Here is a 133,605-nt window from a genome sequence, read left to right as displayed (position 1 = left end):
CAATGGCTACGGGTGCCGTATGCAGAGAGACAAGGAAACATAGACACACACACAGTCTCCCTTTTAGAGAGTCCACACCTGATATTCCTGGAGTACAGAGACAGACAGCAAACAGACAGCAGGCATGATAATGAGCAGGAGTCATTTTAGAGGGCTGCAACCGCCAAACACTACAGCGCCCTCCTTCTCCATCCCTTTTCTTACACAACAACTACTCCTACCTTCTTCTATCCTCTCCTCTTCCCCTCCCCTGGTCACTATATTCTCCATTCCCCTCCCTCTCTCCCTGTCTTATGTTCCTGCTCTGTCTTGGTATTAGTAGCGATGGCTGGTGGATCACTTTCCTTCCCCCTGCTGTCTGTGCTAACCACACTGTGACCTGGCTGAACCCTCTTATATCCGCTCCCTTATCTCTCCCTAGCCACTACCCACCCTGCTCCTCAGAGCTCTACCCACACACACCTCAGCGCTCACACACACACACTGATACACACTCGCACACACACACAAGTAGGGGACACACACATACGTTTCTGGCATTCCCTCCCTCCTCCTCCTTTACTCCTGAAGGTAAAACTGTACACTACACACTGCCCCTGCATCTCACTACCAGCATGTAGCTATCCATGTACCAGTTCCTCCACTCCCCACAGCAGGGGAGACGCAGGCCGCTCAGGCAGAAGAGAGGCAGTCAGTGACACAGGGAGTGCGGTGAGTCCGGGGATGCGGAGAGCCCCCAGATCTGGGCCTGTCCCTGATCATTACACGTTAGCCCGTCTGCATTAGTGCCAGCCAAAGTGACAGTTCTCAACGCCACTGAGCACAACAGAGCACACACACCAGGATTGCCCCCAACTCACCCCACCCTACTCACTCCGTCCTTGGAGCGTCACCAGGGAGGGCACACAGGATGGGAGACACTTTCCGTCCACAGAGAAGATGAGAGGAGGCGAGAGGGCGGGTAGGAGAAATCTCCTGAGGCAGGCCATTCCTGTCGATAATGGACAGCCTGGGAGAAAGCTTGTCGTGTGCAGCCACATATGCCTGATCTTCTTTCACAAGGTCTGGGTAGAAATATGGACAGTTGTCTTTTATCTGTACATTTGTTTATTGTTCATGTTTATCGCTCTTTACCTGGGGCCCCACAGATAGCAATAAGTAGAATTGCAGGAAATTTGCTTTAAAACAGCCAAATTCTCTCTCAGCCTCATGGGTAAATGTGAACAATAGCATGAGATGAGATATAAAACTGCACATTTTTTCTCTGACCCATGGTAGAAGGTTGCTGGAAATTATCTTGAAACCTGCAACATGTTCTCATAGCCTCATGACAAAATGTATAGAATAGCACTATAAAACTGCACATGGATGTCGGTACCCGGGGCCCCCAATGCGGTAGCCAGGCCCTGGCTGAACCCAATGGAAATAGAAACAAAACTCACCTATATGGACAGATGTGCATTCCTTCCTGTATCCAACAACGATGAGAACTACAGAGAAAGCTAAACTATAAATGGGTAGGTTGTTTGACAACAAAACCAACGTGTGTGTAACTAAGGAGGAAAACAGACAGGATTGGCTTAGACTGCTGACAACATGTAAACTATATTTCAAAACATAAATAGGAGAATGTGGGGTAAGTTTAGCATTTTTTGTTTTACATTCAGCATCAGTCCGTCAAGAGAAATATTGTATTATTTCATATTACCGCCACGAGTCATGAAGGCAGTCAAATTACACATGACTGTTTAGTCACGGTAGTTAGGCTTCTCCAAGCTCTGATGCTGCTCATGGTCATTAGTAACCTACCAAACTTGCTAACTGCCTGGTACTCAGCACTCTATTGTCCCTCTCATCACTCTGACATCAATGCAAATGTATTTCAAAATCTAATCAAACACTTCATGAGAGCCCATAAGCTCATGTTGCGCTACATTTCTATAGGCTATGCAATTGTGGGAGAAACAGAATGATGGCCGTTAATAAAAAGAGGAGGAGACCATCAGCTTTCTATAGGCTAGGCTTACTATATTTATTTCTCACCTTTCCTAATATTAATCCCATTGATAATATTTCCAACAGGAGTACAGCCTACCTGGTTGGCATGGAAATAAACCACAGGGATACGTGTCCTCCATTCCATATGTAAGTGCATAGATGACATGCATTTTTACACTTCCCTAGTTGATACAAGTGCATGATAATCCAAATAAATGTCACACATATATTATTTAGTATATGTAAAGACAAGATTAAATCAAGAATAATAACAATTCGAGCCTATCAATTGTGATAAGCATAAGAAACCATGCTTTTTTTGGCAACTTTTTCAAATCATAGTCACATGTCTTTTTTTATTTACCCTTTATTTAACTAGGCAAGTCAGTTGGTTGTTGGTTATGTACAACGATGACCTACACCTGCTAAACCAGGACGACACTGGGCCAATTGTGCACTGCCCTATGGGACTCCCAAAAACAGCTGGTTGTGATACACTACAGACACCCTGGATTTGAACCAGGGTGTCTGTAGTGATGACTCTAGCACTGAGATGCAGTGCCTTAGACCACTATGCCACACGGGAACCCAGCTCTTGCACCCTAGCCCTTAGGACTATATGTTTTAATAAGATTTGTATCACAACTAAAGTGGCCAAAAAACTTCTTAAAATGATGCACATTTAGCATATATAATTAGCATATATAAGCAGTGCGTGAGTTTCAAGTTTGGGGAAGATCATTTTCACTGTAAAAAAAAGCATCTTTATAATAAAAGCATTACAAGCATAATCACATTTGTGTTCACTTTTGAGAATGGTGTTTTCCTGCTAATGGAACATTAGTGCTTATAGCCTACTGCTGTGTGTGCATTGCTGCGCTTATAATGTGAAGAAATAGCCTCGTAGTTTATCAACATTTTAAGCTAAATGATCTGTTGCGTCAGGCTCATTGCATCAAAAAGTTTTTTTGATGCTAGTGGTTGTATTCATTTGGGATCTATTGCATACCACAAATGTCCCAGACTATGTTTCGAATATTTATTTATCGCACAGAATAGGTAGACTTTTGTACTATGGGGGATAGTAGATTGTTCCAATATCTTCAATATGTACCTCGGAATTGGATAAGGACGCGCACAGTTGCGTACCTGATATGTCTGACTTGTAGCCTGTGAATAAAACCCGATCATTTGACGGAGGGCAGTGCGAGTGAGAGACGCTTCGGATTGCGCAGCACACTCAAGGAGAAGATCACAACCAGCACTCCGGATCGCACAAGGCATGGATTTTTTTAGTGTGCATTACCGCCACAAAGGGGATGCCGCTGTTGTTACCTCATATCCCAGCGACAATGCCTTACATTACGCCTGGGTAGAAAACACTTCATTTGCTCAACTTACCCCATGGCCATTGGCTCAACTTTATTTTGGTTAATTTACCAGGTAAATTGACTGAGAAGGTATTCTCGTTTGCAACAATGTCCCGGGAAACAGTTACAGGGGAGAGGAGGGGAATGAATGAGACAATTGGAAGCTGGAGATCATTGGGAAAACATTTAAACTATATTAGCCCACACAGCTTTAAGCATGCACTTTCATGCTACTGTACAGGGTTAGGGCCTCATATTGAAGCCTATACCGATGTAAAGAACAGTATTACAATTATCTACGTTGGTTTAGATACAAGCATCATGAAACCCCTGTAACACAATCAATTCATTTGAATTGGTGAAAATCTGTTGTTTTTTTTAACCTAACTTGCTTTCAACTTTTTTCCAAGTGGTTTCTTCCTTCACAGACTTCATGAAATTAATGAAGACCTCTTCCTAAATATTTGGTCAAATTATACATTTTGTGTATGGTTTCCCTGAAACAAGGGTGGCTCAATTTACCCCAATCTCCCCTACAGTTGCACAATGAGCACTTGTTGTCTCTCAAATACATTTTTACAGTTGTTGGTTAGCTAGCTAACACATTTTAAAAACAAGCATAGACATAACATTAGTGAAAACAAGACATTGTATCTTGTTATTGATACTACAAGCTGAAATGTGCTACCTATGATTCACCACATTCTTGTCATTGTTGCTAGATATCTTTTTCTACATCCAAACAGGTATTATTTCCATCACCTACTGGGTTTTGGGTGAAAAACACTCATAATATTCTCAAATGTACTCCTTCATTCAGTTTTAAATGTCTACTCAGGTCCCTACAGTCTCTGGGGCCTGGAGGGTAATATCTCATCCACTGTCATAGCTTCAACATCTCTACTCTCTCCTTCAACAATGTCCACTGCATCTACATAGGAGACAGCCCTGATCCTCTCTAATTTGACCTCCTTCACCCTAACAAGGCACTCAGTGAACTCTGGAACCTGATTCCCATCACAATAGCAGCACCGTGCATTCTCTGACTCTTCAACACTGATATTCGGTGTCAAACTTTTTACATTTATGCAATTGTAGTGGTTTTTATACACACGCTGATCTCATACATCCCAGCATTTACATGAGGTCCCCATAATACCGCTCCTGGTCACTCTGACTCTACCTTTCCCAATTCATCCTTCATCATCTTCGTAACCGCAAACTGGTCTCTCGAATAAACATAATTCATGAAATGTATTCATAACAGAAACTGCTGTTCATTTCCAACTTCAGGTTGTTTATTTACATTCGTCTTTATTACATTCATCCAGTTATTCTTAACAACTTAACTCGTGACAACATAATCTAACATTGCACAACCTGTCACAACACCGGGTCAGATTCAAGTCCTCTCGTAGAAACAAGTGTGTCCCCCAGTAGGATGCTCCAACAGTAGGTCAGTTGCTAGCTATCTGACCGTTCAGAATCATAACATACACCTTCCGGTCTCACCGATGCATGCGCTTCATTTTCATGACGTTGCCAGACAACCGGTCTATGAGATAATTAAGTACAAGAGGAATGATTAGTTGTTACTTACCCCCTCCATAACAAAAACAAAACTGTACTTGAAGAAATCCGATCTTGAACTATTTTACAGCAAGCTATGGTGGTATCCGGAGGCCCTGCGTGTTGTGGCGTGTTTACCTTCTCCGTTTGGCCGCAGGCTTGGTTTGCTATCGAGCAGCTCCACCGTTTGGCATGGATGTTAATTGCAGCCTTCTGGTCTATCGGATCTCTACCGAATATTCCGATGGTCTTTTATCGTTGCTGAGAGGAGAGAGACATCGTGCTGAATGAAGGAACTCAAAACAAACCGACAGACAGGGTAGGGTGGAAGTGGAAGAGGATAATGGCTTGGTGAGCACTGTTCCCTCGTTTCAATTCAAATATATTCAAAAGTTCAGTGTTCACATGTATGAAACATATTTATCAACATTAGTAACTACAAAAACATTTTTTTTTTAAATCACATTCCGTTTGTGTTTTTTTACATTAATAAAATAACTTTAATATGCATATAATTACTTAGCGCTTTAAGCCTAAATATTGTAGGCTACAACTAATGTGAAAATTGTTAGAAAATTATTTGATTCAAATCTTTATCAAAGATCAAAACGTATTTCTATTTGGATATTATCACTTGGTGCCACGTTTCTATTTAATTGGATCTTTGAGTTTTTCTTTTGCTGTTGATAGTAGAAAATACACAGTGTGCACAAAACATTAAGACCATGCAACTCAATATTAGGAAGGTGTAGTTAATGTTTTGTACACTCAGTGTATATCATGATGGATTTGTTCCCATACAATATTTGTTATTCATTCATGTCATTTCTAGTGTGTTGATGTCATTTCAGCTACAGACAGGACACAAAGTTAGTGTTGGAAAGGGCTGTCAGACAAGACAAAAAGCCAGTGGCTATTCACTCATTCTCTGAGATACTAATGACCAGTACAGCTATTAAAATGAATGTTTGTCATGATAAATAATGGTTAAAAAAAACACACCTGATAAGTACTTTTTGGGGGGATCATTGAATTTAATCAACTTTATTGATCTCCCCTGTAGAAATTGGATGATATTATAATGACAGGACAGGTGTAACGTGCGGCCTGGGACTGATACTCTCTGGTTGTTCTCAAAGTCAATGAGATGAGGCTTCAATCCAAACTGCAGTGTAAGTGTTGGGTTAGTCTCGTTGCTCAAAACCCTCTCACCTCTCTTCCTCTCATCAATATCAACATCCTCCTCCCACTTCCCCTCTCCTGTTTCTGTTCTCTCTCTCTGTGTGTGTGTCAGTATCAGTGTGTCCAGCATGCAGCAGGGTGATGCCCTAATAACACCCTCCATCATCAATAAGTTACGAGGAGGCCAATACACACACACAGAACCATGCTTGAGCCTCTCACTGTCGAAGAGGAAAAGGAGGAGAGTGGGTGTCTTGATTCCTCGACAGACATACTTATAAAGATTTAATAACATCCCTCTCTAAAACACAGGAATTCCTCCTACATTTCCCTCTATCCCCCTCACTGTGTGTGTGTGTGTGGTCATTGCCTGACTCTGGGGTGCGATTTTCTTCTTGCCTGGGGAAGGCAAGGAGAGTGGTCCCAAGACCCTAAACTCCCAGACTAGACATCACGATACCTAGCCCACACAACACACCACTGCCCTACTACAGTAGAACTCAATTCATATTTCACAGATTTCATAGAGCTTTATAGGCCCTGTGTGGCTCAGTTGGTAGAGCATGGCACTTGCAACGCCAGGGTTCGATTCCCACAGGGGACCAGTAGGAGAAAAAATATGAACATTTATGTACTCACGTCTGCTAAATGACATAAATGTATATTAGGACTATTTCTAGTCTTTGATTTGAAATGTGATATTTTAGAGGACACTGCAAACAGTTTTGCATGATTGTGTATTTGTCAATTTAGCATATTGGTTATTCTGTATGAGAATGAATACAGTATAATAATAGTTAGCTATTTGTAGATGCTGTATAATACATAATGCTATTTAAATTGACTGAAACAAGACAAAACAGATTACACATCCACTTGTACTGTGTATTTTGGTTTTAAATATGAACTCATTGTCAATGAATCTGTGCAGTGCACTACTAGGCAGGTCTTCTATTGACGTGTGTACTAAATGTCTCTGTGTGAAGTAACCATAGTGTGCATACATTTGCTTGTTTGTTGCTGTGTTTATTTATTTATTCTTGGTGGACAGGATTACCTCTAAATTATGGAGTAGCAGTCCCCTTTCTCTCTTTAAGTAAAAAATAACATCTGTAAAAGCCTCCAGAGCAGAGCATAAAATATACATCTACTAGCCTGGACTTGATAACAGAGAGAGAGAGAATGCAGAGGGTGGAGAAGAGAAGGGTGGGAGGGTGAGAGAGCAGGTCAGTGAGGGAGAGAGAGAAGGAAAGAAGAGATTGAGGGAAAGATGGTGAAGGGAAGCACAGAATTCTCTTTATCTCTCTGTAGCAGTGAGTGGATTGAGAACTGGGCCAGTGAAGCTTTAGTACAGTCACAAACCAACTCTCTCGCCCCAAAACTGTGAGCGTCACATCTTCACTCCGAGCAAACACTATCATTATTCTGTTGGATGGTCATGATATCAGTCCCTCACCCTGACCTGCCTGGAACCTCTTTAACCCTCACCTCCAGTTCATCCGGTCTCCTGTCCTCCAATCTCACACTGCCCCTTCCACTACCCCCCGGGGATGAAGTGTACAAATGCCCTGCATTGTGGGGCAAACTTGTGGCTGTTGACACCACATTTTCATTGAGAAGTTGATGATGACATGACACCAGGGAAGAGGACAGGGTGTGATAGCTGACCTCCAGGTCAGGTGTGTGTCCTGGAGCTGACCTCCAGGACACACACCTCACCCGTACAAAACCCCGACACACACCTCACCCGTTCAAAACCCCGACACACACCTCACCCGTTCAAAACCCTGACACACACCTCACCCGTTCAAAACCCCGACACACACCTCACCCGTTCAAAACCCTGACACACACCTCACCTGTGCTTTTAGAGGCACAGGAGCGAAATAATCTTCTGCTCAGAGGATAATCACACATACACACTCACATACCATAAAGCCAACTTACATTAAAGTGAGTTTGAGATTCCTTTTTCTATGATCATTGTACACTCTAAATGTTGGGTTTTGTACACACACACACACAGATGCGTGCGGAAACAAAGCAACACATCCTCTACAACCACTGTGATTATTATTATTTGACCCTGCTGGTTGTCTATGAACATTTGAACATCTTGGCCATGTTCTGTTATAATATCCACCCGGCACAGCCAGAAGAGGACTGGTTCCTCTAGGTTTCTTCCTAGGTTCCGGGCCTTTTCTAGGGAGTTTTTCCTAGCCACTGTGCTTCTACACCTGCATTGCTTGCTGTTTGGGATTTTAGACTGGGTTTCTGTACAGCACTTTGTGACATCAGCTGATGTAAGAAGGGTTTTATAAATACATTTGATTGATTGACTGCACACTTCCCTGGGTTATCATTGTGTGGTGCTGGGCCCTGGATGGTTTGGGTCAATAGCTCCCAGCTAGCTGCTTTGTTCATTGATTACTGATTGAAAAATGATTGTCTGTGAGGAGTAAACACCGGAGCACTCTGCCGGAGGGTCAGGGGGGAATACACATCCACTTAGATTTACAACTGGCCTGATATGGTGTGTGTGTGTGCACGCGCCAGGTCGTACAGAGTCATAAACATCTGTGCAGATTTGTGCAAGAGGGGTTATGGGAGAGCATTAGGACATACGTGACCCACTAGAGAGGCTTATTTCTCTCGCTCTACTTTGTTATTAATATATTTTTACGACAAGACCAAAAAGTATGGGGACACCTGCTCGTCGAACATCTCATTCCAAAATCATGGGCATTAATATGGAGTTGGTACCCGCTTTGCTGCTACAACAGACTCCACTCTTCTGGGAAGGCTTTCCACTAGATGTTGGAACATTGCTGAGTGGACTTGCTCCATTCAGCCACAAGAGCATTAGGGAGGTCGGGCACTGATGTTGGGCTATTAGGCTTGGCTCGCAGTCGGCGTTCAATTCATCCCAAAGGTGTTTGAAGGGGTTGAGGACAGGACTCTTTGCAGGCCAGTCATGCAAACCATTTCTGTATAGACCTCGCTTTGTGCACAGGGCATTGTCATGCTGAAACAGGAAAACACAGAATCGTCTAGAATGTCATTGTATGCTGTAGCGTTAAGACGTCCCTTCAATGGAACTAAGGGGCCTAGACCGAACCATGAAAAATAGCCCAGACCATTATTCCTCCTCTAAATCAAATCTTATTGGTCACATACATGTTTAGCAGATTTTGTTACACCTGTAATAACAAAACGCTTGTGTTTCTAGCTCCGACAGTGCAGTCCCTTTTTACATTTTATTTAACTAGGCAAGTCAGTTAAGAACAAGTTCTTATTTACAATGACGACCTACCCTGGACGACACTGGGCCGATTGCGCGCCACCCTATGGGACTCCCAATCACGGCCGGTTGTGATACAGCCTGGAATTGAACCAAGATCTGTAGTGACACCTCTGGCACTGAGATGCAGTGCCTTAGACCATTGCAGTGCCTTAATAGTTAACAATTTCACAACATATACCCAATACACACAAATCTAAGTAACGGAACGATAAATTAAGAATATATAAAATCAGGGATGCAAACTGGTGAGGCCCCAAAAGGTGACACTTTTGTTTGTCGCACTGAAACATGCCAAATAAAATCCCTGCTTGGGGGAAATTGATATTTTAACTTATTAAAACAAAGAATATGATCTACATGATCAGTCTCTGTGTGTTAAATAAAAAGTGGTTCATGTGAACCTAACTCACAGCTCAAAAAAAATGCAAAGAAAGCAATCCAATATTATTTGTTGCTTAGACTTTACTGCAAATGACACTCAAGTCTTGAGAAAAAAAATACACTGTCATGGCTAACTGCAATATTAGCTTTTACAATAGAACGCACACACATCTAAATATTGCACTTGGCGAAAAAACATCTTAAAGTAGAAATAAAATTATACAAACCAGCATTCCATTTTTGCTCTACTATAGTGGGCACTAGTAGACATCGATCAAGTGCACAAGTCTACATGTGTGCAAAAAATAACGTTCACCGAGTAAAAGCATTTAATAATCCCCCTCACTCACACACAAGTGGTACTATCAAGTTCAACACAACAAAAGTTATATCCTTGGGCTACACAGTAGGTTATTACGTTGTACACTTTCTGCCTGTGGACATCTGTTCTACAACGTGCCAGCAGCAGAGCATGAGACCATTTGTTTGCATAATTGATCTCTTTCAGACAGAGAACACCTCCTGCATACCCCTTTTTATCCACTGTATTGAAAAAGTGAGAAAGAGGGAGAGTGTGTGGTGTTCCTTTCACCTCTATAGGTTTCTCTGGCTAATTTAGCTAAAAGAGAATTCGATCCAGCTAGCAAGATAACGTTACTTAACACTGCTAACAATACTTGTTCCACCACACTTTCTCCCTCACCTCAAACTTAACCAAATGCCAGTTGTTTTTCGGTTACAGCTCATGAAGTACGCTTCATCACCTTCTTACCCCCGTCTCCGTGATCAGGCTTCTCACTGACCTCTTCGTTAGCGTTCAGGGGGCGCGCTGCTGTAGCTGGTAACAGCCGTTCTATTCTCTGCTGTCTTTCCAGAGCGCACGCGGATGCTGTAACTAGCTAATTGGCTGTTGCTTCGCTCTTCGGTCGCGTGCAGCACTCTGCTGTTACGATTGGCTGAGTCTTGAATACAGCCAGTATTGCGCATCACTCGTTCGCTTACGGCCAGTAGTCTGATCCAAATCGCCCCCCCCCCCAAAAAAACTTATCGGACGTGTACGAATCACGTGTGTCACCTATTTTGGATTCAAAACGGCGAATTGCGCCGAAAGGTTTGATATATATATATGGACGAGCAATGCAGAGCGGCTACACTAAGATACAGTATATACATGAGTAATGCAAGATATGAAAACATTGTTAAAGTGACTGGTGTTTCATTTATTGAAGTGGCCAGTGATTTCAGTCTATGTATATAGGAAGAAGCCTTAAGTTTGCCACACGCTTCAGCACTCGGCAGTACCGTTCTGTGAGCTTGTGTAACAGTGTAGCTTCTGTCTCACTCCTCGCCCCAACCTGGGCTCGAACTAGGGAGCCTCTGCATACATCAACAACTGACACCCACGAAGCATCGTTACCCATCGCTCCACCAAAGCCACGGCGCTTGCAGAGCAAGGGGAACCACGACTTCAAGGACCCAAAGTGAGTGACGTCACCGATTGAAACGCTATTAGCGCGCACCACCGCTAACTAGCTAGTCATTTCACATCAGTTACACTTGTGTGGCGTACCACTTCGCTGCTGAGCAGTTGTTGCTCCTAGGCATTTCTGCTTCCCAATAACAGCATTTACAGTTGACCTAACTGATTTGTTGGAAATGAGGATGCCACGTTGGACGTCATGGAGGGGCTGTGTTCTCGATTTTATACACCCGTCATCAACTGGTGGGGCTGAAATAGCTGAATACACTAACTTGAAGGGGTGTCCCCACACACACACACACACACACACACACACACAATATTTACGTATCTAGGAGATGGGACAGCCCAGATAGACAGTCCCAATGACCCGAGAAAAAAAAGAGACATTTTCAGCTCTCAAAGCTTACAAGGCTCCCTCTCTCTAATATTTACATGCAGGTTTCTTAATGAGATGTGTTACATAGACATGTATAACCTATTATATGTACAATACACACATCAATGGATCAAAGCATTTTTTTCATAAATAGCTATGTTTTTTTTTAAACGATGGGTTACATTTCGCTACACCAGTAATGACATCTACTAAATATGTATATGTGACCAATACAATTTGATATGAAAAGACTCAAACTTATCTGGCAATATCTGATACAATAACCAGGGTTATAGTGACACCTGCTGGTTACCACAGACCTATAACTATGTAACTGAACATGAGAACCCTGAGAAGCTGTTACCATCAATGGAGACAAATCAGTGATCCACTCCTTTAATTAATTGAGAAAAGTCTGCAAGTCTCACTCACACACACACACACACACACACACACACACGCACACACACACACACACACACACACACACACACACGCACGATTATATGAGCAGCCAGCCATGATTTTCAGATTCTCAAACAAAAGAAAGCAGTACAAATCACTTAATTAACAAAACATCTAAAATAATCACAAAAACACACAACACCATGGTAGACAGATTTCACAAATCAGTAACACACATCTAAAATTCATAATTGAGATGAAAATAACATTAAATATATTGGAATATCAAAATACTATTTGGGTATACAAATGTTGAAAATGTTTTTTAAAAAAGTGGCCTTGCTAAATGTAGCATCAACTTTCCTCTGCTGCTAAGTTAACTTGATAGGTGGATTCTACTTGGTAGATGGTCCATTTTCATCTTCAACGACTTAGTAGCAGACATATACAACTCTTTATAAAAACAACACATTATTATTCTAAAATGTGTGTGCTGTGTTGGTCTGAGCAGTAGTAGGACAACTAAGTTCATATATCCCCTAATGTACTACGTAAACCATTTCAGCATCACAAGATACAGGTAACTGCCCAAATAATGGCAACACTTGAGTAAATGAGGCATACACCGTAGTATATTGAAAGCAGGTGTTTCCACACAAGTGTGGTTCCAAAGTTAATTAAGCATTTAAAAACATCCCATCATGACTTGGGTCATGTATAAAAATGCTAGACTGGCCCTTATTTTGGCTACCATGTCTTTGCCCCGAAAGGATGACAATGCCCACATGCACTAGTCATCACTGATTGGTTTGATGAACATGAAAACAATGTAATCCATTTGCCATGGCCATCTCAGTCACCAGATGTCAACTCAATTGAACACTTATGAGAGATTCTAGAGCAGTGCCTGAGACAGCGTTTTACACCACCATCTACAAAAGACCAAATGGAATATTTTGAGGAAGATTAATGCTGCATTCCTCCAATAGAGTTCCAGACACTTGTAAAAATCTATGCCAAGGTGCATTGAAGCTGTTCTGGCGTCTCGTAGTAGCCCAGCGGCCTATTAAGACAGTTAATGTTGGTGTTGCCTTTATTTTTGGCAGTTACCTGTATGTAGAGCAATTGCAGAACACCATTAGGGGTGTTTTCCAATATATATATATTTCTTGATAGAATAAGTTACACCCATTGATCCATGGTCATTTCTGTGGCATTGAAGCGAAGCCTAACCCTTTTCCTAACCTCAGTCTCCAAACATGGCTCACTAATCCACCTAACCTGCTATGTAAACAAATAATGTGTCGAGAAACCATCAGTCTCATAACACCGGAACTGACCAATGCCAGGTATCAATGTGCATTTCCTGATAGCAGGGAACACCCATATTAAGAAAGATCCCAAATTGTGGTCTGCAATTACACCATATTCATTTTTCTGCACCTATGAAGTCACAGTGCATAAGAATGTGGTACAAAACATCAGTAGAAAAACTAATACACACACTGAGTGAAAAAAACATTAGGAACACCTTCAAAATATTGACTTGCACCCCCTTTTGTCCTCAAAATAGCCTCAATTTGCTGGAGCATGGACTCTACAAGGTGTTGAAAGTGTGGCTGGAGGCTGGCCTGGTGACTCCAATGCTTCCCACAGTTGTGTCAAGTTGGCTGGTGGACCATTCTTGATACACACGGGAAACTGTTGAGTGTGAAAAACCCAGCAGCTATAGTGGTTCTTGACACACTCAAACCGGTGCGCCTGGTACCTACTACCATACCCCATTCAAAGGCACTTAAAATCTTTTGTTTTGCCCGTTCACCCTCTGAAATGGCACACAAGCACAATCCATGTGAATTGTCTCAAGGCTTAAAAGTCCTTCTTTAACCAGTCTCCTCAGCTCATCTACACTGATTGAAGTGGATTTAACAGGTGATCACAGCTGTCACCTGGATTCACCTGGTCAGTCTCATGGAAAAAACAGGGGTTTCTAATGTTTTGTCCACTCAGTGTAGAACCATTGATGTACTTTGACGGTAGTCATTTGTACTCAACTATCAAACAGAAACAAAAGACTTTACATCAACAACTCTAGAAGACTGGTAGGAGAATGGAATGCAGTGCTATGGCTACAGCTATACATTCTCTGCTGCACAATGCTCTAACTTGAGGAACTGAGGGCTCAACCCAGGTCCTGAATGGATGTCCTTGTTGTTTTTACTGTTGAGAGTTGAGTGACCTTGTTAGAACTGGAGTGGGAAAGCAGGACTCTGGGATACAGTAAAACATGTTTTTAACATTAAGACCAGTGGTGTAGTGGAGGGTAAATGCAAAACATGTAAAAGCTGTTTGTGCACCTTCTGATTATGGGAGCATTTACCCAGCTTTTGTTTATGGGAGCATTTACCCAGCTTTTGTTTATGGGAGCATTTACCCAGCTTTTGTTTATGGGAGCATTTACCCAGCTTTTGTTTATGGGAGCATTTACCCAGCTTTTGTTTATGGGAGCATTTACCCAGCTTTTGTTTATGGGAGCATTTACCCAGCTTTTGTTTATGGGAGCATTTACCCAGCTTTTGTTTATGGGAGCATTTACCCAGCTTTTGTTTATGGGAGCATTTACCCAGCTTTTGCAGAAAAAAAATGCATTGAAAGTATACGAAGCATTATTATTCTCCACGAAAGGCGATCAGTGTTTATACAACTATATTTTCACTGATTAAGACATGTGGTCTTTGGATCAGCGGCTGTAGTTTGACATGAAGTCTTCTTCCATCTCTATAATAGTAAGCGACAATAACACTGAGCCCCAACATTTAGCCCATTTTGGGACAGGATTTCCATGTCTTAGCTCCCTCAGCGACAGATACATGCAGTCACCTGCTTTCTAAAACTGTTGTTTCTCTGCAGTTGAAACTGCTGTAATCTGGACCAAGCATCCTTTCCTACAAAGCTCCTCTTCCTCTCCTTGCCCTGCTGCAATAACACATTTAATATCCAGTCATTTACAAAACATCCTTGTCCACCTGTCATTCCCTGAGTGGTTTGTCTATCTATGGCACTGTCTGAAATGGCACCCTATTCTCTAGTGCACTACTATTGGCTGGTAGTGCACTGTATGGAATAGACTAACATGTCTGCTGTGCCCTCAGTACATGGACTCACAGTCCCGAAGGTTTCCAAACGGCAGACTGAAGGTGCTGCCCAGTCTCTTGGTGGCTCTGCCTCCTCCCCCAGTCTTCTTCCTGTTCCAGTTGAGTAAGGGGGCGGTGCACTGCCCCTTAGCCCTGCCCGTGGTCCGTTGCAGAGCGTTCGCTTCGTCCCCACTGGGGGAGAGCATCACTTGCCTCCTATCCACCTGAACACACAAAGTGATGTAGGTGCACGATGACAAATATTTGAAATATTAAATCTTTCTAGGCGTACTGGTGCTCCTAAATAACAAATCCAGGTCGCTCAAGCCAAAGATTTAGGCATATATGCAAATAAAATGGTTGGGCTGTAAAGCCCTGACACACAGACATTAATGAGATGTAACACACAAACACAAAACCACAAGCACCCCTACCTGTGTACCGTGTGTGTGCAGTGTGATGATGCTGAGTTGTATTCCTCTGTCGCTGCAGCTCTTCAGGATGTGGACCACCTCTCCATGTTTAGCCCACTTAAAGTCCTCTCCATCCACCGCCACTATATAGTCACCCTCCCTCAAACCTGCCTCCTGAGAAAACACAGTATATTTCATTGCTGCATGAAAAACGGTACAATTTCCATTGGAGAATCTTAGGAAATACAAAAACAGAGGGTTAAGAGGAGACGGGGTGCTTCTATCTCACCTGGGCACATCCCCCCGGCACCACCCCAGCCACAAGGACAGGAGAGTCTCCTCTAAGAGTCAGCCCCAAACCCCCGTCCCCTCGCTGGAGACTCACCACACGCACCGGCCCCCAGCGTGCCCTCGCACAGAACACTGACAGGGGACCCTGCAGCGCACACACAGACACCATCAACTTCAAAACCTTATGATTTTAATGATGAAGAAAATGTTTAGTCTCCCTCTCTTACCAGCCTTTGGAAGATGTCAGTGACTGGGACAGTGGAGAAGTTGGGTGGTGTGATTTCTGGTTTGTGCTGGGTTTGAGCTGAGGGACAACAATCACTTACTACTATGTTGTATGTTCAGTAGCTCTAATACACAGACCTCTCACTCACAAAAACCACACCTTCCCTCCCTCACTCACAGTGTATCTCGGGGGCCTCTGCGGTCTCATCAAAGTCATCCTCTCGGTCCATCTCGGAGTATTTGTCCAGGGAGCGTTTGTACATGAAAGAGAGCACCTCCTGTAGAATATCCATCTTCCTCAGGATCTTACATAGACCATGTACTCTCATAGCCTCCTCATGTCTGATCACTGCACAACGCAGGTGGGCCTTCCCTACAGAGTGAGCACACACGGAGCTTTAGTCGGTACTCACAATGACCATGCACAAAAATCAAATATCTTTGTGTGTGTACTCACCCAGTTTGCGTCTGTCCTCAGGGTCTCTGAGCACCTGGCTGGGTTGGGGTCCAGCAGGACTACTGACATGGAACTGGAAGAGAGCCTTCGCCGACTCTTCGTCACCCCCTTCCTGAATGGACTCTACAGAACATGACAGTCACATTTATACAAAGTGAGTTACAGTACAATGACTGCATCCATTTTATGTATGTGCGGGGGGGGGGTGTACCACACATCATGCTGGCACCAACTGAGACACACAGGACCACACGTGTTCTCCTAAAGCATCATCTTTAACAGATACACACAGGTACTTACGGGTGTGGTCACAGAGAGCGACAGCAGCATTGTAGTGGGAGAGGGCTCTAAAGTGTTCGGCTTTCACTTGAACCATGGAGGCCCAGGAGAACGGGACATAGTCCTTCACAATGGTCTGAGACATGGTCTGGAGCACCAAGCTATACACATCAGATACCTAGAGAGAGATTAAGAGAGAGATGCTCAGCAGGCTCTGCTCACACTTACTGGTCTGAAGCAAAACCACATGACTAACAACATTGGACACTTTATAGAACACAGTCCTTGGCAAATCCAGGCTTTGAGGTCATCTGTCTTTGGCCTAAAGAGCAGGAACCTGGACTTCAAAGAAATTTGAAATACAGACATTGTCATTAGACAAGAAACATGGTATAGAGGAGATGGACCCACTGGTTGCCCTCTAGGTTACAGAGAGCTGGTAGTCCCATCCACCAAACTACCAGGTGTGAAACAGGGAAGAGACTCAGGGTGTATGCTAACTTGGTATAGTGCAGACCTAACACACTATTACATGTGTCAAAACAGGATCATTTTACAACATGACCAACAAAAACAGGTAACAACTCCTGCAGCTCTGTCGCATGCTGGGTATGTACATAGTCAATGGAAGGCTTCGAGGGGGATTCCAATGGTAGGTACACCTATAGCGCATCTCTTGGCAGTAGTACTGTAGACTACTTTATCACTGACTTCAACCCAGAGTCTCAGAGCGTTCAGTCAACCCACTGACACCCCTATCAAATCACAACCTACTTAAACAATACTCAATCGTGAGGCATCGAAACAGAACTACACACTATTAAGAAATGCTGTAGATGGAAAGGCGGCAGTGTAGAAACCTACCAACAACAAATCCTATCCCTTCTAGACAAAATGTTTTTCTGCAATAGCGAAGGTGTAAACTCAGCAGTAGGACGCTTGAACAATATTCGACCTATCAGCTAACATATCAAATTTTAATTCCGGGCAGAAAACCTAACACGACAATGAGAAATGGTTTGATGAAGAATGTGAAAATCTAAGAAAGAATGAGAAACCCATCCAAAAAAAAGAAAAAGAACCACCGTCAGCTTACGGCTTCACTATGGTGTAACACTAAAACACAGAAATACACTTAGAAAAAAAAGGAATCGCACATAAGAAAACATCATTGTGATTGAAGACTCCATAGAATCAAAACACTTCTGGAAAGATTGGAACACACTAAACAAACATGAAGATAAACTACTTCAACCTTATTGGCCATTTAACCATGCACCAAAAATATATATGTGATTATTTACAAAGCGTAGAATCTGTTATTAAAGACTACCACAACACACTGAATTCTCCAATTACATTGGATGAGCTACAGGACAAAATACAAACCCTCCAACCCCTAAAGGACTGGTGTTGATGGTATACTAAATGAAATGATAGAATTTGTGGCCTGTATATTCTAATGGGCTATTCCATACATGTTTTAGGGGGTGGATCAGCTTTAATATTGCAGAGATTGTAGCTTCCATCAATAGAATAGTCTGCATCACTTCCAATCCCCCATATTTATTTTTTCTACTCATTCAAGGATTTTTTTCTTCATTTTTAAAATGTATTACATTGTAGAATAATAGTGAAGACATCACAATTATGAAACACATGGAATAATGTAGTAACAAAAAAAGTTAATCAAAATATATATTTGAGATTCTTCAAAGTAGCCACCCTTTGCCATGATGACAGCTTTGTACACTCTTGGCATTCTCTCAATCAGGATCATGAGGTATGGAATGCATTTCAATTAACAGGTGTACCTTGTTAAGTGAATTTGTGGAATTTCTTTCCTTCTTAATGCATTTGAGCCAATCAGATGAGGTGACAAGGTAGGAGTGGTATACAGAAGACAGCCCTATTTGGTAAAAGACCAAGTTCATATTATGGCAAGAACAGTTCAAATAAGCAAAGAGAAACAACATTACTTTAAGACATGAAGCTAAGTCATTCCGGAACATTAAGAACTTTGAAAGTTTCTTCAAGTGCAGTCAAAAAAACAAACATCAAGCGCTATGATGAAACTGGCTCTCATGTGGACCGCCACAGGAAAAGAAGATTGAGTTACCTCTGCTGCAGAGGATAAGTTCGTTAGAGTTACCAGCACAATTCAATGCTTCAGAGTTTAAGTAACAGACATCTCAACATCAACTGTTTAGAAGAGACTGCGTGAACCAGGCCTTCATGGTCAAATTGCTGCAAAGAAACCAGTGCTGAAGAACACCAATAAGAAGAGACTTGCTTGGGCCAAGAAACAAGCATTTAATTTATCTTTTTAACTAGGCAAGTCAGTTAAGAACAAATTCTTATTTACAATGATGACCTAGGAACAGTGGGTTAACTGCCTTGTTCAAGGGCAGAAAAGACAGATTTTTACCTCGTCAGCTCAGTGATTCGATTTAACAATCTTTCAGTTACTGGCCCAATCCTCTAACCACTAGGCAACCTGCTGACATTAGACCGGTGGAAATCTGTCCTTTGGTCTGAGGAGTCCAAATGTGCGATTTTTGGATCCAACCACAATGTCTTTGAGACGCAGAGTAGGTGAATTGATGATCTCCGCATATGGTGGTTCCCACAGTGAAGCATGGAGGAGGTGTGATGGTGCTTTGCTGCGGACAGTCTGATTTGTTTAGAATTCAAGGCACACTTAACCAGCATAGCTACCACAACATTCTGCAGCGATATGCATCTAATCTGGTTTGTGCTCAGCAGGACTATGATTTGTTTTTCAACAGGACAATGATCAAACACACCTCCAGGCTGTGTAAGGGCCATTTGACCAAGGAGGGTGATGGAATGCTGCATCAGATGACCTGGCATCCACAATCACCTGACCCAATTGAGATGGTTTGGGATGATTTGGACTGCAAAGTGGATGAAAAACCACCAATAAGTGCTCAGCATATGCGGGAACACCTTCAAGACTGTTGGAAAAAACGTTCTGTTAGCTGGGTACAATATCTACAGAGCAGGCAGAGGTGGAGGTATTGCCATCTATGTTAAATGCAACCTAGATGTCACGGTGTCCATTTCAACTTCTGTTCCGAGACAGTATGACTGCTTAGTTCTAAATGTGGCCCTCAGCTCCAGTATCTGCTCTATGCAAAATGTTTGAGTTAATGTCTAATTATGCAAACTCTGAATTATTAAAATCGGAGATCTCAATCTGGAGTGGCTGATGCCAGCGTCACTTAAAGACATTTGTAATGAACTAAAAAAACTATACCTACCCGTCCTAATCCAAAAGATCTGGAAAAAAATCTACATTAATAGACCTTATCTTAAATGCACCTCATATAGCTAGGGGGTTATTTGCAAATGACAGAGACCACTGCCCTACTACATGTATCAGAGACACTAGGCAACAACAACAAAAAAACTGACATCTGTATAATTCTAAAGAGCAACTATAAAAACACTTCTCCCGAGCAAGCCTTTATCCATGGCCTTTATTTCTCAGAGCTTTTATCCGTAAACTGCATAATGGACCCAATTTCTTTTAGTCGATTTTTACCTCCATGGCTGATAAACACGGCCCGTTAAAGCAACTTCCGGATACACATTTAAAAACTAACTAATCCTTGGTTCTCCTCTCATTTCAAAATCCTTTTCCTGCAAAAGAATAAAGCATGGGCCTTGGCGGGGAAAACTAGTGAAACAGCTGATTGGCTGCTTTTTATGCATTTGAGGAATAAAATAGGCAAAAATCTAGGTATTTTCTTAGTGCTATGACAGAGTCTGCTGGTGATCCCTATAAATTATGGAAAACCGTTTACTCACTTAAAACGAGGAAATTCAACGTCCCTGCCGAAGCAAATTACATCGGAATCAGTGACTGAACTGAAACTTGTGATGTTTTTAATAAGCACTTTATTTCTGCTGGTTTTCTTTAAAAGAAAAATATCAAACATGATCCTGACCTGTCTATTGTTTCAGCCCCTCGGCCTTCAGCTGATGTGGAAAACTGTAAGCCCGTTTTTAATTTCCAAAAAGTCACAGAAGATGAGGTCTTATCTGCACGATCTGCTATAGATCGTAAGAAATGGTTAGGCGCTGACAATCTGGATCCATATGTACTCAAGTGTCCGGCTCCTACAGTTGAAATCGGAAGTTTACATAGCCAAATACATTTAAACTCAGTTTCACAATTCCTGACATTTAATCCTAGTAGAAATTCCCTGCTTAGGTCAGTTAGGATCACCACTTTATTTTAAGAATGTGACATGTCAGAATAATAGTAGAGAGAATGATTTATTTCAGCTTTATTTCTTTCATCACATTCCAATGTTAGCATTGCCTTTACATTGTTTAACTTGGGTCAAACGTTTTGGGTAGCCTTCCACAATAAGTTGGGTGAAATTTGGCCCATTCCTCCTGACAGAGCTGGTGTAACTAAGTCAGGTTTGTAGGCCTCCTTGCTCGCACACACTTTCTGTTCTGCCCACAAGTTCTCTCTGGGATTGAGGTCAGGGCTTTGTGATGGCCACTCCAATACCTGGACTTTGCCACAACTTTGGAAGTATGCTTGGGGCCCATTGTCCATTTGGAAGACCCATTTGCAACCAAGCTTAAACTTCCTGACTGATGTCTTGAGATGTTGCTTGAATATATCCACACAATTTTCCTCCACATGATGCCATCTATTTTGTGAAGTGCAACAGTCCTTTCTGCAGCAAAGCACCCCCACAACATAATGCTGCCACTCGCGTGCTTTAAGGTTGGGATGGTGTTCTTCGGCTTGCAAGCCTCCCGCTTTTTCCTCCAAACATAACGATGGTCATTATGGCCAAACAGTTCTATTTTTATTTCATCACACCAGAGGACATTTCTCCAAAAGTACGATCTTTGTCCCCATGTGCAGTTGCAAACCATAGTCTAGCTGTTTTATGGTGGTTTTGGAGCAGTGGCTTCTTCCTTGCTGAGGTTTCAGGTTATGTCAATATAGGGCTCGCTTTACTGTGGATATAGATGCTTTTGTACCCGTTTCCTCCAGCATCTTCACAAGGTTCTTTGCTGTTGATTTGCACTTTTTGCACCAAAGTACATTCATCTCTAGGAGACATAACGCGCCTCCTTCCTAAGCGGTATGACGGCTGCGTGGTCCCATGGTGTTTATACTTGCGTACTATTGTTTTTACAGATGAACGTGGTACCTTCAGGTGTTTGGAAATTGTGGAGGTCTACAATTTTTTTCTTTTGAGGTCTTGCCTGATTTCTTTTGATTTTCCCATGATGTTAAGCAAGGAGGCACTGAGTTTGAAGGTAGGACTTTAAATATCCACAGGTACACCTCCAATTGACTCAAATTATGTCAATTAGCCCATCTGAAGCTCCTAAAGCCAAGACATAATTTTCTGGAATTTTCCAAGCTGCTAAAAGGCACAGTCACAGTGTATGTAAACTTCTGACCCACTGGAATTGTGATAGTGAATTATAAGTTAAATAATCTGTCTGAACAATTGTTGGAAAAATTACTTGTGTCATGCACAAAATAGAGGTCCTAAATGACTTGGCAAAACTATAGTTTGTTAATAAGAAATTTGTGGAGTGGTTGAAAAACAGGTTTTAATGACTCCAACCTAAGTGTATGTAAACTTCCGACTTCAACTGTATATATTAATACATTGGCGAGGGCACTAGAAGTCTGCTGAACCCGGGCCCACTCTACTGAAATCAAATGTCTACCATTTGCTTCTGTCTCCAGCCAAGTAGGGCCTACAGCAGCACATAGATCTTCTGCACAGACTGTCAGACTTGGGCCCTGACAGTGAATCGCAGTAAGACAAAAATAACAGTGGTCCAGTAGTCAAGACAACAAATTCTATCCAGACACTGTTGCCCTGGAGCACAAATTATTACACCTACCTCAGCCTAAACACCACAGGTAACTTCCACAAGGCTGTGAACGATCTAAGGCAAGAAGGTCCTTCTAGGCCATAAAAAGGAACATAGATCCTAATTGGGATGTTGAGTTTTGTCTAAAAATACTTTCATCAGTTAAACCCATTGCCCTGTATGGTTGCGAGGTCAGAGGTCCACTCACTAATCAAAAAGTCACAAAAATGAGACAAACACCCAATTGAGACTCTGCAAAAATATACTTACTGGAAAACGCAAAACCCCAAACAATGCAGGTATAGCAGAATTAGGACTATACCCGCTAGTTATCGAAATCTAGGAAATAGCTGTTAAATTGTATAACCACCTAAAAGGAAGCATTACCCACACATTCCACCACAAAGCCCTCACCTACAGAGAGATGAACCTAGAGAAGAGTCTCCTCAGCCAGGTGAGCCCCAGGACAGAAACACATTTAGACCAAACCAAATAATGAGAAAGCAAAAAGATAACTATTTGACACACTGGCAAGAATAAACAAAAAAACAGGAATGTTATTTGGCCTTAAACAGTGTACAGTGGTAGAATACCTGACCACTGTGACTGACCTTATATTAGCAAAATCCTTGACTATGTACAGACTCAGCATAGAAGGCTATTGAGAGGATGCCAAAGCGTGTCATTTCAAGAGCCAGGTTTGCCCATGTGCCCACAAAATGAAGTGGAAACTGAGTTACACTTCCCAACCGCTAGACAAAAAAATGTATGACCAGATTAGAAACACATATTTCCGACAGCTCACAGACAAAGAATGTGAAAACAAATTAAACATTGATAAACTCCAATATCAGTTAGGCGAAATACCGCAGTGCCTTCACAGCAGCAAGATTTCTGTTCCATTGCCATGAGAAAAGGGCAGCCAGTGGAGCACAAACATTGTAAATACAACCTATATACATCTAGTTATTTATTTTCCCTTTCAAACTTGCACATTGTTACAACACTGTACATAGCCAATAATATAACATTTGAAATGTCTATATACTTTTAAAACTTGTGTAATCCATTTGCTTCAGCAATATATATGTTTTACGTTTCCCATGCCAATAAAAGACTTTGAAATGTAATTAAGAGAGAAAGTCAGGAGAATGGAACATAGTCCTGAACCAGAACGGAAGAGAAGTCTTCAACAAGGGCACTGGCTGAAGGTATTGTGCACCAGTGGGTACAACACGTTTGACACACAGACACACGCGCCCCCTCACCCGTGCGGCCTCCTTTGCCACTTGTAGCTGGGTGATGAAGTGCGTGTCCGGAGTTGTGAGTGTGACTCTTTCGAACACACACTCCTGCACCTGGGCAATCATCAGGCGGACCAGCATGCATAGTGACGGGCCACTCATATCCAGACTGGGAGCGTTGGAGAAGTTCTCCTTCAGGTAGTTAAATGCACCTGGACACACACAATAGCTTTTACAAGTATGTTGAAACACAGTAATGACAGAGTAAAAGCAAAGCGCAACCAGAAGGTGTGCGTGTGTGTCTGTCTGCATCTCATGCCATGTTAATGCGAGTGTAAGAATGTGTGGTTACCTGCAGCTCTCTGGAAGGCATCTATAGCCCGGTCTATGCCAGCTGTAGCAGAGCGGTCCTGTCTGGCTCCTATCTGTGTGTAGAGAGCCCCCACGTTGAACAGCACACTGCCCTTCTCAAACGCCAACGCACGCTGGCACGACGGCACACCTGTTAGAGAGTCATACCTAGAGACAGAGCGGGGGATGGGCAGGTGTGAAGGAGAGAGGGAGGGGCAGGAGAGTCTCAGAGCGTTCCTTCCCACAGTTCACTGACACCTCATCAGATCAGTCAACTTGAACAGAGCAATAATCAATGAGGTGTCAAAGCCAAAGAAACTGAATAATATTAAGAAATGCTATAGATGGAAGGAAAATAGGGCGGAAACCTAGTAGACAACAAATTCAATCCCTTTTAGACAACTTCCTGGACAAAACATTCCACTGAAATAGTGAAGTTGTAAACGAGGTAGTAGAAAACCTAATCAGTATATATGACCTCTCAGCTTCCCTATAAAATCTAAAAATGTCAAGCAGACAACCTAAAAATTTACAACAATGACACATTTTGATGAAGAATGCAAAAACCGAAGAAAGAAACCTATACAACCAAATACAGACCCAGAAAACCTGAGCCTACAACTTCACTATGGTGAATCACAAATATGGAAATACACTACAGAAAGAGAAGTATTGTTCCATCAGAAATCAGCGCAATGTAATTGAAGAATCTAAACCACTTCTGGGAAGTTTGGAAAATACTAAACAACATTGAGTAAAATTAGCAAAAAACCTACATTTCTTTGCACATGGCCATGGGGTGGGACAGGGATGCAGCTTGAGCCCCATCCTCTTCAACATATATCAACAAATTGGCGAGGGCACTGGAACAGTCTGCAGCACCTGGCCTCACCCTACTAGAATCTGAAGCCAAATGCCTGATGATCTGGTGCTTCTGTCCCCAACCAAGGAGGGCCTACATGAGCACCTAGGTCTTCTGCACAGACTGTCAGACCTGGGCCCTGACAGTAAATCGCAGTAAGACAAAAATAATGGTTGTTCCAAAAAAGGTCCAGTCGCGAGGACCACAAGTACAAATTCAATCTAGAGCCCACAAAACACTATACACACCTCGGCCTAAACCTCAACGCCTCAGGGAACTTCCGCAAAGCTGTGAACGATCTGAGACAAGGCAAGAAGGGCCTTCTACACCATCAAAAGGAACATAAAATTCAACATACCAAATAGGATCTGGCTAAAAATAATTGAATCAGTTATAGAACCCATTTTCCTTTATGGTTATGAGGTCTGGGGTCCGCTCACCAACCAAGACTTCACACCAAAACAAAAAAGCTCTAAATACATCACCAAATAATGCTTTCAGAGCAGAATTAAGCCGATACCAGATAACTATCGAAATTCAGAGAAGAGCCGTTAAACTCCACAACCACCTAAAAGGAAGAAATTCCCAAACCTTCCATATCACAGACATCACCTACAGCGAGATGAACCTGGAGATGAGTCCCCTAACCAAGCTGGTGCTGTTCACAAACAGACCCCACAGTGCCCCAGGACAGCAACATAATTAAATCCAACCAAATCACGAGAAAACAAAAATAATTATTTCCAATGTGTCAAGTAATTAACAAAAAAAACAGCGCAAACAAGAACGCTATTTGGCCCTAAATAGAGAGTACACAGTGGCAGAATACCTGACCACTGTGACTGACCCAAACTTAAGGAAAGCTTAGACTATGTACAGACTCAGTGAGCATAGCCTGGTCATTGAGAGAGGCTGCCGTAGGCAGACATGGCTCTCAAGAGAAGACAGGCTATGTGGAAACTGAGCTGCACTTCCTAACCTCCTGCCAAATGTATGACCATTTTAAAGACATATTCCCTACAGATCACACAGACCCACAAAGAATTCAAAAACAAATCCAATTTTGATAAACTCCCATATCTACTGGGTGAAATTCCACAGTGTGCCATCACAGCAGCAATATTTGTGACCTGTTGCCACGAGAAAAGGGCAACCAGTGAAGAACAAACACCATTGTAAATAAAACCCATATTCCTGTTTATTTATTTTCCCTTTTGTACATCATTATAACACTATATATATATACACACATAATATGTATGACATTTAAAATGTCTCTATTCCTTTGGAATGTTTGTGAGTGTAATGTTCACTGTTCATTTCCCTTTTGTTTATCCATTTCACTTGGTTTGGCAATGTTAACATATGTTTCCCATGCCAATAAAGCCCTTTGAATTGAGAGAAGGGAGAGAAACAGCGGATGAGACATGAACTAGAGGAGTAAGAGACGTGAGGGTGTGTGTGCGTCGCTGCAAGCGGTGGGTTGCAGTGTGTACGCGCACATCTGGTTTGGGTGTATACCAGTGGAAGTGGACTCCTAGTGTTCTGTGTGGGGGGAAGAACCTCTGGTCCAGGTAGTATAGTTGGTTATAATACTCCATCAGAAGCTCCAAACCGGCTTCATTACGACTGGGGGTACGCATGGCCTGTTGACAACACACAGTTAATACACACATTAACACTCAACAACATACATATTACACAGATATTTACAGCCACTGAGAATCAACCAGTCAGCCAATAGTCACAGAGTACATTTACATGCACAGTAATAATTGGATATTAAAATGATTATGGCAGTCGTCAGATTACATGACTATTGTGTAAACACCTTCCTCTGCATCTTAATTGGCGTAAAGTTCAAATTGAAGTAAATGTACATCAATTAAAACCTGGTTTTCTGAGCAAATCTTTCAAATCATTAGGACATGTAAACACCTTAAATTGGTTTGTTTATATAAATTGGCATTCCAGCTGTGCATGTGCTCGAACCAGCCGAGAGCCTTCCTCTTTAGCGACGCGGGTTCGGAACAACTGAAGTCTTAGAAGTCATTTTTACATACAAACTTTATATGTCCGAACTCAGAAACAAATATGATTCCCAAAAATAACATGGCTGCTGTGGTAGAACCTTTATTTTGATTGGTGATTTTCTGCATTTATCAGTGTCATCAGGTAGCCTGATTTCAGAGGTGTCCATGTAAACAGGATTATTAGGGAAAGCAATCTTCTTGCAAAGCATGTAAACGTTTTAATCAAACTATTATATTAATTTGACCATCCATAGTAAATCACATTATTGCATGTAACTGTACTCAATGTCATAAATCCACTAGGTGGCAGCATCTTCAACAGCATGAGCAGTTAATTAGCATTTCAAGGGTATCTAACCTGTCTGAGCTCCATAAACTCCTTGATCTCCTTCTCAAACAAAGAGCTGTCCTCTCCATAATGCTCACAGATAACGTCCTGACAGAGTGAAGAAAAATGAGAGATACATTTTAAATAAAGTGAGTTCTGAGAAAGAGCAAGAGAGATATTATCCATTGTCCTAACCTTGAGGGAGGCCGTAAGGTCCCATCGTCCTTACCTTGAGAGGGACAGTGAGGTCCACTTCCTTGGTCTCCTTCAGACCCAGTGGGATCATGGGAACATTGATGGTTTCACTTAAGGAGAGAGACCAACACGTGTTAAATGATATTTGTCACAAAACTCCACAGAAAAACCCAAACCTCCCTCCCCATCTGCCTCCCTGTACTATTAGAGTAACTATATTGACCAGTAGCCCCTCACTCCTCTAATATCACAACACAGTGCATTAACTCCACCCCTCCCCATGGGGTAATTAATGACAGTAATCACAGGATTTGTCCCCCTTGTGACCCTGCGCTTCAGCTGGGATGGAAGAAACCTCAGAACTGTGCCTGGCTAACACAAACACATCTCGCTTCCTTACTGGCATTCCAGGCAACTCATTAGGCTATAATTAGTGCAAATAGACCATCGCATTGTGTGTTTTTGCCCCCCACCAGGGTGTGTGCTTTCACACCAGGCTGATCACTAGAAACAGACTTCAATTTCGGACGTTTTAAAAAAGGTCCTGAGAACGGCGATATGCCTTCATCGGCTCTCACAAAACAAAAATAGCAATATTATTGCCCAGCACGGGCGAACTCATGATACTCGGAGGGCGAAGAGAGCTACTCTGATCACGGCAACATGGCAGTTCACAATGCTCTAACCAGCCGGGAGAATACTTGATGATAGTTCATGGAAACAGCACCTTGTTTTTGTAAAGCCTTCCCCAAACCATAGCCCTAACCTTAAAGGTAAACTCCACCCAAAAACGATTAATCCATTGTTGATAATGTCCCAAAATGTTTTGCTGGTGAGCAATCAAGTTGTCAAGATATACAACCTTCATAATACAGAAATCATCCCCGTATGACACATCATATGATGCAAAATACGTCACACAGGGATGATTTCTGTATTTTGAAAGTTACATATCTTGACAACTTGATTACTGACCAGCAAAACATTTTGGGACATTATCAACAATGGATTAATGAAACAAATACCAAAAGTTCAGGTGGAATTTTCCATTAGCCACTTGGAATGAATACCTAAATGTAACCGTGAGTTGTTTCTGTTTTAACCCTGTAACCACGTGGAATTAACCTTGGTAACCACGTGGAATTAACCTTGGTAACCACGTGGAATTAACCTTGGTAACCACGTGGAATTAACCTTTGTAACCACGTGGAATTAACCTTGGTAACCACGTGGAATTAACCTTGGTAACCACGTGGAATTAACCTTGGTAACCACGTGGAATTAACCTTTGTAACCACGTGGAATTAACCTTGGTAACCACGTGGAATTAACCTTGGTAACCACGTGGAATTAACCTTGGTAACCACGTGGAATTAACCTTTGTAACCACGTGGAATTAACCTTGGTAACCACGTGGAATTAATGCATAAAAAAAGGACGTTCATCCATAATACATCAAATTCGTAAGTAAAACTATGTCATCTTGTTGTTCACATGTTACCTCTCGGTCTGGTAGACCTCCATATTGCTGTTGAGTTCCTCTAGCTCTTCCTTCAGTAGCTGCAGGTTAGAGTTGACAAAGCTCAGCTCTAGAGCCACAGTCTCCTTTACCTTGTTGTTAGTGGTGGCTCTGCAACAAACATGTTCACATCAGATTATATTAGGACAATATATAAAAATACCATACAGAAACAGGATAGTGCATTTTGTCCATTTGTCAAATGGACAACAGTGTGTTTGATGACATAAGCTTTCGTTACTATGGATGACTGGCTGATCTGATGTAAACAACGCTAACATTTTAAAACTTTCCTCAAACTCCGAGGCATCACTTCGTTGTCATGGTATCCGACAGACACTTCTCTCCACATCACAAAAATCCTGGGTACTCCCCCTGGTTACGCAATGGACACTTTCTGGAGCCCCCGAGGAGTTTTGGGCTGATAACTCACACAAAGCAATTAGCCCAAATGGTGGTTATTTAACTACAATGAGCAGAATACATTGAGCCTTCCACTTGTCCAGGCAAGTCTCGTAGGGCAGACTGATACGGCGAAGGAGAGGGACAGAACGCCAGATCGAAAAGGAGAGAGCAGTTGTTCCTTCATGAGGCATCTCTATCTGACAATACATGATCTAAGTAATTCATTGTTGGTATTCAGAAGTCATAAAAATATGCTTGATCTACTTTGAAGAACTACTAAAATAGTGATTGTCAGAAATGAGCACTATAGCCAGCTACTAGTCTATATGGAATGACTTGTTGGGACAGAGACACCACCTGAGAAGAGATGATCAAATTAAAAATGTCACAAAGGAAGTATTTTATTGATGTAAAGTAATGTGAATAAATGGATAATAAGTGATACGCAGTAATGAACAGTCACTGCCATCATGGGGCTTTCATTAATTGCTTTATTCTGTGTTGTTACAGCATGCAACCCACATCATGCATTTGTTTAAACCAAATCAAAAACGTGACTATTTTTCAAAAACTGAACAGACTTCAAAATGCTCTTATCGCTCAGCACAGACACAACTGTGATTAACTTGGATGAGAAAGCCACTCCCTTTGCCAGGTGACAATTAGGACTCAACGAGAGCTAGTCTTTCAACTACAACAGGAGACTTGTCCCGGATTAGAAGACCGACACACACGTGAAACGTTAGGCATGTTGACACCTGTCTGAGGCTAAGAGAGACAGAGGTAACCAACCCCCCCACACACCGGCTAATATAAACACCAGCCACAGTATATAAACACACAGTCCTGTTACACCAGCCCACAGTATATAAACACACTGTCCTGTTACACCAGCCCACAGTATATAAACACACAGTCCTGTTACACCAGCCCACAGTATATAAACACACTGTCCTGTTACACCAGCCCACAGTATATAAACACACTGTCCTGTTACACCAGCCCACAGTATATAAACACACAGTCCTGTTACACCAGCCACAGTATATAAACACACTGTCCTGTTACACCAGCCACAGTATATAAACACACTGTCCTGTTACACCAGCCCACAGTATATAAACACACTGTCCTGTTACACCAGCCCACAGTATATAAACACACAGTCCTGTTACACCAGCCCACAGTATATAAACACACAGTCCTGTTACACCAGCCCACAGTATATAAACACACAGTCCTGTTACACCAGCCCACAGTATATAAACACACAGTCCTGTTACACCAGCCCACAGTATATAAACACACAGTCCTGTTACACCAGCCCACAGTATATAAACACACTGTCCTGTTACACCAGCCCACAGTATATAAACACACTGTCCTGTTACACCAGCCCACAGTATATAAACACACTGTCCTGTTACACCAGCCCACAGTATATAAACACACTGTCCTGTTACACCAGCCCACAGTATATAAACACACTGTCCTGTTACACCAGCCCACAGTATATAAACACACTGTCCTGTTACACCAGCCCACAGTATATAAACACACTGTCCTGTTACACCAGCCCACAGTATATAAACACACTGTCCTGTTACACCAGCCCACAGTATATAAACACACTGTCCTGTTACACCAGCCCACAGTATATAAACACACTGTCCTGTTACACCAGCCCACAGTATATAAACACACTGTCCTGTTACACCAGCCCACAGTATATAAACACACTGTCCTGTTACACCAGCCCACAGTATATAAACACACTGTCCTGTTACACCAGCCCACAGTATATAAACACACTGTCCTGTTACACCAGCCCACAGTATATAAACACACAGTCCTGTTACACCAGCCCACAGTATATAAACACACTGTCCTGTTACACCAGCCCACAGTATATAAACACACAGTCCTGTTACACCAGCCCACAGTATATAAACACACTGTCCTGTTACACCAGCCCACAGTATATAAACACACTGTCCTGTTACACCAGCCCACAGTATATAAACACACAGTCCTGTTACACCAGCCCACAGTATATAAACACACTGTCCTGTTACACCAGCCCACAGTATATAAACACACTGTCCTGTTACACCAGCCCACAGTATATAAACACACAGTCCTGTTACACCAGCCCACAGTATATAAACACACTGTCCTGTTACACCAGCCCACAGTATATAAACACACTGTCCTGTTACAGCCCACAGTATATAAACACACTGTCCTGTTACACCAGCCCACAGTATATAAACACACTGTCCTGTTACACCAGCCCACAGTATATAAACACACTGTCCTGTTACACCAGCCCACAGTATATAAACACACTGTCCTGTTACACCAGCCCACAGTATATAAACACACTGTCCTGTTACACCAGCCCACAGTATATAAACACACTGTCCTGTTACACCAGCCCACAGTATATAAACACACTCCTGTCCCCACAGTATATAAACACACAGTCCTGTTACACCAGCCCACAGTATATAAACACACTGTCCTGTTACACCAGCCCACAGTATATAAACACACTGTCCTGTTACACCAGCCCACAGTATATAAACACACTGTCCTGTTACACCAGCCCACAGTATATAAACACACAGTCTGTTACCTGTTATACCACACTGTCCCACCCAGTATATAAACACACTGTCCTGTTACACCAGCCCACAGTATATAAACACACTGTCCTACACCAGCCCACAGTATATAAACACACTGTCCTGTTACACCAGCCCACAGTATATAAACACACTGTCCTGTTACACCAGCCCACAGTATATAAACACACTGTCCTGTTACACCAGCCCACAGTATATAAACACACTGTCCTGTTACACCAGCCCACAGTATATAACACCAGCCCACAGTATATAAACACACTGTCCTGTTACACCAGCCCACAGTATATAAACACACTGTCCTGTTACACCAGCCCACAGTATATAACACCAGCCCACAGTATATAAACACACTGTCCTGTTACACCAGCCCACAGTATATAAACACACTGTCCTGTTACACCAGCCCACAGTATATAACACACCCACAGTATATAAACACACTGTCCTGTTACACCAGCCCACAGTATATAACACCAGCCCACTATATAAACACACTGTCCTGTTACACCAGCCCACAGTATATAAACACGCTGTCCTGTTACACCAGCCCACAGTATATAAACACACTGTCCTGTTACACCAGCCCACAGTATATAAACACGCTGTCCTGTTACACCAGCCCACAGTATATAAACACACTGTCCTGTTACACCAGCCCACAGTATATAAACACACTGTCCTGTTACACCAGCCCACAGTATATAAACACACTGTCCTGTTACAGCCCACAGTATATAAACACGCTGTCCTGTTACACCAGCCCACAGTATATAAACACACTGTCCTGTTACACCAGCCCACAGTATATAAACACACTGTCCTGTTACACCAGCCCACAGTATATAAACACACTGTCCTGTTACACCAGCCCACAGTATATAAACACACTGTCCTGTTACACCAGCCCACAGTATATAAACACACTGTCCTGTTACACCAGCCCACAGTATATAAACACACTGTCCTGTTACACCAGCCCACAGTATATAAAAACACAGTCCTGTTACACCAGCCCACAGTATATAAACACACTGTCCTGTTACACCAGCCCACAGTATATAAACACACAGTCCTGTTACACCAGCCCACAGTATATAAACACACTGTCCTGTTACACCAGCCCACAGTATATAAACACACTGTCCTGTTACACCAGCCCACAGTATATAAACACACTGTCCTGTTACACCAGCCCACAGTATATAAACACACTGTCCTGTTACACCAGCCCACAGTATATAAACACACTGTCCTGTTACACCAGCCCACAGTATATAAACACGCTGTCCTGTTACACCAGCCCACAGTATATAAACACGCTGTCCTGTTACACCAGCCCACAGTATATAAACACACAGTCCTGTTACACCAGCCCACAGTATATAAACACGCTGTCCTGTTACACCAGCCCACAGTATATAAACACGCTGTCCTGTTACACCAGCCCACAGTATATAAACACGCTGTCCTGTTACACCAGCCCACAGTATATAAACACGCTGTCCTGTTACACCAGCCCACAGTATATAAACACGCTGTCCTGTTACACCAGCCCACAGTATATAAACACGCTGTCCTGTTACACCAGCCCACAGTATATAAACACACCCTGTTACAGAGCCCACAGTAATAAACACGCTGTCCTGTTACACCAGCCCACAGTATATAAACACGCTGTCCTGTTACACCAGCCCACAGTATATAAACACGCTGTCCTGTTACACCAGCCCACAGTATATAAACACACTGTCCTGTTACACCAGCCCAGCCCAACAGTATATAAACACACTGTCCTGTTACACCAGCCCACAGTATATAAACACACTGTCCTGTTACACCAGCCCACAGTATGTAAAACACGCTGTCCTGTTACACCAGCATGCCGCCACATGACATCATCAGCCAATCAGAAGCTCTAATGTAATGCACCCCTCCCCTCCTAGGTTCTCCAATCATCCTTCATTAGTCTCGGTCACTCCCTTTCCCCTCCTCACCCTAGCTCCTACCACCACAAACCAGTTCACAGGCAACTCATCGTGTGTGTGTGTGTGCACGGGTTCAAAGCCAGTCACGCGAGAGTCCTGCATCATGCCAAATGACTGGGTTGGAGCTAATGCAAGTCTTCAGGTCTCAGGCAAGGTTAGACTACTAATAACCTGTAGACGGTTCACTGAACTACTTCCATTACACATGTGGTTGTGGGACACTGGTGAGGATAAACATGTCTCCCACTGAAACCCAGAGGTGAGATTCCTGCAGACAGCTGCCCTTCCTAGGAAAATCTTTCTCTGCATGGGAATGGGAAGGGAAAGGTGCAGCAGCTGGACAAGACAAAGCCTGTTGATTGGTGGCGCCAGAGGTCTCTGATCTAGTGTCAATAGAGGGGAAGGAAGGGACAGGACTGGACTGGGTGCTGCTAGGGGGGGTGGGGGTGTCATCTACAGTGCAACCATTTAACACACCTAAATATTTACTGTGCGACCTGGAATTTCAATTTAGGATCATCAGCTTAAATACCAAATGTCTCAATTTAAGCACACATGTGCTCCTTGTAAAAAAGGTCAGCATAGAGCCCTGCCATAGCCACCCCTCTTATGTGGTTGTCTCTATAGGGCCAAACAGCAAATTCTGAAGTAGGACAATTTGAGTCATGTCCTAGCCTCAGAGGACTCTGAATCAACTATAAAAAGCTGGTGATTGGGATACATGGTGCATGACATCTCTACTAATTCAATGACTAGGCTAATCTCATTCTATTTCCCTTATGCTAGCTTTTCTCAAAACCTAAAAAAACAAGTGAGGGGAGAGGAGGGAGGGTTGACACACGGGGAGGGTTGGTTCTCTTTCAATTAGCTTGATGTTGTTTATCTTATGACCGCCTGACTCAGCAGCTAAACAGTCCACTAAAGAAAAAGGGAGCACACTGCTATGCTTTAATTCAGAGCTACGTCTCCTCTCCCCAATCTCCTGCTCCTCATCCTCTCTGATGGATGAATGTTAAAGACAGTGTCCAACGTACCATAGCTCTGCTCCTCTACATAACCACTCAGACACACCATGTCCTTCAGTGGCCCTCACAGTAACACTGTACATATACAAGCGTGGGATGAATGATGAACTGTTTGAAAGGATCAGCATGACGCTAATGCCCTGAGAGAGGTAGGTTTGATGTGCTATAAAACCCTAGGTCAGCTTTGATGTCCTGCCACCAGCCTCTTTCTTCCTCTGAAATAAAGTCGGAATTACTTTAAAGAAGACAGAATGAGAACAGGCTGTATTATAACTGTACAAGTACAGGTCAGAGAGACAGTATGTGCGTTTGATAAGACCATCCAACTGGCAAGTTACACTTTAAAACTGAGGGGGGAAAAATACCAAATAAACTTAATCAAACCTGCCGATTGACCACACAGACAGCCATAAAACAAGGTGGTGTGTTTTGGGGCGTTCCCCATACACCCTAAAATAGTTTGGTAGATCCATCTGCTAGTGTTTATATGTGATACAGCTCAATGTTTCCACAGGTAGTGGGGCTCTGGGTTCCTTCTCCCGCAGTGTGGGAAGTGGCCCCAGAGCTGCCCAGGAGGAGAGCGTACACACAGGGTCAGAGACAATATTTGTCCACTGGTACAATGACCAGTCCCTTCCCTCACCCACCCCAGCTCACCTGAAGAGGTTTTCAGCCCCAGCCCTCATCCTCATCTCCTTGTTGATCTGCTGGTTGATACGAGCTCTACGGTGCTGCAACTTACTGCGCTGGGTCTGGGAGCACGGATCACAACCCTGGAGAGAAGGGTGGGGGGAATAGATTGTGGATAATGCATAACATGCTAAAGAACATATGTCTGTCTGTTTGCTTGTGTCTAGGCCCTATATGTATTTCTAGTTTACATGCATTTGTGTATAATAAGCGGCTATTAAACACCAACTGCAGGTAAAACAGAGTACTCCTAGCCGAACAGGTAGGTTGGTGGACTGTTCTGGGGATTACATAACAAAGCCCTGCAATAGATACATCTGAGCACCTCGTTAGTTTCCCTCCCTGTTTAAGTATGAGTGATTAAACCTTCACACTTGTGTACGTACGGGTTAAAAATGGCAGATTTTAAAACCGGTAAGTGCCTAAATTGGAATGCAATGGCTGTACTCTACATGACGTCAGAGTTCAGTGTCTCCGCCTCACCGCTCTGTATGGGTTTTGACTGACAGCTGGTCCGATCTTCAGCACTGCGCACGACAAGAAGTTGCCCACATCCCTACCGCTAGTTGGGCAACTGTTGTCTGAGTGAGGGAAATACAGTAAATTACGAGGACTCAATGCATTTTGAAAGAGGAGACGTTGAGGATTATAATAAATACCACTTTGTCATACAAGCAAAACATCTATACGGTCCAAATGTGCACTTCACATTTCAATATCATAAAACTAATGTAATATACAGTGTCAACGTTTATCACTAATATGTTTGACGTACAGTTACACGATGACATGGCGTTATACCCTGGGTTGTCCTGAACACAGTGAACCTGTGCTTTGTTACATTTTGAAGAAAATCTGCAGCGGACAACACACTCACAACTATTCATTGCACACCAAAATCATATAATCTGCTTCTCTGAATTGCCACGTGAAAGCTTATCACTTTTTATTTTATTTAACCAGGTAGGCCAGTTGAGAACAAGTTCTCATTTACAACTGCAACCTGGCCAAGATAAAGCAAAGCAGTGTGACAAAAAAAACAGAGTTACACATGGGATAAACAAAAGTTCAGTCAATAACAATAGAAAAATATATATACAATGTGTGCAAATGGAGTAAGGAGGTAAGGCAATAAATAGGCCATAGTAGCTAAGTACTAAGACAGCATTTTATAAATGTAGCTAGTCATGTTGGCAATAGAACAAGCTTTCAAATTATTCCCACCTGACCCAGATTGCAATTTATAATGGACTGTTTGGGACATTGCTTGGGATTGCTTAAAAACAACAGTTATTGTGTAAAGGCAGATGTGTAGGTCTGTGTTCTAAACACAACTACAAGTGTACAAGCTCTAATTCCTTAACAGCACAGCTAGGAGAGCATGAAAAGCACCTTATAGTTGAAGACTTCTTTAAGTCATAAAAGTGCATTGAAATGACTTAGGAACTGTACACTTTAGATAAGGTGTGCAGCCACTTGGAAACACCGGTTACACCGCTCACCCCAAATTCTCCTATCATTTTCTTATGTTACTGAATGTATCCGGAGTATTTTCAGATTTTGATATCAACAAATGCAGCGAAAAGTACAGTAAATGTAAAATAAACATGAAATTCAACAGTGTAATGTTTGGATTCAGTCTTGTGTCAGGTGAACTGCTGTGTCCTCCCCTTTAATCGAATGTTGCCATAATCTCCAAACGGTTCACTTTAAATTGCTACCATGGTTATGCATATGCTCTCCATATTTATTGTGTTTTGAAACCTTTCAAATGTGGCCCTATCCTTACGTGTAAAGGGTTAAGACCACCCTCCTCAGTCATAGTTAGGATCAGATAGCCTATTACATTGGCAACAGGATCCCCGTGGCGATGGTTGCCAAGAGACCAAGCCCCAGTAGAACTCAGTCAGTGACCTGCTGTGAGGTAAGTCCTTAGACGTCACGGCCCACGGAGCGGAGGAGACTCGGAATACCTTACACATGACTACCATAGAAATACAGCCACCAAAAGTTAGCAGTGCTCTTTTTTCCAACACCAACTTCATCCACCACGTCTGAGATGGGCTCTGAGATCTCATCTTAGAAGACATGAGGCTGGGAAGAGGGGGGTGAGCTATCGTCACTGGTAAAGGGGTGAGCAATTGCCACTTGCTGCGAGGAGATCAGAGCCTAGATCAGGACTGTACTAGTGTCTGATGATGCTGCTGCACCATACTATAACTAGAGCTGGACTGGGGTCTCAACCCAGGGCCACCTGTTACAGACACCTGACTCCACTGTAGTCTTCCTTCAGTCTGCTGATAAAGGACAAGACATGTACATGTCTACAATCGTCAGGAAATGAACAGAACATGACAGTTGATGTTCTGTGGGCAGATGCAATACGACCACCCCCTTTAAACCAACCCTCTCCATTTCCTTCCCTCGCCCACCTCCCTTCATCCCCCTCTCTGTGAGTTGTTTGTTTGGTGAGCGTGCACCCAGTAATCCTCAGAGTGCTTGTAGGGATTAGGGTGCTAGCCTAGCCATGCTCAAGTAGCCTGCCTTCAGTCCCCTGCTCCATTCTCCCAGCTCATCCATAGCCATGCTTCAGTCCCCTGATCCAGCTTCCCAGCACAGCCAAAGTCATGCTCCAGTTCCAAGGCCCTAGCTCACTGCCCCAGCCCACTGCCCCAGCTCATCCATAGCCATGCTTCAGTCCCCTGATCCAGTCTCCCAGCTCAGCCATAGCTGCCCTCCAGACCCAGGGCTTTACAGCCCAGCCCACTGCCCCAGCTCAGCCATAGCTGCCCTCCAGACCCAGGGCCCCAGCCCACTGCCCCAGCTCAGCCATAGCTGCCCTCCAGACCCAGGGCCCCAGCCCACTGCCCCAGCTGCCCACCAGACCCAGGGCCCCAGCCCACTGCCCCAGCTCAGCCATAGCTGCCCTCCAGACCCAGGGCCCCAGCCCACTGCCCCAGCTCAGCCATAGCTGCCCACCAGACCCAGGGCCCCAGCCCACTGCCCCAGCTCAGCCATAGCTGCCCTCCAGACCCAGGGCCCCAGCCCACTGCCCCAGCTCAGCCATAGCTGCCCTCCAAACACAGGGCCCCAGCCCACTGCTCAGCCATAGCTGTGCTCCAGGCCCAAGCCAGGGGACAGCAGGGGGTGAAATGGGGTAACTAGGCTTTCCTAGCCACAAACCATCTGTGCCATGACACCTCCCAACTGGACAGTATCCTACTCCAATCTACCCCCCATGATGCAATAGCAGACCCCCAACCTAAGTCACCAAAAGTTCACCAACATAAGGCAACTCAATGCAGGTCCAGGATACCCCTCAAATGAATCTGTCAACGATTCAGTAATGACACTGCATGGAAATGCATGTCAATAATAAATAACTGAAGAGTACATAGTTGATCTGGTATTTATTTTTATATTATTGTACCGTCATAGCATATGCTGTCAATTTTCCGTTTGAGCGTGTAATATAAAAGGTGTTGGTACAGTACCGTGTTTTTGGAACTACAACTGCGTATCCCTCACCTTTCTGATACTCCCGTTGTGACTCCCCTCCTCCATCCGTGCGGGAAGCGCCAACTCCTCGTCTGAGCCAGCGTCAGACATCTCTGGCTCTCTACAACAGAATGTCCCAAGGCCGTTAATTTGTACAAAATAAAAACACCACTTTTCCTCCCGTTCTACTCTAGCCAACCCTACCAGTTATTGTCACGGCATTTCTAAGGCAAGCAGACAGTGTTATATAGTGTCTATGGTTGCAACAATATCGAAACTAGAAACAAGTGAACTAGGATTGAATAGATGAGCTCGTTCTGCCTAGCGGTTTATGTTTGTAGCATAGCATTGTCCCACAACTAAACAATACACTTGCCTCGTCGCAGGTTCTTCTCCCATCATCAAGCCAGGACCCTAGGCAACTTGTTGCACCAATACTTGCAGGCCAGGGTCTGTTGCGGTGGATGGGAAGAGAGCAAATCAACATAGGAAAGACCCGTAACAAAACAATCACGGTCTTATTTTACAATTTGCATTCGCGCACCTCTCTCACACAATACACACGAAATAACTCACGGCGTGGCATTATTCCAGGAGGCGGTGTCTTTAAATGCAAAATAACCAATGACATGGCACCTACATTAATTGACGTAGATTTTTACGAATCAAAATATGATATTTCTCTAACTGACAAGATAAACTGTCCAATTGTGAATCCCATGGGCGATGGCAAAATTGTGGAATTACAGTTGCCCATAGCAACGGTTTCCACTATAAACAGTTAATTGTAACTAAATGTCATCTAAAAATGTAATCTACGTAATCCCAAAAGTAATTATTTAGAGGACCTTGACCTTAAACAAACATTAGTAATTCTGCCTTCTACAACAAAGGATACATTCCCACCTTTCTGTTAACAAAAGCTATACATTGATGAGGTGTAGTCACTTTTGAGGACACAAACTCAAGTACACAGTACAAATATGATACAATTTTGAAAATATGAAATATTTTACAGTATATGATGTATTTCCTATTCAACAACTGTATGAATAAGGGTTGAAATTACTTATAATTTGATTATACTGTAATTAGAAAGCTATACAACTAACTATAAGATTACACCTTGCTTAAAATACGTATCTGTATTTTTAGTGTTAGAGTAAATGTGTATATTTTCTAAAGATGTCTCTTGATCAAAACATCTGCTCCCATTGCTGTGAACGTCCCATGGAGCTCTATTTTAGGGTCCGTTCGTAAATTCGCTCTGGTTATCTGTTCGATTTCAGAGCACTCATCTGAGTGTGGCAAAGCGCAGAACAACTGATGAATTTGCTAACGCTCAACACCGGATGAATATGGCCGGTGTCTGTAAACTTCGGCAAAAAGGGGTATGACAGTCTCCAACGATATGGATAACATGAAACCTCTAAAAGCCTAACACAGAACCCAAACCGGCTGCGCGTGTGCGCCATCGTGCCATCGCGTGCGCCATCATTGTCCCCCTACACCAAACGCGATCACGACACGCAGGTTAAAATATCAAAACAAACTCTGAACCAATAACATTCATTTGAGGACAGGTCGAAAAGCATTAAATATGTATGGAAATTTAGCTAGTTAGCTTGCACTTGCTAGCTAATGTTAATTTGTCCTATTTAGCTATCTTTCTGTTGCTAGCTAATTTGTCCTGGGATATAAACATTGAGTTGTTAGTTTACCTGAAATCCACAAGGACCTCTACTCCGACAAATTCATCCACACATAAAACAGCTAACCGAATCGTTTCTAGTCATCTCTCCACCTTCCAGGCTTTTTCATCTTTGAACTTATATGGCGATTGGCATCTAAACATTCATAGTATTACCACTACTATTGGCAACAAAGTTCATCTTTCAATCACCTACGTGGGTATAACCAATGTGGAGATGGCACGTGGGTACCTCCTTCTATAAACCAATGAGGAGATGGGAGAGGCAGGACTTTCAGCACATCTGTGTCAGAAATAGAAAGGAGTTCTATTTTAGCCCTTGGCAACAGCAGTTGACATTAATGAAATTGCTTATTACAGTTACTAATAAGCACATTCATTAAGAAAATGACTGTAAAAACTGTTAAATCCCCATAGGTTGATGAGGAATTAAAAAATGGTATGGTTGAGAGGGATGGCAAAGAAGTCTGGCTGCACAACTGATTGGAAAACATAGTGCAAATTGAGAAATCATGTGACTAAACTGAATAAAAAGAAGAAGAAACTATACTATAAAACAAATATAAATGACATAAAGAATGATAGTAAAACACTTTGGAGCATCTTATTTGAAATTTGGGGCAATTCATTGATCATTCATTGAATCAGATGGTTCCTTCATCACAAAACCCACTGATATTGCCAATCACTTTAATCATTTATCCATTGGCAAGATTAGCACATTTATGCATGACATGCCAACAACAAACGCTGACACTACATATCCAAGTATAGCTGATCAAATTATGAAACACAAGCACTATAATTTGAATTACGTAAAATGAGTGTGGAAGAAGTGAAGAATTGATTGTTGTCTATCAACAATGACAAGCCACCGGGGTCTGACAACTTGGAAAATGACTGAGAATAATAGAGGACGGTATTGCCACTCCTATTTGCCATGTTTTCAATCTAAGCCTACTAAAGAGTGTGCAAGGTCTCCTCTCCTTGTCTGTCGAATCAACCAGTGTGTTTTCCCATTCAATTCCCTAGCCCTTGTCTGTCAAATCAATCAGTGTGTTTTCCCATTAAATTCCACAGCCCTTCACTCCAGTTGGCTCTGATTGATTCCGGAGCTGCCGAGAATTACGCATTCCTTTGGTTCCCCTACAGTCACCCAATCCAGTTCGTGCCCTGGAATATTGTCCAATAGGGACAGGGCTCGTACATCACATTACTGTTCCTGTTTCTTTGCTCATCCATGACACTCATTCAGAGCAGATCACTTTCTTGATTATAGACACCCCACGCATCCCATTGTTTTAGGTCTTCCCTGGTTGAGTTTGCAGAACTCAACTTATTTCAACGTATTTCCTGTTCCAAGAGGAGACTGCTGGGTTGGTCGCAGGAGTGTCAGGGGAGGTGTCTCGCGGTGTCTGTCAACACCACTACGGGGGAAAGTCCGGACTGTGCTCCTCAACTGGATTTACCATAGGAGTACCAGGATCTGCACTGGGTTTTTTCAAAGACCCAGGCTGTACGCCTGCCTCCCCATCGCCCCTGGGACTGTGCCATTGACCTTTTGTCAGACGCATCCTTCCTGAGAGGTCTATCCCCTCTCATATGCAGAGACTGAGAACATGGAGACCTATGTAAAGGAGAGTCTCCAGCAGAGTTGTATCCGCCCCTCTAAATCACCAGCCTCCTCAAGCTTATTTTTTTTGTCAAGAAGAAAGATGAGGGACTGCGCTCCTACATTGATTATGGAACACTGAACAAGGCCACCGTCAAGTTCAGCTATCCTTTACCACTCATCCCAACCATCATCCAACAAATGTGAGTATTACAAGTATCTCGTAATGCCCTTTGGCCTGTCTAATGCTCCTTCAGTATTCCAGGCCTTCATCAACGAAGTGTCCCTGGGACCGGCGTAGTGGTCTATATAGACAACATCTTGGTCTATTTTGCTGACCACGTCCAGCTTGTCACTTTAGTCAGGTCTGTGCTGAGAAGACTGTTGGAGTATGATCTATATATATGTTAAACAGGAGAAATGTTTCTTTTTCCAGCGGTTTGTGTCCTTTTTGGGCTACCTCATCTCCACAGAGGGAGTGGAGATGGAGGAGCAACGCGTCAGCACAGTCAGGTCATCCGAAGTAGGATTCGGGGCAGAGCATACAGGAACCCCTTCAAAGCTGCGGCCCTGCTCTTTCTACTCTAAGCAGCTGAGGCCCGCCCAGAAGAACTACGACATAGGGGACCAGGAACTCTTGGCAGTCAATAAGGCTCTGAAGGCACAGTGGCACGAACTCAAGGATCCCCCCGGTACTGCTGCTCATTCTGTTCACCACTTCTGGAGGTCTACATCACTGGCTTTCTTGGCATCACTGAACGGGATTCATTATCATCAACCTGGAATGTCTTGTCTGATTACACACACCTGGTTCCCATTTCCCCTGATTAGTATGTGATATATGTGCCCTCTGTTCCCTCTGTCTTTGTCGGTTATTGTTCCCATGTCCGTTGGTCGTGTGAGTACCTATGTGTTTCGTGCAGCTGTTATGCTGCGTGCTTTATATACTCAGCAAAAAAAATAAAATCCAAATAACTTCACAGATCTTCATCGTAAAGGGTTTAAACACTGTTTCCCATGCTTGTTCAATGAACCATAAAGAATTAATGAACATGCTTCTGTGGAACGGTCGTTAAGACACTAACAGCTTACAGACGGTAGGCAATTAAGGTCACAGTTATGAAAACTTAGGACACTAAAAGAGGCCTTTCTACTGACTCTGAAAAACACCAAAAGAAACATGCCCAGGGTCCCTGCTCATCTGCGTGGATGTGCCTTAGGCATGCTGCAAGGAGGCATGAGGACTGCAGATGTGGCCAGGGCAATAAATTGCAATGTCCGTACTGTGAGATGCCTAAGACAGCGCTATGTGAGATGCCTAAGACAGTGACCTCTTTACAATCCCCAAGTCAAGAACAGACTGTGGGAGGTGCATAGTACTACACAGAGCCATGGCAACATGGAACTCTATTCCACATCAGGTAACTGGTGCAAGCTATAAAATCTGATTTAACAAACAGATAAACATACACCTTATGGAACAGCGGTGACTGTGAAGACACACACACATACACATGATAAGACACGCACTCTAAACACATGTAGACCTGGATGTTGTATTGTAAATATGTGATAGTGGAGTAGTGGCCTGAGGGAACACGCTAAATGTATTGCGTAAAGTGTTATGAAATGTAATATTTTAAATTGTATATAACTGCCTTAATGTTGCTGGACCCAGGGAGAGTAGCTGCTACCATGGCAGCAGCGAATGGGGATTCTTAAATATGAAGAAAAAAAGTCTTTATCAAACAATGTTATTTTTTACAACATCAAAATATGTAGTTTACACTGTACGGGATCATGGTTTTTCAGCTAATACAAATCACTAAAGTAATTAATCATTTCTAGCATAATAGGCCAAACCAGCCAAATAAATACCCAAATATCTATCTTCAACCAATCCCCAAAATATCCAGACTTCGTCCATTCAGCAAACCTAAACAGGTTTTAAACGTTATAATAAGACATTTGAAGAAATAAATACAGCAAATTATGAGTATCTACCTGAAACTGCTTTATTTTAAATGGAAACTTACACATGGTTTTAATAACAGAGTAATAATACTGGACAGTCAGCATATAGATACAGAGAGTTATTGGCGAGTTTGACATAGAAGCCCCTAGGTCTAGAAGCTACATTGTAGTTAGCCTGAACAGCCACCAGTGGACGCTGTTTCACAATGTAAAGTAGGGGGGAAGAGAAGGGAATGGGGACATTTATTTCTGCTATTATTTTACAGATATAAAGTAAGCTACAGTATCTTCAGCCTGCTCTGAAGTCCATTATCATATATATCTATATGTTTTTTCTTTTTTTTAAACAGGTTCTGACAGTTTACCTGTGTGATAAATAAAACAGGTACATACAATGAAGAATTAGTAGATAAAGGAACTGATGGAGATGGACAGGAGGGTCAAAGAGGGAAGAATAGAAAGACAGGGTATGTATCCCAAATGACACCCTATCTCCTATAGTGCTCTAGTTTTGAAAGACAGTGCTCTGTGAAGGTAATAAGGTGCCATTTGGGATGCAGAGGTTGAAGCGTTACGTGGGTTGAAGTTGCCCCCCAAACAACAGATTAAAAGTCAGATTAATCAGCCCCCTTTGATTAGAAATGCTAACAAAACCTGACCTTACCCCCAAAAAATCCACTCAAAAACTGTCTTTAGTCCACTTTTGATATTACGGAATTAAGGGTTTAACATGGTCCACACACACCAACACAGTTGTGAAGAGGCACGACAGCGCCTTTTCCCCCTCAGGAAGTTTAAAGATTTGGCACGGGCCCTCAGATCCTTGAAAAGTTCTACAGCTGCACCATTGAGAACATATTGACTGGCTGCATAACCACTTGGTACGGCAACTGCAAGGCTCCCGACTGCAAGGCACTACAGAGGGCGAAGAGTACAGCCCAGTACATCGCCGGAGCTGAGCTCCCAGCCATCCAGGACCTCTATACCAGGCAGGGTCAGAGGAAGGCCTAAATAATTGTCAAAGACTCCAGCCACCCAAGGCATAGACAGTTCTCTCTGATACCGCATGGCAAGCGATACCCGTGCACCAAGTCTGGAAACAACAGGACCCTGAACAGCTTCTACCCCGAAGCCATAAGGTTGCTAAACAAGACTGCTAAACAAGACTGCTAAACAGCTCATCAAATTAATACCCGGACTACCTTATTTGACCTTTTTTTGCAACTCTGACTCTATGCACACACACTGGACACACACACTGGACACACACACTGGACACACACACTGGACAAACACACTGGACACACACACTGGACAAACACACTGGACACACACACTGGACAAACACACTGGACAAACACACTGGACACACACACTGGACACACACACTGGACACACACACTGGACAAACACACTGGACACACACACTGGACACACACACTGGACACACACACTGGACAAACACACTAGACAAACACACTGGACAAACACACTGGACACACACACTGGACACACACACTGGACACACACACTGGGCACACACACTGGGCAAACACACTGGACAAACACACTGGACACACACACTGGACACACACACTGGACACACACACTGGACAAACACACTGGACACACACACTGGACACACACACTGGACACACACACTGGACACACACACTGGACACACACACTGGACACACACACTGGACAAACACACTGGACACACACACTGGACCTCCACTGACTCACACATACTTACACTTACATCCCAACACACACATATACACATAACCGTACACATGCACACTGACACAACACACACACACACGCTGCTGGCAGCCTGCTACTGTCTATGATCTATCCTGTTGCCTAGTCACTTTATGCATACCTACTGAATATGTAGCTACCTCAATTATCTCGTACCCCTTCGCATCAACTCGGTACTGGTACTCCCTGTATATAGCCACTATTTCAAAAATATATGTATTTGTTATTATTTATCTTTAACTGCATTGTTGAAAATCCTATATCTTGAAAACGTGACTGGTGACATGCAACACATTTTGGGACTGTATCAAATGACATTTTATTTTTCAAATGCTTGGTAAACAACAGGTGTAGACTAACAGTGAAATACTTACTTATGGGTCCTTTTCCAAGAAGCATCATATGATGTGCAACTGACACTTTGCTTTTTGAAATTCCAATATGTGGAAAACTTGACTGATGACATGCAAACCATTTTCAGCACAACATGTAAAGTGTTGGTCCCATGTTTCATAAGCTGAAATAAAAGATTCCAGAAATCTTCTACACAAAAAGCTTATTTTCTGCTGATGAGTATTTCTGTCTGTAATAAAGCCTTTTGTGGGAAAAACTAATTCTGAATGGCTGGGACTGGCTCCCCAGTGGGTGGGACTGGCTCCCCAGTGGGTGGGACTGGCTCCCCAGTAGGTGGGACTGGCTCCCCAGTGGGTGGGACTGGCTCCCCAGTGGGTGGGACTGGCTCCCCAGTAGGTGGGACTGGCTCCCCAGTGGGTGGGACTGGCTCCCCAGTAGGTGGGACTGGCTCTCCAGTAGGTGGGACTGGCTCCCCAGTGGGTGGGACTGGCTCCCCAGTGGGTGGGACTGGCTCCACAGTGGGTGGGACTGGCTCCCCAGTGGGTGGGACTGGCTCCCCAGTGGGTGGGACTGGCTCCCCAGTAGGTGGGACTGGCTCCCCAGTAGGTGGGACTGGCTCCCCAGTGGGTGGGACTGGCTCCCAGTAGGTGGGACTGGCTCCCCAGTGGGTGGGACTGGCTCCCCAGTAGGTGGGACTGGCTCCCCAGTAGGTGGGACTGGCTCCCCAGTAGGTGGGACTGGCTCCCCAGTAGGTGGGACTGGCTCCCCAGTAGGTGGGACTGGCTCCCCAGTGGGTGGGACTGGCTCCCCAGTAGGTGGGACTGGCTCCCCAGTAGGTGGGACTGGCTCCCCAGTGGGTGGGACTGGCTCCCCAGTAGGTGGGACTGGCTCCCCAGTAGGTGGGACTGGCTCCCCAGTAGGTGGGACTGGCTCCCAGTAGGTGGGACTGGCTCCCCAGTGGGTGGGACTGGCTCCCAGTAGGTGGGACTGGCTCCCAGTAGGTGGGACTGGCTCCCAGTGGGTGGGACTGGCTCCCAGTAGGTGGGACTGACTCCCCTGTGGGTTGGACTGGCTCTCCAGTAGGTGGGACTGGCTCCCCAGTTGGTGGGGCTGGCTCCCCAGTCATGTGAAATCCATAGATTAGGGCCTCATTTATTTATTTCAATTGACTGAATTCCTTATATGAACTGTAACTCAGTAAAATCTTTGAAATTGTTGCATGTTGCTTTTATATTTGTGTTCAGTGTAGTTTTTGAGTGGATTTTTCCTTTAACAACAACTTGGTGGGTAGGGTCTGTAAATGTGACAAGTTGCAGTAAGGTCAATGTTATAGATAGCCCTTGTTTGCCATTGTTGCATCCCAAATGGCACCCTATTCCCCAGTGCACTACTTTTGATTAGGGGCTCTGGTCAAAAGGTGTGCACTATATAGAGAACGGGGTGACATTTGAGACCCACACCATACTTCTCTGATCCGATCAGCATAGCCAGGAAACACAGTCCTGAAGAAAACCTATAGGTTCAAGACAGAGTCCTGTGGTGAGAGATTACTTATATTTCTGCTACACTCTCTCTTTCTCCCCCCCTCTCTCTCTCTCCCTCCCTCCCCCCTCTCTCTCTCTCTCTGCTGCTCTGCTTCTCCTCTTGCTACTTAAAAGGTAGTGTATTATATTATAGTATATTTTAGTATATTATAGTATACTGAAAAGCCCTTTAAAAAATACATGACAATATGACATGCAGTGTTAGTAAGTCTCTAATGAACACATTAATAAAAGTCCCGTTTATGCTCTCCCAGGTAAAGGAAAGAGGGGTCTATATTTGGAAACAATACCACATCCCTACCACTAGAGGGCCTTAGACTCCAGTCCCTGCTGTTAGTCAGTCTGCTGCCCCAGGATAGGAGAAGAAGACTTTCGTCTTTGAGGAAAAGACGTGGTCCTGCTCCCATTTAAAAGCCCTTTCAAAGCCAGTCCATGAGTAGTGGTTCCCATTTTCTCTCTTTAGCCATTTTTGTGCCACGGCCAAGATAGTAGATTGTCACTCTCATAGCTCCTCTGTGGTCAATAAAATAATATTATTCCAGTTTTCAGTTGTGAGACCAGTTCTAGCATGGAGAGATTTTGAGTCTGGATTACGCCTATACTAATGGTTGACTCTCTGACAATACCTTACTCTCTTAGAGGCTATTGTTGTATCCCAAATGGCACCCTATTCCCTATCTACAGTAGTGCACAACACCCCTATGGGTCCTGGTCAAAGGTAGTGCTCTATATAGGGAATCGGGTGCTATTTGGGATACATATCCTGTGTATTCTCCTTATAGATTAGAACACCGCTACTCTCAGGTCAGTTCAGTTTATCTGATTTCGCTGTTCAGAACACTGAATTATTTTATAACCCTTTTCTCATTCTATGTTCCATTTCTGAAGGTTTTTGTTCCATGAGATGAGTGTTTTTTTTGTCTCTTTTTATCCAACACACTGTGCATCTCTGTGTAGTCTATCCACACTTATAGCAGGGGTAATCCAGTTATTGGTAGATTGAATTGTCTTTCCATGGGTGTAAGATCAGTGTGCAGCAGTAGAGGGGGACTGGTTGGTTGGTGGTCAGATGGGCATTTTAGTTCCGCTTGGCCCCCACCTGCTGCCTCAACTTCTCCCTCCTCTTCTTCTCAATCAGCCTGTAGATGGGAGGCAGAGACGGAGCAGTTACAGAGGGAGGGTCTGTGTGAAGGTGTGTGTGTGTATATGTTATTACCTGTGGTTGCGTGTCTCCACTAGTTCACTGAGCTGATCTTGTGCTGCTCTCAGCTCCTCCAGACTCTGCTGATAGCTGTGGTCACCTCCTGACCCCGCCCTCTCCAGAACTGACACCTGATTGGACAGCTCACTGGTGCGGTCTCTCAGCCTTTGGATGGACGAGTACAGGTTCTGATCATCTTCCTCCTGTTAATCATCCAATCAGAACACAGAGTGGTGGCGTGATGCTGTTAGAACCATTAGAACACTAAGGCACTGATGTTCTTCCAAATGGCTCCCTATACAGCTCAAACTCAACTCCAGCAGGCTCCAGACCTCGTGGGGTAAGAGTTGAAAAAACCTGCCCTTTATAATATACTACTTTTGACCATAGCTCCATGGGACCTGGTCTAAAGTAGTGCACTGCATAGGAAGTATGGTTCCATTTGGGACACAGCCAGTATGATAATATAATAATATATGGATTGGACTCAAGAGTGCCGCAGGAGTCTAAGCCACTGCATCTCAGCGCTAGAGGCGTCACTACAGACACCCTGGTTCGAATCCAGGCTGTATCACAACCGGCTGTGATTGGGAGACCCATAGGGCGGTGCACAATTGGCCCAGCGTCGTCCGGCTTTGGTCGTAGTAGGCCGTCATTGTAAATAAGAATTTGTTCTTAACTGACTTGCCTAGTTAAATAAAGGTTCAATTTAAAAACAATAAAAAATAAAGAAAATAATGTGAGTTTGTTCGGGGATTACCTTGACGTTGACAATCTCAATGTGAACCAGCAGAGAAGCCAGCTCCAACTCTTCACTGTAACTGTTCTTTAGTGGAACACTCCTGTAGCCTGACAAGTCCCCACACACACAGACAGTTAACATACTATAGTATTATGATATAATATTATCTACTATGATATATCTACACACACTTCCGAAAACACACACACACACGCACACACACCAACCTGTTCTTAGTGAGCGGACAGGGTAGATTGCCTGAGCCAGGAAGTTGGGGTCAGAAAACATGTCCTCCTCATAGACCAAGAAACGCAGGAAGGAGAAGGACGGATTATGGACGTCAAACACAAACTGCCTCTGAACCCACACTGGGTTCAACCCATTGTCAGCTGGAGGGGGGGGAAGGGGTAGGGGAGGGAGCAAATTAAAATAGAGGGTGGGAGGAAGATAAATGTTTTCTTTTGACGTTCAGTGAGCAGGAGCCCTACTGTACAATTTAATTGAAACATTTGGAAGAAATCCGATGCCAACTGGTCAGGCCATTACAACCAGAGACAGAGGCTATGTCCCAAATGACGTTCTAACCCAGGGCCTTGGTGGAAAGAAGTGCACTATATACGGCCACAGCCAGGTTTCATGCAGTCACAGCAGGGTGCTGTGTGATTGGTGTGTGCTGTCTCATACCCACGACGTCGGTCTTGCTCTTGCTGCAGTCGTAGTCGGCCCCACACACCTCAACCTCTACAAAGGGACACACTATACTGCGGCCATTCTTAGGGAGGTGACGAGCTCCCAGTACCTGACACAGGCAGACAAACAGAAAGGGAGTGAGAGAGAGATTGTGTGTGTGTTTGTCCGTTCTAGTAGTGCACACAAGAGCGTAAATAAATAAAGCAGGTAAATTAAAAGACAGGGAAGAATGGAATGTCTCCTGATTGGTTGACTGACCTGTAGCTGGATGGTGATTGGCTCCAGATGGAGGGTGTCCTTGTCAAAGGGGTCAAAGGTGTCATCCCTCATGATGTCAGGTTGGGGCACGAAGCCACTCCCCCCACCCAGCATGAATAGAGCCTGGTTCAACTGCATGGGCTTGTCTACACACACACACACACACACACACACACACACACACACACACACACACACACACACACACACACACACACACACACACACACACACACACACACACACACACACACACACACACACACACACACAGCATAATGTACATATAATACACAATCACATACAAATAATAAATACTTAAGCACACCACAAACACAGCTCCTGCATGGGCTTGGAAAAGAGAGAGAGTCAGACACACAATCTCCCTTACCAGGAGTCTGGAAGTTGAGAGCAACCAGCTGGGATCCACACAGCCACATGGGTAAAGGGTCGTAGTTAGAGGAGTCTAGTCTCTGTCCTCTGGGGTAGACCTGGAGCAGAACATACATTACTTCATATGTTGGTTGTGGGTTCGATTCCCGCTGGGGCTAGCCATACAAAATGTATGCACACATGACTTTATGTCACTTTGGATAAAACTGTCTGCTAAATGGCTTATATACAGGTAACTGACAAAATAAAGGAAACACCAACATAAAATGTCTGAATAGGGTGTTGGGCACCACGAGCCCGAACAGTTTCAATGCACCTTGGCATATATTCTACAAGTGTCTGGAACTCTATTGGAGGGATGTGAACCCATTCTTCCACAAGAAATTAAATTGTGTTAAATTAGTGTTTTGTAGATGGTGGTGTAAAACGCTGTCTCAGGCACTGCTCTAGAATCTCCCATAAGTGGTCAATTGAGTTGACATCTGGTGACTGAGATGGCCATGGCAAATGGATTACATTGTTTTCATGTTCATCAAACCAATCAGTGATGACTTGTGCATGGGGGCATTGTCATCCTATTGGGGCAAAGACATGGTAGCCAAAATAAGGGCCAGTCTAGCATTTTTATACATGACCCAAGTCATGATGGGATGTTAAATGCTTAATTAACTTTGGAACCACACTTGTGTGGAAACACCTGCTTTCAATATACTACGGTGTATGCCTCATTTACTCAAGTGTTGCCATTATTTGGGCAGTTACCTGTATCTTGTGATGCTGAAATGGTTTACGTAGTACATTAGGGGATATATGAACTTAGTTGTCCTCCTACTGCTCAGACCAACACAGCACACACATTTTAGAATAATAATGTGTTGTTTTTATAAAGAGTTGTATATGTCTGCTACTAAGTCGTTGAAGATGAGAATGGACCATCTTTCATGTTCATCAAACCATTCAGTGATGACTTGTGCATGGGGGCATTGTCATCCTATTGGGGCAAAGACATGGTAGCCAAAATAATGGCCAGCCCAGCATTTTTATACATGACCCTAAGCAGCATGGGATGTTAATTGCTTAATTAACCCAGGAATCACACCTGGGTGAAAGCACCTGCTTTCATTATATAGTACTTTGTATCCCTCATTTACTCAAGTGTTTCCATTATTTTGGGCAGTTACTTGTATATTATAATATATATTATTAAATTATTATAATATTATATTACCCTGGAGAGCTGGCGACGGTTATACTGCAGGAAGCGCTTCCCTCTTGCCCGCGTGGCAAACTTCTCTGCCTTGGTCTCTGGGAATGATGACATATCCCGGAAACATGCCCGCTCTGTCCCGATCTCTGGAAGGGAGACAAAACCGGGTCGCGCACACACACGCACACACGTTTACATACATACACACACAAACACACACAAATGATCCATTTAGAGAGGTATAGGTAGAGGTAGAAAGAGGATAGGTAGAGGAGTGTGTCAGTTCTTACTCTCTTCGTTGAAGGGGACAGGTCTACAGTAGACCACCAGCTCAGAGAGCTCCAGCGCGATTTTCTTCCTCCTCTCCATCTGCTTCTCTTCCTGCATCTGTTACCATGGAGACCAGACCACACCGCCAGCATCAACACCAACACATCAGAGCTTCTTTCCTATTTTTAGTGTACCTGCACTGATATCTGACCGTACATTTCATATAAACTACAGTAGAGTACTACAGTTCTTCTCTGAGCTGCAATTACTGAGATATAGAGTAGCTACTGATACTCAGGATAAGGTACGGATGATGTGTGTGGTGGGGTTTGAACCTGTATATGTATGTGTGTGTGTGTGTGTGTGTGTTTTTGTATGATGCATTACTAACCTGTTTGTGTGAGTGTAAGCGTCCATGTGGTGTGTATGTTTGAGTGCCCATGCCTGTATGTGTACAGTATATAAGTGATTCCGCTGCACTCATTTAACTGTGGCGATGCACCACAGAAAAATCATTGCCGCCATGCAGTTTTAATGGCCTTTGTTAAAAAGATTGCACCATTTTTAGCAGCTTCATGGTTAAGCACATTACCTCTCTGCAATTGACCATGAGTGCATAGGGGGCTAGTGGGGACAAATGTAACACTTGGGGTAAAACATCACCCTACCACAAAATTCATCAATAGGATGCTAACTAGTTAAAAGATCACATTTGGGATCTAGCTAATGATTAGCCCAATAGGGTCAAAGCAGATAGACAACCCCAGGCTTCAGCCTAACAACTTTCCCCCCACAGCTACACATTTTCACAAAGGAAACACGGGTATAGATATATACAGTTGAAGTCAGAAGTTTACATACGTCTTAACCAATTACATTTAAACTCAGTTTTTCACAATTCCTGACATTTAATCCAAGTAAAAACTACCTGTTTTAGGTCAGTTAGGATAGCAACTATATTTTAAGAATGTGAAATGTCAAAATAATAGTAGAGAGAATCATTTATTTCAGTTTTTATTTCTTTCATCACATTCCCCTTGGGTCAGAATTTTACATTAGTAAACTCAATTAGTATTTGGTAGCATTGCCTTTAAATGGTTTAACTTTCTCTCTCTAAATCTCTGCGTACGTGTAGCGGTTTGGGTAGCCTTCCACAAGCTTCCCACAATAAGTTGGGTGAATTTTGGCCAATTCCTCCTGACAGAGTTGGTGTAACTGAGTCAGGTTTGTAGGCCTACTTGCTCGCACACGCTTTTTCAGTTCTGCCCACATATTTTCTGTAGGATGAGGTCAGGGCTTTGTGATGGCCACTCCAATACCTTGACTTTGTTTTTCTTAAGCCATTTTGCCACAACTTTGGAAGTGTGCTCGGGGTCATTGTCCATTTGGAAGACCCATTTGCAACCAAGCTTTAACTGATGTCTTGAGATGTTGCTTCAATATATCCACATAATGTTCCTTCCACATGATTCCATCTATTTTGTGAAGTGCACCTGTCCCTCCTGCAGCAAACCACCCCCACAACATGATGCTGCCACCCCCGTGCTTCATGGTTGGGATTGTGTTCTTCGGCTTGCAAGCTCCCCATTTTCACTCCAAACATAACGATGGTCATCATTATGGTCAAACAGTTCTATTTTTGTTTCATCAGACCAAAGGACATTTCTCCAAAAAGTATGATCTTTGTCTTCATGTGCAGTTGCAAACCATAGTCTAGCTTTTTGCAAACGAGTCTCCTTCCTGAGCGGTATGACGGCTGCGTGGTCCCATGGTGTTTATACTTGCGTACTATTGTTTGTACAGATGAACGTGGTACCTTCAGGTGTTTGGAAATTGCTCCCAAGGATGAACCAGACTTGTGGAGATCAACTATTTTCTTCTGAGGTCTTGGCTGATTTCTTTTGATTTCAGGCCTTGAAATACATTCACAGGTACACCTCCAATTGACTCAAATTATGTCAATTAGCCTATCAGAAGTTTCTAAAGCCATGACATAATTTACTGGAATTTTCCAAGCTGTTTAATGGCACAGTCAACTTAGTGTATGTAAACTTCTGACCCACTGGAATTGTGATACAGTGAATTATGGCTTGTAAGCCTCCCCCTTTTCCCTCCAAACATAACAATGGTCATTATGGCCAAACAGTTCTAATTTAGTTTCATCAGACCAGTGGACATTTTCCCAAAAAGTACGATCTTTCTGGCTTTTTATGGCAGTTTTGGAGCAGTGGCTTCTTCCTTGCTGAGTGGCCTTTCAGGATATGTCGATATTTTTTAAATTTAATTTTCTAAATGTATTTATCCGTAATTTTACCAGGTATGTTGACTGAGAACGCATTTTAATTTACAGCAATGACCTGGGGAATAGTTACAGGGGAGAGGATATAGGACTTGTTTTACTGTGGATATACAGTGCCTTGCGAAAGTGTTCGGCCCCCTTGAACTTTGCGACCTTTTTCCACATTTCATGCTTCAAACATAAAGATATAAAACTGTATTTTTTTGTGAAGAATCAACAACAAGTGGGACACAATCATGAAGTGGAACGACATTTATTGGATATTTCAAACTTTTTTAACTTATCAAAAACTGAAAAATTGGGCATGCAAAATTATTCAGCCCCTTTATTTTCAGTGCAGCAAACTCTCTCCAGAAGTTCAGTGAGGATCTCTGAATGATCCAATGTTGACCTAAATGACTAATGATGATAAATACAATCCACCTGTGTGTAATCAAGTCTCCGTATAAATGCACCTGCACTGTGATAGTCTCAGAGGTCCGTTAAAAGCGCAGAGAGCATCATGAAGAACAAGGAACACACCAGGCAGGTCTGAGATACTGTTGTGAAGAAGTTTTAAGCCGGATTTGGATACAAAAAGATTTCCCAAGCTTTAAACATCCCAAGGAGCACTGTGCAAGCGATAATATTGAAATGGAAGGAGTATCAGACCACTGCAAATCTACCAAGACCTGGCCGTCCCTCTACATTTTCAGCTCATACAAGGAGAAGACTGATCAGAGATGCAGCCAAGAGGCCCATGATTACTCTGGATGAACTGCAGAGATCTACAGCTGAGGTGGGAGACTCTGTCCATAGGACAACAATCAGTCGTATATTGCACAAATCTGGCCTTTATGGAAGAGTGGCAAGAAGAAAGCCATTTCTTAAAGATATCCATAAAAAGTGTTGTTTAAAGTTTGCCACAAGCCACCTGGGAGACACACCAAACATGTGGAAGAAGGTGCTCTGGTCAGATGAAACCAAAATTGAACTTTTTGGCAACAATGCAAAACGTTATGTTTGGCGTAAAAGCAACACAGCTCATCACTCTGACCACACCATCCCCACTGTCAAACATGGTGGTGGCAGCATCATGGTTTGGGCCTGCTTTTCTTCAGCAGGGACTGGGAATATGGTTAAAATTGATGGGAAGATGGATGGAGCCAAATACAGGACCATTCTGGAAGAAAACATGATGGAGTCTGCAAAAGACCTGAGACTGGGACGGAGATTTGTCTTCCACCAAGACAATGATCCAAAACATAAAGCAAAATCTACAATGGAATGGTTAAAAAATAAACATATACAGGTGTTAGAATGGCCAAGTCAAAGTCCAGACCTGAATCCAATTGAGAATCTGTGGAAAGAACTGAACTGCTGTTCACAAATGTTCTCCATCCAACCTCACTGAGCTCGAGCTGTTCTGCAAGGAGGAATGGGAAAAAAATTCAGTCTCTCGATGTGCAAAACTGATAGAGACATACCCCAAGCGACTTACAGCTGTAATCGCAGCAAAAGGTGGCGCTACAAAGTATTAACTTAAGGGGGCTGAATAATTTTGCACGCCCAATTTTTCAGTTTTTGATTTGTTAAAAAAGTTTGAAATATCCAATAAATGTCGTTCCACTTCATGATTGTGTCCCACTTGTTGTTGATTCTTCACAAAAAATACAGTTTTATATCTTTATGTTTGAAGCCTGAAATGTGGCAAAAGGTCACAAAGTTCAAGGGGGCCGAATACTTTTGCAAGGCACTGTAGATACTTTGGTACCTGTTCCCTCCATCATCTTCACAAGGTCCTTTGCTGTTGTTCTGGAATTGATTTGCACTTTTCGCACCAAAGTACGTTCATCTCCAGGAGACAGAACACGTCTCCTTCCTGAGCGGTATGACAGCTGCAAGGTTCCATGGTGTTTATACTTGCATGTGGAGGTCTACAATCTTTTTTATGAGGTCTTGGCTGATTTCTTTTGATTTTCCCATGATGTCAAGCAAAGAGGCACTGAGTTTGAAGGTAGGTCTTGAAATACATCCACAGGTACACCTCCAATTGACTCAAATGATGTCAATTAGGCTTTCAGAATCTTCTAAAGCCATGACATAATTTTCTGGAATTTTCCATGCTGTTTAAAGGCACGACTTAGTGTATGTAGACTTCTGACCCACTGGAATTGTGATACAGTGAATTATAAGTGAAATATTCTGCCTGTAAACAATTGTTGGAAAAATGACTTGTGTCATACACAAAGTAGATGTCCTAACCGACTTTCTAAAACTATAGTTTGTTAACAAGAAATTTGTGGAGTGGTTGAAAAATGAGTTTTAATGACTCCAACCTAAGTGTATGTAAAAATCTGACTTCAACTATATATATATAGTGGGGAGAACAAGTATTTGATACACTGCTGATTTTGCAGGTTTTCCTACTTACAAAGCATGTAGAGGTCTGTAATTCTATCATAGGTACACTTCAACAGAATCTAAAACAAAAATCCAGAAAATCACATTGTAGGATTTTTAAGTAATTAATTTCCATTTTCTGTAAGTCTTCACAAGGTTTTCACACACTGTTGCTGGTATTTTGGCGGCGTAGTGTGTTACTGATGGTAGGCTTTGTTACTTTGGTCCCAGCTCTCTGCAGGTCATTCACTTGGTCCCCCCGTGTGGTTCTGGGATTTTTGCTCACCGTTCTTGTGATCATTTTGACCCCACGAGGTGAGATCTTGCGTGGAGCCCCAGATCGAGGAAGATTATCAGTGGTCTTGTATGTCTTCCATTTCCTAATAATTGCTCCCACAGTTGATTTCTTCAAACCAAGCTGCTTACCTATTGCAAATTCAGTCTTCCCAGCCTGGTGCAGGTCTACAATTTTGTTTCTGGTGTCCTTTGACAGCTCTTTGGTCTTGGCCATAGTGGAGTTTGGAGTGTGACTGTTTGAGGTTGTGGACAGGTGTCTTTTATACTGATAACAAGTTCAAACAGGTGCCATTAATACAGGTAACGAGTGGAGGATAGAGGAGCCTCTTAAAGAAGAAGTTACAGGTCTGTGAGAGACAGGAATCTTGCTTGTTTGTAGGTGACCAAATACTTATTTTCCACCATAATTTGCAAATAAATTCATTAAAAATCCTGCAATGTGATTTTCTAGATTTTTTTCCTTCTCATTTTGTCTGTCATAGTTGAAGTGTAACTATGATGAAAAGTACAGGCCTCTCTCATCTTTTTAAGTAGGAGAACTTGCACAATTGGTGGCTGACTAAATACTTTTTTGCCCCACTGTATGTGTGTGTGTGTGTGTGTGTGTGTGTGTGTGTTCACCTGCGTACATGTATGGGTGTGCGTTCATTTGTACATGTGTGTGCAATACAGTATTAACCCGTGCATCTGCATTCTGCGTGGCCTCTCTGATCTTCCCCACCCAACCGGTCAGGTCCTCCAGGGTGTCTGAAGCAATGTCCAGTGCCTGGCCAGGGTGAATTGACATCTGCTGGGAGTGGACGGTGAACACATATGGCCTGGAACTCTTCCCATCCTTCTGAACCACTACAGAGAGATATGGAGAGAGGAAGAGACGGAGAGAGGAAGAGATGGAGAGAGGAAGAGACGGAGAGAGGAAGAGATGGAGAGAGGAAGAGACAGAGAGGAAGAGACGGAGAGAGGAAGAGACGGAGAGAGGAAGAGACGGAGAGAGGAAGAGACGGAGAGAGGAAGAGACAGAGAGGAAGAGACAGAGAGGAAGAGACAGAGAGAGGAAGAGACGGAGAGAGGAAGAGACGGAGAGAGGAAGAGACGGAGAGAGGAAGAGACGGAGAGAGGAAGAGACAGAGAGGAAGAGACGGAGAGAGGAAGAGACAGAGAGGAAGAGACGGAGAGAGGAAGAGACGGAGAGAGGAAGAGACGGAGAAAGGAAGAGACGGAGAGAGGAAGAGACAGAGAGGAAGAGACGGAGAGAGGAAGAGACGGAGAGAGGAAGAGACGGAGAGAGGATGAGACGGAGAGAGGAAGAGACGGAGAGAGGAAGAGACGGAGAGAGGAAGAGACAGAGAGAAAGAGACGGAGAGAGAAAGAGACGGAGAGAGAAAGAGACGGAGAGAGCAAGAGACGGAGAGAGGAAGAGACGGAGAGAGGAAGAGACGGAGAGAGGAAGAGACGGAGAGAGGAAGAGACGGAGAGAGGAAGAGACGGAGAGAGGAAGAGACAGAGAGAAAGAGACGGAGAGAGAAAGAGACGGAGAGAGAAAGAGACGGAGAGAGGAAGAGACGGAGAGAGAAAGAGACGGAGAGAGAAAGAGACGGAGAGAGGAAGAGACGGAGAGAGAAAGAGACGGAGAGAGGAAGAGACGGAGAGAGAAAGAGACGGAGAGAGGAAGAGACAGAGGAAGAGACAGAGAGGATGAGACAGAGAGGAAGAGACGGAGAGAGAAAGAGATGGAAGAGACGGAGAGAGGAAGAGACAGAGAGAAAGCGAGAGAGAGAGACAGAGGGAGGGAGGGAGAGACAGAGAGAGACAGCGAGAGAGAGAGTTACACATACACACACTCTTACTTCCAGTGGTGTAAAGTACTCAAGTAAAAATACTTTAAAGTACTACTTAAATAGTTTTTGGGGTATCTGTACCTTACTATTTACAGTACCAGTCAAAAGTTTGGACACACCTACACATTCAAGGGTTTAAAAAATATAGATTTTCAACATTGTAGAATATAGTGAAGACATCAAAACTATGAAATAACACACAAAATCATGTAGAAACCAAAACCAAAACAAATCCAAATGTATTTTATATTTGAGATTCTTCAAAGTAGCCACTCTTGGCATTCTCTCAACCAGCTTTATGAGGTAGTCACCTGGAATGCATTTCAATTAACAGCTGTTCAAAGTTAATTTGTGGAATTTCTTTGCCTCTTAATGTATTTGAGCCAATCAGTTGTGTTGTGACAAGGTAGGGGTGGTATACAGAAGATAGCCCTATTTGGTAAAAGATCAAGTCCATATTATGGCAGGAACAACTCAAATAAGCAATGAGAAATGACAGTCCATCATGACTTTAAGACATGAAGGTCAGTCAATTTGGAAAATGTCAGGAACTTTGAAAGTTTCTTCAAGTGCAGTCGCAAAACCCATCAAGTGCTACGATGAAACTGGCTCTCATGAGGACCACCACAGGAAAGGAAGAACAAGAGTTACCTCTGCTGCAGAGGAGAAGTTCAATAGAGTTAACAGCACCTCAATTTGCAGCCCAAATAAATGTTTCACAATTTTCAAGTAACAGACACATCTCAACATCAACTGTTCAGAAGAGACTGCGTGAATCAGGCCTTCATGATCGAATTGCTGCAAAGAAACCACTACTAAAAATACACCAATAAGAAGAAGAGACTTGCTTGGGCCAAGAAACATAAGTAATGGACATTATACCAGTGGAAATCTGTCCTTTGGTCTGAGTCCAAATTTGAGATTTTTGGCTCCATCCGCTGTGTCTTTGTGAGAAGCAGAGTAGGTGAACGGATGATCTCCGCATGTGTGGTTCCCACCGTGAAGCATGGAGGAAGAGGTATGATGTTGTGGGGGTGCTTTGCTGTTGACACTGTGTGATTTATTTAGAATTCAAGGCACTCTTAACCAGCATGGCTACCACAGTATTCTGCAGCGATACTCCATCCCATCTGGTTTGCGCTCATCTGTTTTTCCACAGGACAATGACCCAAAACACACTCTCAGGCTGTGTAAAGGCTATTTGACCAATAAGGAGAGTGATGGAAAACTACATCAGATGACCTGGCCTCCACAATCACCCGACCACAACCCAATTGAGATGGTTTGGGATGAGTTGGACCGCAGAGTAAAGGAAAAGCAGCCTATAAGTGCTCAGCATATGTGGGAACTCCTTCAAGACTGTTGGAAAAAACATTCCTCATGAAGTTGCTTGAGAGAATGCCAAAAGTGTGCAAAGCTGTCATCAAGGCAAGGTTGGCACATCAGTTACACACAGACTGACCTACGTGGCAGGTTGGCTCATCAGTTACACACAGACAGACCTACGTGGCAGGTTGGCTCATCTGTTACACACAGACTGACCTACGTGGCAGGTGGGCACATCAGTTACACACAGACTCACCTACGTGGCAGGTGGGCTCATCAGTTACACATAGACTCACCTACGTGGCAGGTTGGCACATCAGTTACACACAGACTCACCTACGTGGCAGGTTGGCACATCAGTTACACACAGACTCACCTACGTGGCAGGTTGGCACATCGATGAAGCCCTTGAGAAATGTTCCTAGTGGACTGTTCTCTGTAGACTGTACCAAGAAACAGGAAGTCAAAGACACAGGAAGCAGGAAGTCAGGACATGAAGTTAGCTTCATTCCCCTCTAACTGCTGTAGAAGATGTGTGTGTGTATCATGAATGCATGAACATGTCTATGTATGGCCTATGTTTGCCTATACTATAACGTACTGCCTCATCTCCTGTCTCGCGGGCGGGTGAGTTGGGGACTTCTTCTACGTAGTTGGCAGGAAACCACAGCTGCTTCTTCCCTCCGTAATCACCTCGCCACCTAGGGGCCGGTGGAGGGAAATCCACGATTTAAAGACAACTCAGAGAAATGTTAATTATCAACTCCATTCATCAACCCACATTGGTTTTCATCCATAAAGAAACGTACCCGGGGTGACCAATGTGCACTCTAGCCAATCAATGAGTAATCGTTAAGTGCCATGGAGATATGAAAACCCTGTTCCACTCACCAGCCTCCTTCCTGCTTGTCCACGCTGAGGATGAGGGCCTGTTTGGGGAAACACAGCTCGTCGTCCCTCTGGGCTCTGTAGTCATACAGGGCCTTGACCGTACACTGCAACACAACAACACAAACACTAAATCATACAGGGCCTTGACCGTAAACTGCAACACAACAACACAAACACTAAATCATACAGGGCCTTGACACCGTACACTGCAACACAAGACCACAAACACTAAATCATACAGGGCCTTGACCGTAAACTGCAACACAAGACCACAAACACTAAATCATACAGGGCCTTGACCGTAAACTGCAACACAAGACCACAAACACTAAATCATACAGGGCCTTGACCGTAAACTGCAACACAAGACCACAAACACTAAATCATACAGGGCCTTGACCGTACACTGCAACACAAGACCACAAACACTAAATCATACAGGGCCTTGACCGTAAACTGCAACACAAGACCACAAACACTAAATCATACAGGGCCTTGACCGTAAACTGCAACACAACAACACAAACACTAAATCATACAGGGCCTTGACCGTAAACTGCAACACAACAACACAAACACTAAATCATACAGGGCCTTGACCGTAAACTGCAACACAACAACACAAACACTAAATCATACAGGGCCTTGACCAACAACACAAACACTAAATCATACAGTACCGTACTGCAACACAACAACACAAACACTAAATCATACAGGGCCTTGACCGTAAACTGCAACACAACAACACAAACACTAAATCATACAGGGCCTTGACCGTAAACTGCAACACAACAACACAAACACTAAATCATACAGGGCCTTGACCGTACACTGCAACACAAGACCACAAACACTAAATCATACAGGGCCTTGACCGTACACTGCAACACAAGACCACAAACACTAAATCATACAGGGCCTTGACCGTACACTGCAACACAAGACCACAAACACTAAATCATACAGGGCCTTGACCGTACACTGCAACACAAGACCACAAACACTAAATCATACAGGGCCTTGACTGTAAACTGCAACACAAGACTACAAACACTAAATCATACAGGGCCTTGACCGTACACTGCAACACAAGACCACAAACACTAAATCATACAGGGCCTTGACTGTAAACTGCAACACAAGACTACAAACACTAAATCATACAGGGCCTTGACCGTAAACTGCAACACAACAACACAAACACTAAATCATACAGGGCCTTGACTGTAAACTGCAACACAAGACTACAAACACTAAATCACACAGGGCCTTGACTGTAAACTGCAACACAAGACTACAAACACTAAATCATACAGGGCCTTGACCGTAAACTGCAACACAACAACACAAACACTAAATCATACAGGGCCTTGACCGTACACTGCAACACAAGACCACAAACACTAAATCATACAGGGCCTTGACCGTACACTGCAACACAAGACCACAAACACTAAATCATACAGGGCCTTGACCGTACACGAGAGGTCTTCATGGATCCACATGTACATGAATACCCGAGACATGATCCGGGACCCGAGCGGGTCCTGATCCAGAATTCTAAATAATGTCACCAGATCTAGGTCAGATCTGATATAATTGTCACGGGTCTCAGGCATGTGTCATTTCAACTGACTTGTCAGGAAGCGCCCATACAGATCTAAATACGACTGCTTCCGTAGAGAGAGAGAGACATTTGATCATTTATGCTGCTGCTTTTGCTTTTCACGAGAGTGGCGTGTGTAGCTTGTTGTTGTTGATGGCCAATCAAAAGTCATCAAAGCGGCAGTAGGTTACAGTGATAGAGCCTCTGTGTGGCAAAAGTTAGGAGATGTCTAATCAGTGGAAGATGGAATTAAAATGATGGAATTAAAAGTTAAAGGATAGGCTACAACGACCAAGAGCCAACAGCTAGACTGCAACTTAATATTCTGAATGGAGTTATTGGTCACAACTTGTAGACTTGTTTATGTGCTGCTGTGCGGTTTGTTGCTACCCTTACTTTGCTATCTACCAACTTTAAGTTTTTTACTTTTTAATTACCGTTATATATTTTTATTTTGTCCCCTCGCTCAACTTTTTTCATTCAACATTTTCACCCTGGATGTGGTTCTTCAGGACCTCCACCAGTAGTAACATTTACATGATGCCTTCGAATTGCAGTCGCTGTACTCATAATATACAGGAGAACGATCGCCTTACGGCGAGGATAGCTGTGCTGCAAGTCCAGCTTCAGACACAATCGTTAGGCAAAGGTCATTTAAGTGTAGGAAAGGATGAAACAGTGTCTGTGCCACCAGTAAGTACAGATAGTAGTATAAATCCCCTCGTCCCCACAGCCGGACAACTTCCTCATGGCTTCTGGAGGGAAATGCTGTAGGAATGCTCAACCGGTGTCGCTCATTCAGCCGACAGAAACTTTCAACCGGTTTCCAGCGAGTCGGAGTCAGAGTCCGAGCCTTCTCTGGTCTCTCCTCCTACCTTTACGGGGTCTGAGACGCCGAAGCTTCCCACCATGAGCTCTGACAAATTGAAAACCATAGTGATTGGCAACTCCATTACCTGCAGTATTCGACGTAAAACGAATCATCCAGCGATCATACACTGTTTACCAGGGGGCAGGGCTACTGACGTTAAGGCTAATCTGAAGATGGTGCTGGCTGAGGCTAAAACTGGTGAGTATAGAGAGTATAGAGATATTGTTATCCACGTCAGCGCCAATGATGTTAGGATGAAACAGTCAGAGGTCACCAAGCAACATAGCTTCAGGGTGTAAATCAGCTAGAAAGATGTCGGCATCGAGTAATTGTCTCTGACCCCCTCCCAGTTAGGGGGAGTGATGAGCTCTACAGCAGAGTCTCACAACTCAATCGCTGGTTGAAAACTGTTTTCTGCCCCTCCCAAAAGATAGAATTTGTAGATAATTGGCCCTCTTTCTGGGACTCACCCACAAACAGGACCAAGCCTGACCTGCTGAGGAGTGACGGACTCCATCCTAGCTGGAGGGGTGCTCTCATCTTATCTACGAACATAGACAGGGCTCTAACTCCCCTAGCTCCACAACTAAATAGGGTGCAGGCCAGACAGCAGGATGTTAGCCAGCCTGCCAGCTTAGTGGAGTCTACCACTAGCACAGTCAGTGTCGTCAGCCCAGCCTTCCCCATTGAGACTGGGTCTGTGTCTCGATCTAGGTTGGGCAAAACTAAACATGGCGGTGTTCGCCTTAGCAATCTCACTGGAAAAAAGACCTCCTCTATTCCTGTCATTATTGAAAGAGATTGTGATACCTCGCATCTCAAAATAGGGCTACTTAATGGCAGTTATAGGCAATGAACTAATCACTGATCATAATCTTGATGTGATTGAAACATGGCTTAAGCCTGATGAATTTACTGTGTTAAATGGGGCCTTGCCTCCTGATATCCCCTGCGCATCCCACAAAGGCATTTATGATAGCAAATTTAAATTTACAAAAAAAAAGACTGCGTTTTTGTCTTTTGAACTTCTAGTCATGAAATCTATGTAGCCTACTCAATAACCTTTTATTGCTACTGTTTACAGGCCTCCTGGGCCATATCCTGCATTCCTCACTGAGTTCCGTGAAATCCTATCGGACCTTGTAGTCATGGCAGATAATATTTTTGGTGACTTTAATATTCACATGGAAAAGCCCACAGACCCACTCCAAAAGGCTTTCGGAGCCATCATCGACTCAGTGGGTTTTGTCCAACATGTCTCCGGACCTACTCACTGCCACAGTCATACTCTGTACCTAGTTTTGTCCCGTGGAATAAAATTGTGGATCTTAATGTTTTTCCTCATAATCCTGGATTGTCGGACCACCATTTCATTACGTTTGCAATCGCAACAAATAATTTGCTCCGAACCCAAGGAACATCAAAAGCCGTGCTATAAATTCAAAAACAAAAAACATTTATCATATTGTTATTTTTAATTATTTTGCTCCTTTGCACCCCAGTATCTCCACTTGCACATTCATCTGCACATCGATCACTCCAGTGTTTAATTGCTGTATTGTAATTATTTCGCCACTATGGACTACTTATTGTCTTACCTCCCTAATCTTACTACATTTACACACACTGTATATAGATTTTTCTATTGTGTTATTGACTGTACGTTTGTTTATCCCATGTGTAACTCTGTGTTGTTTGTGTTGCACTGCTTTGCTTTATCTTGGCCAGGTTGCAGTTGTAAATGAGAACTTGTTCTCAACTGGCCTACCTGGTTAAATTAAGCTGAAATAAAATATATATATAAAAATAAGAAACTAGCTCCCTGGTATACAGAAAATATCCGAGCTCTGAAGCAAGCTTCCAGAATATTGGAACGGAAATGGCGCTACACCAAACTGGAAGTCGTCTGACTAGCTTGGAAAGACAGTACCGTGCAGTATCGAAGAGCCCTCACTGCTGCTCGATCATCCTATTTTTCCAACTTAATTGAGGGAAATAAGAACAATCCTAAATTTATTTTTGATACTGTCTCAAAGCTAACTAAAAAGCAGTATTCCCCAAGAGAGGATGGCTTTCATTTCAGCAGTGATTACATTCATGAACTTCTTTGACGAAAATATCATGATCATTAGAAAGCAAATTATGGACTTGTTTTTAAATCTGCGTATTTCTCCAAAGTTCAGTTGTCCTGAGTCTGCACAACTCTGTCAGGACCTAGGATCAAGGGAGACACTCAAGTTTTTTAATACTATAAAACTTCAAGCTGCATACTGGACCCTATTCCAACTAAACTACTGAAAGAGCTGCTTCCTGTGCTTGTCCCTCCTAAGTTGAACATAATAAACGGCTCTCTATCCACCGGATGTGTACCAAACTCACTAAAAGTGGCAGTAATAAAGCCTCTCTTGAAAAAGCCAAACCTTGACCCAGAAAATATAAAACAACTATCGGCCTGTATCGAATCTCCCATTCCTCCCAAGAAATGTTTAAAAAGCTGTTGCACAGAAACTCACTGCCTTCCTGAAGACAAACAATGTCTATGTAATGCTTCAGTCTGGTTGTAGACCCCATCATAGCACTGAGACTGCACTTGTGAAGGTGGAAAATTACCTTTTAATGGCGTCAGACCGAGGTTCTGCATCTGTCCGCGTGCTCCTAGACCTTAGTGCTGCTTTTGATACCATCAATCACCACATTCTTTTGGAGAGATTAGAAACCCAAATTTGTCTACACGGACAAGTTTTGGCCTGGTTTGGATCTTATCTGCCGAAAAAAATATCAGTTTGTCTCTGTGGATGATGTGTCCTCTGTAAATTACGGTGTTCCTCAAGGCTCCGTTTCAGGACAACTATTGTCTTCACTATATATTGTCCCTCTGGTGATGTCATTTGGAAACATAATGTTAACTTTTACTGCTATGCAGACAACACACAGCTGTATATTTTGATGAAACATGGCAAAGCCCCAAAATTGCCCTACCTGGAAGCCTGTGTTTCAGACATAAGGAAGTGGATGGTGGCAAATGTTCTACTATTAAACTCAGACAAAACAGAGATGCTTGTTCTAGGTCCCAAGAAACAAAGAGATCTTCTGTTGAATCTGACAATTAATCTTGATGGTTGTACAGTCGCCTCAAATAAAACTGTGAAGGACCTCGGCGTTACTCTGGACCCTGATCTCTCTTTTGACGAACATATCAAGATTTATTCCATCTACGTAACATTGCAAAAATCTGAAACTTTCTGTCCAAAAATTATGCAGAAAAATGTATCCATGCTTTTGTCACTTCTTGGTTATACCACTGCAATGCTCTAATTTCCGGCTACTCGGATAGAGCACTAAATAAACTACAGTTAGTGCTAAACACTGCTGCTAGAATCTTGACTAGAACCCAAAAAATTGATCATATTACCCCAGTGCTAGCCTCTACACTGGCTTCCTGTTAAGGCTAGGGCTGATTTCAAGGTATACTGCTAACCTACAAAGCATTACATGGGCTTGCTCCTTCCTATCTTTCCGATTTGGTCCTGCCGTACATACCTACACGTACGCTACAGTCACATGACGCAGGCCTCCTTATTGTCCCTAGAATTTTTCAGCAAACAGCTGGAGGCAGGGCTTTCTCCTATAGAGCTCCATTTTTATGGAATGGTCTGCCTATCCATGCGAGAGACGCAGACTCGGTCTCGATCTTTAAGTCTTTATTGAAGACTCATCTCTTCAGTAGGTCCTATGATTGAGTGTAGTCTGGCCCAGGAGTGTGAAGGTGAACGGAAAGGCACTGGAGTAGCGAACAGCCCTTGCTGTCTCTGTCTGGCCCACTGGCTTACTGGTGCTCTTCCATGCTCTCCCTAGGAGGGGTGCTGCACTAGTTTATGTTTGGGGTCAGTTTTATATCTGGGTTTCTCTCCAGTCTTATCCGTGTCATGCTGAATGTAAGGGCTTTATAATTCTGTCATTTTTTGATTTTTTTCTTTCTCTTGGAGGACCTGAGTCATAGGACCATGCCTCAGGACATGCTACCTGGCCTCTGGCTGATGACTCCTTGCTGTCCCCAGTCCACCTGGCCGTGCTGCTGCTCCAGTGTCAACTGTTCTGCCTGTGGCTATGGAACCCTGACCTGTTCACCGGACGTGCTACCTTCCCAGACCTGCTGTCTTCAACTCTCTGGAGACAGCAAGTGCATAATATCTGAATGATCGGCTATAAAAGCCAACTGACATTTACTCCTGAGGTGCTGACCTGTTACACCCTCTACAACCATTGTGATTATTGTTACTTGACCCTGCTGGTCATCTATGAACATTTGAACATCTTGGCCATGTTTTGTTAAAATCTCTACCTAGCACAGCCAGAAGAGGACTGGCCACCCCTCATAGTCTATTCTCTCATAGTTTCTTCCTATGGCAGCTATTAGTCTTTACATGCATTGGGAGATTTTTCCTATGGCAGCTATTAGTCTACTACATGTTGATGATCTACTAGCTACCTTGTAAGAAGGGCTTTATAAATACATTTGATTGATTGATTGTTAGGATGAAAAAGCGCATGCACTGCAGCCTCAATTAGCCTAGCTAGCTAATGTTAGCTATTTTAACTAACTTCTCCCGGTTTGATGCAGTCAAGACAGGTACTACGTCATAATATTTGATGATAAATAACCTAGCTATGGCAGCTATTAGTCTACTACATAGTTGATGATAAATAACCTAGCTATGGCAGCTATTAGTCTACTACATAGTTGATGATATATAACCTAGCTATGGCAGCTATTAGTCTACTACATAGTTGATGATAAATAACCTAGCTATGGCAGCTATTAGTCTACTACATAGTTGATGATATATAACCTAGCTATGGCAGCTATTAGTCTACTACATAGTTGATGATAAATAACCTAGCTATGGCAGCTATTAGTCTACTACATAGTTGATGATATATAACCTAGCTATGGCAGCTATTAGTCTACTACATAGTTGATGATAAATAACCTAGCTATGGCAGCTATTAGTCTACTACATAGTTGATGATAAATAACCTAGCTATGGCAGCTATTAGTCTACTACATAGTTGATGATAAATAACCTAGCTATTGCAGCTATTAGTCTACTACATAGTTGATGATATATAACCTAGCTATGGCAGCTATTAGTCTACTACCTAGTTGATGATATATAACCTAGCTATGGCAGCTATTAGTCTACTACATAGTTGATGATAAATAACCTAGCTATGGCAGCTATTAGTCTACCACAGTGTGAGTTGGCTTGTTGCTTGGTTGCTGTCTCTCATCTCTTGTCTCTTCCTCCCTGCTCCCCGTGTCACTCTCTCACAGTACGGCCCCTCTCCCACATGCTAGAACAACACCTCTCTCCCTCCTCTCGCGTTTTTTCAGCTCTGGTTAATAAAGTAGATTAAAAAAGGACTTTTCTGCTGCTTGCATCACTTGGATCGGACTGGATCCGGATCCGACAAGGTCTATACAGAACGAGTTAGTTGTCCTTGGGTCTGTTCGGAACAGTTCTTTAAAATAAAACATTTAAGCATATTGTGACCCTGTTTGGACCCGTGAAGACCTTTACTGTACCACAACATAACCAACTGCTAAAGACCACAAGTCAAACATTAATGACCACAACTTGAACATTAATGGCCACAACTTAAATATCAATGACCACAACCTTTCCACTACTGCCCAAATTATAAAATATGTAACTGGCACACACCAGACACAGGCATGCCCAAACCTACGAATGTCAGTTTACTCACACACACACATATATAATATTTCACTTACCCGAGCCGTGGGCATCTTGTTGGCCTCGACGTAGAAATGTGGGGTCCTGACTTCATACAACGCTCCATAGTCTAGCTCCTGAATAGAGATTTACAGTAGGGATACGTAACAATATAAAATATCAGATCTGAAAATACACACATTCAAGCTGTGTGTGTGTGTGTTACCGTGGTGCCCATGCGGTCCAGTGTGTCTTCGTTGATGGGGTAGCGCAGCCTCATTTTGCGGTACAGGGGGTGTTTCTCATAGTAGCTGACCAAGTCAACCAGACTCTCGAACTCTGCTGAGCTACCCAACATGAACATACGGCCCTCCTGCTGGATACGACAGTGTTTGATCTTACCCTCCGCCCTAGGGAGAGAGAAGGGGAAAAGGGAGGGGGGAGAGAGGGAGAGAGGGGAGAGTGGACAGGGAGAGAAAGGGGGAGGGGAGAAGGAGGGGGAGAGAGGCCGGGCAATAGAGAGAGAGTGAGGGGAGAGGGGAGTTGACAGATAGAGAAGGGGGAAAGGGAGTGGACAGGGAGAGGGAGAGAGAGATGGGGGTGGAAGGTCAGAGATGTTTAGTGTAAAATAAAAGGTTTGGGAACTCAGATTCTCAAAATGTTTTACAGCTACAACATTGAGAGCATCTTGACTGGCTGCATCACCGCTTGGTATGGCAACTGCTTGACATTCGACCGCAAAGCGCCACAAATGGAAGTGCGTCTGGCCCAGTACATCACTGGGACCGAGCTCCCTGCCATCCAGGACCTCTATACCAGGCAGTGTCAGAGGAAGTCCCAAACAATTGTCAAAGACTTCAGCCACCCAAGCTACAAACTTTTCTCTCTGCTAGCACATGGCATGCTGTACCAGTGCACCAAGTCTGGATCCAACAGGACACTGAACAGCTTCTACCCCCAAGCCATGAGACTGCTAAAGAATACTGCTACAGTTTAAGTCAGAAGTTTACAGACATTTAGGTTGGAGACATTAAAACTCACTTTTCAACCACTCCACAAATTTCTTGTTAACCAACTGTAGTTTTGGCAAGTTGGTTAGGACATCTACTTTGTGCATGACATAAGTCATTTTTCCAACAATTGTTTAAAGAACAGATTATTTCACTTATAATTCACTGTATCACAATTCCAGTGGGTCAGAAGTTTATATACACTAAGTCGTGCCTTTAAACAGCATTGAAAATTCCAGAAAATTATGTCATGGCTTTAGAAGATTCTGAAAGCCTAATTGACATCTTTTGAGTCAATTGGAGGTGTACCTGTGGATGTATTTCAAGGCCTACCTTCAAACTCAGTGCCTCTTTGCTTGACATCATGGGAAAATCAAAAGAAATCAGCCAACACCTCGTAAAAAAATTGTAGACCTCCACATGCAAGTATAAACACCATGGAACCTTGCAGCCGTCATACCTTTCAGGAAGGAGACATGTTCTGTCTCCTAGAGATGAACGTACTTTGGTGTGGAAAGTGCAAATCAATTCCAGAACAACAGCAAAGGACCTTGTGAAGATGATGGAGGAAACAGGTACAAAAGTATCTATATCCACAGTAAAACAAGTCCTACATCCTCTCCCCTGTAACTATTCCCCAAGTTGTTGCTGTAAATGAAAATGTGTTCTCAGTCAACTTACCTGGTAAAATGTGCCATTAAAATGTGCCATTAAACCCCTACAACTCATCCAGAACGCCGCAGCCCGTCTGGTGTTCAACCTTCCCAAGTTCTCTCACGTCACCCCGCTCCTCCGCTCTCTCCACTGGCTTCCAGTTGAAGCTCGCATCCGCTACAAGACCATGGTGCTTGCCTACGGAGCTGTGAGGGGAACGGCACCGCAGTACCTCCAGGCTCTGATCAGGCCCTACACCCAAACAAGGGCACTGCGTTCATCCACCTCTGGCCTGCTCGCCTCCCTACCACTGAGGAAGTACAGTTCCCGCTCAGCCCAGTCAAAACTGTTCGCTGCTCTGGCCCCCCAATGGTGGAACAAACTCCCTCACGACGCCAGGACAGCGGAGTCAATCACCACCTTCCGGAGACACCTGAAACCCCACCTCTTCAAGGAATACCTAGGATAGGATAAAGTAATCCTTCTCACCCCCCCCCATAAATGATTTAGATGCATTATTGTAAAGTGGCTGTTCCACTGGATGTCAGAAGGTGAATTCACCAATTTGTAAGTCGCTCTGGATAAGAGCGTCTGCTAAATGACTTAAATGTAAATGTAAATGTAAAATAACGGCTAAATACATTAAAAAAATTAAATTAAAAAAATATCGACATAACCTGAAAGGCCACTCAGCCAGGAAGAAGCCACTGCTCCAAAACTGCCATATAAAGCCAGACTACGGTTTGCAACTGCACATGGGGACAAAGATCGTACATTTTGGGGAAATGTCCACTGGTCTGATGAAACTAAATTCACACATACTTACACCCCAACACATACACACACAACATACGCCCACACGCAGATAACATGCACACACACTGGACTCTACCCATACACTCACACATACTTACACCCCAACACACACATACACACAAACATACGCCCACACACAGATAACATGCACACACACTGGACTCTACCCATACACTCACACATACTTACACCCCAACACACACATACACACAAACATACGCCCACACACAGATAACATGCACACACACTGGACTCTACCCATACACTCACACATACTTACACCCCAACACACACATACACACACAACATACGCCCACACACAGATAACATGCACACACATGCATACTGACGCCCTGCACACACACTTTCACAATCACCACATACGATGCTGCTATACACTACGTAAATGTAAAGTACATACAGCACCAGTCAAAAGTTTGGACACACCTACTGATTCAAGGGCTTTTTTAATTGTTTTACTATTTTCTACATTGTAGAATAATAATGAAGACATCAAAACTATGAAATAACATTATTGGAATCATGTAGTAACCAAAGAAAAGTGTTCAATAAATCAAAATATATTTTATATTTGAGGTTCTTCAAAGTATCCACCCTTTGCCATGATGAGAGCTTTGCACACTCTTTGCATTCTCTCAACTAGCTTCATGAGGTAGTCACCTGGAATGCATTTCAATTAACAGCTGTTAAAAGTGAATTTGTGTAAAAATAATGAATTTGTTAATTTCCTTCTTAATGCATTTGAGCCAATCAGTTGTGCTGTGATAAGGTAGGGGGGTATACACAAGACAGCACTATTTGGTGAAAGACCAAGTCCATATTATGGCAAGAACAGCTCAAATAAGCAAAGAGAAATGACAGTCCATCATTACTTTAGGACATGAAGGTCAGTCAATCCAGAAAATTTCAAGAACTTCTACATTTTCTTCAAGTGCAGTCGCAAAAACCATCAAGCGCTATGATGAGACTTGCTCTCATGAGGACTGCCAGAGGAAAGGAAGACCCTGAGTTACCTCTGCTACAGAGGATACGTTCATTAGAGTTACCAGCCTCAGAAATTGCAGCCCAAATAAATGCTTCACAGAGTTGAAGTAACAGACATCAACTGTTCAGAGGAGCATGAATCAGGCCTTCATGGTCGAATTGCTGCAAAGACACCACTACTAAATGACACCAATGAGAAGAAGAGACTTGCTTGACCCAAGAAACACAAGCAATGGACATGAGACCAGTGGAAATCTGTCCTTTGGTTTGATGAGTCCAAATTTTAGATTTTTGGTTCCAACCGCCGTGTCTTTGTGAGACACAGAGTAGGTGAACCGATTATCTCCGCATGTGTGGTTACAACCGTGAAGCATGGAGGAGGAGATGTGATGATGTGGGGGGCTTTGCTAGTGACACTGCCTATGATTTATTTAGAATTCAAGGCACTCTTAACCAGCATGGCTACCACAGCATTATGCGGCGATACGCCATCCCATCTGGTTTGCACTTAGTGGGACACCTCCAGGCTGTGTAACGGCTATTTGACCAATTGACCCATTGAGATGGTTTGGGATGAGTTGGACCGCAGAGTGAAGGAAAAGGAGCCAACAGGTGCTCAACATATGTGGGACTGTTGGTTGAGAGAATACCAAGAGTGTGCAAAGCTGTCATCAAGGCAATTGGTGGCTACTTTGAAATATAAAATATATTTAGATTTGTTGAACACTTTTTTGATTACCACATGATTCCAGTAGGTGTGCCCAAACTTTTCACTGGTACTGTATCTACCTCAAATACCTCGTACCCCTGCAGATCAACTCGGTACTGGTACTGCCTGTATATAGCCATGTTATTTTCTACTTCCTGTATATAGCCATGTTATTTTCTACTTCCTGTATATAGCCATGTTATTTTCTACTTCCTGTATTTAGCCATGTTATTTTTAATCTCTTTTTTTATTCGTTATTCACTGCGTCTATTTTAGCATTGTTGGAAAAAGACCCATAATTAAGCATGTCATTGTTGTCTACGAAGCAAATTTAATTTAATTTGAATACAATTGAAAAGTCTTTGTTTTTCTATGGGTGTGTTTGTTTATGTGTGTGTGTGTTACCTGAAGGAGATAGCGTAGGAGTTGATGTCGCTGCGTTTGCGGAGCAGGTAGGCCCCATCTCTGGGTACCCTCATCAACATGTGTTCAGCCTGGACACGAGAAAGACTGGAGTGGAACCACCTAAACACAACATAACACAGAGTACTCACGCGTCTGTGTGTATGACGAGGTATGTGTGTATGAAAGTGTGCATGTATGAGGACGCGTGTGTGTGTTTATGAGGACGTGTGTGTCACAGGAGGGTGGTGGCACCTTAATTGGGGAGGACGGGCTCGTGGTAATGACTGGAGCGGAACAGGTGGAAAGATATCAACAACATCAAACACATGGTTTCTATATTTTTGATGTCATTCCATTCACTCCGTTCCAGCCATTACTATACGCTGTCCTCCCCTCAGCAGCCTCCACTGGTGTGTGTCTGTGTGAACATGGGGAACACAACATGTGTGTTACTAACACATTAACTTTCTGTCTCTCTCCCACACACACACACACACACACACACACACACACACACACACACACACACACACACACACACACACACACACACACACACACACACACACACACACACACACACACACACACACACACACACGCACACACACACCCCAACCCCCCTCCCCTCTTACTCTCTGCTCTCGTGTGCGTTGGGCTGTGGTACAGGGCTGCCCAGCCTCATCTCAAACTCGTTGCAGCGTAGGGGCGTGTCTCTGTAGTGGCAGATGAGTCTATACAGGCTGTCAAACACCAAGTTGTCAGTCAGGTAGTAGCGGGTGGAGCCAGACTCCTGGCGGGAATGGATCCTACAGTGCTGCACACGCCCAGATCGCCTGGAGGGGAGGGGCCACAGGTGTCAATCAAGATGGAAGGGCCCACACATGACATCATATCCTGGGGACCTACAAGGTTCCAAATGGCACCCTACTCCCTACTGTATTGAGTGTACTATCCTGAACAAAAATATAAACACAACATGTAAAGTGTTGGTCCCATGATTTATGAGCTGAAATAAAAGATCCCAGAAATGTTCCATACATATAAACAGCTTAATTCTCTGAAATTGTGTGCACACATTTGTTTACATCCATGTTAGTGAGAATATCTACTTTGTCAAATTAATCCACCCACCTGACAGGTGTGGCATATCAAGAAGCTGATTAAACAGCATGATCATTACACAGGTGCACCTTGTGTTGGGGACAATAAAAGGCTACTCTACAATAGACTATTTTGTCACACAATGCTACAGACGTCTCAAGTTTTGAGCATAGAGAGGACCAGCTAAGGGAGGACCAGCATAGAGACATAGAGAGGACCAGCACAGAGAAGACCAGCATAGAGACATAGAGAGGACCAGCACAGAGAGAACCAGCATAGAGACATTGAGAGGACCAACATAGAGACATTGAGAGGACCAACATAGAGACATTGAGAGGACCAACATAGAGACATAAATTGGACCAGCATAGAGACATAGAGAGGACTAGATTAGAGACATAGAGAAGACCAGCATAGAGACATAGAGAGGACTAGCATAGAGACATAGAGAAGACCAGCATAGAGACATAGAGAAGACCAGCATAGAGACATAGGTGACTGACCAAAAGGAGAGGGTGTAGTCTCCTACAAAGGTCTCACTCTCTCGGACCAGGAAGGTCCCATCCTTGCCCCCGCCCTCACAGTACTCCTGCAGCAGTTTCTCAGCAACCTGTCTCCCATCCCGCCCCCCTCCCAGCTTCCCATGGAACCAGCGCTCTGCACAGTGCTGCTCATTGTTGTTACACTCCTAGATGGGGGGGAGAGGGAGGGGGACAGAGGGGGTGGGGGTGGGAGGAAAGAGGGGGAGGAGGAGAGAGAGGGGAGGGAGAGAGAGATTAGAAATCCAAATGACAAAACATTCCGTTCCACTTAATTCGACATCCTGCTATTTACCTAGTAAGTACTGTAGTTAGACATTAAGTGGTAAAATAGTAATTACCTAACAATTACATTTAGGTTTCTTTCCTCACATTGAAGGTCATTGAGTGTGTTGAATATTTTTAAGTAGGTCACAGAAAGTATGTTGTTACCAAATATGACCAAACAGGACAGTTAAATAAGGTGTGAGCAAGAATTGTTTGTTCCACTCACATTTGTAACCATCCCTCTCACCTCTTTCCCCCTCCCCCCCTCCTCTTCCTCCTCCTCCTCCTCTTCCTCGGCAGTCTGGTAGTGAGAAGTCTCCTCCGAGTAGTAGATCTTATTACTGCTCAGAACAAAGTAGTGGGGAGTCCATGTCTGAAACACACACACACACACACACACACACACACACACACACACACACACACACACACACACACACACACACACACACACACACACACACACACACACACACACACACACACACACACACACACACACACACACACACACACACACACACACACACACACACACACACACACACACGTGTAACCAACATAGAAATGATGACACACACACATATCTATATCTGTATGCCCACACGTATGTTCCCACACACACACTCACGTGGTCTATGGGGTCTTCCAGGTAGAGAATGCCATTCCTGAGGGAGTTACTGATGTCAGCCTCAGAGTAGCTGGCTGACGTCACCTCTTCATACAGAGAGCCCTCCGCCAGTTTCTTGTGCTGAAACACACACACAGTTTAGTTAAGGTTGACTAGTGGTTGACTTTGGCTCAGTATTGTGTCTGAAATGGCATACTATTCCCTTTTGTAGTCTTATGACCAGAGGCCCTACAGCCATTTCAGACAGCCATGTCAGACACACCCCACAGACTTGGCATGGTCATGTTATGGTCAGTGTGTTTGACCGTTCGGTTGTTCAGTCACCTTGATGAGTATCTTCCTGCGTAGCTGGTAGGGCGAGGGCAGCTCATCTGCATTCAGGTCCACTGGTTTGGTCAGCAGCAGATCTCCAAACACCTTCTTAAAGTGAGTAGCCATGTTCCTTTGTTGGACCACACTACAGTGGTCCTCTATTGAAAGAATCACTGGGTACCTACAGATACAGATACACACAGATACAAACACACGTGTAAGACACACACGTTAAAGAGAGACAGTGAGTGAGTGAGTGAGTGAGTGAGTGAGTGAGTGAGTGTCTACTCACTCTGAAGTGACAAAGGCATGCTCTTTTATGGTGTGCAGCACGTCCAGGAATTTGATCTTGGAGGTGAGAGTGTGGCCATGGTAGATGATTGGCAGGTCATCAGGCCCATCCCAGCAATCAACTGAAACAATGTTTTCACACAGTGCAAGGTCAAAGGTCAAGGTTAGATTTGATCAATAATTGCCTTGAATGTTCCTGCATGCTTTATTCTTGTGTGGTGTTGCTTTGGCAATACAATTTTTTTCATCATGCCAATAAAGCATTTAGAATAGAATTGAATTGAGAAAGAGAGATAGAGGGAGTTGAAGAGGAATTGAACTGAGAAAGAGAGATAGAGGGAGTTGATGAGGAATTGAATTGAGAAAGAAAGATAGAGGGAGTTGATGAGGAATTGAATTGAGAAAGAAAGATAGAGGGAGTTGAAGAGGAATTGAATTGAGATAGAGAGATAGAGGGAGTTGAAGAGGAATTGAACAGAGAAAGTGAGAGAGGGAGTTGAAGAGGAATTGAATTGAGATAGAGAGATAGAGGGAGTTGAAGAGGAATTGAACTGAGAAAGAGAGATAGAGGGAGTTGAAGAGGAATTGAATTGAGAAAGAGAGATAGAGGGAGTTGAAGAGGAATTGAACAGAGAAAGTGAGATAGAGGGAGTTGAAGAGGAATTGAACAGAGAAAGTGAGAGAGGGAGTTGAAGAGGAATTGAATTGAGAAAGAGAGATAGAGGGAGTTGAAGAGGAATTGAACAGAGAAAGTGAGATAGAGGGAGTTGAAGAGGAATTGAACAGAGAAAGTGAGAGAGGGAGTTGAAGAGGAATTGAACTGAGAAAGTGAGAAAGTTGAAGAGGAATTGAATTGAGAAAGAGAGAGAGAGTTGAAGAGGAATTGAACAGAGAAAGTGAGATAGAGGGAGTTGAAGAGGAATTGAACTGAGAAAGTGAGAGAGGGAGTTGAAGAGGAATTGAATTGAGAAAGAGAGAGAGAGTTGAAGAGGGAATTGAACAGAGAAAGTGAGATAGAGGGAGTTGAAGAGGAATTGAACTAAGAAAGTGAGAGAGGGAGTTGAAGAGGAATTGAATTGAGAAAGAGAGAGAGAGAGTTGAAGAGGAATTGACCTGAAAAAGAGAGATAGATGGAGTTGAAGAGGAATTGAACTGAGAAAGAGAGAGAGGGAGTTGAAGAGGAATTGACCTGAGAAAGAGAGATAGAGGGAGTTGAAGAGGAATTGAACTGAGAAAGAGAGAGAGGGAGTTGAAGAGGAATTGAACTGAGAAAGAGAGAGAGGGAGTTGAAGAGGAATTGACCTGAGAAAGAGAGAGAGGGAGTTGAAGAGGAATTGACCTGAGAAAGAGAGATAGATGGAGTTGAAGAGGAATTGAACTGAGAAAGAGAGAGAGGGAGTTGAAGAGGAATTGACCTGAGAAAGAGAGATAGAGGGAGTTGAAGAAGATGACGTTTCTTACGTTCTATGCAGCGACAGCCCATCCTCAGGCATCGAGCGTAGGCCTCTAGAGATGACTCACTGGAGAACTGATCACCTGTCAGATACCTGAGAGAGAAGGGGGAGACCGGGAGAGGGAGCGAATGAGGGAGAGGGAGGGAGAGAAGAGGAAGATAGGAGAGGAGGAAAGGAAGTGAAAAGAGAGAGTGTTATATGGAGGGTTGAATGAGCAGTATGTAATTTGGTAATTTGAGAGAGATACAGAAAGGTAGAGGTATAGAGGTATAGAGGTGTGACCCTACGTGTTGTGTGATGAGGAAATCCAGTACTGAGACAGGGGTCTCTTCATGTCGTCAGAGACAACAACAGCAGGTCGAGGGTCACACAATGAGTTCTCCTTGGAGTACAGGAACGTCAGGAACTGAACAGAGAACAAAACATTAGAGGATGAGCAGACAGGGAGAGAGAGAGTGGTGTGTGTGTGCGCATGTGTTTGTATGCATGCGTCTTACCTCATCTAGCTGTAGCATAGGTTCGGTCTGTGCTCCACCCCTCAGGTAGCCCGTTAGGAACTCTCTGACGCGGCTCAGGTCCGACGCCCATGACTCCTGCATGTGTCACATGGTCATGACATCATCAACATGCGACCAGGAAACACGTCTCAGTCATAGAGTTGGATAGAGGGCTAATTTGCCACAAAGCTTGTTTTAGCATTTGCAGGACCATTGAGGACTCACACTTTTGAAGTAGTCAACTGGGTGGGACTTCCTATGGGTTAAGGAAAGATCACAGAAATTCATCCAGGTCATCAGGAGAGATCACCAATGAATTATACTCCTGAGCAAACGTTCCATAACTACAGGTGGCAGTTAGATCACCAACCTTAGCCTTATCCTATCCCACCTCAAGACCTTCACTTACAGCCTCCTCGACCCACTGCAGTTCGCCTATGGAGCCAACAGGTCTGTGGACGCCGCTGTCAACATGGATCTCCACTACATCCTTCAGCACCTCGACAACTCAAAGACTTGTGTGAAGTCATCTGACTCCATTTGTCAGTGAAACAACAACTTCCTGTCCAACAGGACACAATACGTGAAGCAGGGAAAACCTCTCTTGGAGTCTCTGTCCCTTCTTCTATGCTCTCTCTAATCCAACGAATGCACCGCCAACAACCCGTCGGTCAAACAACTCAAGTTCGCAGATGACACCACCCTGGTCGGCCTTGTCTCCAACGGTGACGAGTCTATGTACCGAAGAGAGGTTGACAGGACGGTGGCCTGGTGCAGTCACAAAAAAATCTACGGCTTGTAATCAACGGCTCAGCTGTAAGTACGGCTGACTCATTCAAATTCCTGGAGACCATCACCTCCCACAACCTTAAGTGGGAGGACAACAGCACAGTGGTCACCAAGAAGGCACAACAGAGGGTGCACTTCTTGTGTCAGCTGAATAAATTCAAACTCTCACTCTACACAGCCATCATCGAGTCCATCCTCACCTCCTCGATTACTGTCTTAGTTCGGAATGCCTCTGCCTGGTCCAAGGGCAAACTGCAACGGATTGTGGAAATGCTGCGAGGGTCATCGACTGCCACCTGCCCTCCATCGTAAACCTTCACGACTCCAGGACAAGGAAGCATGCAGGAAAGATCATCACCGACCACTTTCACAACGATCGTCACCTCTTCCAAAGACACCCCTCTGGCGAACGGTACAATCACAACCAAAACCTTCTGCAACCTGAACAGCTTCTTCCCCCATGATGTGACCCTTACCAACTGGCCACCTGGATTTTCTGATTCATGGACTATGCACTCTTCAATACGCACACTGTCTATGCACTCTTCAATACGCACACTGTCTATGAACCCTACAATACGCACACTGTCTATGCACCCTGCAATATTCACATTGTCTATGAACCCTACAATACGCACGCTGTCAATGAACCTTGCAATACTCACAATGACTATGCACCCTGCAATATGCACACTGTCTATGCACCCTGCAATAATCACACTGTCTGTGCACTCTGAAAAACTCACACTGCCTATGCACCCTGCAATACTCACACTGTCTATGCACCCTGCAAAACTCACACTGTCTATGCACCCTGCAATACTCACACTGTCTATGCAATAATCACACTGTCACCACTGCAATACTCACACTGTCTATGCACCCTGCAATACTCACACTGTCTATGCACCCTGCAATACTCACACTGTCTATGCACCCTGCAAAACTCACTGTCTATGCACCCTGCAATAATCACACTGTCTATGCACCCTGCAATACTCACACTGTCTATGCACCCTGCAATAATCACACTGTCTATGCACCCTGCAATACTCACACTGTCTATGCACCCTGCAATACTCACACTGTCTATGCACCCTGCAATACTCACACTGTCTATGCACCCTGCAATACTCACACTGTCTATGCACCCTGCAAAACTCACTGTCTATGCACCCTGCAATAATCACACTGTCTATGCACCCTGCAATAATCACACTGTCTATGCACCCTGCAATACTCACACTGTCTATGCACCCTGCAATAATCACACTGTCTATGCACCCTGCAATACTCACACTGTCTATGCACCCTGCAATACTCTCACTGTCTATGCACCCTGCAATAATCACACTGTCTATGCACCCTGCAATACTCACACTGTCTATGCACCCTGCAATAATCACACTGTCTATGCACCCTGCAATACTCACACTGTCTATGCACCCTGCAATACTCACACTGTCTATGCACCCTGCAATACTCACACTGTCTATGCACCCTGCAATAATCACACTGTCTATGCACCCTGCAATAATCACACTGTCTATGCACCCTGCAATACTCACACTGTCTATGCACCCTGCAATAATCACACTGTCTATGCACCCTGCAATAATCACACTGTCTATGCACCCTGCAATACTCACACTGTCTATGCACCCTGCAATAATCACACTGTCTATGCACCCTGCAATACTCACACTGTCTATGCACCCTGCAATACTCACACTGTCTATGCACCCTGCAATACTCACACTGTCTATGCACCCTGCAAAACTCACTGTCTATGCACCCTGCAATAATCACACTGTCTATAGACCCTGCAATACTCACACTGTCTATGCACCCTGCAATACTCACACTGTCTATGCACCCTGCAATAATCACACTGTCTATGCACCCTGCAATACTCACACTGTCTATGCACCCTGCAATACTCACACTGTCTATGCACCCTGCAATACTCACACTGTCTATGCACCCTGCAAAACTCACTGTCTATGCACCCTGCAATACTCACACTGTCTATGCACCCTGCAATACTCACACTGTCTATGCACCCTGCAATACTCACACTGTCTATGCACCCTGCAATACTCACACTGTCTATGCACCCTGCAATACTCACACTGTCTATGCACCCTGCAATACCACACTGTCTATGCACCCTGCAAAACTCACTGTCTATGCACCCTGCAATAATCACACTGTCTATGCACTCTGCAATACTCACACTGTCTATGCACCCTGCAATAATCACACTGTCTATGCACCCTGCAATACTCACACTGTCTATGCACCCTGCAATACTCACACTGTCTATGCACCCTGCAATACTCACACTGTCTATGCACCCTGCAATACTCACCATGTCTATGCACCCTTCACTTTCTTCCTAGAACTGCACATTGCTCTTTGCACTGCCCTTTGCGCTCTGCCACGGACTAACTATATTTCCCCCCTTGCACATCATCATGTCCATGTAGTTTTATTCATACATCTCTACCTGCATAAATTATAATGTAGCTGACTGTATATGGTTTGTAATGTAGTCTGTAGTTTTATTCATACATCTCTACCTGCATAAGTTATAATGTAGCTGACTCTATATGGTTTGTAATGTCATCTGTAGTTTTATTCATACATCTCTACCTGCATAAGTTATAATGTAGCTGACTGTATATGGTTTGTAATGTCATCTGTAGTTTTATTCATACATCTCTACCTGCATAAGTTATAATGTAGCTGACTCTATATGGTTTGTAATGTCATCTGTAGTTTTATTCATACATCTCTACCTGCATAAGTTATAATGTAGCTGACTGTATATGGTTAATTGTCTGTCTGTATACTCTGTTAATTGTCTGTCTGTGTACTCTGTTTATTGTCTGTCTGTGTACTCTGTTAATTTTCTGTCTGTAATCTCTGTTTATTGTCTGTCTGTGTACTCTGTTAATTTTCTGTCTGTAATCTCTGTTAATTGTCTGTCTTTTTTTCTTCTTCAAGGTTTCCAAGATGGTGTAGCAGTCAGATATCCTTTGTCCTCGTCTTGTCCCGTGTATATATGTTTTGTTTCTTTTTGTCTTTTTCTTCGCATATCTTGTTATATATTTTTTCTAAAAACTAAACTTCAAAACACTCTCCTGCAACCCGCCTCACCAAATGTGGTGCGGATCTGTTTTTCTTCCAAAAGTATTATTCACCTCATATCCAAAATCCACAACAGAAGCTAGCCAGAAGTTAGCCAGCTCACTAGCTAACGTTAGTATTCAGCTAACCACGGCTAGCAGTCATCAGCTATCCTTTAGCTAGGAAAGCTATCACCAGTTTTGTACAACACAACTCAGACCAGAGCATATCCCCGGATTTCTACCGCAAGCTCTGGACATTTACACCTGGATCTTGCAGCTAACTAGCTGCTATCCGAGTGAATATTGGCTAACGTCGATTCCGGAGAAAACACCAATTATCCTGAAGCTAGCCAACTGAAGAGTTCCATCAGCCACTCCTGGGCTACAAACACCTATCCGGACCCGTTTTACTGCCGATGCGGAGCCCCACAGGGCCTTCACGACGGTACTACCGACGTTATCTGCCCAAGGGAGTTATTAAACTGGACCCTCCATCGCGACGTAACCTAACGCCCATCTGCTAACTGCGGCCCGCTAATCGTTAGCTGTCTTGAGCATATCGGCTGCTATCTGAACAGGTCTATCGAACAATCTTCTTGGGCCACTATAACTATAACTATTTTGACAATTGGATTTGTCCCCTCTACCACACGGAACCCACTAATCTACCGATGGAAATGCACGGGGTGGCTAAAAACAGACCTCCATCAGACCTCCATCTTTAGATGCACTATTGTAAAGTGGCTGTTCCACTTGAACAGCCACTGGATGTCAGAAGGTGAATTCACCAATTTGTAAGTCGCTCTGGATAAGAGCGTCTGCTAAATGACTTAAATGTAAATGTAATCTTCTGCTAGCTTGCAGCCCACGGCTCGGCTAGCTGTCTGAATCGCCGTGACCCCAACCAACCTCACTACTCACTGGACCCTTATGATCACTCGACTAAGCATGCCTCTCCTTAATGTCAATATGCCTTGTCCATTGCTGTTCTGGTTAGTGTTTATTGGATTATTTCACTGTAGAGCCTTTAGCCCTGCTCATTATACCTTATCCAACCTTTCAGTTCCACCACCCACACATGCGATGACATCACCTGGTTTCAATTATGTTTCTAGAGACAATATCTCTTTCATCATCACTCAATGCCTAGGTTTACCTCCACTGTATTCACATCCTACCATACCTTTGTCTGTACACTATTCCTTGAATCTATTTTATCGCCCCCAAAAACCTGCACCTTTTACTCTCTGTTCCGAATGTCCTAGACGTCCAATTCTCATGGCATTTTGCCGTACCCTTATCCTACTCCTCCTCTGTTCCTCTGACGATGTAGAGGTGAATCCAGGCCCTGCAGTGCCTAGCTCCTCTCCTATTCCCCAGGCGCTCTCTTTTGATGACTTCTGTAACCATAAAAGCCTTGGTTTCATGCATGTTAACATTAGAAGCCTCCTCCCTAAGTTTGTTTTATTCACTGCGTTAGCACACTCTGCCAACCCAGATGTCTTAGCCGTATTTGAATCCTGGCTTAGGAAGACCACCAATAACTCTGAAATCTCCATCCCTAACAACAACATTTTTAGACAAGATAGAATGGCAAAAGGGGGTAGGGTTGCAATCTACTGCAGAGATAGCCTGCAGAGTTCTGTCCTACTATCCAAGTCTGTACCCAAACAATTTGAACTTCTACTTTTAAAAGTCTACCTCTCTAAAAACCAGTCTCTCACTGTTGCCGCCTGCTATAGACCACCCTCTGCCCCCAGCTGTTATCTGGATACCATATGTGAACTGATTGCCCCCCATCTATCTTCAGAGCTTGTGCTGCTAGGTGACCTAAACTGTGACATGTTTAACACCCCGACCATCCTACAATCTAAGCTTGATGCCCTCAATCTCACACAAATTATCTATGAACCTACCAGGTACAACTCCAAAGCCGTAAACACGGGCACCCTCATAGATATCATCCTAACCAACTTGCCCTCTAAATACAACTCTGCTGTTTTCAACCAAGATCTCAGCGATCACTACCTCATTGCCTGCATCCGTTATATGTCAGCGGTCAAACGACCTCCACTCATCACTATCAAATGCTCCCTGAAACACTTCAGCGAGCAGGCCTTTCTAATTGACCTGGCCCGGGTATCCTGGAAGGATATCAACCTCATCCTGTCAGTAGAGGATGCCTAGTTTTTTTTAAAGCCTTCATTGCCATCTTAAATAAGCATGCCCCATTCAAGAAATTTAGAACCAAGAACAGATATAGCACTTGGTTCTCTCCAGACCTGACTGCCCTTAACCAACACAAAAACATCCTGTGGCGTTCTGCATTAGCATCGAACAGCCCCTGTGAAATGCAACTTTTTAGGGAAGCTGGAAACCAATATACACAGGCAGTTAGAAAAGCCAAGGCTAGCTTTTACAAGCAGAAATGTGCTTCCTGCAACACAAACTAAAAAAAGTTCTGGAACATTGTAAAGCCCATGGAGAATAAGAGCACCTCCTCCCAGCTGCCCACTGCACTGAGGATAGGAAACTCTATCACCACCGATAAATCCACTATAATTGAGAATTTCAATAAGCATTTTTTCACGGCTGGCCATGCTTTCCACCTGGCTACCCCTACCCCGGTCAACAGCACTGCACCCCCCACAGCAACTCACCCAAGCCTTCCCCATTTCTCCTTCTTCCAAATCCAGTCAGCTGATGTTCTGAAAGAGCTGCAAAATCTGGACACCCACAAATCAACCGGGCTAGACAATCTGGACCCTTTCTTTCTAAAAATTATCTGCCGAAATTGTTGCAACCCTATTACTAGCCTGTTCAACCTCTCTTTCGTGTCGTCTGAGATTCCCAAAAATTGGAAAGCAGCTGCGGTCATCCCACTCTTCAAAGGGGGGGGGGGACACTCTTGACCCAAACTGCTACAGAGCTATATCTATCCTACCCTGCCTTTCGAAGGTCTTTGAAAGCCAAGTTGACAAACAGATCACCGACCATTTCGAATCCCACTGTACCTTCTCCGCTATGCAATCTGGATTCAGAGCTGGGTGCACCTCAGCCACGCTCAAGGTACTAAATGATATCTTAACCGCCATAGATAAGAAACAATACTGTGCAGCCATATTTATTGACCTGGCCAAGGCTTTTGACTCTGTCAATCACCACATTCTCATCGGCAGACTCAACAGCCTTGGTTACTCAAATGATTGCCTCGCCTGGTTCAGCAACTACTTATCTGACAGAGTTTAGTGTGTTTAATCTGAGGGCCTGTTGTTCGGGCATCTGGCAGTCTCTATGGGGGTGCCACAGGGTTCAATTCTTGGGCTGACTCTCTTCTCTGAATATATCAATGATTTTGATCTTGCTGCTGGTGAGTCTCTGATCCACCTCTATACAGACGACACCATTCTGTATACTCCTGGCCCTTCTTTGGACACTGTGTTAACTAACCTCCAGACGAGCTTCAATGCCATACAACTCTCCTTCCATGGCCTCCAACTGCAAGTAAAACTAAATGCATGCTCTTCGAACGATCGCTGCCCGCACTTGCCCGCCCGTCCAGAGTAGTGCTCTGTTAATTGTCTGTCTGTGTATTCTGTTAATTGTCTGTATGTATACTCTGTCAATTGTCTATCTGTGTATTCTGTTAATTGTCTGTCTGTGTACACCAATAAAGGAGATTCTGATTCAAGAAGAATACAAAAGAGGTGTGAGGTGGGGAGATGGATAGACATCAAAAAAAGGAGGAGATTCTGATACCTGTTCAGACAACACACTCCTGGTGGCAGTATGTATGTACCCTTTCAGTTTGTTTAAAAACTGTCAATAAACTCATAGAAGTAGTAGAAGAAGAAATTGAGAACATTAAAATGGAGATAGTTCTCAATGGCACTGTCCATGCTATCACATAAACCATTAGTGCAAAGATGCAGAGATTAGCTCTCTAGTACATCTCTAGAGAGCTCATACAGTTACAGACAGCAGCATCTGTTTCACTGAGCAGGAGACTCTCACAGCAGCACTGTGTAATACGTTAACCGTGAAGCACGTGAAAATGTGCCAGTACCTTCTGATCCAGCTGTAGAAACTTCTGGAAGTCGTAAAAAGAGATCTGACACAGCTCTGGTCTGTCCACATTCCTACACACACACACACACACACGCACGCACGCACACACACACACACACACACACACACACACACACACACACACACACACACACACACACACACACACACACACACACACACACACACACACACACACACACACACACACACACACACACACACACACACAGAAAATGTTTTAAAGGGCAGTACAATATCTATAGGTTACCTCTAATTAGTAGGTTGAGAATAGAGGAGAATAAAAAAAGAGGTAGGAAGATAGATAGACATCAAAGAAATGGAGGAGATTTGGGAAGACACATATGGACAATAGGAGGTGGAGGAAAAGAGAAGAGGAGGAGGTGGGACTCACCGGAGAGGGAAAGAGAGCTCCAGCTGCTCAATGATCTGAGGGAACAACGGAGAGCCTGGTGAGGGAGGGGTACACAGGGCATGGAGTGTGTGTGTATTTGTGTGTGTGTGTGTGCATGAGCATTTGTGTGTGTGTGTACGTATATTTTCTATTACTCACACTCCTCTGTGCGTCGAACATCAATGTTCTGTAGAGCTGAGCAAAGTGAGGGAAGGAGAGATCACACCTGGCTTCCACTTCCTGTCGAGACAGGAAGTACACAAGTTATTACATGTACAAATCATCTCATTTAAAACTGTGGCAGCCTGTACATGACTAGGGATATCTATCATCTATTACCTGTAGCTTGTCTTTGAGGAAGCGCATGTTGGGGACTCTGTAGTTGATATGAGGTAACAGGGCCTTCACATCCTTTACTGTGATACTGGACAGGACAATATAAAAAAGAAACAAGAGATTTAACAGAGACAATAGAACATTACTGGCCGGACAATAAAATGTTACATTTATTCATATCAGTTTGAATTGTCACTCTTCCATCTGGTCCAGTGACTCACGCAGTACCTATCTGAACCAGCAGGGGAGGTACGTTGACCAAAGGAAGGATTACAGTGTTTTAGTTCTGTTAAGTTGTATTTCAGTCTGTTTTAGTTATGTTTCTAGCCATAGCAAGTGTAGAGTTTAGTTATGTTTCTAGCCAGAGTAGAGTTTAACTATGTTTCTAGCCAGAGCTAGAGTAGAGGTTAGTAATGTTTCCAGCCAGAGTTAAAGTGGAGTTTAGTTATGTTTCCAGACAGAGCTAGAGTAGAGGTTAGTAATGGTCCAGCCAGAGTTAGAGTGGAGTTTAGTAATGTTTCCAGCCAGAGCTAGAGTGGAGTTTAGTTATGGTTCCAGCCAGAGTTAGAGTGGAGTTTAGTTATGTTTCCAGCCATAGCTAGAGTGGAGTTTAGTTCTGTTTCCAGCCAGAGCTAGAGTGGAGTTAAGTTCTGTTTCCAGCCAGAGCTAGAGTGGAGATTAGTTCTGTTTCCAGCTAGAGCTAGAGTGGAGATTAGTTCTGTTTCCAGCCAGAGCTAGAGTGGAGATTAGTTCTGTTTCCAGCCAGAGCTAGAGTGGAGTTAAGTTATGTTTCCAGCCAGAGCTAGAGTGGAGATTGGTTATGTTTCCAGCCAGAGCAAGAGTGGAGTTAAGTTATGTTTCCAGCAAGAGCAAGAGTGGAGATTGGTTATGTTTCCAGCCAGAGCAAGAGTGGAGTTAAGTTATGTTTTATTTATGGAGTATCACCGTTCTGTTAAGTTAATTTAGAGACATAGCTAGAGTGAAGTTTAGTTGTGGAGTATCACAGTTCTGTTTAGTTCGTTTAGAACCAGAGCTATAGTAGTTTAGTTATGGAGTATCACAGTTCTGTTTAGTTCGTTTAGAACCAGAGCTAGAGTAGTTTAGTTATGGAGTATCACAGTTCTGTTTAGTTCGTTTAGAACCAGAGCTAGAGTAGTTTAGTTATGGAGTATCACAGTTCTGTTTAGTTTGTTTAGAACCAGAGCTAGAGTAGTTTAGTTATGGAGTATCACAGTTCTGTTTAGTTCGTTTAGAACCAGAGCTAGAGTAGTTTAGTTATGGAGTATCACAGTTCTGTTTAGTTCGTTTAGAACCAGAGCTAGAGTAGTTTAGTTGTGGAGTATCACAGTTCTGTTTAGTTCGTTTAGAACCAGAGCTAGAGTAGTTTAGTTATGGAGTATCACAGTTCTGTTTAGTTTGTTTAGAACCAGAGCTAGAGTAGTTTAGTTGTGGAGTATCACAGTTCTGTTTAGTTCGTTTAGAACCAGAGCTAGAGTAGTTTAGTTATGGAGTATCACAGTTCTGTTTAGTTCGTTTAGAACCAGAGCTAGAGTAGTTTAGTTATGGAGTATCACAGTTCTGTTTAGTTCGTTTAGAACCAGAGCTAGAGTAGTTTAGTTATGGAGTATCACAGTTCTGTTTAGTTCGTTTAGAACCAGAGCTATGGGCGAGTGGCAGCCGGAAAGCCTCCTGCTTGGTCTCAATGTTTGGACTCCACGGGGAGGGGCGGAGAGCAGGGGGGTGATCTCTCTCTCTCTCCCCACTTCCACCGGACGGGCCAGAGAAGGGGAGCAGGGCTGGGTCTGGCTGGGTCGGGTATACACTGGATATCATACTCTCTCTCTCTGAGCCCCTCTTCATTATCTGTCTCTGTGTGTTTTTCTTTCTTTCTAACTATTTTCCCTTATATACAATATGTCTCTCCTCTCTCTAAACCTCTCTTCATCAATCCCTCTCTAGTTTCCTCTTTATTTTGCTTTCACTCTCAGAAAGTCTCTTTGTGTTATAGGACTCTCAGACAGTCTCTTTGTGTTATGGGACTTTCAGGCAGTCTCTGTGTTATAGGACTTCCAGACAGTCTCTTTGTGTTATGGGACTCCCAGACGGTCTCTTTGTGTTATGGGACTTCCAGACAGTCTCTTTGTGTTATGGGACTCTCAGACATTCTCTTTGTGTTATGGGACTCTCAGACAGTCTCTTTGTGTTATGGGACTCTCAGACAGTCTCTCTGTGTTATGGGACTCTCAGACAGTCTCTTTGTGTTATGGGACTCTCAGATAGTCTCTTTGTGTTATGGGACTCTCAGACAGTCTCTCTGTGTTATGGGACTCTCAGACAGTCTCTCTGTGTTATGGGACTCTCAGACAGTCTCTCTGTGTTATGGGACTTCCAGACAGTCTCTCTGTGTTATGGGACTCTCAGACAGTCTCTTTGTGTTATGGGACTCTCAGACAGTCCCTCTGTGTTATGGGACTCTCAGACAGTCTCTTTGTGTTATGGGACTCTCAGATAGTCTCTTTGTGTTATGGGACTCTCAGACAGTCTCTCTGTGTTATGGGACTCTCAGACAGTCTCTTTGTGTTATGGGACTCTCAGATAGTCTCTTTGTGTTATGGGACTCTCAGACAGTCTCTCTGTGTTATGGGACTCTCAGACAGTCTCTCTGTGTTATGGGACTCTCAGACAGTCTCTCTGTGATATGGGACTTCCAGACAGTCTCTCTGTGTTATGGGACTCTCAGACAGTCTCTTTGTGTTATGGGACTCTCAGACAGTCTCTTTGTGTTATGGGACTCTCAGACAGTCTCTCTGTGTTATGGGACTCTCAGACAGTCTCTCTGTGTTATGGGACTCTCAGACAGTCTCTCTGTGTTATGGGACTCTCAGACAGTCTCTCTGTGTTATGGGACTCTCAGACAGTCTCTCTGTGTTATGGGACTTCCAGACAGTCTCTCTGTGTTATGGGACTCTCAGACAGTCTCTCTGTGTTATGGGACTCTCAGACAGTCTCTTTGTGTTATGGGACTCTCAGACAGTCTCTCTGTGTTATGGGATTCTCAGACAGTCTCTCTGTGTTATGGGACTCTCAGACAGTCTCTCTGTGATATGGGACTTCCAGACAGTCTCTCTGTGTTATGGGACTCTCAGACAGTCTCTTTGTGTTATGGGACTCTCAGACAGTCTCTTTGTGTTATGGGACTCTCAGACAGTCTCTCTGTGTTATGGGACTCTCAGACAGTCTCTCTGTGTTATGGGACTCTCAGACAGTCTCTCTGTGTTATGGGACTCTCAGACAGTCTCTTTGTGTTATGGGACTCTCAGACAGTCTCTCTGTGTTATGGGACTCTCAGACAGTCTCTCTGTGTTATGGGGCTCTCAGACAGTCTCTCTGTGTTATGGGACTCTCAGACAGTCTCTCTGTGTTATGAGACTCTCAGACAGTCTCTCTGTGTTATGGGACTCTCAGACAGTCTCTCTGTGTTATGGGACTCTCAGACAGTCTCTTTGTGTTATGTGACTCTCAGACAGTCTCTCTGTGTTATGGGACTCTCGGACAGTCTCTTTGTGTTACGGGACTCTCAGACAGTCTCCTTGTGTTATGGGATATCTCCACCCCTCTCACTGTCCTGCCCCTCCTGCAGGATTGGGGCACATGGCCGATCACTTTGTTGATTAACTAGACGCAAGCTGCTGTCCTCCAGCGTCTCAGAGAGTACTTATAGTGTGTGTGTGTGTGTGTGTGTGGGTGTGTGTGTGTGTGTGTGTGTGTGTGTGTGTGTGTGTGTGTGTGTGTGTGTGTGTGTGTGTGTGTGTGTGTGTGTGTGTGTGTGTGTGTGTGTGTGTGTGTGTGTGTGTGTGTGTGTGTGTGTGTGTGTGTGTGCGTGTGTGTGAGGAGAGAGCAAGAAGAAGATGGAGGAGAGCAGAAACATCCCTGAGAGAAACTCTACCTGTCCTGGGGGATGTTGTTTTAGCTTGTCTGCTCTCTCTCTCTCCCCACTTCCCCCCTTCACATACTACTTTATCTCCTCTCTTTCTCGCTCTCTGTCACTGTCTTGGTCTTTCCCTCTCTTCCCCCATTCTTTCTCTGGCTAGCATGTATCCCTCCGTCTCTCTGTTCTGTTCATCCTCTGTTCAATCAACTCTCTTTTGTTTAACTCGTTATTTATCACCCCTCATTATTTTGCTCTGATTTGGAGCTCCTGTTTCTATTTCCATTGAGACAGGAAGTTTCTCTCTCCCAACCCAACGCATCACTTCCTGTTCCTGTTCCTTATCAGGCGGTGGCAGACAGGCTGTTTGTGCTGGACCGCTTCCTCCCAAAGAGGTGGGGGCCACGGAACTGAGCTGGGGACTAGTGGGGATGTAAGGAGCTGGAGCTAGGGCTGGAGCTGGGGATAGAGCTGGAGCTGGAGTTAGGACGAGAGCTGGAGCTAGGGCTGGAATTAGGGTTAGAGCTGGAGCTGGAGTTAGGACGAGAGCTGGAGCTAGGGCTGGAGCTGGGGATAGAGCTGGAGCTGGAGTTAGGACGAGAGCTGGAGCTAGGGCTGGAATTAGGGTTAGAGCTGGAGCTGGAGTTAGGACGAGAGCTGGAGCTAGGGCTGGAGCTGGGGATAGAGCTGGAGCTGGAGTTAGGACGAGAGCTGGAGCTAGGGCTGGAATTAGGGTTAGAGCTGGAGCTAGGGATGGAATTAGGATTAGAGCTGGAGCTAGGGATGGAATTACGATTAGAGCTGGAGCTAGGGATGGAATTAGGGTTAGAGCTGGAGCTAGGGCTGGAATTAGGGTTAGAGCTGGAGCTAGGGATGGAATTAGGGTTAGAGCTGGAGCTAGGGATGGAGTTAGGCAAATAGCTGGAGCTAGGGATGGAATTAGGGTTAGAGCTGGAGCTAGGGCTGGAATTAGGGTTAGAGCTGGAGCTAGGGATGGAATTAGGGTTAGAGCTGGAGCTAGGGATGGAATTAGGATTAGAGCTGGAGCTAGGGATGGAATTACGATTAGAGCTGGAGCTAGGGATGGAATTAGGGTTAGAGCTGGAGCTAGGGCTAGGGCTGGAATTAGGGTTAGAGCTGGAGCTAGGGATGGAATTAGGGTTAGAGCTGGAGCTAGGGATGGAATTAGGGTTAGAGCTGGAGCTAGGGATGGAGCAGGGGTTAGGGATGGAATTAGGGTTAGAGCTGGAGCTAGGGCTGGAATTAGGGTTAGAGCTGGAGCTAGGGATGGAATTAGGGTTAGAGCTGGAGCTAGGGATGGAATTACGATTAGAGCTGGAGCTAGGGATGGAATTAGGGTTAGAGCTGGAGCTAGGGCTGGAATTAGGGTTAGAGCTGGAGCTAGGGATGGAATTAGGGTTAGAGCTGGAGCTAGGGATGGAATTAGGGTTAGAGCTGGAGCTAGGGATGGAGCAGGGGTTAGGGATGGAATTAGGGTTAGAGCTGGAGCTAGGGCTGGAATTAGGGTTAGAGCTGGAGCTAGGGATGGAATTAGGGTTAGAGCTGGAGCTAGGAATGGAGTTAGGCAAATAGCTGGAGCTAGGGATGGAATTAGGGTTAGAGCTGGAGCTAGGGCTGGAATTAGGGTTAGAGCTGGAGCTAGGGATGGAATTAGGATTAGAGCTGGAGCTAGGGATGGAATTACGATTAGAGCTGGAGCTAGGGATGGAATTAGGGTTAGAGCTGGAGCTAGGGCTGGAATTAGGGTTAGAGCTGGAGCTAGGGATGGAATTAGGGTTAGAGCTGGAGCTAGGGATGGAATTAGGGTTAGAGCTGGAGCTAGGGATGGAGCTGGGGTTAGCGCTGGAGCTAGGGATGGAGTTAGGCAAATAGCTGGAGCTAGGACTGGAGTTGGGGTTATAGGTAGAGCTAGGGCTGGAGTTGGGGTTATAGGTGGAGCTAGGGCTGGAGCTGGGGTTAGAGCTGGAGCTAGGGATGGAGTTAGGGCTGGAGTTAGGGTTAGAGCTGGAGCTAGGGCTGGAGTTAGGGTTAGAGCTGGAGCTAGGGCTGGAGTTAAGGTTAGAGCTGGAGCTAGGGATGGAGCTGGGGTTAGAGTTGGAGCTAGGGATGGAATTAGGGCTGGAGTTAGGGTTAGAGCTGGAGCTAGGGCTGGAGTTAGGGTTAGAGCTGGAGCTAGGGATGGAGTTAGGGCTGGAGTTAGGGTTAGAGCTGGAGCTAGGGCTGGAGTTAAGGTTAGAGCTGGAGCTAGGGATGGAGCTGGGGTTAGAGTTGGAGCTAGGGATGGAATTAGGGCTGGAGTTAGGGTTAGAGCTGGAGCTAGGGCTGGAGTTAGGGTTAGAGCTGGAGCTAGGGCTGGAGTTAGGGTTAGAGCTGGAGCTAGGGCTGGAGTTAAGGTTAGAGCTGGAGCTAGGGATGGAGCTGGGGTTAGAGTTGGAGCTAGGGATGGAATTAGGGCTGGAGTTAGGGTTAGAGCTGGAGCTAGGGCTGGAGTTAGGGTTAGAGCTGGAGCTAGGGCTGGAGTTGGGGTTATAGGTGGAGCTAGGGCTGGAGTTGGGGTTAGAGCTGGAGCAAGGGCTGGGGTTAGGGTTAGAGCTAGAGCTAGGGCTGGAATTAGGGATAGAGCTGGGACTAGGGCTGGAGTTAGGTGAAGAGCTGGAGCTAGGGCTGAAGTTGGGCAAATAGCCGGAGCTAGGGCTGGAGTTGGGGTTATAGGTGGAGCTAGGGCTGGAGTTGGGGTTATAGGTAGAGCTAGGGCTGAAGCTGGGGTTAGAGCTGGAGCTGGGGCTGGTGCTGGGGTTGGAGCTGGAGCTAGGGTTAGAGCTGGGGTTAGAGTTGGAGCTAGGGCTGGAGTTAGGGTTAGAGCTGGAGCTGGAGCTCGGGCAAGAGCTGGGGTTAGAGTTGGAGCTAGGGATGGAGCTGGGGTTTTAGTTGGAGCTAGGGCTGGAGCTGGGGTTAGAGCTGGATCTAGGGTTGGGGTTAGAGCTGGGGATGGGGTTAGGTGCTGGAACTAGGCCTGGAGCTGAACCTGGAGCTGGGGTTAGAGCAAGGACTGGAGCTGGGATTAGAGCTAGGACTGGAGCTGGGGTTAGAGCTGGGGATGGGGTTAGAGCTGGGAAGGGGTTGGGGTTAGAGCTGGGACTGGAGCTGGGGTTAGAGCTGGGACTGGAGCTGGGGTTAGAGCTGGGACTGGAGCTGGGGTTAGAGCTAGGACTGGAGCTGGGGATAGAGCTGGGGATGGGGTTAGAGCTGGGAAGGGGTTGGGGTTAGAGCTGGGACTGGAGCTGGGGTTAGAGCTGGAGCTGGGGTTAGAGCTGGGACTGTAGCTGGGGTTAGAGCTGGAGCTGGGGTTAGAGCTGGGACTGGAGCTGGGATTAGAGCTGGAGCTGGGGTTAGAGCTGGGACTAGAGCTGGGGTTAGAGCTGGAGCTGGGGTTAGAGCAAGGACTGGAGCTGGGGTTAGAGCTAGGACTGGAGCTGGGGTTAGAGCTAGGACTGGAGCTGGGGTTAGAGCTAGGACTGGAGCTGGGGTTAGAGCTGGAGCTGGGGTTAGAGCTGGGACTGGAGCTGGGGTTAGAGCTGGAGCTGGGGTTAGAGCTAGGACTGGAGCTGGGATTAGAGCTAGGACTGGAGCTGGGGTTAGAGCTAGGACTGGAGCTGGGGTTAGAGCTAGGACTGGAGCTGGGGTTAGAGCTAGGACTGGAGCTGGGGTTAGAGCTGGAGCTGGGGTTAGAGCTGGGACTGGAGCTGGGATTAGAGCTGGGAATGGGTTGGGGTTAGAGCTAGGAAGGGGTTGGGGTTAGAGCTAGGAAGGGGTCGGGGTTAGAGCTAGGAAGTGGTTGGGGTTAGAGCTGGGGTTAGAGCTAGGAAGGGGTTGGGGTTAGGGTAGGAAGGGGTTGGGGTTAGATCTAGGAAGGGGTTGGGGTTAGAGCTAGGAAGGGGTTGGGGTTAGAGCTAGGAAGGGGTTGGGGTTAGAGCTGGGGTTAGAGCTAGGAAGGGGTTGGGGTTAGAGCCAGGAAGGGGATGGGGTTAGAGCTAGGAAGGGGTTGGGGTTAGAGCTAGGAAGGGGATGGGGTTAGAGCTAGGAAGGTGCTGGGGTTAGAGCTAGGAAGGGGTTGGGGTTAGAGCTAGGAAGGGGATGGCGTTAGAGCGAGGAAGGGGTTGGGGTTAGAGCTAGGAAGGGGTTGGGGTTAGAGCTAGGAAGGGGTTGGGGTTAGAGCTAGGAAGGGGTTGGGGTTAGAGCTAGGAAGGGGTTGGGGTTAGAGCTAGGAAGGGGTTGGGGTTAGAGCGAGGAAGGGGTTGGGGTTAGAGCTAGGAAGGGGTTGGGGTTAGAGCTTGGAAGGGGTTGGGGTTAGAGCTAGGAAGGGGTTGGGGTTAGAGCTAGGAAGGGGTTGGGGTTAGAGCTAATAAGGGGTTGGGGTTAGAGCTGGGGAAGGGGTAGGGGTTAGAGCTAGGAAGGGGTTGGGGTTAGAGCTAGGAAGGGGCTGGGGTTAGGGCTAGGAAGGGGTTGGGTTTAGAGCTAGGAAGGGGTTGGGGTTAGAGCTAGGAAGGGGTTGGGGTTAGGAAGGGGTTGGGGTTAGAGCTAGGAAGGGGTTGGGGTTAGAGCTAGAAAGGGGTTGGGGTTAGAGCTAGGAAGGGGCTGGGGTTAGGGCTAGGAAGGGGTTGGGGTTAGAGCTAGGAAGGTGTTGGGGTTAGAGCTAGGAGGGGGTTGGGGTTAGAGCTAGGAAGGGGTTGGGGTTAGAGCTAGGAAGGGGTTGGGGTTAGAGCTAGAAAGGTGTTGGGGTTAGAGCTGGGGAAGGGGTTGGGGTTAGAGCTAGAAAGGTGTTGGGGTTAGAGCTGGGGAAGGGGTTGTTGTTAGAGCTAGGAAGGGGTTGGGGTTAGAGCTGGGGAAGGGGTTGGGGTTAGAGCTAGGAAGGGGTTGGGGTTAGAGCTAGGAAGGAGTTGGGGTTAGAGCTAGGATGGGGTTGGGGTTAGAGCTAGGAAGGGGTTGGGGTTAGAGCTAGGAAGGGGTTGGGGTTAGAGCTAGGAAGGGGGTGGGGTTAGAGCTAGGAAGGGGTTGGGGTTAGGGTAGGAAGGGGTTGGGGTTAGAGCTGGGGTTAGGGATAGGAAGGGGTTGGGGTTAGATCTAGGAAGGGGGGGTTGGGGTTAGAGCTAGGAAGTGGTTGGGGTTAGGGTAGGAAGGGGTTGGGGTTAGGCTAGGAAGGGGTTGGGGTTAGGAAGGGGAAGGGAAGGGGTTGGGGTTAGAGCTAGGAAGGGGTTGGGGTTAGAGCTAGGAAGGGGTTGGGGTTAGAGCTAGGAAGGAGTTGGGGTTAGAGCTAGGATGGGGTTGGAGTTAGAGCTAGGAAGGGGTTGGGGTTAGAGCTAGGAAGGGGTTGGGGTTAGAGCTAGGAAGGGGTTGGGGTTAGAGCTAGGAAGGGGTTGGGGTTAGAGCTAGGAAGGGGTTGGGGTTAGGGTAGGAAGGGGTTGGGGTTAGAGCTAGGAAGGGGTTGGGGTTAGAGCTAGGAAGGGGTTGGGGTTAGAGCTAGGAAGGGGTTGGGGTTAGGAAGGGGAAGGGGTTGGGGTTAGGAAGGGGAAGGGGTTGGGGTTGGGGTTAGGAAGGGGAAGGGGTTGGGTTTAGGAAGGGGTTGGGGTTTGGAAGGGGAAGGGGTTGGGGTTAGGAAGGGGTTGGGGTTGGGGTTAGGGTAGGAAGGGGTTGGGGTTAGATCTAGGAAGGGGTTGGGGTTAGAGCTAGGAAGGGGTTGGGGTTAGAGCTAGGAAGTGGTTGGGGTTAGGGTAGGAAGGGGTTGGGGTTAGGCTAGGAAGGGGTTGGGGTTAGGAAGGGGAAGGGGTTGGGGTTAGAGCTAGGAAGGGGTTGGGGTTAGAGCTAGGAAGGGGTTGGGGTTAGAGCTAGGAAGGGGTTGGGGTTAGAGCTAGGAAGGAGTTGGGGTTAGAGCTAGGATGGGGTTGGGGTTAGAGCTAGGAAGGGGTTGGGGTTAGAGCTAGGAAGGGGTTGGGGTTAGAGCTAGGAAGGGGTTGGGGTTAGAGCTAGGAAGGGGTTGGGGTTAGGAAGGGGAAGGGGTTGGGGTTAGGAAGGGGAAGGGGTTGGGGTTAGGAAGGGGAAGGGGTTGGGGTTAGGAAGGGGAAGGGGTTGGGTTTAGGAAGGGGTTGGGGTTGGGGTTTGGAAGGGGAAGGGGAAGGGGTTGGGGTTAGGAAGGGGTTGGGGTTAGGCTAGGAAGAGGTTGGGGTTGGGAGGGGTATCATTATTTTATAACGTTTGGTGTGAACTTCCCCCACTATTCCACTGTCTAGCAGAGTGACCACTGTGTGTGTATCCCAGGGTTCTGGTTGGGTGTAACAACAATGTTGATATGGTATTGACGTCTGACCCACCTTCCCTCACGATTCCTGTCCATCACCTCAAATTGTCTCCTCAGCCACCTGGAGGGAGGGAGGGAGGATATACAGAAATAGAGAGAAGAGAGATAGTTCAGTATGAGATGGAAAGACAAATGTTGAGTGGCTGTGTTGAGCACAGCGGATCCTTTTAAAAGCCACCAGCCACGGGGTTTAACATTGACTTAGTCTAACTTTAAATTGTGACTATATTTGTGAAAACATTAAATAGTAATGTGACCCAAAGCCTACAACACAAAATAATTGAGACGCTGTATGTCACTTCATTGACCGTGACCAAGTTGTTGACATTTGTAAACCAAATAGTGTACAATACTGAAGTTCCTCTCTCCCACAACAGCACTGTTGTTGAGTTTTCTTCCACAAACCATGGAATATAGGAACACTGCCCCACACATTTACCCAGAATAATTATTTTCAACCAACACAAATATTATTGCTCTCTCCAACCCCTGTCCCTGCTCTCCTATGTGTGTTATAGTAGTAATGGATGATGCTACCAGGGTATTAATATTAATACAAACAGGGGCCTGTTAAACAACACAGACACCTGATTCATACTGTCATAAAGGCACACAATCCTCTCCTCACATCTCTCTCTCTCACACACAAACACACTCCTCTACACACACACACACACACACTCCTCTACACACAAACACACACACTCCTCTCCCTCTCACATCTCTCTCTCTCACACACAAACACACTCCTCTACACACAAACACACACACTCTTCTCCCTCTCACATCTCTCTCTCTCACACACAAACACACTCCTCTACACACACACACACACACACTCCTCTACACACAAACACACACACTCTTCTCCCTCTCACATCTCTCTCTCTCACACACAAACACACTCCTCTACACACACACACACACACACTCCTCTACACACAAACACACACACTCCTCTCCCTCTCACATCTCTCTCTCTCACACACAAACACACTCCTCTACACACAAACACACACACTCCTCTCCCTCTCACATCTCTCTCTCTCACACACAAACACACTCCTCTACACACAAACACACACACTCTTCTCCCTCTCACATCTCTCTCTCTCACACACAAACACACTCCTCTACACACAAACACACACACTCCTCTCCCTCTCACATCTCTCTCTCTCACACACAAACACACTCCTCTACACACAAACACACACACTCTTCTCCCTCTCACATCTCTCTCTCACACACAAACACACTCCTCTACACACACACACACACACCTCCTACACACAAACACACACACTCCTCTCCCTCTCACATCTCTCTCTCTCACACACAAACACACTCCTCTACACACAAACACACACACTCCTCTCCCTCTCACATCTCTCTCTCTTACACACAAACACACTCCTCTACACACAAACACACACACTCCTCTCCCTCTCCCCCTCTCTCTCTTACTCACTCAGACACACACACACACACACACACACACACACACACACACACACACACACACACACACACACACACACACACACACACACACACACACACACACACACACACACACACACACACGTACCGGTCTATCTGTTGTGGTGCTGAGGCTCTCTGAGTATCCATCATCAGCCAGTTGATTCCAGTGATCCACATATTGACCTCCTCCTCACTGAAGGCTAGAGAGAGACAGAGAGAGAAAGAGAGAGAGGGAGAGGTGGCGTGGGGCAGAGGGAGAGAGACAGAGATAGAGAAGGGGGAGAGGGAGAGAGACAGAGATAGAGAGGGGGAGAGGGAGGGAGACAGAGATAGAGAGGGGGGAGAGAGGGAGAAAGGCAGACAGAGAAAGAGTGAGACAGGGACAGAGAAGGGGAGAGAGGGAGAGAGACAGAGATAGAGAGGGGGAGAGGGAGAGAAACAGAGATAGAGAGGGGGGAGAGAGGGAGAGAGACAGAGATAGAGAGGGGGAGAGGGAGGGAGACAGAGATAGAGAGGGGGGAGAGAGGGAGAAAGGCAGACAGAGAAAGAGTGAGACAGGGGGAGAGAGGGGGAGAGAGGGTGAGAGACAGGTAGAGAGGTGGAGAGACGGAGAGAGACAGAGATAGAGAGGGGGAGAGGGAGGGAGACAGAGATAGAGAGGGGAGAGAGAGGGAGAGAGACAGAGATAGAGAGGTGGAGAGAGACAGACAGAGAAAGAGTGAGACAGAGATAGAGAGGGGGAGAGAGGGAGGGAGACAGACAGAGAAAGAGTGAGACAGGGACAGAGAGTGAGTGAGACAGGGACAGAGAAAGAGTGAGACAGGGACAGAGAGCGAGTGAGACAGGGACAGAGAAAGAGTGAGACAGGGACAGAGAGCGAGTGAAACAGGGACAGAGAAAGAGTGAGACAGGGACAGAGAGTGAGTGAGACAGGGACAGAGAAAGAGTGAGACAGGGACAGAGAAAGAGTGAGACAGGGACAGAGAAAGAGTGAGACAGGGACAGAGATCGAGTGAGACAGGGACAGAGAAAGAGTGAGACAGGGACAGAGAAAGAGTGAAACAGGGACAGAGAAAGAGTGAGACAGGGACAGAGAGCAAGTGAAACAGGGACAGAGAAAGAGTGAGACAGGGACAGAGAGCGAGTGAAACAGGGACAGAGAAAGAGTGAGACAGGGACAGAGAGCGAGTGAGACAGGGACAGAGAAAGAGTGAGACAGGGACAGAGAAAGAGTGAGACAGGGACAGAGAGGGGGAGAAAGGCAGACAGAGAAAGAGTGAGACAGGGACAGAGAGTGAGAGTGGGAATGGAGAAAATAAAATGGTGGTAGAATAGAAATGTTGACAAAATGTTGACGAAGTGCTGAGAAGTGAGCTTTATGCAGTGTAATGCTGGCACTACTGCCTTGTACAACAGGAGCTATTGTAGCATGGCATTATTACAAATATGGAAATATTATCTTCCAGCCAACGTCTTACCCTCGCAGAATATCACTAACAGATGCAATGGAGAACAACATTTGGAGAGCCATCGAGCAACAGAGAAAGCACACACACACACACACACACACACACACACACACACACACACACACACACACACACACACACACACACACACACTGACCGGCCACGCTGAGTGTTTTGAGGCGGAACTCCAGTCCGTAGAGCACAATGAAGCAGTGGGCGGAGTCTAATTTACGAGCCTCCTCTGGATAACGCTCAAAGTCCCGGGAACCTTTACCCAACCGCAGCTCCTTGATCTCCCTGATATCAACTAGAGAGAGAGAGGAAAACACTGTTAGTCAACACACACATAGACAGACACACTGCATCCCAACTCCCTCCACGCCAAAATTGTTCAAAGCAAATCAATAAAGATGTTATAACAGCTACACAATGGTAATGACAGCGGAGGGGGGCATTTTAAAATATTTGGAATGAATGGTAGATACACAGTCCCGCACACACAAACACTGGCCACACCCACAAGGAAAACGAATCTCATTGACTTAGCAGATGTCTTGAGCAAACTAAACACACAAACACAGCCAGCCAGACACTTGGGTGCACAGAGTTAGCACAAACACAACCAGCCAGACACTTGGGTGCACAGAGTTAGCACAAACACAACCAGCCAGACACTTGGGTGCACAGAGTTAGCACAAACACAACCAGCCAGACACTTGGGTGCACAGAGTTAGCACAAACACAACCAGCCAGACACTTGGGTGCACAGAGTTAGCACAAACACAACCAGCCAGACACTTGGGTGCACAGAGTTAGCACAAACACACTTGAACAGATTGATACACACAGAGTCAAAATTGAAAGAGATTTTAAAGCTTCTTTATAAGATGTGCACACACTTCAGAAACAGACACACACACACACACACACACACACACACACACACACACACACACACACACACACACACACACACACACACACACACACACACACACACACACACACACACACACACACACACACACACACACACACACACACACACACACACACACACACACACACAGCAGGGCTGAGAGAAAAGTCATAAATCTGAATTTCTCCTGAGATACGAATGTAAACACACCACACCTCACTATGGCTTCCAGAGAGCAAGAGAGAGTGAGTTAGAGAGCGAGCAACAGAAGGAAGGAAAGGGGGAGATAGAGAAGGCAGGAGGGGAGAGAGAGAAAGAGAGCGATGGGGAGATAACGAGAGTAAGAGAAGAGAGAGGGCGCGGGAGAGAAGAGAGAGGGCACGGGAGAGAAGAGAGAGGGCACGAGAGAGAAGAGAGAGGGCACGGGAGAGAAGAGAGAGGGCGCGGGAGAGAAGAGAGAGGGCACGGGAGAGAAGAGAGAGGGCACGAGAGAGAAGAGAGAGGGCACGGGAGAGAAGAGAGAGGGCACGGGAGGGAAGAGAGAGGGCATGTGAGAGAAGAGAGAGGGCACGAGAGAGAAAGAGAGAGGGCACGAGAGAAAGAGAGAGGGCACGGGAGAGAAGAGAGAGGGCACGGGAGAGAAGAGAGAGGGCACGAGAGAGAAGAGAGAGGGCACGAGAGAGAAGAGAGAGGGCACGAGAGAGAAGAGAGAGGGCACGGGAGAGAAGAAGAGAGGGGCAGGGAGGGAAGAGAGAGGGCATGTGAGAGAAGAGAGAGGGCACGAGAGAGAAGAGAGAGGGCACGAGAGAGAAGAGAGAGGGCACGGGAGAGAAGAGAGAGGGCACGGGAGAGAAGAGAGAGGGCACGAGAGAGAAGAGAGAGGGCACGAGAGAGAAGAGAGAGGGCACGAGAGAGAAGAGAGAGGGCACGGGAGAGAAGAGAGAGGGCACGGGAGGGAAGAGAGAGGGCATGTGAGAGAAGAGAGAGGGCATGAGAGAGAAGAGAGAGGGCACGAGAGAGAAGAGGGAGGGGAGAGATAGAAGAGAGAGGGCACCGGAGAGAAGAGAGAGGGCACGGGAGAGAAGAGACAGGGCACGGGAGAGAAGAGAGAGGGCACGGGAGAGAAGAGAGAGGGCACAGGAGAGAAGAGAGAGGGCACGAGAGAGAGAGAGAGGGCACGGGAGAGAAGAGGGAGGGGAGAGATAGAAGAGAGAGGGCACCGGAGAGAAGAGAGAGGGCACGGGAGAGAAGAGACAGGGCACGGGAGAGAAGAGAGGGCACGAGAGAGAAGAGGGAGGGGAGAGATAGAAGAGAGGGGCACCGGAGAGAAGAGAGAGGGCACGGGAGAGAAGAGACAGGGCACGGGAGAGAAGAGAGAGGGCACGGGAGAGAAGAGAGAGGGCACAGGAGAGAAGAGAGAGGGCACGAGAGAGAAGAGAGAGGGCACGGGAGAGAAGAGAGAGGGCACGAGAGAGAAGAGAGAGGGCACGAGAGAGAAGAGAGAGGGCAGGAGAGAGAAGAGAGAGGGCACGGGAGAGAAGAGAGAGGGCACAGGAGAGAAGAGAGAGGGCACGGTAGAGAAGGAGAAAGACGTGGAGAAAAAATGAGAGGAAATAGGGTGTGTTAACCACATGGCACCCTATTCCCTATATAGTGCAGTGGTGAAAAATGGTGCACTATATAGGGAATAGGGAAACATTTGGGACGCACCCAGGGAGAAGGAAAGAGAGACGAGAACAGTGAGAGGGAGAGAGAGAGAAGGATAGACGGTGAGAGAAGGGTAGGGGAAGAGAGGGTGAAGGACAGAGAGAGAGAGAAGGATAGACGGGGAGAGAAGGGTAGGGAAAGAGAGGGTGAAGGACAGAGAGAGAGAAGGATAGACGGGGAGAGAAGGGTAGAGGAAGAGAGGGTGAAGGACAGAGAGAGAGAAGCATAGACGGGGAGAGAAGGGTAGGGAAAGAGAGGGTGAAGGACAGAGAGAGAGAGAAGGATAGACAGGGAGAGATAAGGGTAGGGGAAGAGAGGGTGAAGGACAGAGAGAGAGAGAAGGGTAGACGGGGAGAGATAAGGGTAGGGGAAGAGAGGGTGAACGACAGAGAGAGAGAGAAGGATAGACGGGGAGAGAAGGGTAGGGAAAGAGAGGGTGAAGGACAGAGAGAGAGAAGGATAGACGGGGAGAGAAGGGTAGGGGAAGAGAGGGTGAAGGACAGAGAGAGAGAAGGATAGACAGGGAGAAATAAGGGTAGGGGAAGAGAGGGTGAAGGACAGAGAGAGAGAGTAGGATAGACAGGGAGAGATAAGGGTAGGGGAAGAGAGGGTGAAGGACAGAGAGAAGGATAGACAGGGAGAGATAAGGGTAGGGGAAGAGAGGGTGAACGACAGAGAGAGGGAGAAGGATAGACAGGGAGAGATAAGGGTAGAGGAAGAGAGGGTGAAGAACAGAGAGAGAGAGAAGGATAGACGGGAGAGATAAGGGTAGGGGAAGAGAGGGTGAAAGACAGAGAGAAGGATAGACAGGGAGAGATAAGGGTAGAGGAAGAGAGGGTGAAGGACAGAGAGAAGGATAGACAGGGAGAGATAAGGGTAGAGGAAGAGAGGGTGAAGGACAGAGAGAGAGAGAAGCAACATGGAGGAGAGTTGTGTGCATGTGAGGAAAGCATAGTTCCATAGTACCACACAAACACACACATCCATCTTTCGCTGCAGAGCAGGCCAACCACTGTTCTACAGAGCAGCAGGTGTAAGCATTCCCATACATCTAGTCTACAGTCTACCATACAGTCTACAGTCTACCATACAGTCTACAGTCTACCATACAGTCTGCAGTCTACCATACAGTCTGCAGTCTACCATACAGTCTGCAGTCTACCATACAGTCTACAGTCTACCGTACAGTCTACAGTCTACCATACAGTCTACAGTCTACCATACAGTCTGCAGTCTACCATACAGTCTACAGTCTACCATACAGTCTACAGTCTACCATACAGTCTACAGTCTACCATACAGTCTGCAGTCTACCATACAGTCTACAGTCTACCATACAGTCTACAGTCTACCATACAGTCTACAGTCTACCGTACAGTCTACAGTCTACCATACAGTCTACAGTCTACCATATAGTCTACAGTCTACCATACAGTCTACAGTCTACCATACAGTCTACAGTCTACCATACAGTCTACAGTCTACCATACAGTCTACAGTCTACCATACAGTCTACAGTCTACCATACAGTCTACAGTCTAGGGTGTCAACAGGTTTTTTTCCCCCCCACCTTTATTTAACCAGGTAAGCTAGTTGAGAACAAGCTAGTTGAGAAGCTAGTTGAGAACAAGCTAGTTGAGAACAAGCTAGTTGAGAACAAGCTAGTTGAGAACAAGCTAGTTGAGAACAAGCTAGTTGAGAACAAGTTCTCATTTATAAACTGCGACTTGGTCAATATAAAGCAAAGCAGTGTGACACAAACAACAACACAGAGTTAGACATGGAATAAACAAACATACAGTCAATAATACAATAGAAAAGGTATATATACAGTGTGTGCAAATGAGGTAGGATAAGGGGGGGTGAGGCAATAAATAGGCCATAGTGGCGAAATTATTACAATATAGCAATTAAACTTAACACTGGAGTGATCAATGTGCAGAAGATGAATGTGCAAGTAGAGATACTGGGGTGCAAAGGAGCAAAATAAATAAATAGCAGTATGGGGATGAGGTAGTTGGATGGGCTATTTACAGATGGGCTTTGTACAGGTGCAGTGATCTGTGAGCTGCTCTGACAGCTGGTGGTTAAAATTAGTGAGGGAGATATGAGTCTCCAGCTTCAGTGATTTTTGCAGTTCGTTCCAGTCATTGGCAGCAGAGAACTGGAAGGAAAGGCAGCCAAATGAGGAATTGGCTTTGGGGGTGACCAGTGAAATATACCTGCTGGAGCGCGTGCTACGGGTGAGTTGTCCAGACCTCTGGTAGTCTCTATGGGGGTTAAATTCTCGGGCCGACTCTCTTCTCTGTAAACATCAATGATGTTGCTCTTGCTGCTGGTGATTCTTTGATCCACCTCTACGCAGACGACACCATTCTGTATACTTCTGGCCCTTCTTTGGACACTGTGTTAACTAACCTCCAGACGAGCTTCAATGCCATACAACTCTCCTTCCCGAGGATGTATAGTTGTATAGTTGTATAGTAAAACTAAATGCATGCTCTTCAACCAATTGATGCCCGCACTGTTTACAATCTACCATACAGTCTACAGTCTACAATATACAGTCTACTATACAGTATACAGTCTACCATACAGTCTACAGTCCACCATTCAGTCAGAGGAAATCTGGTTTCTATCTGGGTCTGCTGTATGTGCAGATGATAGATCAGAGGAAAGGTTTGGCACCAGATTAAGAGACTAAGATGATCATCTGAGGGAAGAGAATATCTCCAGCTGGTTACAACAGTCAGTCGATGTCTGCGTCCCAAATGTGCTCACAAGGCTCCGATCAAAATAAGTGTAGGAAATAGGCTGCTATTTGGGACTCAGCATGTTCAGTGCTCAATGCCAGAGAGGGTAGACTAAAATACGTGGCAAGAGAGCTAAGGTGGTGGTGGTGGGAAGGCTGTCCTGACCATTACTGTGTGTTTGTGTGTGTGTGTGTGTGTGTGTGTGTGTGTGTGTGTGTGTGTGTGTGTGTGTGTGTGTGTGTGTGTGTGTGTGTGTGTGTGTGTGTGTGTGTGTGTGTGTGTGTGTGTGTGTGTGTGTGTGTTCTGAATACAATGCTGTGAAGCAACTCTGGGTGACCTTAGATGGGAGACTGGTCTGGCTCTGAGACAGAAAAGCACTTTACCGTGAAATGCTTACTTACAAGATCATAACCAACAGTGCAGTTCAAGAAGAGTTAAGAAAATACTGTATTTACCAAGTTTTAAAAAAGAGTAAAAAGTAAAAAGTCACACAATAACAATAACAATAACGAGGCTATATACAGGGGGCACCGGTACCGAGTCAGTGTGTGGGGGTACACTGGAGTGATAAATGTGCAGAGGATGAATGTGCAAGTAGAAATACTAGGGTGCAAAGGAGCTAAATAAATAAATAACAGTATGGGGATGAGGTAGTTGATGGGCTATTTAGTTAGTTGAGGTAATTTGTACATGGAGGTGGGGTGAAGTGACTATGCATAGAAAATAAACAGCGAGTAGCAAAAGGAAATAGTCCGGTGGTGATTTTATTTATTGTTCAGCAGTCTAATGGCTTGGGGGTAGAAGCTGTTGAGGAGCATTTTGGTCCTAGACTTGGCACTCTGGTACCGCTTGCCGTGCGGTAGCGGAGAAAACAGTCTATGACTTGGGTGACTGGAGTCTCTGACAATGTTATGGGCTTTCCTCTGACACCGCCTATTGTATAGGTCCTGGATGGCAGGGAGCTTGGCCCCAGTGATGTACTGGGCTGTTTGCACTATCCTCTGTCGCGACTTACGGTCAGATGCCAAGCAGTTGCCATACCAGGCATTGATACAACCGGTCGGAATGCTCTCGATGGGGCAGCTGTAGAAGCTTTTGAGGATCTGGGGACCCATGCCAAATCTCCCGAGGGTGAAAAGGATATGTCGTGCCCTCTTCACGACTGTCTTGGTGTGTTTGGACCATGATAGTTCGTTGGTGATGTGGACACCAAGGAACTTGAAACTCTCGACCAGCTCCACTACAACCCCATCGATGTTAATGGGGGCCTGTTTGGCCCGCCTCTTCCTGTAGTCCACGATCAGCTCCTTTGTCTTGCTCACATTGAGGGAGAGGTTGTTGTCCTGGCACCACACTGCCAGTTCTCTGACCCCTCCCTATAGGCCGTCTGATCGTTGTCGGTGATCAGGCCTACCACTGTTGTGTAGTCAGCACAACAGTGGGCCATGTGAGCCATGCCCAGCCTTCAAAGCACTTCACGGCTACCGATGTGAGTGCCACGGGGGAGTAATCATTTAGTCAGGTTACCTTCGCTTCCTTGGGCACAGGGACTATGGGGGTCTGCTTGAAACATGTAGGTGTTACAGACTCGGTAAAGGAGAGGTTGAAAATGTCAGTGAAGACACTTGCCAGTTGGTCTGCGCACGCTTTGAGTACACATCCTGGTAATCCGTCTGGCCCCGCGGCTTTGTGAATGTTGACCTGTTTAAAGGTTTTGTTCACATCAGCTACCGAGAGCGTTATCACACTGTCATCGGGAATAGCTGGTGCTCTCATGCATGCTTCGGTGTTGCTTGTTTCGAAGCGAGCACATGAGATATTTAGCTTGTCTGGTAGGCTCGCGTCACTGGGCAGCTCGCAGCTGGGTTTCCCTTAGTAGTCTGTAATAGTTTTCAAGCCCTGCCACAGCCGATGAGCGTCAGAGCCAGTGTAGTAGGATTCGATCTTAATCCTGTATTGACGCTTTGCTTCCTTGATGGTTCGTCTGAGGGCAAAGCGGGATTTCTTATAAGTGTCCGGATCAGTCTCCCGCTCCTTGAAAGCGGCAGCTCTAGCCTTTAGCTCAATGCGGATATTGCCTGTAAACGGATTCCAACGGATTCTCAGAAGGCTGCCCAATCTGTGGCCCCTTTTCCTGCATCTTTTCTTCACGCAAAAGGCGTGGATCGTGGCCTGCTCCAGTGACAGCAGGATATCCTTCTCGTCGGACTCGTTAAAGGAAAAAGTTTATTCCAGTCCGCGATAAGTAATCACAGTTCTGATGTCCAGAAGTTATTTTCAGTTATAAGAGACGATTGCAGCAACATTATGTACACAATAAGCAAAAACACAAGTTACACAAAACGCTACAAAACTAAGAAAATAGCACAATTGGTTGGGAGAATGTAAAACATCATCCATGTTCTTCGGCGCCATCTTTCCATATGGCTCTGGTCAAAAGTAGTGCACTAATTAGGGGAAAAGGTGCCATTCTGGACGCAACATAATATCTGTCCAAACGGACTCTTAAATAAATACCCAACAATACTGGGGTCACTATTCGCTTTGAGTCGCTCTTTATTGCTTTTTGACATTTACTCTGGATGCTGGACAATAAGGCGTATCGATGTGTGTGTGTGTGTGTGTGTGTGTGTGTGTGTGTGTGTGTGTGTGTGAGTCTGAGGCAATAAGACATATCGGTGTGTGTGTCTGAGACAATAAGGCGTATCGGTCTGTGTGTGTGTGTGTGTGTGTGTGTGTGTGTGTGTGTGTGAGTCTGAGGCAATAAGGCGTATCGGTGTGTGTGTGGGTGTGTGTGTGTGTGGGTGTGTGTGTGTTTTTGTGAGTGTGTCTGGGACAATAAGGCGTACCGGCTTCCCAGCCACACACACACACTCACACTCACACACACACACACACACACTTCTCTCTCTCTTGAAGAAAGACCAACGAGAGATTATTGTAGTCTATAGATCTGCAGTAAATACACCTACAATGACCTACCATTGTATGAGTCATAATACCCATAAAACAAGAAAATGGTTCCAATCGTTTTTCCACCGGTAATGTTTCCCAAAGGGATTTTTAGAAACACTTAAAAGAAGGGCTGTGTTTCGTGTAGCCTTACCCTGGAGTGACATTTTGATAACTGTGTAAATCTCTCTAGGACAAGGTGACTTTTATCAATATATTTCCCCCTTCAAAATAAAATGCTAATTAGCTGCTAATGTGGCTAGCATAGTACAAATGCCATGATAATCTGGACGAGGCAAAGGTAAAAATCTCTGTGTGAACTATTAACTAAATTTAGTAATGAATAAATTGGCAAAATTTCATTAAATTGAAAATTCTGTGAACTGTTTTACATTGACACAATACCTGTTAGCAAAGGTGTCAGTTAGAGATGACGAGTAGGAACAATACCTGTTAGCAAAGGTGTCAGCTAGAGATGACGAGCAGGAACAATACCTGTTAGCAAAGGTGTCAGCTAGAGATGGCGAGCAGGAACAATACCTGTTAGCAAAGGTGTCAGCTAGAGATGACGAGCAGGAACAATACCTGTTAGCAAAGGTGTCAGTTAGAGATGACGAGCAGGAACAATACCTGTTAGCAAAGGTGTCAGCTAGAGATGACGAGCAGGAACAATACCTGTTAGCAAAGGTGTCAGCTAGAGATGACGAGCAGGAACAATACCTGTTAGCAAAGGTGTCAGCTAGAGATGACGAGCAGGAACAATACCTGTTAGCAAAGGTGTCAGCTAGAGATGACGAGCAGGAACAATACCTGTTAGCAAAGGTGTCAGTTAGAGATGACGAGCAGGAACAATACCTGTTAGCAAAGGTGTCAGTTAGAGATGACGAGCAGGAACAATACCTGTTAGCAAAGGTGTCAGCTAGAGATGACGAGCAGGAACAATACCTGTTAGCAAAGGTGTCAGTTAGAGATGACGAGCAGGAACAATACCTTTTAGCAAAGGTGTCAGCTAGAGATGACGAGCAGGAACAATACCTGTTAGCAAAGGTGTCAGCTAGAGATGACGAGCAGGAACAATACCTGTTAGCAAAGGTGTCAGCTAGAGATGATGAGCAGGAACAATACCTGTTAGCAAAGGTGTCAGCTAGAGATGACGAGCAGGAACAATACCTGTTAGCAAAGGTGTCAGCTAGAGATGACGAGCAGGAACAATACCTGTTAGCAAAGGTGTCAGCTAGAGATGACGAGCAGGAACAATACCTGTTAGCAAAGGTGTCAGTTAGAGATGACGAGCAGGAACAATACCTGTTAGCAAAGGTGTCAGCTAGAGATGAGATGACGAGCAGGAACAATACCTGTTAGCAAAGGTGTCAGCTAGAGATGACGAGCAGGAACAATACCTGTTAGCAAAGGTGTCAGCTAGAGATGACGAGCAGGAACAATACCTGTTAGCAAAGGTGTCAGCTAGAGATGACGAGCAGGAACAATACCTGTTAGCAAAGGTGTCAGCTAGAGATGACGAGCAGGAACAATACCTGTTAGCAAAGGTGTCAGCTAGAGATGACGAGCAGGAACAATACCTGTTAGCAAAGGTGTCAGCTAGAGATGACGAGCAAGAACAATACCTGTTAGCAAAGGTGTCAGTTAGAGATGACGAGCAGGAACAATACCTGTTAGCAAAGGTGTCAGCTAGAGATGACGAGCAGGAACAATACCTGTTAGCAAAGGTGTCAGCTAGAGATGACGAGCAGGAACAATACCTGTTAGCAAAGGTGTCAGCTAGAGATGACGAGCAGGAACAATACCTGTTAGCAAAGGTGTCAGCTAGAGATGACGAGCAGGAACAATACCTGTTAGCAAAGGTGTCAGCTAGAGATGACGAGCAGGAACAATACCTGTTAGCAAAGGTGTCAGTTAGAGATGACGAGCAGGAACAATACCTGTTAGCAAAGGTGTCAGCTAGAGATGACGAGCAGGAACAATACCTGTTAGCAAAGGTGTCAGTTAGAGATGACGAGCAGGAACAATACCTTTTAGCAAAGGTGTCAGCTAGAGATGACGAGCAGGAACAATACCTGTTAGCAAAGGTGTCAGCTAGAGATGACGAGCAGGAACAATACCTTTTAGCAAAGGTGTCAGCTAGAGATGACGAGCAGGAACAATACCTTTTAGCAAAGGTGTCAGCTAGAGATGACGAGCAGGAACAATACCTGTTAGCAAAGGTGTCAGTTAGAGATGACGAGCAGGAACAATACCTTTTAGCAAAGGTGTCAGCTAGAGATGACGAGCAGGAACAATACCTTTTAGCAAAGGTGTCAGCTAGAGATGACGAGCAGGAACAATACCTGTTAGCAAAGGTGTCAGCTAGAGATGACGAGCAGGAACAATACCTGTTAGCAAAGGTGTCAGCTAGAGATGACGAGCAGGAACAATACCTTTTAGCAAAGGTGTCAGCTAGAGATGACGAGCAGGAACAATACCTTTTAGCAAAGGTGTCAGCTAGAGATGACGAGCAGGAACAATACCTTTTAGCAAAGGTGTCAGCTAGAGATGACGAGCAGGAACAATACCTGTTAGCAAAGGTGTCAGCTAGAGATGACGAGCAGGAACAATACCTTTTAGCAAAGGTGTCAGCTAGAGATGACGAGCAGGAACAATACCTTTTAGCAAAGGTGTCAGCTAGAGATGACGAGCAGGAACAATACCTGTTAGCAAAGGTGTCAGTTAGAGATGACGAGCAGGAACAATATCTTTTAGCAAAGGTGTCAGCTAGAGATGACGAGCAGGAACAATACCTTTTAGCAAAGGTGTCAGCTAGAGATGACGAGCAGGAACAATACCTTTTAGCAAAGGTGTCAGCTAGAGATGACGAGCAGGAACAATACCTTTTAGCAAAGGTGTCAGTTAGAGATGACGAGCAGGAACAATACCTTTTAGCAAAGGTGTCAGCTAGAGATGACGAGCAGGAACAATACCTGTTAGCAAAGGTGTCAGTTAGAGATGACGAGCAGGAACAATACCTGTTAGCAAAGGTGTCAGCTAGAGATGACGAGCAGGAACAATACCTGTTAGCAAAGGTGTCAGCTAGAGATGACGAGCAGGAACAATACCTGTTAGCAAAGGTGTCAGTTAGAGATGACGAGCAGGAACAATACCTGTTAGCAAAGGTGTCAGTTAGAGATGACGAGCAGGAACAATACCTGTTAGCAAAGGTGTCAGCTAGAGATGACGAGCAGGAACAATACCTGTTAGCAAAGGTGTTAGTTAGAGATGACGAGCAGGAACAATACCTGTTAGCAAAGGTGTCAGTTAGAGATGACATGCAGGAGCTTGCAGGGATTTGTAAACTTGCATGATGTCTACTTTGATGCTAATTAGCATTTTCGAATCTGAGAGTAAATAGAGCCGAATATATTGATAAAAGTCACTTTATCCTAGAGAGATGTACATAGTTATCAAAATGTCACACCAGGGTAAGCCTACACAAAACACAGCCCTTCTTTAATTTATTTCTAAAATTCCTTATCGGAAAAATGAATGGTGGAAAAACGATTGGAACCATTTCCCTGTTTGACCGCTAGGTTTTATGGGTATTATGGCACCTCCACTGTGGGGAGGTGCCATGACTAATCAAATGTCTTCTATACTGAATAATAACCTCAGAAGGTCATGGGAATTTCTACTGATATGATGACTCGTCTATATCGTTTCATTGTACAAAATGTTCTGTCTTTTCCTAGCTTTGCCGTGACATTGGGTGGCTTTAATGACGTGGTTCTCATTGGTACCGCGTGGTACATGTTATGTGGTCAAAGTTAAATTAACATCAACAACCAGCCAGAGAGAGATCATTCGAACTTTCTGACCTGTAACACACTGTTCTAGAATGAGACGTGACTGGAATGTCTTTAATTGTGTGGAAAATGATGCGCGCATGGATAGGGCCAGAAGACTTTGTCATGATTCTGATTTGTCAGATACCTAGCAACAATTACAAGAAGCTGCCATGTGGGGAATTAAAGGTGGCTTGTTTCAGCTGGTTGTATCTTGTTTTTGATACCATGTCTTGTTTAGAGGTGTCTTGACTGATGTCACGTCTATGCTAATATGGCTAAAATACATTAACTGGCTAACCAACTGCAACGATGCATTTGAGAGACAAAAGTGCTCATTGTGCAAATGTATTTATGTTTTCAATAAACATTTGGAGACTAAATATAGTTTACATGTTGTCAACAATCTAAACAAACCCGGTGTGTTTTACCCCATAGTTGCGCACACATCGGTTTTGTTGCTAAACAACCAACCTGTCTATATAGTGCACTACTTTTGACCAGAGCCCTATGAGCCCTGGTCAAAAGTAGTGCACTTAATAGGGAATAGAGTACCATTTGGGATTCCTCCTGTATGATTTGGATATTCCAGAGAAGGTGAGCAAAACAGGGTGAAATGTGAATGCTTGGTACTGTTGCATTGACGTAATAATCACGTTATAACAGCTACACAGTAGCACTGACAGAAGGGGGTGGGGGCTGCTAAAATCATTCAAATGAATGGTTCATACACACTGTGTTGTAAACACACACACACACACACCATCTCCCAGTCTCCATTACTTTTACAGAGAGTGACACCGGGGCCTTTGTTTTCCTGAGCTCAGTACTTCAGTCTGAAGCAGGAAGTGAAGAGCTCCCTGCTAACCAGCACTTCCTGCCACTCAAGAGTGATACTACTAATGATACTGAGGCTGGGAAGATGTGTGTGTGTGTGTGTGTGTGTGTGTGTGTGTGTGTGTGTGTGTGTGTGTGTGTGTGTGTGTGTGTGTGTGTGTGTGTGTGTGTGTGTGTGTGTGTGTGTGTGTGTGTGTGTGTGTGTGTGTGTGTGTGTGTGTGTGTGTGTGTGCGACAGAGCTCACAGCTACAGCACTGGTAACCTCTGTAAACAGACATCACACAGGTCTCCCTCAAGACATACAAAGAAACAGACACCGTAATAATGTTGTTTTAAAACGGCGGTAGAGAAAGAGGGACTGTAATGAAAACAAAGGAAACAAAAGAGGCTGAAGAGGAGAGGAGAGGTGAAAGGAAAGATAGAAACAGATAGATGTTCAAGGGAAGAGAAAGTGAAGGAGAGAGAGAGAATAAACTAAACGACAAAGGAGAAAGGGGGACTGGTACAGGAGTGAGACTGACTCTAAAAGAAAATAACCAAGAGAAAGAAAGACAAAAGTGAGAAAGGAGGGAGTGGCATGAAAATGGTAGGTGGAAAAGCATGAAGTTGAGCACCAAGGGTTCAACTTTATACAAGTAAAAGAGAAGATAAGTGATGAAAGACAAGGGAGAGCTAGGAAGGAGAGAGAGCTAGTTGGAAAAGACCTGGGAGATTGATAGTGGGAGAACAGGGAGAGGGAGTAGCAGATGGAAAACTGGGGGTGGTAAAAACTGAAGTAGCAAGGGATGGACTAGAGAGGTAGAGAGTGAGGAAGGGAGAGCAGGGGAAAGGAGAGAGTGATGGAGAGCAGGTGAGGTGAGGTAGCGAGAGAGGGAGAGTAAGGGGAAGGAGAGAGGGAAGTAGGGAGAGCAGGGGGAATGAGAGAACGAGAGCAGGGGAAAGGAGAGAAGGAGGGAGGGATAGCAGAGGGCAGGGAAGAGTGGGGGAGGGAGAGCCTGAGAGCCGGAGAAAGGAGAGGGAGGGGTAGCAGAGGGAAGGAGAAAGTGAGGGAGGGAGAGCAGGGGAAAGGAGAAAGGGAGGGATAGCAGAGGGAAGAAGAGAGTGAGGGGGAGAGCAGGGGAAGGGAGAGAGGGAGGGAGAGCAGGGGGAAAGGAGAGAGGGAGGGAGAGCAGGGGAAAGGAGAGAGGGAGGGAGAGCAGGGGAAAGGAGAGAGGGAGGGAGAGCAGGGGAAGGGAGAGAGGGAGGGAGAGCAGGGGGAAGGGAGAGAGGGAGGGAGAGCAGGGGAAAGGAGAGGAGGGAGAGCAGGGGAAGGGAGAGAGGGAGGGAGAGCAGGGGAAAGGAGAGAGGGAGGGAGAGCAGGGGAAAGGAGAGAGGGAGGGATAGCAGAGGGAAGAAGAGAGTGAGGGGGAGAGCAGGGGAAGGGAGAGAGGGAGGGAGAGCAGGGGAAGGGAGAGAGGGAGGGAGAGCAGGGGAAAGGAGAGAGGGAGGGATAGCAGAGGGAAGAAGAGAGTGAGGGGGAGAGCAGGGGAAGGGAGAGAGGGAGGGAGAGCAGGGGAAGGGAGAGAGGGAGGGAGAGCAGGGGAAAGGAGAGAGGGAGGGAGAGCAGGGGAAGGGAGAGAGGGAGGGAGAGCAGGGGGAAAGGAGAGAGGGAGGGAGAGCAGGGGGAAAGGAGAGAGGGAGGGAGAGCAGGGGAAAGGAGAGAGGGAGGGGGAGGGCAGGGGACGGGAGAGAGGGAGGGAGAGCTGGAGAAAGGAGAGAGGGAGGGAGAGCAGTGGAAAGGAGAGAGTGAGGGGGAGCAGAGGGAAGAAGAGAGTGAGGGGGAGGGCAGGGGAAGGGAGAGAGGGAGGGAGAGCTGGAGAAAGGAGAGAGGGAGGGAGAGCAGGGGAAAGGAGAGAGTGAGGGGGAGAGCAGGGGAAGGGAGAGAGGGAGGGAGAGCTGGGGAAAGGAGAGAGGGAGGGAGAGCAGGGGAAAGGAGAGAGGGAGGGAGAGCAGGGGAAAGGAGAGAGGGAGGGAGAGCAGGGGAAAGGAGAGAGGGAGGGAGAGCAGGGGAAAGGAGAGAGGGGAGGGAGAGCAGGGAAAGGAGAGAGGGAGGGAGAGCTGGGGAAAGGAGAGAGCGTTGGAGAGCTGAATAGAGAAGTGGAGACTCACAGTTCCAGGAATGTTACTCCCTATGGGGGGGTTGTAGGGTTATGGAGGAATATATTTGTAAAGAGGAGGAGTGAGGTCCGAATTATGAGTGCGTGTGTGTGAGTGCGTGAGTGCATGTGTAAGGAGAAAGATTTGAGATGGCCAGCCAGTGGAATATAGCACGACAGTAGCAAACACACACACCAAGATAGCTAACAATAGATGATGTTCTGAGCATAATATGGTTTATGATCATGAATGATTAACAAGGTACTCAAGCAAAACCACAAGATACTGTCAGTGTGTGTGGCTACTATCAGATACACAACATGACCAAAAGTATGTGGACACCTGCTCATTGAACATCTCATTCCAAAATTATGGGCATTAATATGGAGTTGGTCCCGCTTTGCTGCTATAACAGCATCCACTCTTCTGGGAAGGCTTTCAACTAGATGTTGGAACATTGCGGCAGGGACTTGCTTCCATTCAGTCACAACATTATTAGTGAAGTCAGGCACTGATATTGGGCTATTAGGCATGGTTTGCAGTCTGTGTTCCAATTCATCCCAAAGGTTCTCGATGGGGTTGAGGTCAGGGCTCTGTGCAGGCCAGTCAAGTTCTTCCACAACGATCTTGACAAACCATTTCTGTATGGACCTCACTTTGTGCACGGGGGCATTGTCATGCTGAAACAGGAAAGGGCCTTCCCCAAACTGTTGCCACAAATATGGAAGCACAGAATCGTCTAAAATGTCATTGTATGATGTAGCGTTAAGATTTCCCATCACTGGAATTAAGGGGCCTAGCCCGAACCAAGAAAAACAGCACCAGACCATTAATCATCCTCCACCAAAAATTACATTTGGCACTATGCATTCAGGCAAACCCAGATTCGTCCGTCGGACTGCCTGATGGTGAAGCGTGATTCATCACTCCAGGGAACGTGTTTCCACTGCTCAAGAGTCCACTGGCAGTGAGCTTTACACTACTCCAGCAGATGCTTAGCATTGCTCATGGTGATCTTAGGCTTGTGTGTGGCTGCTCGGCCATGGAAATCCATTTCATGAAGCGCCCGATGAACAGCTCTTGTGCTGACGTTGCTTCCAGAGGCAGTTTGGAACTCGGTAGTGAGTGTTGCAACCAAGGACTGACAATTTGAATGCATTACGCGCTTCAGCGGTCCCGTTCTGTGGGTGGCCTACCACTTGCCAGCTAAGCCGTTGTTGCTCCTAGACGTTTCCACTTCACAATAACAGCACTTACAGTTGACTGGGGCAGCTCTAGCAGGGCAGAAGAAAAATGAATTGACTTGTTGGAGGTGGCATCTGATGACAGTGCCACGTTGAAAGTCACTGAGCTTTCCAGTAAGGCCATTCTACTCTCGATGTTTGCTGTGGAGATTGCATGGTGCTATGCTCGAATTTATACACCTGTCAGCAACGGGTGTGGCTGAAATAGTCGATTCCACTAATCGAAGGGGGGTCCACATACTTTTGTATATATAGTGTATAAATCACACCTACACACTACAGCTTTTACTGAGAGACAGACAGAAAGAGAAAGAGAGGAAGAGGTGCAGATTAAAAATGCAGATTATGTGTTAGTGTGCATGCATGTCAACAAGACCAATGTTTGTCACAACCTGAATCGTTCAGCTTTCTTTGACAACCATATATCTGTAGAGTATATATACAGTATGTGGTTTCTGTATAGAGAACTCAAAGTAGATAATAAAGTATCAAGTATTCAATTGTGAGTGAGAGTCACGCCTATTTCCAGATGATTTTTTTATCATGCTGGTTGAGCATCTTCTACTCCTCTCCAGTTGTATGCAAAGAGAACATTTTCTTTGTGGATTCTAAGTCTATTATCTTTCCTGTCTGGTTAACAGACATTATAATAGATCCTCTTTCAGTCTGTACAGAACAGATCCCACACAATACAGCCAGGCCCAGACAATATAATACACGCCCAGCCCAGACACATGACCTAACCATGGCTCAGCCTACCTCCCACCAAAACAATATCCCAGTCAGCTAAGCATGCCACTGCCACTCGATCCACTATCCTGGCTATGTACAGCTCCAGTCTCCAAGGAGAACAGACAGGAAGCACAGGGCTGGGTGGTGACTGGCCAACCTTTAGGGCTCCATGTGGCCCCAGCATGTTCTCTGAGGAGCTACTGTAACTGGACAGCTGACAGCTAGGGGTCACAGCTAATGAGGGTCAGAGGTTCATGACCTAGCTGTCAAACGGTGACAGTGGAATGAAAGTTATAGCAGACAGGGCCAGCACAACACACCCTCATAGAGGACCATGTATTCATTATTATTCCATTCTATTTATATCAGCAGTCTGCCAATGGGAGAGCATGATAGGCTGCTAGGCTTATCCCACAAAATCTGCACACACTATACAGTACAAAGTGAAAGACTTGGAGACAGACACATTGGTTGTTATGGTTACAGAGGATGTAAGTGACAGAGGGAGGGATAGTTGAGGGGAGATGCAAATAGTGCCTGTCTGGTGTGTGTTGTTGTGTAGACATGAGGCCAAGTGATCTACACCACCAGGTTCTATGTAATAGACAAGTAGTACACAACTGTCACTAACATTTAGGTTGTGTCCCCAATGGCATCCTGTTCCCTATATAGTGCATTACTTTTGAGCAGAACCCTATGGGCTCTGGTCAAAAGTAGTGCACTATATAGGGAATAGGGTGCCATTTGGGACGTTGACTTATACTCACTCTCTCCCTCTATCTTGTCAGGGTTGCGGCTCCACGCTATCTGTCTAGTGTCCTGTCGTATCTGGAAGGTCCTCCTCTCCGGTCGCTGGGACTTCTTCTGGTAGAACACGGTCATGACCGTTCCAATCTCCAGACTGTGGAGGATGCGGGTGCCCTCCTCGGACCAGTCCAGCATGCGGGATGTGGTGGCCGGGCCTGTACCGGGTCCATTAGTGGTGGTCTCATCCCGGTCCCCGTTGACGCTACTGCTGCTACTGAACCTGGCTGCACACATCTTCACTGCATGTGTAGTTTCAACGTAGTTTATAAGTTAGAGAAAAGGAGAAGGTAGTTACAGTCACATTCCGTTGCCTGGATACAAGGACATGTCACAGAGGCTTAGTGATTTCAACTTGTTGTGGTTTCAGAGTTAGGGAAAAGGATGTTGTATTCCTTCAACTTGGCCTAAAATCGATGGAGGGCGAGTACCACAGTTATCCAGTTATCCTTAGTTACATGCATTGGTGGCCAGGGTGCATAGGTCATTGCCAATCCAATGGCAAAATGAGAGAAATGAAAAACAGTAATAACTAATCATCAATGGAAGTCATTAATAACAGTGTAATAACTTAACAAACACTTGCACTTGTAGGTTATTATTATAAAGAATAAAACCCAGTTTTCCATCCCATAATTTACACCTCTAAAATTAGCAGTAGGCCATGAGCATGAAGCTGGAATTTGAGACAACTGTATCCATCATTTCTAGAAGTAAGGATGCTCCTCCATCCAGGATGTGATTTATTCTCCAGTCTACTTTCTGGGGGAGTGGATGGATCCCCGTGTTATCCTTTCCAGATGCTTCTGGCAGAAACACAAAAAGATCAGACTGAGGGCCAGAGAAGTAAAGAGAGGCAAAGCTGTTCCCCTCATTGCCCGTTGGACTCGGGTTTCCATCCAGGGTTCACGTTAGGCTGGCCCGTGGTTAATTTATGCACTAGTACAATTAATGCACAGTCCAGTCCGGTCCACTCGGCGGGTAGATCGGTTACAGACAGACAGACAGCCCTGCCCCTGGATCCAGCATAGGCGCACACACACAGTGTCACACACACATCTCTGCCTCCCTGCCTGAGAATCAGTCCGGGATACGGGAGCGACACATACATTCAGTTTCAATTATGTAACGATAAAAGACAAGTGGGCTGCCCAATGTTTTTGAGGCCGTCCGTGAAACAAATCACACCGCTATGGACCGAGCGGCGCTCGGTTGGCGCAGTCGGGAGCGCGTGGATACCGGAGACTGGAGCGGCCGTGAGAGACCAGTGCGTTCCGTCCAGGCAGACCATTCCGCTCTCCCTCACACCCACGGCGGACACATTTCCCGGCACAGGCCGCCGAGAAGCACTGCTCCGCGGTTCATGCCCCTCCTAAAGAAACCATTTCCTTCAGTACAAGATAAGAGTGAAAATTTGTCTTCTCGGTGACCGCCGGTGCAACTACAACCGTTGGTCTGTCAGTCTGCCTGTGTGCGTCCTCCTCTCCTCTCTGCGAGAGACGTCTTTAGAGGAAATTAAGGTTAGCAGACCGGAAAAGCTTTTAGCTGGATTTTTTTCTTCTACTTGTGCTGTAGCCTATAGAAGAAAGATGGGGGGAGTGGAGGGAGAGAGAGACAGCAGGGCTGGGAACGGGAACCGAGAGGGGGGAGAAGAGAGAGTGAGAGGTGATATGGTGGAGAAACGGCGACATCCGCGGGCTTTGAGGAGAGGTGCAGCATTGTCTGCAAGAGCTCTGGTCAATCAGAATAACAGTTCAAAGTGATGTGACTGAGTGACTGAGCTAGAGGGTCAGAAGTCAGGGGTTAAGAGTAGGGGATTGGAGTTAGTTGGGGTCAGAAGTGTGATATTCCTTTGTGACTGGACTAATGAAATGGCTTAGTCCTAAACACGGCAAAAAGCCAGTCTAAAGCAGGGGTGGCTAACTCATTCCATGGAAGGCCTAGTGGCTGCAGGGTTTTGATTTTTCCTTGCAATAAAGACAACCAGGTGAGGAAAGTTCCTGACTAAGTAGAACCTCAATACATCAATCAAGTACAGGGGGGGGGGCGAAAGCAAGCAGACACTGGGCTCTCCATGAAATGAGTTTGACACGTGGTCTAAAGAGTGCCTTACCCATGGTCTTACAGGATGACTGTCTGTGGAGTTTTAGGGAGTAATGGTTGCTTAAGTTGACAGTTGAATGCTGTCTTTCATTGTTTTGAATACAGTGCTTGTGTTTGGAAAGCTCCATTATACACTGAGTATATGAAATATTAAGAACACCTGCTCTTTCCGTGACATGGACTGACCAGGTGAAAGCTATGATCCCTTCTTAATGTAACTTGTTAAATCCACTTCAATCAGTGTAGATGAAGGGGAGGAGACGGGTTAAAGAAGTATTTTTAATCCTTCTGCGATATGGATCGTGTATGTGTGCCATTCAGAGGGTGAATTGGCAAGACAAAAGATTTAAGTGCCTTTGAACTGGGTATGGTAGTAGGTGCCAGGCACACTGGTTTGTGTCAAGAACTGCAACGCTGCTGGGGTTTCATGCTCATCAGTTTCCCGTGTGAAACAAGAATGGTCCACCACCCAAAAGACATCCAACCAACTTGAAACAACTGTGGGAAGCATTGGAGTCAACATGGGCCAGCATCCCTATGGAACGCTTTCGACACCTTGTAGAGTCCATGCTCTGACAATTTGAGGCTGTTGTGAGGGCAAAAAGGGGGGAGGGGGGGGGTGCAACTCAATATTAGTAAGGTGTGTTTGGTATACGCATTGTTTATGCTAGACTAAGGCATATTCATAGTGTGTGTGTGTTTTGACAGATGAACGATGCTAGTGTCTGTGTGTGGGAGGAGGCAGTCTGAGATGACATCACAGCTGTGCTATAGTCTAATCACATCCACATGTCAGCTGGGTGTGTCTCCTCCACTCTTGCCAATGGCCAGCCAACAGCCAATCACAATGCATGGAAAACCCTCTCATTTTATGAGAATGGGGAGCCGGAAGGAGTGTATTATATGGTGTGTGTGTGTGTGTATCAGTGTGTGTGTGTGTATCGTGTGTGTGTGTGTGTGTGTGTGTGTGTGTGTGTGTGTGTGTGTGTGTGTGTGTGTGTGTGTGTGTGTGTGTGTCAGAAGACAGAGAGGTATTCATGTGGGGTGAAGTGAAGGGGGAGGCATGTTACCCCTAAATCAATTCTTCACACACAGTCAGTCACATTTCATGGCCAAATTAAATTACAGAGCACATCTTGTTTTCACAGAGAAGAGTCAACACACCACACAAAGTGTAGACACACCACACAAAGCGTGGCTGCTCCAAACATGCTATAGAATGCTTCCTAAATGGCACCCTATTCTCTGTATAGTTCACTACTTTTCACCATAGCCCTATGGGCCCTGGTCAAAATTAATGCACTAAATAGGGAATAAGGTGCCATTTTGGATGGAGACATTACAGTGGATGAGTCTGGCTGGAGTATGTTTGGGTCAGTTCATAATATGTATGACAACAGATCATTGTAGTACACTGTTTGACTGCACTACAACGGAAGTATTCAGACCCCTTGACTTTTTCCACATTTGTTATGTTACAGCCTTATTCTAAAATAGATTAATGTCGCGCCCTGACCAAAGAGAGCTTTTTGGTTAGGTCGGGGTGTGACTAGGGTGGGTTATCTAGGTTATTATATACAGTGGGCAAAAAACTATTTAGTCAGCCACCAATTGTGCAAGTTCTCACACTTAAAAAGATTAGGGAGGTCTGTAATTTTCATTATAGGTACACTTCAACTATGACAGACAAAATGAAAAAAAAAAATCAAGAAAATCACATTGTAGGATTTTTAATGAATTTATTTGCAAATTATGGTGGAAAATAATTATACAATTATTAAAATAATTAATTATTGGTCAACAACAAAAGTTTATCTAAATACTTTGTGTCACACCCTGACCATAGTTTGCTTTGTATGTTTCTATGTTTTGGTTGGTCAGGGTGTGATCTGAGTGGGCATTCTATGTTGGATGTCTTGTTTGTCTATTTCTATGTCTGGCCTGATATGGTTCGCAATCAGAGGCAGGTGTTAGTCATTGTCTCTAATTGGAAACCATATTTAGGTAGCCTGGGTTTCACTGTGTGTTTGTGGGTGATTGTTCCTGTCTCTGTGTCTACACCAGATAGGACTGTTTAGGTTTTCATCATTTAGTTTTTTGTTTCATGTCTAGTTCCTTTTATTGAAGAACATGAATAACCACCACGCTGCATTTTGGTCCGCTTCTCCTTCACCAGAGGAAAACCCTTACAGAATCACCCACCACAACAGGACCAAGCGGCGTAACAACAGGCAACAGCAGCAGGAGCAGCGTAAAAAGGACTTCTGGACTTGGGAAGAAATCCTCGACGGGAGAGGACCCTGGGCTAAACCAGGGGAGTGTAGCCGCCCCAAGGTGCAGCAAGAGAAGGAATGGACATGGGAGGACGAACTGGACGGTAAAGGTCCCTGGGATCAGCCTGGAGAATATCGCCGCCCTAAGGAAGAACTGGAGGCGAAGAAAGCGGAGAGGCGCTGGTATGAGGAGGCAGCACGGCGACGCGGATGGGAGCCCGAGAGTCAGCCCCAAAAATTTCTTGGGGGGGGGGGGCTCACAGGAAGTATGGCGAAGCCAGGTATGGAGCCTTCCGGGTATGGTATGGCAGGTATGGCAGCCTTCCTCCTCTCCTGCGCTGCAGGAGTCTCCCGCCTGTTTAGCGCTGCCAGAGCCTTCCTCCTCTACAGCACTGCTGGAGTCTCCTGCCTGTTCAGCGCAGCCAGAGCTGCCAGTCTGCATTGAGCAGCCAGAACTGCCAGTCTGAATGGAGCAGCCAGAGCTGCCAGTCTGCAAGGAGCTGCCAGTCTGCATGGAGCTGCCAGAGCTGCCAGTCTGCATGGAGCTGCCAGAGCTGCCAGTCTGCAAGGAACTGCCAGAGCCGCCAGTCTGCATGGAGCAGCCAGAGCTGCCAGTCTGCAAGAAGCCGCCAGAGCTGCCAGTCTGCAAGAAGCCGCCAGAGCTGCCAGTCACCATGGAGCAGCCAGAGCCGCCAGTCACCATGGAGCAGCCAGAGCCGCCAGTCAGCATGGAGCAGCCAGAGCCGCCAATCAGCATGGAGCAGCCAGAGCTGCCAGTCAGCATGGAGCAGCCAGAGCTTCCAGTCAGCATGTAGCAGCCAGAGCCATCAGTCTGCCAGGATCCGCCAGTCAGCCAGCCTCTTCCAGATCTGCCAGTCAGCCAGACTCTTCCAGATCCGCCAGTCAGCCAGACTCTTCCAGATCCGCCAGTCAGCCAGGATCCGCCAGTCAGCCAGACTCTTCCAGATCCGCTAGTCAGCCAGGATCTGTCAGAACCGCCAGTCAGCCAGACTCTTCCAGATCCGCCAGTCAGCCAGGATCTGCCAGAACCGCCAGGATCTGCCAGAGCCTTCCTCCTCTCCTGTGCTGCCGGAGCCTCCCGCCTGTCCGGCGCTGCTGCCGGAGTCTCCCGCCTGTCCGGTGCTGCTGCCGGAGTTTCCCGCCTGTCCGGCGATGCCGGAGTCTGAAGAGCCCCTCTGTCCGAGCTGCCCCTCTGTCCGAGCTGCCCCTCTGTCCCGAGCTGCCCCTCTGTCCCGAGCTGCCCCTCTGTCCCGAGCTGCCCCTCAGTCCAGTGTCATTAAGTAGGGTCGCCGTGGCCAGGAGGCCACGGAAGCGGACAAGGTGGGGGACTAAGACTACGGTGAAGTGGGGGCCACGTCCAGCACCAGAGCCGCCACCGCGGACAGATGCCCACCCAGACCCTCCCCAATAGGTTCAGGTTTTGCGGCCGGAGTCCGCACCTTGGGGGGGGGGGGCGGACTCTTTTCTTAAAGAACATGAATAACCACCACACTGCATTTTGGTCCGCTTCTCCTTCACCAGAAGAAAACCCTTATACTTTGTTATATACCCTTTGTTGGCAATGACAGATGCCAAACGTTTTCTGTAAGCCTTCACAAGGTTTTCAAACACTGTTGCTGGTATTTTGGCCCATTCCTCCATGCAGGTCTCCTCTAGAGCAGTGATGTTTTGGGGCTGTTGCTGGGCAACACAGACTTTCAACTCCCTCCAAAGATTTTCTATGGGGTTGAGATCTGGAGACTGGCTAGGCCACTCCAGGACCTTGAAATGCTTCTTACGAAGCCACTCCTTCATTGCCCGGGCGGTGTGTTTGGGATCATTGTCATGCTGAAAGACCCAGCCACGTTTCATCTTCAATGCCCTTGCTGATGGAAGGAGGTTTTCACTCAAAATCTCACGATACATGGCCCCATTCATTCTTTCCTTTACACGGATCAGTCGTCCTGGTCCCTGTGCAGAAAAACAGCCCCAAAGCATGATGTTTCCACCCCCATGCTTCACTGTAGGTATAGTGTTCTTTGGATGCAACTCAGCATTCTTTGTCCTCCAAACACAACGAGTTGAGTTTTTACCAAAAAGTTATATTTTGGTTTCATCTGACCATATGACTTTCTCCCAATCTTCTTCTGGATCATCCAAATGCTCTCCAGCAAACTTCAGACGGGCCTGGACATGTACTGGCACTGCAGGATTTGAGTACCTGGCGGTGTAGTGTGTTACTGATGGTAGGCTTTGTTACTTTGGTCCCAGCTCTCTGCAGGTCATTCACTAGTTCCCCCTGTGTGGTTCTGGGATTTTTGCTCGCCGTTCTTGTGATCATTTTGACCCCACAGGGTGAGATCTTGCGTGGAGCCCCAGATCGAGGGAGATTATCAGTGGTCTTGTATGTCTCCCATTTCCTAATAATTGCTCCCACAGTTGATTTCTTCAAACCAAGCTGCTTACCTATTGCAGATTCAGTCTTCCCAGCATGGTGCAGGTCTACAATTTTGTTTCTGGTGTCCTTTGACAGCTCTTTGGTCTTGGCCATAGTGGAGTTTGGAGTGTGACTGTTTGAGGTTGTGGACAGGTGTCTTTTATATTGATAACAAGTTCAAACAGGTGCCATTAATACAGGTAACGAGTGGAGGACAGAGGAGCCTCTTAAAGAAGAAGTTACAGGTCTGTGAGAGCCAGAAATCTTGCTTGTTTGTAGGTGACCAAATACTTATTTTCCACCATAATTAGCAAATAAATTCATTAAAAAATCCTACAATGTGATTCTCTGGATTCTTTTTCCTCATTCTGTCTGTCATAGTTGAAGTGTACCTATGATGAAAATTACAGGCCTCGCTCATCTTTTTAAGTGGGAGAACTTGCACAATTGGTGGCTGACTAAATACTTTTTTGCCCCACTGTATCTATGTTGGCCTGGTATGGTTCCCAATCAGAGGCAGCTGTTTATTGTTGTCTCTGATTGGGGATCATATTTAGGCAGCCATTTCCCCATTGTGCTTTGTGGGATCTTGTCTATGTATAGTTGCTTGCGAGCACTACATTATCTTCACGTTTCGTGCTCTATTGTTGTCTGTGAGTTTCATTTAAATAAACATGTGTCATAAGGTGAATTCACCAATTTGTAAGTCGCTCTGGATAAGAGCGTCTGCCAAATGACTTAAATGGAAAAAATGTAAATGTGGAACTCTACGCACGCTGCGCCTTGGTCCAATCCTTTCAACAACGAACGTGACAATTAAATTGTTTGTTTTTTCCTCATCATTCTGTGCTGGAATAATACATTATGGCCTTTCTCTTGCATTTCAAAGATGGCACAATTATTTATTTTTTAAACAGTTGTTTTTTTCTTTATTTTATTTTACCAGACCTAATGTGTTATATTAACCTATATTCATGTCACATTTCCACAAACTTCAAAGTATTTCCTTTCAAATGGTGTCAAAAAATATACCTATCCTTGCTTCAATGCCTGAGCTACAGGCAGTTAGATTTGGGTATGTAATTTTAGGGGGAAATTGAAAAAAAGGGTCCGATCTTTAAGAGTTTAACACGTCCGGTGCGAAGCACTACTTTGATACTACTTTGTCGGGAACATGCCCAAATCTGTGAAGAAAAGACAGAGAAAAAGTGGGCGTAGGTCTGGCTGCCTTCTGAGAATTCGTAGGGGAATGAGTAAACCACCACTACCATCCGTTATATTGGCCAACGTGCAATCATTGAAAAACAAAAATGGATGGTGTACAATCAAGACTTACCTACCAACGGGACATTAAAAACTGTAACATCTTATGTTTCACAGAGTTGTGGCTGACAGACGACACGGATAATATAGAGCTGGTGGGATTTTCCATGCATCGGCAGGACAGAGGAGCTACGTCTGGTATGACGAGGGGCGGGGTGTGTGTCTATTTGTCAATAACAGCTGGTGCACGATGTCTAATATTAAAGGAGTCTCGTGGTATTGCTCGCTTGAGGTAGAGTACCTTATTCTGTCGACCACACTATCTACAAAGAGAGTTCTCACCTATATTATTCGTAGCCGTCTATTTACCACCACAGACCAATGCTGGCACTAAGACCGCACTCAACCAGCTGTATAAGGCTATAAGTAAACAAGAAAATGCTCATCCAGAATCAGTGCTCCTAGTGGGCGGGGACCTTAATGCAGACAAATTTAAATCAGTTTTACCTCATTTCTACCAGCATGTCACATGTGCAACCAGAGAAAAAAAAAGTCTAGACCACCTTTACTTCACACACATAGTTGCATATAAAGCTCTCCCTCGCCCTCCATTTGGAAAATCTGACCATAATCCTATCCTCCTGATTACCTGCTTACAAGCAAAAACTAAAGCAGGAAGTGCCAGTGACTCGCTCAATATGGAAGTGGTCAGATGACGCGGATGCTACTCTACAGGACTGTTTTGCAGCACAGACTGGAATATGTTCCGGGATTCATCCAATGGCATTGAGGAGTATACCACCTCAGTCATCATCAATAAGTGCATCGATGACGTTGTCTTCAGTGACCGTATATACATATATATATTTATTTTTTTCACCTTTATTTAGCCAGGTAGGCAAGTTCTCATTTAAAACTGCGACCTGGCCAAGAATAAAGCAAAGCAGTTCGACACAAACAACAACACAGAGTTACACATGGAATAAACAAAACATACAGTCAAAAGAACATACAGTTGAAGAAAATCTATATACAGTGTGTGCAAATGAGGTAAGAAAAGGGAGGTAAGGCAATAAATACACCATGGTGGTGAAGTAATTACAATATACCAATTAGACACTAGAGTGATTGATGTGCAGAAGATGAATGTGCAAGTAGAGATATAGGGGTGAAAAGGGGCAAGATTGTCAGGCATGTGCGTACATGTGCTGAAGTCAGGTGCAGGAGAGAAGAGAATTGTGAACAGGCGCACACTTTATTTCGGCAGGAGAGATGTACAGATGGATGAAACTGCTCCAAAAAACCTCCAGCGAACAAGGCAAAGTGTATAATGCGCAAAACAGTCACAACACATCAAATGTATACAAAACAGGCTTCGTGAAATAACACGGGAAAAACGCACACAAACCTAGTGCGTTCAAAAATACATAACACACAAACAATCTTCCACAAAGACATGAGGGGACAGAAGACAGAGGAATACATACATGTAGTGTAATTGGGGAATGAAAACCAGGTGTGCAAGGAACAAGACAAAAAAAAATTGATACATGAGAAGTGGAGAGGCTAGAAAGCCGGTGACGTCGACCGCCGAACGCCGCCCGAACAAGGAGAGGAGCCGACTTCGGCAGAAGTCGTGACAAAGATAAATAAATAAATACAGTATGGGGATGAGGTAGTTGGATGGGCTATTTACAGATGGGTGAGGGGACAGAAGACAGAGGAATACATACATGTAGTGTAATTGGGGAATGAAAACCAGGTGTGCAAGGAACAAGACAAAAAAAATGGATACATGAAAAGTGGAGAGGCTAGAAAGCCGGTGACGTCGACCGCCGAACGCCGCCCGAACAAGGAGAGAAGCCGACTTCGGCGGAAGTCGTGACAAAGATAAATAAATAAATACAGTATGGGGATGAGGTAGTTGGATGGGCTATTTACAGATGGGCTTTGTACAGGTGCAGTGATCTGTGAGCTGCTTAGACAGCTGGTGCTTAAAGCTAGTGAGGGAGATATGTCTCCAGCTTCAGTGATTTTTGCAATTCATTCCAGTCATTGGCAGCAGAGAACTGGAAGGAAAGGCGGCCAAACGTGGAATTAGCTTTAGGGGTTGTTATGTGTTATGTGTATCCTGTGTGTTTCTTTTCTCTCCTTCTCCCCTCACAGGTGAAAATCATCACTCCCCAATCAGTCAACAATCAATCATCAATCAGAAGACACACCTCCTCCTATTTCCTAACCTATCACAGTTCCTTCCCCATGGTTTAAAAACCCCATCATTTGTTTGTTCTAGAGCTCAATCTCTCTGTAAATGCCATGTCTGTAGGTCTCTGTGTTTCACTCTCGCGTTGTGTCTTAACCTCTCTTTTGTTTAAGCACCTCATAGCACTTTGTCATCACCTGTGAGTATTGTTTTTGGTTATGGTGTTTGTGTTTTTGTTGCTGGTGGGAAAAGGGGGAAACCAAGACAAGTCGCCCATGGGCATACACTACCCGTAGGTGAACTTTGTTAAATACACTAGTTAGAACTGGGCGGACCACCCACTGTATTTTTGGTTAGTTAGTTAGCTGTTGTTAAAGTAGGCTAGTCTAGCTTAGGGGTGTTTTTGAATACTTATTGTTTCTTTCCTTGGGTCCAGCTCAGCCCCTTTTCCTGCTCCCCCCCCCCATTACCGTGTGTTTAGAAATAAACCTAGAGTTTGACGGTAGATTTCTGTTGTCGTGGTTATTTCGTTCACACTTTTACTTTGTCACAATAATAATTTGCATGAGTTATGTTACGAGTCTCATTACCATCCCCCTAGACTGTCGGGCCAAAAGGGATTCGTAACATAAGTGGAGCCTCATCCGGGATATGTCATAACTGACACCCATGCCGCTCATGTAGATTGTTGTAGTGGTATAGTTCAGTGTTGAGCGTCATAGCTGAAGTAGCTTTAGTGTTTGCTATTTTCTTTGGCACTTGTGAAGGAGTGTAAAATGACTACTTATGATTTGAAATCTTTTTTGGATATCCCTTCGTGGGAGGTTTTTGACAAATGTCGTAGAGTTGATTTAATGACCTTGGCTGACCATTATTCAGTATCGATTCCGCAGAGTTTAGTTAAGGCGGAGGTGAAACGGCTAGTATTAAATGTATTGTTGGAAGAGCAGGTGCTTGTGTTACCGCTGCCTGAGCCTACTACCCCTGTAGCGGATGTTGCTGCTCCTGTAAGCCCATTGGTGTCTGATAATGAGGGAGAGGCTAAAACACCAGCCACATTGTCCCATTTTGATCCACTCTCCCCACTGTCAAATGGTGATGCCAGGAGGGATGTCCGTTTAGCACAGTTCCAAATGGAGGTGGAAGAGAGAGCCCAAATTAGGCGAGAGACTCTCCAGTTGGAGATGTGTAAAATAGAGGCAGAAAAAGAACAACGGCATTTGGAGATGTGTATAATTGAGGCAGACAGAGAACAAAGGCAGTTGGAGTTCAAAATGCGCCAGATGGAACTTGAGGCAGAGACAGCGAGGCTAGCCTCCGGTCCTACTGTGCCTATTTGTGAGCCGTCCTCACCTGCTGTGTCCTCAAACACGTTTGACAATAGTAGGCAGATTGCCTTAGTACCTTTGTTCAGAGAGTCAGAGGTTGACTCCTATTTTTGTGTATTTGAGCATATAGCCGTAGCATTGAAATGGCCTGAAGAGGTTTGGTGCCTATTACTTCAGTGTAAATTAACTGGTAAAGCCCAAGAGGGTTTGTCAGCTCTACCTCTGGAGGACAGTTTGAATTATGAAGTGGTCAAAGCTACTGGTCTTCGTGCCTATGAGCTTGTGCCTGAGGCATACCGACAGAGATTTAGGTCTCATAGAAAGTCTTCTAGTAAGACTTATGTGGAATTTGCTAGAGACAAGGGAAATCTGTTTGATAAATGGCATGCTGCTAGTAAGGTAACTGATTTCAACTCTCTCCGGGAGTTAATCTTGTTGGAAGAGTTTAAAAATTGCTTACCCGAACGCATTGTAGTTTACCTAAACGAACAGAAAGTATCCTCCCTGGCAGAAGCGTCTGTGTTGGCAGACGAGTTTGTGTTGACGCACAAGAGTGTGTTTTCGGCTCAAACTGAGAGTAGAGCCACTGAGTTTCCTACCTTTAGCCCTAGTCGTCCAGCAGTAGTATGTCAAGCACGCCAGAAGAATGAGCGTCCATGTTTCTATTGTCATAAAGTAGGACATATGATTAATGATTGCTTCCTGCTTAAACGCAAGCAAGGGATGCCTCTTCGTGCCAAGCCACCAACAGGTGTTGCTCTAATTCGTACGGTTGTGAGGTCTGCAACAAAACAGGTGCCTCCGGGTAACTGTAGTTTGAAAGTCTCAGAACCCGACCGCAGTTATGAACCATTCATTTGAGGGGTTTGTGTCCCTAACGAATGACGAAGCGTCTCAACGACCGGTTAAAATCCTTAGAGATACTGGTGCGGCGCAGTCATTTATATTGTCTGATGTGTTGCCCTTATCTGACGATACATACTGTGGTTCCAGTGTGTTAGTGCAGGGTATTGAAATGGGTTTTGTCCCAGTGCCATTGCACTTTGTGAAAGTACACTCTGAGTTAATCAGTGGAATATTCAGAGTGGGGGTACGCCCTATGTTGCCAGTGAAAGGTGTGACCTTTATAATGGGTAACGATATTGCCGGAGGAAAGGTAGTACCCGTATTGGAAGTATTGGATAAAAGTGACCACTCTCTCTCGAATGAGCTGGCACAGAGTTATCCACATGTGTTCCCCGCTTGTGCTGTCACTCGTGCTCAGGCACGACAAGAGGGTGATGAGGTAGATTTGTCGAACACTGTTCTGTTCAAAGAGGTTGATCAAGAGGATGGATTGTGTGATACCTCTGAGAAGCTGATCACCTCTGACAAACAGCCCAGGAAAGAATCAAAGAACGTTGAACTTCTTGCTGATGCAATACAGTTACCAGTCACTCGAGAGCAGCTGATTGCTAACCAAAAGGTTGACAACAAGCTTGCTAAATGTTTTTCTAGTGTTGTCTCATTGGAAGATGTGAAGAAGAAGAACGTGGCTTACTTCATTGATGGTAATCTCCTCATGCGTAAATGGAAATCCCATGTTGACGCGGATGGAGATTGGAATGCTGTTTACCAAATAGTGATTCCTACAGCCTTTCGACAAAATGTGTTATCCCTTGCTCATGATCACCAGTGGTCTGGTCATTTAGGAATCACAAAAACTTATGATCGGATCCTTCGACATTTCTTTTGGCCGGGTTTAAAACAAGATGTGGCTCAGTTCTGTCAGACATGCCACGCATGTCAGATAACAGGAAAACCAAATCAGGTTATTCCTCCCGCTCCTCTTTGTCCCATACCTGTCATAGGTGAACCATTCGAGCATGTGGTGGTT

At 45.1% G+C, this 133,605-nt stretch overlaps 2 protein-coding genes across 2 annotated transcripts; both read right to left on the bottom strand.

Annotated features, from left to right (window-relative positions):
- Positions 1–14,580: 14,580 nt before the first annotated feature.
- On the bottom strand, positions 14,581–39,659 carry rhpn1 (rhophilin, Rho GTPase binding protein 1). The gene is made up of 15 exons (XM_064935845.1): positions 39,573–39,659; positions 36,012–36,127; positions 29,271–29,399; positions 27,804–27,879; positions 27,605–27,682; positions 26,735–26,859; positions 24,353–24,519; positions 24,025–24,212; positions 16,889–17,045; positions 16,589–16,711; positions 16,310–16,504; positions 16,134–16,210; positions 15,905–16,051; positions 15,637–15,789; positions 14,581–15,426 (listed from the first exon to the last, which is right to left on the bottom strand). Exons 1-15 carry the CDS (start codon positions 39,651–39,653, stop codon positions 15,217–15,219), a joined length of 2,022 nt encoding a protein of 673 aa, XP_064791917.1. The 5' UTR covers positions 39,654–39,659; the 3' UTR covers positions 14,581–15,216.
- An 8,906-nt stretch (positions 39,660–48,565) lies between these two features.
- On the bottom strand, positions 48,566–121,674 carry LOC135513120 (1-phosphatidylinositol 4,5-bisphosphate phosphodiesterase gamma-1-like). Its single transcript, XM_064935844.1, has 33 exons — positions 120,086–121,674; positions 102,362–102,511; positions 100,842–100,935; positions 99,264–99,311; positions 88,953–89,037; positions 88,773–88,853; positions 88,614–88,648; positions 88,197–88,269; positions 80,208–80,303; positions 79,998–80,116; positions 79,718–79,803; positions 78,258–78,378; positions 77,978–78,146; positions 77,654–77,773; positions 77,249–77,395; positions 76,720–76,904; positions 75,748–75,948; positions 75,113–75,232; positions 70,740–70,923; positions 70,573–70,650; positions 62,296–62,399; positions 62,006–62,105; positions 61,781–61,847; positions 58,920–59,086; positions 53,283–53,379; positions 53,014–53,138; positions 51,784–51,883; positions 51,393–51,538; positions 51,129–51,243; positions 50,672–50,833; positions 50,463–50,551; positions 49,718–49,905; positions 48,566–49,640 (listed from the first exon to the last, which is right to left on the bottom strand). The coding sequence occupies exons 1-33, from the start codon at positions 120,357–120,359 to the stop codon at positions 49,580–49,582; spliced, it is 3,987 nt and encodes a 1,328-aa protein (XP_064791916.1). The 5' UTR covers positions 120,360–121,674; the 3' UTR covers positions 48,566–49,579.
- Positions 121,675–133,605: the final 11,931 nt, after the last annotated feature.

This window comes from Oncorhynchus masou, chromosome 24, assembly GCF_036934945.1.
Source record: "Oncorhynchus masou masou isolate Uvic2021 chromosome 24, UVic_Omas_1.1, whole genome shotgun sequence".
Lineage (NCBI taxonomy): Eukaryota > Metazoa > Chordata > Actinopteri > Salmoniformes > Salmonidae > Oncorhynchus > Oncorhynchus masou.
The sequence above is the reverse complement of the archived record's forward strand: the minus strand, read 5'-3'. Positions and strand labels throughout refer to the sequence as shown.

Coding starts and splice junctions, on each gene's coding strand:
- LOC135513120 (XM_064935844.1), bottom strand. CDS start 120,359: ATGTGTGCAGCCAGGTTCAGTAGCAGCAGTAGCGTCAACGGGGACCGG. Junction 78,379..79,717: donor GGGCTGTCGCTGCATAGAAC/GTAAGAAACGTC, acceptor ACATTGTTTCAG/TTGATTGCTGGGATGGGCCT. Junction 50,834..51,128: donor GAGCAAGACCGACGTCGTGG/GTATGAGACAGC, acceptor CCCCCCCTCCAG/CTGACAATGGGTTGAACCCA.
- rhpn1 (XM_064935845.1), bottom strand. CDS start 39,653: ATGTCTGACGCTGGCTCAGACGAGGAGTTGGCGCTTCCCGCACGGATG. Junction 36,128..39,572: donor ACAACGGGAGTATCAGAAAG/GTGAGGGATACG, acceptor CCTTCTCTCCAG/GGTTGTGATCCGTGCTCCCA. Junction 24,520..26,734: donor CTAGGAGTCCACTTCCACTG/GTATACACCCAA, acceptor CTCTGTCTCTAG/GTATGACTCTCTAACAGGTG.